Genomic DNA, 144179 nt, shown 5'->3' on the forward strand with positions numbered 1-144179 from the left:
CATGTTCTCTTTTGAGGCTGGTCGCCGCTGCTCCTCGGGCCCTGGAACCTTCACCTTCCAGACGGCACAGGGAAATGACATCTTTCAGGCAGTTGAGACTGCCATTTGCCGGCAGAAGGCCCAGGGAAAGGCAAGACAGGGGCAAGATGTCCTCAGAACTAACTCCCAAGAAGGGGAGGGGGCAGAGGGGAAGCTGGCTTCCCCTCCTGGCCCCCAGGAGCTTCTGGACGGCTCTCCAGCCCTGTATGCTGAGCCCTTAGACTCTCTGCGCGTTCTTCCAGGCCCTGCCCAGGACTCCCTATACTCAGACCCTCTGGACAGCACCCGTGCTGGGGCTGAAGAGAGGGTACAGTCAAAGAAGCCCCTGTACTGGGACTTGTATGAGCATGTGCAGCAGGATTTGCAGAAGGCCAAGTTGACGGACCCCAAAGAAGACCCCATTTATGATGAACCTGAGGGCCTGGCCCAGGCACCTCCCCGGGGCCTTTATGATCTGCCGCAGGAGCCCAAGGATGCATGGTGGTGCCAGGCGCGGGCGAAGGAGGAGGGCTATGAGCTCCCATACAACCCGGCCACAGATGACTATGCTGTGCCCCCTCCTCGGAGCACAAAGCCCGTCCCTGCTCCCAAGCCTCAGGGCCTGGCCTGCCCCGAACCTGGTACTGTGACTGGCAGTGGCAGCAGAGGCCCCAGCTCAGACACTGCCCTCTACAGTCGGGTTCAGAAGAGCGGGGTCTCAGGGGGCTTGGACTGTGGGCTTTCTAGAGTAGGAACTGAGCGAACCGGGGTCAAGACAGAGGGCTCCACCTGAGCCTGTTTCTGGTGTGAGGACTGTGGGGAGGTGGCACTCAGGATCAAAGAAAGCTGTTAGAACCACCAGAAACCAGAAGGCTCAGGGGAGTCCAGGGAAGTCCCAGCAAGTCAAGGGAAGTCCCTAAGGAGTAGAACAGATGGTGCGACTGCGGGATGGGCTCTTGGGGAGGGGGTGGACAGCACCTGTACACCATACCTCTCCCCGGAGAATGAACAGCTTCTTGACCAGGTCTACGGAAAGGGGTACTTGGTCAGAGTGGGTGCAGCTTGAGGGGGCTGTGGAGGTCGCCGGGATCTTTAGCCCTGCATTGTTCTTTGCTAAAGCTAAATTTTTAGATTTTAAAGATTCTCATTAAAGTCATCTTGGGTTTAAGAAGTTGTGTGTGAATAGATTCAGAGGGGTCACAGTGGCCAGATGCGCTGGGTGGGTGTAGAGAGGATGTGGTGGGGGCCATGAGAAGTGGGGAGGGCCCTCCCCCCCAAGCGCCCCTCCACCCCGGGGAGGCAGCCCAGAGCCTGGGTAGTCAAGTGAAGCCCACAGACTGGGCTGGACTCTAGCTCTGTGGCCCTGGCTGAGTTGTACGACATCTACCTCCCAGTCTCCCCCGCTGGCCTTTTGTAACCTGCTAGAACTAGTAATGGGCTCTACTTCACAGGATGGTTCCTGTAAAATGGATACATTCCTCAAGTACTTAGTGTAATCTGCAGCACAGAAAGTATTTTCCAAATGGCAGCAGCTACTATTCTGTAGGTAGAAGGAGGTGACAGGAAGGTGGCCAGGTGTGGGGACAGGTGACTAGGACGTGAGGAGGCCTTTTTGGATCGCCCCTCTCCCCAAACCCGGCACCTGTGTGTGCCAGGCAAACACTCTGCTGAGCTAGATCCCGACCCTGGGAGTAGGCTTTTCCTGTGCCATTTTTTCCTCTGATCTCAGCTACATGACAGCCCCGACTCCCAAAATACACTTTGTACTCAGGTAACAAGTGCCAAGCACCTGTCCGTGTGGAGCGCGAGGGAGCTGCAGTTTGGTGGGTGTATTGGGAAGGGTACTGGCTCTGGAGTGAGGCTTGGTTTTCAGTCCTTGTTTTTTTGTGAGCTATGAAAACCTCATCCTTGTTCCCGAGTTCCAGTTTCCTGAGGGTCACTTGGCCCCATCCACCTGCTTATAGAGAACTACAAGGAGAAATTCTGGGCTGGGAATCCTCCTAACAATGGCAAAGGCTTACTAAGCATTTAATCTTCGTCTCTGTTTACAGTATGAAATTCACATTCAAAGAAAGCAAGGATCCTGGCTGAAGAAGGGGCAGGCTTGGGCTGGTGGCTTCCCTGAGGTCAGAGGAGGAGGTGTTGTTTCTCAGCCTGAGCAGGCAGAGGTGCAGGTGGATAGAAGGCAGTCTGACTACAGATAGCCATCACTTGACTTCTGACATAGACCTGCTTGAGCTGGGCGGCTGTGCTCTGATGCTGGAGAGTTAAGGCTGTGTAGGATACTCTTCCTTGGCTCAGAAGGCAGGAAGTGGGCTTCTGAGGAAGATTTGCTGGCTGTTGGCAACTTGGGGGCTCTGCCCGGGGCTGGAGTCATTGGCAGGGGGACCACTGTGGCGCGGACTCTGTTGGTTTGCAACTGCCCAGCCTGTAAGGAAAGCGACCAGAGCCTTCTGAAGGCCAGGTGGTTGCTGAGGTCCCCTGCTCCCTGCAGGGCCTCCGGTCCTATGTCCTTAACTTGTCCCATCCCTGGAGGAATGCCTCGAGGCCCAGGGCAGTGAGTGTGGTGACCCCTGGGCTGCAGCCTGTACAACATCGGCTCCTTGCCCCTCCTCGGTCAGCTTGCCCCCCAACCTGACTTGTGTGGGGCTCTGTTCCCACTCATCTGCTCATTGCTCCAACCTCTACATTGACTGGAGTTTAGAAACATCCTTCTGTAACATTTTTTTTAATTTTTAATTTTTATTTTCTTATGGTACTGTGGATGGAATCCAGGGGCATTCTACTTCTGAGCTACATCCCTAGCCCTATTTTTTATTTTTTATTTTGAAACTGGGTCTCACTGAGTTGCCAAGGACCTCACTAAGTAGCTGAGGCTGTCCGTGAACCATGATCCTCCCGTCTTAGCCTTCCAAATGCTGGGATTACAAGTGCGCACTACCAGGCCTGGTGTCTCCTGTAACTTTAGCTAAGATAAAATGGTAGTTTTTCTTATGGCTCGGTTACTAAGAGACTAGGAAGAAATTAATAGGGGCAAAAGAAGCCCCAGTATTAGAGAACATGGGGTTCATAACATACCCCAGTTTCCATTTCTCTTTTCACTCCAATCCTTGTCACCTGAGCCCTGTGTCCAAGCTCCTGACCTTGGTCAGCCTCCCTCTCCTCACCCGTACAATGGCAAACATTTACCTTGCTGGGATGCTGCGAGGATTAAATGGGAAAATATGTGAAGAAGATACTTAAGGTAGAATTTGCCAAATGCCATTTTCCCTTCCCTTGGGCTATTCTTTTCCCACCCTCCCCTTTGGCTGTGGTTGTGTTCCAGGACAGCCAGTTTGCTTAATGGGACCATGAGCTATTAAATGGTTAATGAGTTATTATAAACAGTACAATTAAAAACCTAGCCAGTGCTGGGTGTGGTGGCGCACGCTTGTAACCCCAGTGCTTGGGAGGCTTGACAGGAGGATCGCACAGGTTCGAAGCCAGCCTCAGCTACTTAGTGAGGCTCTTAGCAATTTAGTGAGACCCTGTTTCTAATCAAATATAAAAACAGGTCTGGGAGTGTAGCCCAGAAGTAGAAAGCCCCTGGGTTCCATCCCCAGTACCACAAAAACAAAACAAAACAAACAAACAAAACACACACCTGTAATCCCAGGACCTGGGGAGGCTGAGACAGGAGAACGCAGGTTGGAGGACAACCTTAGCAATGTAATGAGACTCTTAGCACCCTAGTGAGACCCTGTTCAAAGCAACACAACAACAGGGCTGGGGGTATAGATCAGAAGTAGAATGCTTCTGGGTTCAGTCCCAGTACCACAGAAAAACAAAACAAAGCCTAGCGTTGGTGGCACATGCTTGTATTCGGGAGGCTGACACCAGAGGATCTCAGTTCGTGGACAGCCTTAGCTACTTAGTGAGACCCTGTTTCAAAATAAAGAATACAAAATAAGGCAGGAGTGTAACTCAGAGGTCGAATGCCCTTGGGTTCCTTTCCAGACCTGGGAGAAAAGAAAAAAAAAACCAAAAAACCAAACAGCTAAGCATCATCATATGTAAATGCCTAAGCAGACAAGCCTCCCTGCCCGGTAAGGGCCGTGATTTCCTTTGTCTTTTTCTTGCTCCCTGTGGGCTGCTTCTCCTCTCTACCTGGAGTGGGATGGGGAGGAAGGCTACTCCCTTGGGTCAGGGCAATTTTGGGGATGGGGATGGAGATGGAGGGCTCCTTTCTACCTCTGGGCTATACTCCCAGACCCATTTTTATATTTTATTTGGAAACAGGGTCTCACTAAGTTGCTGAGAGCCTCAGTAAGTAGCTGAGGCTGGCTTCGAACCTGCGCGATCCTCCTGTCTCAGCCTCCCAAGCGCGGGGATTACAAGCGTGAGCCACCACGCCAGGCACCCTTGGACTTTGGGCACCAGGAGAGGGAAGGACATAGGAGAGGGAGGGAAGAAAGGGAGCTGTACCTTTCTCGGGGTTCGGCTCTCCCAGCTTGTGTAGTGCCGCCCCTTGACAAGAGTGCTGCTCAGGTGTGAATACAGGTGGCTCCACACCTGCAGGGGGTTGTAGGTGGGCTCCAGCTCCAGGCTATCCAGCAGGCTCTGAGGAAGAGAGGAGAGCCTTAGCCAGGGAATGTGAGGTCACTGCATATAAGATGTCACACCGGTGGGTGTGAGAGGCTAGAGGGAGTGTGAAGACCAGGACTGAGGGAGGTCCACTGGGCCTGAGGCCTGTGTGCTTGTCAAAGGTTCACAAGTGGGGGCCACCCCAGGTGCTTGGGGACTCTGAGCCTGAGGAAGTGTGTCACTGGGTTCTGAGAGCAGCCAGGCAACTGCAGGGGGTACAGGGATCCTGTGGGGGTGACTGAGTGAGGGCCAGGCCTGCGGGGCGCTCCCTTCTGCAAGGAGTACAGGGAGCTTCCAGCCCGAGGTGAGCTGAGCATAGACAAGGGCCAGCATTCCTGAGCAGTCCAGTTTTCCGGCCACAACATCCTGTGCCAGGAACCACTGGCCCCAAAGTGAGACGCCGAGCGAGCCATGGCCACTCGTGCCCACCTCTCTCTGCATCCTCCTGCCAAGCGTTGAGCACAATCCCAGGCTCTGTCCTTTCTGCACAGGGATCCAGCAGGGATGTGATTCCAGTCTTCCCTGTCCGGAGCCCCCCTCCCACTCCCAGCCTGGGAACACTAGCAGAAGAAATACAGAATCCAGATGCAGGGGACAGAGGAGGGAGAAGATGCCCTTCGGAGCTGTTTGCTCTGCATCTGATTCTCATTTTGAGGCTCTTCCTATTCTGGGAGCCTACACTGGCTGCCTTTTATTCCTTTTCCCAACAGAAACAGATGCCTATTGCCAGGTATGGTGCCCCATGCCTGTAATCCCAGTACTTGGGAGGCTGAGACAGGGGGATTGCAGGTTTGAGGATAGCCTCGGCAATGTAGTGAGATCTTTGGCAACCTAGCCAGACTCTGTTTCAAAACAGAAAATAAGTTGAGTGTGGTGGTGCACGCTTGTAATCCCTGCGCTTGGGAGGCTGAGACAGGAGGGTCGCACAGGTTCAAAGCCAGCCTCAGCTACTTTGTGAGGCCCTCAACAATTTAGTGAGACCTTGTTTCAAAATAAAATAGAAAATAGGTCTGGGAGTATAGCCCGGAGGTAGAAAGCCTCTGGGTTCCACCCCAGTACCGCCAAAACAAAACAAAACAAAACAAAACACAACCAGAAAATGAAAAAAGGGCTGGGGGTGTTGTTTGAAGGTAGAATGCCCCTGGGGTTCAATCTCCAGTTGCTTGATTGCTTGGTTGCGCTCCCCAGCATGCACACACACATACAGATGCAGAAACAGATGCCTACAAACATAGGGATACACATATGCATGTACGCACTGTGAAAATCAGACCTGTAATGATGCACCATCACACAGACACAGGAGGAGCCACACACTAAGGCACAGACACACAGCCACCAACCTAAAGACTTGGCAAATACCCAAGATATGAAAAGCCACACGATGTTTCTTGGGTATCTCCTTCCCTTCCTCCCTCCTGCACTCTTCTTTTCCCTTTGCCTTCCACTCTGTCCCTTCCTTCCCCGCGTCCTCCTCTCCCTTTTCCAACCTCACTCTCCCTGATGGTCTCCTCTCCCTGGTGGAGTGCAGATGGGAGGCGAGGGCAGGACACCATCACACAGGGCTCCTCTCACTCCTCTCTTCTCAAACACCTTTTCCTTCCGCCAGCTAGTGGAACCTCCATCCCACTGCACTTCACACCTTTCTGCTTTAATCTAAGCACTGACTTCCTCCCACCACCTATCCCTGCTTTCATCTCTGACCTTACCACGCCCCCTGGGACCACCCCTCTCTCCCTCCCTCATAAAATGATTCCTCTCCTCATCCCTTTCTCTTTTCCCCATTCTCTCTCTTCCCTCTGTCTATCCTGTGAGACCTGGGTTCCACTTGCCTCCACAGTCCTGAGGCTGTCTTCAGCTGGGTCCTCGGGCAGTGGGGGGAAGGGGCAGGGCAGCATCAGTTCTTGGGTGGCCACGGCCTTCACCAGCAGCGTGAGGGAGGGCGACGGCATGATCACATAGAAGGTGCTGGCGGGGACTCTCTGGCTGTGTCCTGGGCTCAGGGGTTCCCCTTTGGCCAAGAGCAGCCATTCTCTGTTCTGAAACAAGGCCATACATACATACTGGTTCATCTGTAGTCTTTGACATGTGTTAAGGACCATTCCCATCTGAGTTTTCCCTGAGTTCCTCTGGGTGTTGGGGAAGGCGGAGCCATTTCACTTGGGTCCCAGGGACAGAGGAGCTTCCTGCCTGAATCACCAGGACCACAAGGTACTCCTCCTCCTCCTGAGTCTAGGATGTGCCAGAGAGGGGACATACAAAGACACAAGAACTGCCCTATATTATTATTTTTATTTTTATTTTTATAAGAAATGCCCTTTAACTTGAAGGCCATTCACCCCAAATCAGTATTCACCCCAAACTGACAATTCAGTGGTAAATGTGGAGTCTTAATTCTTCCTATTATTATTATTATTATTATTATTATTAATTTATTTATTTTTGGTGGTACAGGGGCCTTCTACCTCCGGGCAACACTCCCAGACCTATTTTTTTATCATTTTTATTTGGAAACAGGGTCTCTGAAGCCAGCGGAGGCTGGCTTTGAACCTGAGCGATCCTCGTGTCTCAGCCTCCCAAGCGTGGGGATTACAAGTGTGTGCCACCACGCCCGGCTCCTATGATTTTTTTTTTTAATGCTGGGAATTGAACCCTGGGACTCTCACATGCCAAGCATATATTCTACTATTGAACTATCCCTCCGCCCCCAACAACAATTCTTGTGTGTGTGTGGTACTGGTGACTGAACCTTAGGGACATTCTACCTCTGAAGTACATCCCCAGCCCTATTTTATTTTTCATTTTGAAACAGGGTCTTGCTAAGTTACTGAGGCTGGCCTCAAACCTGTGATCCTACTATCTCAACCTCCCAAGTACCAGGGTTAGAGGTGTGTTTTCCCATGCCTGGCTAAGAATTATAATTTTTTTTTTTTTTTTGCAGTACTGGGATGGAACCCAGGAGCATTCTACTTCTGAGCTATATGTCCATCCCTATTTTTTATTCTTTATTTTGAAACAGGGTCTCACTGAGTCGTAAAGGGCCTCACTAAGTAGTTGAGGCTGTCTGCGAACAGCAATCCTCCTGTCTCAGCCTCTCAAATGCTGGGATTACAAGCGTGCGCCACCACCCCTGGCTAGGAATTAAAATTCTTAAAACTATTTTTGGAGTAGAAATGTGTGGAGGGTAGTGTGGAAACCCAGGTCTTATTTTGAGGGTGATCAAGACTGGCTGTGTTGCTGCTGACTGAGATTGGCAGGGGCTGGTTGGGGTATGGAAATCCCAGAGAGAGCATACGAGGGTGCTCAAGGCAGGTGCAGAGTGAGATAAGGAGGAGGGAGCGAGGAGAGGAAGCTCTGGTACACTGAGGCTGTGTTGGGGACAGGCCCTTGGAGATCAGCTCAGCTAGGCACAGCACAAAGCAAAGGATCAGGATTCTGGGGGTGGCGGCTCTGTGAAGGAGGCGGCATGGCGCTTTGCCACATACCATGGAGGTGACAGGTTGGCACATGGTTAAGAAAAGACAAGCAGACTTACAAGCAGATTTTGTAGGTGCCCCTTTTTCGATGAGGCATAGAAATGAATTTCCTGTGGTAGCTTGCCAAGGAAAACCACAGAACTCCAGGAACTATGGGGTCAGAATGGTTATGATGATCTGGAAATGGTGTCCTCCTGTTGGGGATGATCTTCAATTACATCTGGCACGAACATAACAGTCTCCCTGCTACATAAGATGAAAGAAAGCACCTGCTCTAACCACTCCAACTTCTGTGAAAGGCTGGAAGAAATAACGCAAGAGGAGAGCTGGGCCTCATGGTACACACTTGCAATCCCAGTACTTGGGAGGCTGAGACAGGAGATCACAGGTCCAAGGCCAGTCTCAGCTACTTAATGAGGCCCCTCTGCAACTTAGTGAGGCCTTATTTCAAAAATAAAGAATAAAATAGGGCTGGGAGTATAGCTCAGAGTAGAATGCCCCTGGGTTCAATCCCCAGCACATACATACATACATATGAATGAAAGGCACAAGAAAAGAGACAATGAAGGGAAAGGAATATCTGTCTGTGGAAGATGAAAGCAACACGAGAGGCAGCCAACGCCTGCCGTGGCATTAGAGTTATGCTCGGTGTCATCATCCCACGCAGCACAGAACTCTGCAGGGTCTAGTAGGCATCAGCAAGTGGTAGGAAACTTGTTAATGTCTGCAGGAAGAGGTGTGTATTATTCTATGGTTGGTGACTTTGTGGGGGTGGGAATGGACTAAGTCTGGAGTGATGGTACCTCCTCAATAAAAGGTTTTAATGAGGGGGGGTCAGGTTGTTTAGAAATGGAGAAATTAATCACAACCATGGAATATTATATATATTTGGTACTGGTGATTGAACCCAGGGGCCTTCTACCTCTGAGCTATACCCTCAGCCCTGTTTTATTCTTTATTTTTATTTTTATTTTTTTTGTGGTACTGGGGGTGGAACCCAGAGGTTTTCTACCTCCGGGCTATACTCCCAGACCTTTTTTTTTTTAATATTTTACTTGGAAACAGGGTCTAAGTTGCTGAAAGCCTCACTAAGTAGCTGAAGCTGGCTTCGAACCTGGGCGATCCTCCTGTCTCAGCCTCCCAAGCGCAGGGATTACAAGTGTGGGCCACTACGCCCAGCTCTTTATTTTGAAACAGGGGCTCATTAAGTTCCCGAGGTTGGCTTCAAACCTGTGATCCTCCTGTCTCAGCCTCCCAAGTAACTGGGATTTCAGGCATGAGCCACCACACTTGGCTTCATAGCCATAATCATTAGCATAAATGTAAGTGGATTGCTTTGCCAGGTGCCAGTTGCCATGCTGAGAGCTGTGTGGGGATCTTGAGAAGTTCAATCTTTCCTGGTATTTTTGCTTATATCTGGAGGTGTGCTATCTTCCTAAAGAACAGATCCAAAATGCAAAGGAAAATCTGCCTGATGTTTCCCATATCCATTGAGTTGGAAATAAATTATGTAGGCATTATGGTGTACGTGTGTGTCGGGATATCTGCCTACCCTAGGGACGTGGCCTCTTTAAGCCTAAAGGGATAACTAGGAATTTGCTGGCACTCTACTTCAGCTAGTTCATGTAACTTCTGACGGGGCCCAGGATCTGGATCATTCTTCCTCCTCTTATTATTATTTTGTGGTAGTGAAGATCAAACCCAGGGATGCTTTACCACTAAGCTACTTATTCTCTCTCTTTTATTATCCTCAGCCATTCTTATTTTTTATTTTGAGACAGGGTCTTATATAAGTTGTTCAGGCTAGCCTTGAACTTTCGATCCTCCTGCCTCAGCCTCTTGAGTTGCTAAGATTATAGGTATGTGCCACTGTGCCAGCATGGGAAAATAATAATTATTATCATCATCATTATTTTTTGTGGTACTGGAGATTGAATCCGGAATGTTCTACTTCTGAGCTACATCCCCAGCTCTATTTTTAATTTATTTTTATTTCCTGTAGTACTAGGGATGGAACCCTGGGGCATTCCACCTCCAAGCTATACCCCCAGCCCTATTTAATTTTTGTTTTGAAATAGGGTCTCTCTAGGTTGTTGAGGTTGTCCTTCAACTCGCAATCCTCCCATCTCAGCCTCCCAAGTACCAGGATCACAGGTGTGTGCCACCATGCCTGCCTGGTTTATTTTTTTATTAAAATTTTTTTTGTGGTACTGGGGATTGAACCCAGAGATATTCTATCTCTGGGCTACATCCCCAGCCCTATTTTTTATACTAAATATCTATTGTATGCTGCTGCCAGAGTGTATAAATTACAAGTATATAATTACCCTTGTGAGACAGATATTTATGAAAATTCAGAGGTAGATATTAAGGACTGATAAAAGTAGAAGTCTGAATGTTATGGTACCTGTGTTAGAGAACAGTTTTTGTACAGACTTCAAATTTAGCTCTCTTACATATTCCCTGGTTCATGGGAAGTGGTTTGAGAAACCTCTAAAAGATTCATTTGACTACAAGAAGGAACAGACTTTCTGGGGTCTAAAGGGATTTGTACTTGAAGATACTCCAATCAGCAGGGGATCATGTTGATCAATCTGCAGGCAGAACTGTTTCAAATCTGCAGCTACCTAGGAAACCTTCATGCTGTTGAGTCTGGCCTCCAGCCTGAGCTGCTGAACCTCTCCAGCAACGCTGGAGGAGCCAGAAATGGCACACTGGTCAGGGTCAGCGGGTGGAGGACCAGGCCGGGTCAGGGTCAGCAACTGTTAGCAAGGCCAGATGGGAACAGCCCTGTTTTTAATTTTTAATTTTGAAATAGGGTCTCACCACGTTACAGAGGGCCTTATGAGGCTGCTGAGGCTGGCCTCAAATCTGCAATATTCCTGTCTCAGCTTCCCAAGGACTGGGATTACAGGCACGTGCCACCTCACTTGGCTTTATTTTTTATTTTGAAATACGGTCTCACTAAGTTGCAGAGGGCCTCACTAAGTTGCTGAGGAAGGCTGAGAACCTGAGATCCTCCTGTCTCAGCCTCCTAAGTACTGAAAATACAGGTGTGCACCACCACATCTGGATTTGGATCAAAAATTTTAATCTCTTTTTATAATAGTTCATACTCTGTAAATCTATTGATTTATTAAAAATTTATTGAGCAGCCGTTATGTTCCAAGCACTAGGTATGGGTGCATGGACATTCTTTGTCCTCTTGGAGTTTAAAAGAATAAAGGGACAACTTGTAAACCAATGTTTGTCCAAGAGTTAGGATGATCAATTCATTTGTTTGACTTATTATTTATTTATTTATTTATTTATTTATTTATTTATTTATTTATTTATTTTGCAGGTCTGGGGATAGAACCCAGGGACATTCGACCTCTGAGCTACACCCTCTGTCCTATCTTTTATTCTTTATTTTGAAACTGGTCTCACTGAGTTGCAGAGGGCCTCACTTAGTAGTTGAGGCTGTCTGCGAACCGTGATCCTCTGGTCTCAGCCTCCAGAATGCTGGGATTACAAGCATGTGCCACCATGCCCGGCTCTGTTTGGCCTATTTTTAGTACTGACAGTCTGTGCTGCCAAAAGTCAACCTTGCAAGCAGGACTTTCTGAGGATATTAACTATTTTTTTATTTGCATACCTTATAACAAGTAAAAATACAGAATTGGTAACCAGAAAATTTCCCACAAGAAAAGACCAGGCCTAGATGGGTTCAGTGGTAAAGTCCACCAAATGTTTAAGGGAGAAATGACATGAATCCTTCACAAGTTTGCTAAAAAATAGAATAAGAGGGAACACTTATTAACTCATTCTATGAGATTAGCATCACCCCAATACAAAAACCAAAGACAGCATAAGAAAACTAGACAAATATTTCTTTTGAACATATACACACAAAAAGCCTCAACAACATATTAGCATTCCAAATTCAGCAACATTTAAGAAGAATTATATTCCATAACCAACTGGGATTTATCCCAGGAATGCAAGGTTAGTTTGATATCTAAAAAATCAATTAAGCTGGGCGTGGTGGTGCACGCTTGTAATCACCGCACTTGGGAGGCTGAGACAGGAGGATCGCACAGGTTTGAAGCCAGCCTCAGCTATTTAGTGAGGCTCTCAGCAACTTAGTGAGACCCTGTTTCCAAATAAAAAATATAAAAAGTGGGTCTGGGAGTATAGTCCGGAAATAGAAAGCCTCTGGGTTCCACCCCCAGTACCACCAAAAAAAAAAAAAATCAATTAAGACCTGGGCATGGTGGCACACACTTGTAATCCCAGTACTTGGGAGGCTGAGACAGGAGGATTGTAGGTTCTTGGTGAGACCCTATTTGAAAATAAAGAATAAAAATTAGGGCTAGAGGTGTAGCTCAGAGGTAGAATACCTCTGGGATCCATTCCCAATAACACAAACACACACACACACACACACACACACACACACACACACATCAATGTGACATACTATGTTAATAGAATAAAAATTATATAATAATCCAATAGATTCAGCAAAAACATTTGACAAAACCCAATACCCTTTTATAATAAAAACATTCAACAAAGTAGGAATAGAATGAAATTTCCTTAACCTGACAAAAGCTTTTATAAAAAAAACTCACAGATAACCTCCTATCAAGTGGTAAAAAACTGAATGCTTTGCCCCCAGTAGCAGGAACAAGACAAAGACGTCTGCTCTTGCCACTTCCATACAACATGGTACAGGAGGTGTGCTAAAGACCAGAGGGCCACTTTCTATGTTTTCTGGACTGTGTTTGATCCCTAGGATTCTAGGTATGACTCTAGTGGGAAAGGTACACATAAAGATGCCTAGAGTGTCAACACCCTGGCACTTAGGAACTAATATTTTCAAATTTTGATTTATAAAATCATACCAATAGAACATTTCTCACATCAGAGAGCTGCAGGTACAAGTTCATACTGTCACCACTGCTATGAATGTTAAGATAATGTGGCAACGGGTGTATCGGTAAGGAAGGGCAAAAAAGGTGAGTAGGGGCAGGGTGTGGGGGGGCAGCAAAGGCTTCATAGTGAAGGTATTTAAGCAGAATCTGGAAAAAATGAGTGGACTTTTGCTAGGTGGACAGAGGCGAGAGAAAAGGAGCAGTATGAAAAAAGTATGGAGGTATGAAATGGTAAAACATATTTGGGAAACATTTAGTAATTTTTTAGTGTGGCTGCAGTGGAGAATGGCAGGAACATGGTGAAAAACGAAACAAGAAATACATAAGGCTGGGTCACAGGAAGTCCACTGACCCCACTCCAGCCTACTGTCCTGGCAATTACTTCTCCACAATCTCTACCTTCCACCTCCATGCTGATCATTTTTAAAATGGCTCCTGACCTGCCATCACCCCATTCTCAGCTTGGAATCTTGGTCTTGACTCTTCCCTATACAGCCAAGGACTTTCCATTTCCCCACCCATACACAGCCCAACCAGCTCATCGCCTGTATACTTAGGCTCCCGCTGGACACGTCCTGGCCGGAATCTTGTCACTTCTGAGGCCAATTAGAGCAGACATGGCCTGGAAAGCTCTGGAATGCGTCTCTAGAGGATCTGACATTTTGAATAGGAAACTAAAAGACTTAGGTGGTATTTTCATTTCTTTTTCTAGTTCACACAGACATGACTTTGTAAGTGAAATGAGGATGTGGAAAGTGAGTCACTAGCTACATAACTGGGACTACACAGCAAGCTTTGGTAATTGAAAAGATATTTTCCTGGCAATGGATAGAATCATCTCATAGAGACTAAGAAAAAATTGATTTTATTTTTTACATATTTATTTTATCTCATCCCACAAAACAATTATGTCAGTTTAGAAAAATATAGCAGGACAAAAAGATGAAAGATAATTAAGAAGATTGGACAAAGGAAAATTAAGGGCGTTGGGCAATAATAGAACTAGGAAATACAAACCACCCATTTTTGCTTAAAGGGACTCATATAGCTTTTCCTGACATAAAGTCTGGGAGAAACTGTCTTGTAGATTTTTTTTTTGGCAGTACTGGGGATTGAATGCAAGGCTATTCTACCTCTGAGCTATACCCGCAACCCATTCTTTATTTTTTAAACAGGCTAGCTGAGGCTGGCCATGAACCTGTGGTCCTCCTGTCTCAGTCTCCCAAGAAATGGAATTACAAGTGCACACCCTGCCCGGTACTTATGGATTCTAATTGAGTAGGGGTTTGCTTCAGAGACCTCCTGCAATTAGTATGATAGTGAATTTCATGTGGCTATGGAGTAGGTTAGAACTTGAGACATGGAGCCAGCCTCTTTTGGTTTAATCCTGGCTCTACTATTTACTCTCTGGGCCTCAGTTCCCTCATCTATAAAATAAAGATAATAATTCCTACCTCATAGGATGGTGGGGATAAAACAAATTAATAGTTGTAAAGTGTTTGGAACTGTGTCAGGCACACAGTAAGCATGACATGTTATATTTTTAAAATTAAAAACACTTTTACTAATTATCAGTTAATGTCATTCAGTTTGTTAAATTAAAGCTAGTAAAACTTCTCAGATATAGATTTATAAAAGCACAAAAGAATGCTGTCAAAACACACAGCTCTTTTATAGTTTGGATTAATGAAAGAGTGAAATTTATGGGAACGGTGGACAATGTCTACCTTTCAGAAAGACAGGGCAAGCTCATCTTCCGAGGAAAACAAAGTAGATATTAAAAAAAGCTTTGAGAAAGACAGATACAATTTTCAAATGAAAAATCAGGGCATGAAAATAACACTTAAGGCTACAGTTGACTAAGGCTCAGAGTATGTGTAAAACATCATTTGAAAAGTTGCACAACACTTGTAGTTGATGAGGCCTTGTGGGCTAGCATTAATCACTAGGATTCAATTATTGTGGTGTGGACTTTGTTCAGAAGAACTGCTCCCAAAAAAGGGGTGGAGGAAGAGACAGCATTGAATCAACTGAGCTACACTTACACTTATAGGAAATCTGGGAGCCTAAAACGAAAACATGGTGGAGCCAGCCAACTAGCTGAGGGTACATTAGAAAATGTCTAGATGTCCAGTCAGATGGCCCAGGGAGATGAGCATTTAATAAACATCTAGTGTGTCTAGGTGGACTGGAGCAGCCAGTGGCAGACTGGTTTTCCTGCAGTACCATCCCCAGTACCACAGAAAAAGCAAAATAACTTACAGAGACCATTTGTTTAAAGGCAGTGAGGGGCTAGGCATGGCAGAACAGTGCCTGTGATCCCTGTACTGGGAGGCTGAGACAGGAGGGTAGCAGGTTTGAAGCCAGCCTTGATAACTTATCAAGGCTCTCAGCAACTTAGTGAGACCCTGTTCCCAAATAAAACATAAGTAGGGCTGGGGGTATAGTTTGGAGGTAGAGAATGCCACTGGGTCCAATCTCCTGCAAACACACACACACACACACACACACACACACACACACACACACAGGCAATGGGGAGTTGCTGAGCACCATTTGAGCTGGGACTTTCAGGATTAGGTAGGATCTGAACCGATGGGGATGAGAGAAGGAATAATTCAAGCAAAGGTTTAAAGGTTTAAAAGTAGTGCACACTTGTAATCCCAGCATTTTGGAGGCGGAAACAGGAGGATCATGGTTCAAGGCCAGCCTCAGCTTCTACTTAGTGAGGCCCTTTGTAACTCAGTGAGACCCTGTTTCAAAATAAAGAATAAAAAAAAAAAAATAGGGCTGGGGTGTAGCTTGGAGGTAGAATGCCCCTGGGTTCCATCCCCAGTACTGCAACCGCAAAAAAAAAAAAAAAAAAAAAAAAAAAAAAAAAAAGGGTGAGGAAACTTACGGCTTATATATTAATTTGGTTGAAATGTATGGTACATGAAGGGGAATAATGGGAGAGAAGGATAGACCTTGAATAGTAGGCTAAGAAATCTGGACTTCATGATATAAACAACAGTAAACCACAGGTTTTTTTTTTTTTTTTTTTCCGGTGTTGGGGGTTGAACCCAGGGGCATTCTGCCTCTGAGATACACCATCAGCCCTAGTTTTTATTCTTTATTTTGAAACAGGGTCTCACTAAGTTGCAGAGAGTCTCACTAAGTAGCTGAGGCTGGCTGTGAACTGCCTCGTCTTAGCCTCCCAAGTACCGGGGTTATAAGTTTACCACTATGCCCAGCTTTTTGTGTGTGTGTGTGTGGGGGGGGGGCTGAATTTAGGTGTCCTGCATGCTTTGCAAGCAATTTACCACTGAGCTGCATCTCCAGTCAATTATTTTATTAATTTAATTGAATTTTTATTTTATTTTATTTTGAAACTATGTCTCAAAATAAAAGCCCAGGCTGGCCTTGAACTTGCAAGCCTAAAATACTCCTGCCTCAGCCTCCCAAGAAGCTGGGATTAGATTAAAAGGGAGACTTCCAGGAAGATGGCGACCGAGAAAAGTGGGGCTTAAGAGCCCCGCTAACAACTAATCTCCATTACCACAAAATCAGCACCTTTCATAGCCAGAAAACACCATCACCAGAGAAACAAAAAAATCACCAGGCTCCAGAGAGAAAGCGGACTGAGAACAGAGCTCAGAGCCACAGAGGAGATACACCGGCCTCACGCCTGAGGCCGCGGCAGCAGCGCCATACTGCTGGCGGCAGCGGCGACTTCAATGGACGGCTACAGCAAGCCGAGGTGAGCCATTGCGGAACAGCCAGGCAGGATTTCTCGCCGCAGGTAAAATCTAAAGCTCCCAGTGGCTGAGCTCAGCACACACTGCAGGGATTCAGAGTGGAAATCAAAACCAAGAAGAAATACGCCAGCCTCACGGCTGAGGGCGTAGCAGCGGCGCCATATTGCCACCGGCGGCAGCAGCAGAGAATTCACCGAATCCAGTACAGCTACATCTGCGTACTCAAGAACAGTGACTCAAATTGCGGGCCACAGAGGAGAAATCCCAGTACTGTACTCCCTGGGACTTGACCCAGTGGGGGAAGGGCGGTGGCAGAGATATCACAACATAGGAGAACTTGCAACCTGGAACCCCCCACAGTCTAAAGCAGCCTCTATTGACTCTCTGGGTCGGAGACTCTGTGATACAACCCAGTAAAGGAGAAGTGGGGTCTGAGATACTACTGACTCGAGATCCAGAACACCTTAAGTGAAGTCATAGTGACCCAAGGGAAGAACCCAGAGAAGGCACAAACTTCCTAAATCATGGGAAAGAGGAATAATACTGGAGCAATGAATGCTCACAACCCCACAACATCAGAACCCGATAAAACAGAAAATCAGAGATTTCTAGAAGATCAAATCAGGAAAATAACTGTAGAAATAATAGAGGTGCTTCGAAAAGAACTCAGAGAGAGCCAAAAAGAGATAAAGGATGCAATTAATGAAGTAAAGGCCTCAATTCAAAGCACAAACAACCGTTTAGAACACATGGAGAACAGAATCTCGCTCTTAGAAGATGATCATTCCAAAAATGAACGCATAGTTTCTAATCTAGGAAAAAATATCCGACAGCAGGAATCTGATATTGAAGAAATATGGGCCCATTTTAAGAGAGCTAACCTAAGAATAATTGGAATAGAGGAGGGAAAAGAAAGTGAAACCAAAGGGATCAACAATCTCTTCAAGGAAGTAATAGCAGAAAAATTTTCAAACATAGAGCAAGAGGTTGATACACAGGTCCAGGAAACTTATAGAACTCCCTTTAGACAGGATCGGAGAAGAGGATCCCCACGCCATATAATTGTCAAAATGACCAATGTGGAAGCCAAGCAGAGAATCTTAAAGGCAACAAAAACAAAGGACCAAGTGACATTCAGAGGCAAACCAATTAGAATCACTCCAGACTTCCCAAACCAAGTCATGAGAGCCAGAAGGGCTTGGAGTAACATATTCCAAACTCTGAAAGAAAACAACTTCCAGCCAAAAATTTCCTACCCAGCAAAACTTTCTATCAAATTAGATGGAGAAATAAGAAGCTTCCATGACAAACAGAAACTGAAGGAATTTATGTCTTCAAAACCAGCACTAGAGAAAATACTCAAAGAGATTAACTACAAAGAAGAAATAGGTAACACACACCAGAACTAGAGAAACAAGATTTTCCATCCAACAGACAACTAAGATTGGTTATCTGTGGAGATTCATTATTTATGTTAGTCTTTTACCTATCTCTAAAGGGTATTGTTTGCCTTTATTGTTGTTATTTTTTAGGATGTCTAGTTGAAATATTAATATACCTTCAGATATAGCATTTGGAAATATTTTATCTATTCTATTAGTAACTGTTAACTCTGTTTACATTGTCTTTGGATATACAATATTTTTTTCTATTTTTTAGGGAGTTTGTATACTCTTCTGTTGCCTGTGCCATTGAAATCATATCCAAGAAATCACTGCCAATTTCAATGTTGTGAGGTTTTATGACCCAGATTTTCTCCTTAAAGTTTATAGTCTTAAGATTTATATTTAGGTCTTTTATCTATTTTGAGTTAATATTTGTATATGGGATTAGGTAAGGGTCCAACTTTATTCTTTTCCATGTAATTATTATGTTTCAACAATATTTAGTTAAAAGATTATTATTTCCACCACCAAATGTTCATGGAAACCTTGTCAAAAATAACTTGACAATATAGGGAAGAATTTAGCTTTAGGCTTTTATTTAACTCCAATGGTTTATATATCTGCCTTTAGAATAGTACTACACTGTTTCAATTATTGTAGCTTTATATGGTTTGAAATCAGAAAATATATATCTTCTAGCTTTGTTCTTTTTCAAGATCGTTTTGGGTATCTAGAGTCCATTTTCCATATTAGGATAGATTTTTTTTCCTGAAAAATAAATATATAAATATATGATAGTTTCACCTAAAAAATAGAAAAAAAATATTCTCTGGTAAGAAAGAAAGTAAAAAGAAATATTGAAATGTTATCTTTAAGTCATCAAAAGCTTGGTATCAGACAAATGAAACTGTTATGTGAGATTATCATTTTTAATTTTGGATAAATTGCTATAATAATAGATGTAAACCACTAAGCCAAGCATGGTAGGGAGAGATGGGGAGAGAATGGGGTGGGGATCGGGTGGGGGCTGACTGGGCGATGTGTGCATGTATGTCTACAAAAGTTTGTATCCCACTATGATGTATGAATACAGTGCACCAATATATATTTCAATATATATATCATATATAAAACCAATATATATATAAATATATATATATAACCAATATATATATATATATATATATATATATACCCTATATATTTATACCTATATATGTATAAATTGGCTTTACTGCTTTGAATAAAAGAGCAACCAAGTGAGGAAAAAAAAAAAGAAGCTGGGATTACAGGTGTGCACCACTATGCCTGGTTTGTCAAAAATATTTTTAAGTCAAGTGTGGTGGTGCACACTTGTAATCCCAGTACTTGGGAGGCTGAGACAGTAGGATTGATCACAGGTTCAAGGTAAGTGCTCCATAATTTAGCAGAACCCTATTTTGAAACAAAACAAAACAAAACAAAAATGAACAGGGGTATAGCACAGAGGTAGAATGCCCTTGGGTTCAATCCCCAGTACAAAAAAATAAAAAATAAAGGAAAAACATTTTAAAGCTGAGGAGTGGCAGAATCGGTGTTGTATCTCAAGATTTGAGAGGGGGACACATTATTTGTAAGTTAAGAGATTGTTTTAATATTGGAGGGCAGAGGTGAAAAGGGCAGAAACAGAAAATAAATGCAATAGGTACTATAGCGATAGAATAAGCAAGACTTGGGTAAATGATTGGGTGCTGGCCCATAGAAAAACATACGATGGGGGATGTTTCAAGACAATCAATAAGGTACCAATGTGCAGGGCAAATGAGAAGAGGGAGAGCTAGGGCGAGAGAAGACAGGAGTTTCCTGAAGAAGCCTTAGTGAGAACAAGCAGTGGGAAAAAGAAAGAAAGGACAGTTCCAACTGGTGTTATGAGAGCAAAACTGATGTAACTTAGTGACGCTGTGAGTTCAAAGAGTGAGAGGCTGAAAGTGGCTGAGGTTTCAAGCCTGGGTGACCAAGCAGTGGTGGTGCTGCTATTAACAGAAAGTCAGAAGTCAGAAGGAGAAATTAGCTGGAAGGGAAACGTCATAGTGAGACAGAGAAGGCAAGAGGGTTACACGTGGAGCTGAGCTGCCATCAGATTTGAACAGGATGTATGGAAAGAGTGTACGAAAGAATATAAAACCAAGGACAGGCTAAAGAAGTGTGGGAAATTTGTAAAAGTAGGGTTAAGGTGGTTAAAACTCTAAATAAGTCGTCACCTAGTAAGTACTAAAAAAGTGTTCTTGAGCAGACAAACTTGTAAAAATGCTTCACTCTGTAACACACTAACATTCAGGATTTTTGCCGCGGGAAGATGTCACATGACCAGCAAGAAGGGAGAGCCACTTAAGTATTATTTTGCTCCTCTCTTTTTCAGACTAGGAGAGTGGAATGGTGGTGGAATGGCAGAGCTGAGGAAACAGGAGCACAAGATGGGTACGCAGTGGTTCTGAGTGCCTCGCCACTTTAAAAGTGAGCTCAAGTCCAGAACCGTAGAAGCATGGGGTGTAAGTGAAGGGAGAATTAGCCTCAGCGTTATGGTCTGTCTTTATCTGAATATATCCAGAGTAGGGAATTTATCAAATAAGTTAAAAGCATGGGCTTTGTAGTCAATAGAATTAGGTTCAAATTCTGACTTGGCCACTTTTGCAGCTGTGAGTTTTGTTTTTTTTTGCGCTGCATGGAGGATCGGACCCAGGGGCACTCCACCTCCGAGTTTATTCTGATTCTGAAAAAGGGTCTCGCTATTTGCTGAAGCTGTCCTCAGACCTGCAATCTTCCTGTCTCAGCCTACCAAGTACTGGGATTACAATCAGGCACCACCAAACCTGGCTACTGTGTGACGTTTATGAGAAGTCATCTGATCTCTTTAGGCTTCAGCCTTCTCCATGTATAAAATATGGACAACAATCCCCACCTCACAGGACACTGTGAGTATTAAATGAGGGAAAGCATGCAAAGCACTTAGTTAAGTGTCCACCATTTAGTAAATGTTTCAAAAATGGGTATCTATCAGTGATAGGTCAACTTCATACTTGCAGGTTTCTAGGAGAGAGATGTGATAAAGGTGCTTCATTCCTAGAACAGTGCCTGGCACATAATTGTCAATTAATATTTGTCAAACAAACAAACAAACAAACATAGATCCTGAAATCTGAGTTCAGTGGCAGGGAAACACTGATCTTGTGTACATAAGCCAGGATAGAAGGGAACACTTCTTTTCCTTATTTTTAATGGCTACATCATATTTCATTGCTTGGCTGAAATGTAATTCCTATAACCTTTCTCTGGTTTAGATTTAACCATTTATCTATTTAGGACACTTAGGTTGTTTCCATTTTTTTTATCATTGTAAATAATAGTGAGATGAACATCCTATATATACACCTTTACTTTCTTTTCTGTTTTCTTAGGACATATTCCCAACAAAAGTGTTGAAGGGTATAATTTTTTTTTGTGTGTAGTACTGAGGATGAAAGCCAGGGACATTCTACCTCTGAGCTACAGCCCCAGCCCTAGTTTTTATTCTTTATTTTGAAATAGGGTCTCACTGAGTTGCAAAGGGTCTCACTAAGTAGTAACTGAGGATGTCCATGAACTGCAATCCTCCTGTCTCAGCCTCCCAAATGCTGGGATTTACAAGCATGTGCCACCATGCCCGGCGAAAGGTATAATTTTCCAGAAAATTTATCCTACCTCTAGCAGTGTATTTAAATGCCAGTGTATGATTAAAGTATTATGTGCTATAAGAATGTATAGAAGGAGCCAGGCATAGTGATGTATGCTTATAATTCCAGTTCTTGAGAGGCTGAGATAGGAGGATCGCAGATTCACGGAAAGCTTCAGCTACTTAGGCCCTCTGCAACTTAATGACCCTGTTTCAAAATAAAGAATAAAAAATAGGGCTGGGGGTGTAGCTCAGAGGTAGAATGCCCCTGGGTTCAATCCCAAGTACCACAAAAATAAATAAAATAAATAAATAAAAAAAAAAAAGCTGGGCGTGGTGGCACACACTTGTAATCCCAGTGCTTGGGAGGCTGAGACAGGAGGATTGCACAGGTTCGAAGCCATCCTCAGCTACTTAGTGATGCTCTCAGCAACTTAGTGAGACCCTGTTTCCAAATAAAATATAAAATAGGTCTGGGAGGATAGCCCGGAGGTAGAAAGCCCCTGGTTTCCACTCCTAGTACCCACCCCCCCAAAAAATTAAATTAAATTAAAAAATTATATGAGGGGGGTTTGGAGTGCAGCTCAGTGGTAGAGGACTTGCCTAGCATGTGTGAAGCCCTGGGTTCAGTCCCCAGCACAAGAAGGAGAGAAGGAAGGGAAGAAAGAAGGAAAGAATTAAAAACACTTGGGAGAAATTCCTCCTGAGTGATGCAGCATCTCCAGGATTCTGAGGAACTGGGTGGAGTAAATAGTAAACTGAGCTGCTGGGCACTAACAGTCAGAGCAGGTCTGCTGTCTGCTCTGCAAAGACAGGAGGTGGGTGTTCTTCAAATGGGAAACAGGAACTCTGTGGGTGGACCCTAAGAGGGACTGTGGGCTTTGAAACAGGAAAAGAAGTCTGCTTCTGATAAAGAGACACGATGCTGTGCTGTCCTGATTACTCAGCTCCTGATCGGTCAACTCTTTAGATCTGTCCTTGGGTTCTATTTGCCGTTGTTTTGCTTTCTAAGTGTTGTACTAGGTGTATGTGTGTGTCTGTGTCTGGGTATGCTCTTTATTTGGTTCCATTTCAGGTAGTTATTATTAATCCATCTGGTTATTCAAGTCAGAAACCAAGTAGTGATCTGACACTTTTCTTGTCCTCATCCAACATCCAATCAATCCTTTACCAAGTTCTGATGAATCTATTTCTCCATGTATTTTCTTTTCTCATCTTGACTCTTCCAACATTCATAGTCCAAGCTACCACTGTCACCCTCCTATTTCATTCTTTGTTTCTATTTTTGCTTCCGGTAGCTCATTTCTAAATATCTGACCAAGAAATATTTTTATTTATTTATTTATTTGTTTATTTATTTTGCAGCACTGGGGATGGAACCCAGGGACATTCTACCTTCACACTATACCCCCAGCCTTATTTTTTATTATTTATTTTGAAACAGGGTCTCATTGAGTTGCAAAGGACCTCACTAAGTAGTTGAGGCTGTTCTCAAATCTCGATCCTCCTCTCTCAGCCTCCCAAATGTTGGGATTACAAGCATACACCACCATACCCGGCCATCCAAGAAATATTTAAAAAACCCAGATAATCTGGGTGTGGGGTGCATGTCTATAATTCAATTCCTTGGGAGCTGAGACAGGAGGGCGGCAAGATCAAGGCCAGCCTCAGCAGCTTAGAGAGGCCTTCACAAGTTAGCGAGATCCTCTTTCAAAATAAAAAATAAAATAGGGCTGGAGGTGTAGCTCAGAGGTAGTATGCCCCTGAGTTCCATCCTTAGTACCAAAATCAAAACAAACAAAACCCCCTTATATGGATGATGCTATTTCTCATGATTTCTTTCTCTGCTTAAAATCCCAAATTTTAGGCCTGGTGTGGTGGCGCATGCTTGTAATCCCCGCGCTTGGGAGGCTGAGACAGGAGGATCGCACAGGTTCAAAGCCAGCCTCAGCTACTTAGTGAGGCTCTCAGCAACTTAGTGAGACCATTTCCAAATAAAGTATAGAATAGGTCTGGGAGTATAGCCCGGAGGTAGAAAGCCTCTGGGTTCCACCATCAGTACCACCACCAAAAAAACAAAACAAAACAAAACAAAACCCACACAAAACTAAACAAAAACAAACAACAACAACAACAACAAAACCCAAATCTTTAATTTGGCCTGTAAAACTTTTACATGATTTGACCCCTGATTGCTCCTCCAATCCACCTTTTGCCGCTTTCCCTCACTCCACATTTAAGTCACAGTGGTTTTCCTTTTCTTTTCTTTTGCAGTTCCGGGATCAAACCCGGAACTTGGACTTGCCAGTCAAGCACTCTGCCAGAGTCCCCCGGCTCCTTTCTTTTTTTGTTGCACCATGGAGTTTTTGTTCTTGATTCCTCTCTTAGCCCTCTGCACCTCAGAGTACTTGCGCTTACCTTTCTCTGCACCTGTTTGCTTCCCACTCACCTTGCCGGTCTCTGTTTAAAGGCTACTTCCACAGATAGGCTTTCTTACAGCAGCCTAATTGTTTCCTTTACATACTGAATCTATCCCTCCCATTAGAGAATAAGTTTCTCAAGGTTATAGATAATGTCTATTATGTCATTACTAAATGCCTACCTAGGACTTAGCATGAAGTCTGGCACAGACCAGAGTGTGTTCATTTAAATGAACCAGAATGTCCAGTGTTAGGTGAAAAAAGTAGGTTTTAAAGTATCATTACTGCCGGGCATGGTGGCGCATGCTTGTAATCCCCGCGCTTGGGAAGCTGAGACAGGAGGATCGCACCGGTTTGAAGCCAGCCTCAGCTACTTAGTGAGGCTCTCAGCAACGTAGTGAGACCCTGTCTCCAAATAAAGTATAAAATAGGTCTGGGAGTATAGCCCGGAAGTAGAAAGCCTCTGTGTTCCACCCCCAGTACCACACACACACAAAAATAAAATAAAATAAAATAAAGTATCATTACTTAGAGAAAATTCTCTGTTGTCATTTAAATGTTAGGCTTGTGAAATAAGGGATTTTCAACTTAGAATCATATAATGGAATTCAGGATTATTCTCTATCATACTAAGCCAACAAAGGCAAGTCATATTTATTTCAAATTTCAGAGCATTTCAGTTATTTTCTGTCCTCTCGAGGGTTGAGGCAGGTCTGGGATTAGGGAAGGATTAATTGCTGCTTTTCTGAGGCTGGAACTTGAACCCTACCTCACCTGGGGACGTGGGTACTCACCAGCAGGCTGTGGCACAGAGCATGAAAATGCTGCTGATTGGTCTCTAGCTCATCCCAGTCCAGCTGCCAACAGCTCGTGGGTCTGAGGATGAAGGGGAGTCCATACGTCAGCGACTCACAGAGCCCACTGGATTTCAGAGCCCTGGGAAGAGACAATGGAAGCAAAAGATTCATCAGTGACGTCTAGAACCTCTACCCAGGTCGACTTTTACTTAGCTTAAGTCTAAGGCCTTAAAAGCTTTCAGATTAGGGTCTGTGAATTAACTCATTTTCGTACAGCTACCATCTACGATAGTATTTGGCACAAAAATTCGTTTTTTTTTTTTTTTTTGTAGTACTTGGAATGGAACCCAGGGGCATTCTGCCTCTGAGCTACACCCCCAGCCCTGCTTTTTATTCTTTATTTTGAAACAGGGTCTCACTGAGTTGCAAAGGACCTCACTACCTAGCTGAGGCTGTTCGTGAACCTGGATCCTTGTATCTGAGCTTCGCCAGTGCTGAGATTACAAGTGTGTGCCACCACACCTGTCTACAAAGAAGATTCTTAAACCTCAGAAACAGTAAAAGTGGCCTTTGCCATCATTGTTGATTCTACCCCAGAACTGGTTCCCCCGGGAGCTGGACTTGTAGTACATAGATAATGGGATGGGCAGGTGTAGGTTCTGTGTACCCTGAAAATTGAATCTCTATACTGATGCTTCAACAGTAGGCATTCAGGAAATGTTTACTGACTGGTTAAATACCTTTCTTTCCTTCTTTTGTGGTACTGGGGATTGAAACTAGGGGCATTTTTTTTTTTTTTTTTTTTTTTTTTTACTTCTGAGCTGTATCCCCAGCCTTATTTTTTAAATATTTATTTATTTATTTATTTATTTTTGGTGTTATTGGGGATGTAACCCAGGGGCCTTCTACGTCTGGGCTACACTCCCAGACCTACTTTATATTTTTTATTTGGAAACAGGGTCTCTTAAGCCAGTGGAGGCTGGCTTCGAACCTGCGCGATCCTCCTTTCTCAGCCTCCCAAGCGCGGGGATTACAAGTGTGCGCCACCAAGCCTGGATTATTTTTTTATTTTGAAACAGGGTCTCACTAAGTTGCTGAGGGTGGCCTCAAACTTGCAATCCTCCTGTCTCAGTCTCCCAAGTACTGGGATTACAGATGTGAATCACCATGCCCATTAAACACCTTTCTATTCATTGTCCTTTTCTCTGTGTTCAGTAACTTTCTGGGTTTCTGATTCTCATGAAGCCCTCAGAGTGTTCTGCTGTAGCACTTCTTCCTTCAGCTCCCCTTTTGGCCTCCACTTGGTGAGTAGCCCAACCTTGGTTTTTCATGTCATATTTGTAACTGCTACCTTGGAACTGACTCTTGGCTGCCTGACATGTAGATACAGTTTACATCTTTGGACTTCCTAGCCAGGGAACCAGTAAGAATAGCATGGATTCGGGGACATTCTCTTCCACCGTACTTGATCACTTGGAGCTTGTAAGGAGAGGCCGAAGGCTGTGAAGCCATCTGGTACAGTGTGCTGAAATCGCCTTTGGGGTCATCCATTCTCAAGGAGCCATCAGCTGTACCAGGGAGAAGGGACGGGCTGAGAAATCGCTCTTGAAGATCACATTTCAGGCACACTAAAAAGAAAAACAAAAAATAAAGAAAAAAAGAAAAAAAAAGAAAGAAAAAGGTGGAGAGACTGTGGGCCACAAGTTACCTTTGGCTATGTCATTAATAGACAGTATCTGGCACCAATTTAATCTCTACCAGGCAAATGAGGGATGGGAGGAGGCAGGGGAGTTGAAGAGGAAAGCACAATTGGTCTGGGAAGGTATAACAGGTCTGCAACTTACAGTAGCTCTGTTGCTCTACACAATAGTTAACTTATTTTCTGTGTTTGACATGATTTCTACTTGTTTTACTTCTGGGCTGGCTGAAAAGTTGTCTCATAGTGAGAGATCTGGCTTGTCATTTAGTCTGAGAGGAACATGTGTCCTCTGTGGAGCAGGCAGCTGGCGCCAAAGTATGCAGAGGCCTTTGGCAATCACAGAAGAAACTCTTGCCACTGCTGCTTCCCTGCAGCTATGTTTTAGCAAACTGTGGGCCAGAAGAAGGAAGAGCAGGAAAGCAGAAGTCAGGCAGTCAGATGCTTCTCTGTGGCTCTTGAAGGGAAACTCAGGAGTATGAGAGGAATACGTTTCTAAAGTTACTTATTTTTAATTTCTCAAAGACACCTGAGTATAAGACTCTTTGGGCCACGGGGCATCACTGTGGCATCGCACAACAGTTCTGAGCACAGCTGTCTATAGAACTATGCCATATGAATTCTTCATCTAGGTAAACTCATCTAAGCTTCTGATCCTGATGTACTTTCCCATCTTGCAGGGCACAGTTCTGTAGAACTAGGCTTGAATCCTGGATCTTACACAGCTTTTCAATAAGTTATATACCTGGTCTGAATACCAATAGCAAACTCGCAAATATGCCAATGTTGAGTACTTGTGAGATGGCTGGTAGTTGATTGTGAAATGACTGGACTAACTGCAACATGCGGTAAAAACAAAAGTAGAAATAATATGGAAAAATAGGTAGCAGATTAGATGTCAGACTCAGCTGGTAGTTAAGTGATGCATGGAATCCCTGTTCCTCTGAACAAGTACCTAACAGCTTGTGTCTACTAGATCCTGGGCCCAGGACATCGACATAAACATTCATTCTGGGTGAGATGGGTGTTGGCTTGGTATGTCCCAGAGCCCAGGAAGTCAGTAGGAGGGACTTTACCTAGGACTCCAGTTCCCCTTCACTTCCTCTGCGTCTGACTTCCCCATTTCTGGTCTCCTGACCTTAGCACTGGCCAGCTGCGTTCATCTGAGTGAAGTTCTCAATGCTGGTTACAATAAGACTGACCTAGAGAACTGTTTTTTTCTTCCTTCCCTGGTACTAGGGATTGAACACAGGGGATCTTTAGAGCCAAATCCCCACCCCTTTTTAATATTTATTTATTTATTTATTTATTTATTTATTTATTTATTTTGGTACTGAAGATTGAACCCAGGGGCATTCTAGCTCCAACCTACACCCCTAGCACTTTCTATTTTTTTTTTTTAACTTTGAAACAGGGTGTCACTAAGTTGCTGAGGGCTTTGCTAAGTTGCTGACCTCTGAACCTGTGATTCTCCTGTCTCAGCCTCCTAAGCACTGGGATTACAGGCATGCACTACTGACCCAGCTTGAATTTTATTTCAAGGCAAAATCTCAGTAAATTGCTTGTGATCATTCTGCCTCAGTTTCTCAAGTAGTTGAGATTACAGGCAGGTGCCACCATATTGGGCTTCACCTACAGAACGTTAAAAAAAATATTGATGTCTGGGCCCTACCCCAGGCCAATTAAATCAGGACCTCTGGAGGTAGAGCCCAACTATAGATACTTTAAAAAAGTTCCTCACAGCCAGGTGTGGTGGTGCACGCTTGTAATCCCAGTATTTGGTAGGCTGAGACAGGAGGATCGCACAGATTCAAAGCCAGAGCTACTCAGGCTCTCAGCAATTTAGTGAGAACTTGTTTCCAAATAAAATGTAAAATAGATTTAGGAGTGTAGCACAGAGGTAAAAGGCCCCTGGGTTCCATCCCCAGTAACACACACACACACACACACACACACACACACACACATTCTTCATGTGGTTCTTATTGCAGACAGGGATGAGAATTCCCAGACTGTAGTCTCAGCAGTGTAGCAGTGTTCCAGAGCTGGGAAAGCTGTTTAGCAGGGCTTGAATCAAGACCCAGGTGCACTTCTCACCATATGGAGCCTATGTATAGTGGTAGCAAAAGTCCACATGGAAAACAAAGACATTGTCTGCTTGCTCTGTCTGTCAGAGAGAAAGAGAGACAGAGAGAGAGAGAGAGAGAGAGAGAGAGAGAGAGAGAGAGACAGACAGACAGACAGACAGACAGACACACATACATACATTATTGAAGGTAACCATGGAGAGATGGGGTGAAGGGCTCCCGCAGCCAAAGGAGCAGGTAGGGGGGCTGGAGAGCCCTGAGAGGAGGGGTCCAAGTGAGCATCTGAGGAGCACTCATCTCCAAAGCCTTTAGCAGGAGAACTCAAGATTTTTGTTTTGTTTGCTTCATTTTTTTGTAGTGAGATATACTCAGAAATTCATATGTGAGACAGTGCATCAGTTTTAAAAATAATAAGTACAGTATGATCTATATTGTGGTAGTTTATAATCCGAGGCAGGCCTAACATCCCCAGATTTCACAGTATGATCTATATTGTGGTAGTTTATAATCCGAGGCAGGCCTAACATCCCCAGATTTCACAGTATGATCTATATTGTGGTAGTTTATAATCCGAGGCAGGCCTAACATCCCCAGATTTCCTTCCAACTGTGTCTGAGAAAATGAGTTTCCGTGAGGACCACCTTAGCCGACTGGAGTCTGGATCTAAATTCTACCAGCATCTGGATGCAGGTTTATAGATGGAGGTGAACATGATTATATATGTTGGAAAGAGGCTGCAGGAAGTCAGAGAAATTCCGATCGTCATCACGGGCGGATATCATGCAACAGTGGAGGAAAGGCTGATTGCAGGAGTTCCTGGCCTTTGAGGGCCTGGCCCTCCAAATGAGAAGAGTGAGTCTCTAGCCTCTTTGTTGAGTTTCCTAGCATGAGACAGGTTAGTGGTACATAAAGGCTCAGGCCCTGGAGTTAGATAGATGTGCACCTGATTCTCTGGGCTAAAAATGGTCAAATGTACAAAATATAGCATCTGATCCAAAGAGTGAACAGTGGACTCTCGAATTGCCTGGCTTCAAATACTGGCTCTGACATGAATTTTTTCTGTGCACACCTGGAAAAGAATTTGATTTCTTTATCTGTTTTCTCATGTATAAAACAGGGATAATGCCATATTTAATTGATGTGAAGATACTTTTTTTCATGCACTAACAAACATCTCTATGTTTGTCTTACAATTGCTATTGGGCAGGGAGACACTCTTAGCACTTACTACTCTAACCTAAAAAAATTCAGATAAAATAATACTTCTGATAAGAAAACACTGTGTCATGTTTAATTGGCAATGTTTTCTTTCTTCATGGTACATGTAAAGTAATAGTGGTGCATCTTATATTTAACAGCATCTTAGAGTTAATGACCTATGGTAATTGCACCTGCCTCATAGTATGTAAATATGAAATGGGATAATTTAAGGAAAGGAGTCAACATAGATAGCACTGGGTGTGGAAGGAAGGCTCAATAGTGTTAACTCTAAACCAGCTTCTGAATAAAATCACCAGGTACCTTAAACAGGAGGAAATGGATAAGTGAATTCCAGGGGATGGAACAAGAAAAAAATTAGTACTATCAGCCTTGGGGATGGATGTGAAGGAGAGTTTTATACACAAAGGAAAGATAGATTAAAAATCAAGTTAATATGTCTGAGGCATCCAGGTCCCAGGTTTAACTGGGGGAGGGAGTGGAGCTGTGAAGGCTATTCCTAGAAAGAAAGGGTCCTGGGAAACCATAGTGTTATTTAATTATACCTCTAAAGGGCTCTTTCCTGCCCTAAAGAAACAATGGTCATGGCAGATTTCTATTACAGCTAGAGAAAAGAGAAAGCACATAAAAACCTCAAATACACTGCTAAAGGCCAATAGAGAGTCCTCAGGTGAGGTAGGGCCCTCTGTTTGTCATGTCAGAGCCCACAAAAAAGAGCTCAAGAAAGCACATCCAGCTCAGTCTTCAACCCCCAATGATCTCTGTAGCCACTACCAATATGTAATACATTAAAAATAAGACTGTTGAGAAAAATATATGATTTGTTCTGTTCTCATGTTATATAGCCTGTCCTATCATTGAGATGTCTAAGACTTTGCCCTAAACTAATTGGCTCTTGTTGGCTGGGCTTACTTAGGTTTATCTTTCTGTCTGTGTCATTCTTTGTTTTTCTTTTTCTTCATTTATAACTAATTTTGCATTGCTGCAGCTGAAGCCAGGGCCTCACTCATGCTAGGCAAGTGCTCCGCCACTGAGTTATACCCCCAGCCCTCTCTGTGTCACCTTTTGGGAGGTCTCTCCTTACTCCATGCTGACACTGGACAGCATCATCCAATCCTTATCCAATCTCTAGGCCTCATCATCCAATCCTTATCCAATCTCTAGGCCTCATCATCCAATCCTTATCCAATCTCTAGGCCTCATCATCCAATCCTTATCCAATCTCTAGGCCTCATCATCCAATCCTTATCCTATCTCTAGGCCTCCGTTACTCTGTATTTGGATGACTCACCAATCTAGAGGCCTAATGCTAGTCAAGGATATTCATAGCCTATATGATATAGCATTTGTGGGTTGTATACTTGGACTATCCCTGGCTCTGGAAGTGTTGCTGAAACACTGTGAAGGAAGAAGAAGATGGATGTGTTCTTGGTCTGTTCCACTGTTGTGTAGCCAGGCTTTGAAGAACATCTCCATGCTGACAACATCATTGTCTATAGTCCGAAGGTCAATGTCAGTGTCCAGGATAGAACTCTCTGCAGAAGAAAGGAAAACATATATATTTGGTACTGGGGATTGAGCTCCAGGGCATTCTACCTCTCAGACTTATTGACAGCCTTTTTTTCTTTCTTTCTTTTTTTTTTTTTTTTTTGGGTGGTCCTGGGGGTAGAACCCAGAGGCTTTCTACCTCCAGGACATACTCCCAGACCTATTTATATTTTATTTGGAAACAGGGTCTCACTAAGTTGCTGAGAGCCTCACTAAATAGCTGAGGCTGGCTTTGAACCTGTGCGATCCTCCTGTCTCAGCCTCCCAAGCGCAGGGATCACAAGCATGTGCCACCATGTCCGGCTTTTCATTTTATTTTTATTATTTGTTTTGGTGGTACTGGGGTTCCTGGAAGCCCTTCTATCTCTGGGCTACACTCCCAGACCTATTTTATATATTTTATTTGGAAACAGGGTCTCTTAAGCCAGCACGGCTGGCTTCAAACCTGCGCGATTCTCCTGTCTCCGCCTCCCAAGCGTGGGGATTACAAGCGTGCACCACCACGCCCAGCTTTTTCATTTTATTTTTAAATTTTGAAATGGTGCCTTGCTAAGTTCCTGAGGGTCTTTCTAAGTTGCTGAGGCTTATCTCAAACCTGTAATCCTTCTGTCTCAGTTTCTCAAGTACTGGGATTATAGACATGAACCACCATACCTGGATAATTATAAATTTTGAAAACCACAAAAATTTAAATGTATCTGTTTATTTTTCTTTTGGGTACTAGAAGTTAAATACAGGGGTATTTTACTTTCGAGCTACATTCCAAGCTTTTTATTTTTTTTTATTTTGAAATAGGGTCTTGCTAAGTTGCTAAGATTGGCCTCAAACCTATGATCCTCCTATCTTCAGCCTTCCAAGTACTAGGATTATAGGCACTGTGCCTGGCTAAATGTACTATCGTTTGACCCATCAATTATCTCTAGATACCTAGCCTAGAGACACACAAAAATGTTCATAACAGCACTGTGGTTATAACTAATAATCAAACCCCCAAATAGAGCCAGGTTCTGTGGCTCAAACCTACAACCCCAGTTCTTGGGAGGCTGAGACAGGAGGATTGCAGGCTCAAGACCAGTGCGCAGTAACTTAGTGAGACCATTTCAAAACAAAAGTAAAAAGGGTTGGGAGTGTAGCTCAGAAGTAGAATGTCCCTGGTTTCATCCCCAGTACAACAAAATTAAAAATCCAAACAGGAAGCTATTCCAGTGTCCATCAATAAGGGACTGTTGAAATAAACTATGGCACAGTTAACTATTGAATTTTATGCAGCTGTTTAAAGTAAAGCTAAATGTACTGGCATAGAAAGATAGGAGAAGTTAAAGTGAATAAAGAAAGGTATAGAAGAAACATAATATGGTTAAATTTGTATGAACATAAAAATATGTCCAATATATACATATATATGTAAATATGTATATATGTAAAATAAAGTCTGGAAGGCTACTGTCACTAATGTTAAGCTGTTAACAGTGGGCAAGAAGTGTGAAATTGGGGCAAGGTTCTGAGATATGTTCCCTTTTATTATTCATATTTTTATAATGTTTGAATTTTATTGTGATGATGTATCTCTTTTATCTATAATATAAGAGACTATAAAAATGACAAAAATTCTACAGCAGTACAGTGCAAGTTATGCTTAGTTAAAAAGAGGGACTTGGGCTTTCTGCTGTCATTGCACACTCAAAATGTAGTTACTACTTCTCTTATAAAATGAATTTAAAAAATAAAAAAGATGAACCACTGAGACCGTATGATATAGGTTATGATATAATTAGTCACAGGGACACTGTTACACAAGTGTTAGCGGCAAAGAAGTGGGAATGGTATAATGGAATGGTGTGTGTGTGTGTGTGTGTGTGTGTGTGTGTGTGTGTGTGTGTGTGTTTGTGTGTGTGTTGTTACTAGGGACTGAAACCAGGGGCTTTCTACCTCTGAGCTATATCTGCATCCCTGTTTTATCTTTTATTTTGAAACAGGGTCTCATTATGTTGCCGAGGCTGGCCTTGAACCTGTGGTCCTCCTTTCTCAGCCCCCAAGCACTGGCATTACAGGGGTGCACCACCACACCAGGCTGGGGTGTGATTTTATTCTGAATCCGAATGAGTGGCCCTGGGCAGGTGGGGTGACCAGTCTTTGCTGGTCCTTCTGGCTTCCTCCTTTCTTAGTTCTGGCATTGGAGTCTGGCTCTGCAGGTAAAGTGTGCCAGTAAAAGCCAAAAATAATGTGGTGGAGGAAGCACAGACAGTGGAAATGAGGTAAGAGGTGGGAAGAAACTGAGGAGAATCCCGACTCTGTGCTTCACCATGAGGGACTCTCTGAAATACTTGTACAAAGGGCCTAAGAAAAGCCAGGAGCGCTCATGAATCACCTTCTGTGTATGACTCATGAACCCAAGGGAGAAGGCTGGTTTATTTCTAGAACGACATTCCTGAGGACAGTAGGTAGAGGTGGCAGACTCTCCACAGGGAACAAAGGGGCTTCAGTCCAACGCTAGGTATCAACAAGGGGGAGCGCGAGAGAGGAGTGCAATGACTTCACTTCACATTTAGTGGCTCAGCCCATGGCTGAAAGGCAGAACCAAATGCATCTTTGTGTGGCTGGAATGATTAAAACGCTACCAGGGATTAAAAAGCCTTCCAGGGATAGTTATGAGGATTCATTAGTTAACTAGTTATTTTAGTCACTCCATTAGATAGATATGACACTTTTTTGCCCTTAAGAAATTTATAAAGCAACATTGACCATTCTTCTTCAAATTCTCATCTATGTATCTATCATCTATCTAGACATCCATCTATATCTTGGTAGCACTGGGGACTGAACCCAAGGGCATTCTACTTCCAGGCTATACCCTCAGTCCTTTAAAAAAAATTTTTTTTTTTTGAAATAGGGTCTCGCTAGGTTGCTGAGAGTCTCACTACATTGCTGAGGCTGGCCTCAAACCTACGATCCTCCTGTCAGCCTCCCAAGTGCTAGGATTACAGATGTGTGCCACCATGCCCGGCTTGCCCCATATATGTTAGGATACTATAATGATAAATACAAAGTCACTGCCAAAGAAACACTCTTTGTAAATAAACAGAACCATCTTTTTTTTTTTTTTTTTCGCGGTACTGGGGATGGAACCCAAGGGCATTCTACCTTCGAGCTACACCTCCAGCCCTATTTTTTTTTATTCTTTATTTTGAAATAGGGTCTCCCTACGTTGCAGAGGGCCTCATTAAGTAGCTGAGGCTGTCTGCGAACTGCGATTCTCCAGTCTTAGCCTCCCAAATGCTGGGATTACAAGCATGCATCACCATGCCCGGCGGGAACCATCTTTTAAGAAAACAATATGAATCTTATTTTGTCACAGAACAAGAAGTAATTTAATTTTTCTGAGCCAGCTGCCTAGACTTTAAATTTAGTATTGAGTATGGAAATAGCTGAGCAACTTCTCTCTGGTGAGGCAAAATAGTTGTTAAAACATAAAGGGCAGTAATAGAACAAAAAAAATGGAATTGAGAGCAGGGGGCTCCGAAAGTATAGAGGCTAAAACTGCTTAGAGTTCAAATGACAGAAATTTGCAGATGAGAAACAAGTGTAAAGGGCAGAAGACCAGAAACTCCTGCCATGGGGAATATGCGGAGACAGCGCACAGTCCTCACCTATTAAGAATCTGCAAATAAGAAAAATAGGAGTTTCCTCAGATAGTAAAACTGCAAAATCAGCAGAGTGGTGAGGTCAATGACAGCAGTCCCCCTAAGGAAGGAGGATGGCTTAATGACCAGAGCAAGATTTGGCCGTAGCCTTTTGGATGGCACTGGCGTATCTAGGGGACAAATGTGTCCACTAGAAGGGGAGGGGTCTGGCTAGAAACGGAACACAGAGAAGAGGGGCAGCAGAGGCGCTGAGCGGGACCCAGAGCAGCCGTGCTGGCTCCAGGACGTGTCCTAGTGGCAGGGATCATGCGTCCTCTCTGCTCTTCTTGGTGATTAAGAAGGTTATAGTTCTTTTGCCAAAATATTCCAGCTTAGCCTTTAGTCTTCAGCTCGGGAAGGTGAGTGTGTTTCTGAGAGGGTTCTTGACAAAGTCAGCTTTCTGAAGAACCAGTGCTGGAATATGGCCCTGGGGCCTCGCTTCTCAGGTGAGCCCCACTGACACCCATTGATGTTCCTGACGTTCTGATTTCTCAACTTGCACATTCTTGGCAGGGCTACAGAGCGGAGCTTCTTCTGCTGGAAACATCCTCATATGATCTCTACAGAGGTGCTATGCCTGCAGTTTCGCAGTCTTGGAAGAGAGTGACAGAATCAGGGATGGGCTCACGTTATCCATGCTAAAGACTAATGTGTGAGCCAGGGCACTCAGGGAGCACTTTCCCACTTCATCTGTCACTGCTCCAGACACCTATTTTCTTGGGCCTGGATTATGGCAGAGGCCTCTTAGCTGTTCTAGCAAACTCCCTATCTTCCCTTCCAATACTTCTTAGGTATGACTCCCAGTTTTTTTTGTTTTGTTGTTTGTTTGTTTTGGTGGTACTGGAGGGTGGAACCCAGAGGCTTTTCTACCTCTGGGCTATACTTCCAGACCTATTGTATACTTTATTTGAAAACAGGGTCTCACTAAGTTGCTGAGAGCCTCACTAAGTAGCTGAGGCTGGCTTCGAACCTGTGTGAACCTCCTGTCTCAGCCTCCCAAGCGCTGGGATTACAAGCGTGTGCCAACACGCCAGACTCATGGCTCCCAGTTTCTGAAACTTTTTTTTTTTTTTTTGTGGTACTGGGGATAGAAGCCAGGGGCATTCTACTTCTGAGCTACACCCTCAGCCCTATTTTTTATTCTTTATTTTGTAACAGGGTCTCACTGAGTTGCAAAGGGCTTCACTAAGTAGCTGAGGCTGGCCGTGAACCACGAGCACCTGTAATCTCAGTACTTGGGGGGCTGAGATAGGAGGAACTCGGGTTTGCCGCCAGCCTCAGTGACTTAGCAAGACCCTATAGATAAAAAAAAAAAAGTCTGGGGGTGTAGGTTGGTGAGGTAGAATATCCCCAGGCTCAATTCCTAAGTACTGAACAAATAAAACAACAATAAACCATAAGCTAAATAAACCTCTTTTTTCTTTTTTTTTGTGGTACGGGAGGTGGAATCCAGGGGCATTCTACCTCTGAGCTACACCCCTAGCCCTATTTTTTATTCTTTATTTTGAAACAGGGTCTCACTGAGCTGCGAAGGGCCTAAGTAATTGAGGCTGGCCATGAACCGTGATCCTCCTGTCTCAGCCTCCCAAATGCTGGGATTATAAGCATGTGCGCTACCACACCTGGCTCATGTTTTTTTTTTTTTATCTCTCCCCCCTTTTTTATTTTTTATTTTTGGTGGTACCGGGGTTCGTGGAAGCCCTTCTACCTCTGGGCTACACTCCTAGACCTATTTTATACTTTTTTATTTTTGGAAACAGGGTCTCTTAAGCCAGCGCAGCTGGCTTCAAACCTGTGCGATCCTCCTGTCTCTGCCTCCCAAATGCAGGGATTACAAGCATGCGCCACCACACCCGGCTATCTCTTCCTTTTTCCCTATCTTATGGTACTGGGGACTGAACCCAGAGGCACTCTACCACTAAGCTACATCCCCAGCTTGAATTTTTTTTTTTTCATTTTCAAACAGGATCTCGCTTAGTTACTGTGCTCTGTCCTGGAACTGGTGGTTTTTCTGTCTCAGCCTCCCAAGTACTGAGATTACGGATGCACACCACCACGCCTGTTCCCTCCTTTGCTACAGAGCACACAGCCTTCCAGCTGTCACTTGCTCATTCTAGAGCACTGGGCATGTATGCCTCATTATTCTTCAGGTTTTCTACCTTTCCTTCCTCTGCGATGGCCCAGGTCATTCCTCCTCATTGCCACCTGTTTAGACCTATTTTCCATTTTTCAAGAGTAAGCTTAAGCTGGGCATGGCGGTACACACTTGTAACCCCAGTATTTGGGAGACTGAGACAGGAGGATCACAGGTTCAAGGATAGCCTCAGCAATGTAGTGAGACTCAGCAACCTGGTGGGATCATGTTTCAAAATAAAAATAAAAATAAAAAGAGCTGGGGGTATAGCTTGGGGAAGAATGCTCCTGGGTTCAATCCCCAGGGTGCGCGCACATGTGCGAACACACACACACACACACACACACACACACACACACACACACGGCTCAAATGTCGCCTCCTTCATGCAGTCTGTCCTGATTCACCGTCCGTCAACGTACTCTCACAGCTTTTGGGTTATATTTACAGTATATGTAGTTCACATTACATTTTGTCTTGGTACTATGTTATTGAGGAAACATTGGTTTCTCCCATTGAAGTATAAACTATCCAAAGGCAGGAACTGTTTCTGCCCACTTGTATCCTCAGCGCCGTGCACAGAGCTGGCGCTGAGCGCGCGCCTGTGGGGTTGAACAGTCGCCCTCGTTACTCGTTCCTGTGACTCTTCGGCCTTAGCTAAGTCGGTCTTCTTGTCACATGACTTCCTTCCTTCCTTAGTGCTTTTTATTACTGTCAGTCCATGGCCTGCACCTCCTCCAGCATTCAACTCAGGCCTGACTTTGTTTACGCTTAAATATATCCTCCCTTATCTGGCTTTAATGAGCTCACCTGGGTATTTGGGGGCTTCACTTGGGCAACAGTCATCGGTTAAGGCTCATTAGTTCTTTCTTAAGGGTCGTCTTCTCTTTTTCTGACTTTATGAAAGGCAGTGGGATTTAGTGGGAAAATCAGGCTTTAATTGTACTTTGACAGCTGTCAGCTACGTGGTTGTGGGGAAAGTGGGAGTGATACCATCTACTTCCTAGTTGTTGGGAGGCATAAAATGTGAGATGATTATCTAAGGCTAGCAGTAGCAGTTCCAACAAATGTCACTTTCTTCCTCCTTTCTCATCAGCAAAATGATTAGCTCTTATAGGATAAGAATGCACTTTCCGTTTCTTAATGTCCCCCTCTTCCTAGTCACTTTTGGCCTCTGCTTTATTCCCCTTTCCAATAAGAACCCAAAACACCTATCACTGCAATTCCTCAGAAATACAACTAAAAGTGCTAAAGCAACAGGGCGGAGAGATGTCTCCAGTCAAAGGTGCAGAGGAGGACCTCTCACAGCACCTGATGGGGTGGGGCCCAGCTTTCTGATTTCAGATAGCAGGGTTATTAGAGTGAAGCTGTGGCTCTGACTGGGTGGCTGCACCAAATGAGGAAGGCCTGGGTCCCCACAGCTCAGAAGCAAGCTGCATTCCCATTGCTGGACTTATCCTGCCCCCCTGTGGCCACAAGCAGACACAGCCTTCACCGAGCTCCTCAAGCTATTCTGAAGGGCCACAATAATGCAAAAAATTAAGAGAGCTGAAACGACTGAAAATCATGTAATGCCTAAAGCAGACCCTCTCAGAAGAAACCCTAAACCATGGTAACAAAATTGAAATATGTTTAAAGTGAGGTTAGTTTATTTCAGACACAAAGTTAAGGGAGAGCCCCTTAACTTTTAGCAGATTCTCAAAAGAGCTCTGTGACCCCCAAAGGTCAAGGGCCAGTCTGGGTCAGTTTACAATCAGCATCATCTACTCTTTGAATATGGGCGTAGCTACAGGATGTTAACTTGGGTAAGTAACCATAACAGATAAAGCTTGAACTACTATGCAGAGCCACTCAACCACACCCTTAAATCAATGCGGCGTGAGAATAATCGCCAATGCGCACAACAGTGGGGCAGTCCAGCTTGGCTTTCTGAGCACATTTGCCTCATCTGTGGAGGTGATACTTGGACCCTGAAAAAAAAAAAGGAGAAGCCTCTTGAAAGGAAGGTGAAAGGGGGCAAATGGAGGTTGTGACCATGCAGAGAAATGACTGTGGGAAGGAGCAGTGGTGACCTTCTTCCTGGGACTCCAATCTGTAAGAGGGCTAACATACCACCAGAACTGTACGAAGAGAGAAAATTTATACTGCTGAGGATTTAACTCTTCTCATGAAGAAATCCCACTGTCTTCATTCATTTATTTATTCACTGATATTTTCCTTTGTTTGTCATTTAAGCAATGCTTGAATTTGTGCCTTTTATGAGCCAGGTACTGATTGGTGGCATGAAGAAAAGAGAAAATTGGCCGGGCGTGGGGTTCATGCTTGTAATCCCTGTGCTTAGGAGGTTCGAAGCCAGCCACACTGGCTTAAGAGATCCTGTTTCCAATACACACACACACACACACACACACACACATATACATACATACATATATATATATATATATATATATATATATATATATATATATATATATATAATGTCTGGGAGTGTAGCCCGGAGGTAGAAGGGCTTCCAGATACCCCAGTACCACAAAAAGAGAGAGAGAGAGAGAGAGAGAGAGAGAGAGAGAGAGAGAGAGAGAAAATTAGCCTGTTTGCATGGCTTACACTCTGCGGGGAGAAAATAATGAACAAACAGAACAATACAACTGCAGATCATAGTAGATACTATGAAGAAAAAGAAAGCAGGAAGGGGGGATGTGTGTGTTGTGTGTGTATGAGAGGGGGGGAAATGAGTGAATATGAATTGGCCAGGGAGGGAGGGAGGGAGAGAAAGAGAGAGAGGGGGAGGGAGAGGGAGGGAGGGAGGGAGGGAGGGAGAGAGAGAGAATGAATGAACAAATATGAACTGGCCAGGGGAGCATTGTTAAAAAAGGTTTTAGTTCGTTGGCGTGGTGGCACATGCTTGTAATCCTGGTACTTGGGAGGCTGAGACAGGAGGATCACAGGCTCAAGGCCAGCCTCAGCAACTTACTGAGGCCCTCTGCAACTTTGTGAGACCGTGTTTCAAGGTAAAATAATGAGTCTTGGAGGTAGAATGTCCCTGGGTTCCATCCTCAGTACCACAAAATAAAAATAAAAAAAGGTGATAGTGGAACAGAGACTTGAGTGAGTCACATAAACATGTGTGGGAAGGTGTGTGTGTGTGTGTGTGTGTGTGTGTGTGTGTGTGTGCGTGTGTGTGTGTTACTGGGGATTGAACACAGGGGGTGTTACACCCCAGCCCTAGTTTACTTTTTTACTTTATTTATTTTTTGGTGGTACTGGGGTTCCTGGAAGCCCTTCTACCTCCGGGCTACACTCCCAGACCTATTTTTTACATTTTTATTTGGAAACAGGGTCTCCTAAGCCAGCGTGGCTGGCTTCAAACCTGCACAATCCTCCCGTCTCCGCCTCCCAGGTGCAGGGATTACAAGCGTGCACCACCACGTCCGGCCTACTTTTTTATTTTGAAATAGGGTCTTACTAAGTTATGGAGGTCTCACTGTAAGTTGCTGAGGTTGGCCTCGAACCTGCTACCTGTCTTAGCCCCTAGCCTGGCTGGAGAGTAGCCTTATGTGAATCTCTTTTTCTTTGGCTCTGTGCTCTCAGGGGACATAGCATCCTTGTGCTCTGCAACTCCAGCAGTATTCCCTGACTGCCAATTCTGCATTGAGGTGCTTGACTCGTCTTTCCCTGCCCAGCCCAGAGAGGAGATGCTGCAAGTGCAGGAAAGGAGGGCCCTGGTTTGGGAACAGCGTGTGTGTGTGTGTGTGTGTGTGTGTGTGTGTGTGTGTGTGTCCTTGCAGATGCAACACCTTATCCACCTTGGTATCTCCTTGCCCTCGCCCAGTGTCTGGCATACAATAGGAGCTCAGTGAATACTGCACCGAACAGAAGAAACCAATTGTAGCCACCCTGCTACTTGCTTTCTCTGTGACCGCAGGCCAGTCACTTTATTTCTCTAAGCTCAATTTCTCCATCTATATAGTGGGAATAATAATGATACCTAAGCTAAGGGTTCATCTGAATACAAAATGATGACATTTGACACCTGAAAGCACTTAGGAGACTTTAAAGCACTACACAACGAACGACAAGAGATGAGGGATTAAAATGCTGCCTCCCAGCTGTCTACACAGATGTGCACTTTTAAGATACCCAAAGTCATGCCATTTCTTTTTCTTTTTTTGCTGAAAAATTTCTTTTCCATAAAGGATGTCATCCATATTATACAAAATATGTTTTATCTGTAGTTTTAGTAGCTCTATTTTCATTTTATTGAAAAAATACAGTCCGTATGCAAAAGAGGTAGATCACCAGTGATTGAGATATACTGAAGTCTAAAGCATTATTTGCCTTGGGAAACGCCAGACTTAAGAGGTATTTTAAAAAGCCTTTTCTTTCTGCAGAGATTGGTTTGCATATTCTGTAACCCAAAGTGTTCAAGGTAAATTGCAATGCAAAATTAAAAAAAAAAGTGATTGGGAAGAAGTGTTTTATAGGCTCTTGTGGTGGTAGAGATGATTTATCCAGAAGACTGAATGAAGAAAGAAGTCGGGCTGGGAAGGCGTGCAAGCTGTTGGTGTGACCCAGAGAACCAAACCCAGGCTATAAGAGGAACCAATGAAAGGAAAGATTGACTGGGAAGCTAGATAGAGTAAGGAAAAGCTAAACAAACAAACAACCTCCAAAACAAACAAAAAACCACTGAAACCAAAGAGAGTCCTAAAACATATCCTAAAAAACAAAACTAGATAAACTGTGTAATAACTTTGTGGCCCTGAATATGTACATTGTTTTTTTGAATCACAGGAGCCTCTTCAGGATATTATATTCCTAGAAGAGGGACTGGTGACTCAAAAGTAAATACAGATGTAATTTTGTTAGATATTACCGAATTCTCCTCCAAAAGGATTGTACCAGCAATGTGTGGAAGTACAGACTCACTAACAGAATGTTTTGTGATACTTTTTAACTTTGTGAGTCTAATAGGTGAGAAATGGCATTTCTGTGTAGTTTTTTTTTTTTTTTGGTGGTACTGGGGTTCCTGGAAGCCCTTCTATCTCCGGCTACACTCCCAGACCTATTTTTATATTTTTGAAACAGGGTCTCTTACGCCAGTGCGGCTTGCTTCGAACCTGCGCGATCCTCATGTCTCTGCCTCCCAAGCGCGGGGATTACAAGCGTGCGCCACCACGCCCGGCCACATCACTTTTTCAAGAGTCCATCTATGCTCTGGTGTTTGAGATGTCACTGTTATTTTATATTAAATTTATATTTGTGCTTGTGGCTATTTCTAGACACAGAATATGTATATAGCTGTGTCTCAATTAACTCTTGTACTATACTACCTAGTGCCTGGCATATGTTGGGTCTAATTTCAGAGAGAGTAGTGGCCATATTGTCCCCAGGTTGGGTGACAGCAATACCAGTCATCTGTCAAGTAAAGCACAGTGTCTATGCATTCCGGAGCATAAGAAAGGAAGAGAGTTGGAATTTAATAAAAAAATTCTGTCACAGGCTCCTAAAGATAGAGAAGGAAATAAAGGAGAAGTTGAACTTATTGACCTGAACAGAATGTAGTAAAGGAGGTAAAAAGAAAAAAAAAATGATCAAGAGTGATCAGTAAGCTTCCAGTGTATAATAAACCAGTCTTCCTGAAAATAACATCTATGCACTCTGGATAGTATCTTTAAAAATCAGCTCCCTGAGGGTTCTGAGACAGAACAAAGGTAGAAAGACTGGAGAGGAGTTGAAACTTGGAGTAAGTGACCAGTAGGGAATGAATTCCTCTTTTTTTACACTTTTGCCTCCAGAATGGCTGCATTCACAGCAGTGTGGGGAAGGGTAAAACTTAGAAAAAGCCTCTTTCACTGTTTTTTTTTTTTTTTGGTGGTATTTTCTATATTTTTATTTGGAAACAGGGTCTCTTAGGCCAGCGCGGCTGGCTTTGAATCTGCGCGATCCTTCTGTCTCCGCCTCCCAAGCTCCGGGATTACAAGCGTGCGCCACCACGCCCGGCTCAAAATTCTTGTTTTTTAAATTGGATGTTTTTAAACTCTGAAAAACATTATTATCAGTTAAATGAAATTGTCTATACTCTCCCTCTCTCTCTTTTTTTAGTGGTACTCAGGGGCATACTACCTCTGAGCTACACCTCCAGCCCAATTTGAAATTGAATCCTGGAGGATTCTATTTCTGAGTGACACTCCCAGCCCTATTTTTTTCTCTGTCTCTCTTCCTCCCTCCCTCCCTTCCCCCTCTCTCTTTCTTTGGTTTTAATTTTTTTTTTTGTGGTATTGGAGATGGAACCCAGAGGCATTCTACCTCTGAGCTACACCTACAGCTCTATTTTTTATTCTTTTATTTTTTGAAACAAGGTCTCACTGAGTTGCAAAGAGCAAGTAGTTGAGGCTGGCCGCAAACCACTGGGATTACAAGCCTGCACCACCATGCCCGGCTTATCTTTATTTTTAAACTATTTATTATTATTATTATTATTATTATTATTATTATTATTATTATTATTATTGTGGTACTGGTGACGGAACCCAAAAACCTTCTACCTCTGAACTACACTCCCAGATCTATTTTATATTTTATTTAGAAACAGGGTATCACTAAGTTGCTGAGAGCCTCACTAAGTAGCTGAGTGAGGCTGGCTTCGAATGTGTGCAATTCTCCTGACTCAGCCTCCCAAGTACTGGGATTACAAGTGTGCACCACCATGCCTAGCTTATACTCTATTTTTTTGAAGAGAGAAAAAAATCAAAAGAAAATGTTGGTATTCCAAATTAGTTTTTTTTTTTTTTTGTGGTACTGGGGGTGGAACCCAGGGGCATTCTACCTCCAAGCTACACCCCCAGTCCAATTTTTTATTGTTTATTTTGAAACAGGGTATCATTGAGTTGCAAAGAGCCTCGCTAAGTAGCTGAGGCTGTCCGCGAACCAGGATCCTCCTGTCTCAGCCTCCCAAATGTCTGGATTACAAGTGTGTGCCACCACGCCCGGCTCAGATTAGTTTTTAAAATGCTTTTATTGGTGCATTATAATTATACATCACAGCAAAGTTCAGAGTCGTACAAATATACACGCACACGGTATATGGTGTGTTTCTCTGGATCCCACCTACTTGGCAAAGTGTATCTATCAAAAACCTACAATAAATATAATTTTTACTAAAAGCAACTAGGCTGCTTTTAAAAAATCAAGAGTAAGCCGGGTGTGGAGGTGCAGGCTTGTAATCCCAGTACTTGGGAGGCAACCTCAGCTACTTTGTGAAGCCCTCCTCAACTTAGTGAGAACCTGTTTCAAAACAAAAAATAAAAATAAGGCTAGGGGTATAGCTTAGAGGAAGAATGCCCTGGCTTCAATCCCCAGAACAACAACAACAACAACAACAACAACAACAACAACAACAACAACAACAACAGGCTATAAGGGTGTAGCTCAGAATTAAAATGCCCCTGGGTTCAATCCACAGTGCCACACAAAATAAAAAATCAAAAATAGGACATGTGTGGTAGGTGTGCTGGGTGGTGCATGCCTGTAATCCCCATATTCCCCATATTTGGGAGGCTGAGATGGGACAATCACAGGTTTAAGGACAGTCTTAGCAAGTAGTGAGACTCTACTCTCATCAACCTAGAGAGACTGTTTCAAATAAAAAATAAAAGGGACTGGGGATGTAGATCAGAGGTAGAAAGCCCCTGGGTCCAATTTCCAGTGCCACAGAAAATAAGTAACTAAATAAATAACCCCAAAGAAAGCAAGAAAGCAGGGAATGAAAGATGAACAAAATAGAACAAAAAATAGAATGGTAGGCCTAAATCCAGCCATATCAATACTAGAGGTAATGCCGGGTGTGGTGGCGCATGCTTGTAATTCCAGCCTTCAGGAGGCTGAGACGGGAGGATCATGGTTTGCAAATAGCCTCAGCTACTTAGTGAGGCCCTCTAAAACTTAGTGAGACCTTGTTTCAAAATAAAGAATTAAAAAAAAATAGGGCAGGGTGTAGCTTGGTGGTCGAATGCCTCTGGGTTCCATCCCAGACCCGCAAAAAAAACCCCAAAAAACAAACCCAAAACAAAAACAAAAACCACAAACAAAAAAACTTGAGGCAAATGTTGGTGGGCTTTACATTACAAATCAGAGAGATTATCAAAGTATTGTGCTTGTCAGGTATCTTGGTCACAGCTATAGGAAAGTAAACTAGAACAGGTTGAAAGTGAATGGATAGGAAAAGATAAGCGATAAACTAAGACCCAAAAGATATTAAAACATGTCTGCATAGAAGATTTGTGTATGGATACTCATACAGCTTCTTTCACAATAGTAAAAAATTGGGAACTAGCCTGGCGCAGTAGTGCGCGCTTGTAATCCCAGTACTTGGGAAGCTGATATAGAAGGATCACTGGTTCAAGGGCCAGTCTCAGCAACTTAGCAAGACACTATTTCAAAAGAAAACAAAACAATAAATTAATAAAAGGGTTGGGGTGTAGCTCAGAAGTAGAATGCCCCTGGGTCCAATCCCCAGAAACACACACACACACACACACACACACACACACACACACACATACACACACACCCCAGAATGTTCATTAACAGGAGAATGGTTAAACGAAACGCGACCTATTCCTGCCATATACTACTACTCAGCAAAAAAGGAATTAAATACAGATATAAACAACATGGATGAACCTCAAAATCTGAATAAAATTTCAGATATAAAAGAAGTATATACTATATGATTCCACTTATGTAAAAAGCAAATTGATCTACATATGGAAAGCAGATCAGTGGTCTACACTGGGAACAGAGGGATGGAGTAAAAAGGGGCAAAATAAATCTTTTGGGTATGATGAAACAAAATTTGTGTGTGTGGTACTAGAGATTGAACCCAGGTGCATTCTACCTCTGAGCTACATGCTAGTCCTACCTAATTTTATTTATTTATTTATTTATTTATTTATTTATTGCAGGTCTGGGGATGGGATCTAGGGCATTCAACCTCCAAGATACACCCTCTGCCCTATTTTTTATTCTTTATTTTGAAACCGGGTCTCACTGTATTGCAGAGGGCCTCACCAAGTAGCTGAGACTGTCCGCGAACCAAGATCCTCCTGTCTCAGCCTCCCAGGTACTGAGATTACAAATGTATGCCACTATGTTTGGCTGAATGTTTTATATTTTGTGGTGGTGATCTGTGGGCATATACAACTACCAGAACTCATTGAGTTGTGTATTTTGAATGCATACAACTTATGGTGTATAACTTACTCTTTAAGTTGGTGAGGATAATTTTTAAAATCTCAAGTTTTGAAGAACTTTAGATTTTCTGCTAAATTCTAAAAGTATTTAATTATAAAAATGACAAGTTGCTATTTTTCTGAGACCACAGCTTCTGTTAATGACATAAAAAATGTTGCTCTGTGTTAAAAAATCTTTAGATAATAAACACAACAGTGGTTTTAATTTAGTCAATGCCACAGGGAAATAAATGTCTTTAATACAGTTATCAAAGATAAAATCAATGAGCAACTGTGTTTTCTGGTCTATTTTCTAAGACAATGAAAGGGGAAAAATCAATATCTAGCGTCTGACAATTGCACTGATGCAGGGAAGAGACTTCCTCTAACCTCCAGTTCTTTCTGGAATCTTTTAAGAAGCAATGAATCTTTATCTTCTTTGTTTGGGTTGTTAACATTCGGTGTTTCCTGAGAACACATATGGATAAAGTACCTTTCCAAAGGAGCTTGACATCGATCCCTGGCAAACTCTGGGAGGAAATATTAAACAGATGGTTTGCGAGCACTTAGAAAGGGAACCTGATATCCTTGTGTACATGGCTGAGAAATGTAGGCTACTTGACAGCATCATTAGGTTGATTTGTAACTGGCTGAACAACTTACTCATCAAATGCAGACTCTTGTCAGCTTAGACATATGCTCTCTAGATGCCAAAGTGTACTGATCACAGTGGCCTTTTTAGTTTTGTCATATTTATTACTTAGCCATTATTTAGAAATATAACATACAATTTTTATTATATGCAAATGAATAATGCAATATATATGTACCCTATGAAATGTAACAAAATGAACACCCATGAATTCTTCTGTTCAACTTTGGCTGTAGAATATCACCAATACCACTGAGATAGCTGTATGCTTCCCCTGATCCTTTCAGAGGAGGCCTTCCACACTGAATTTTTTCTTATAATTCTTTTCCTTTTAAAAATAGTTTTACTACTTTAAATAATGCTTTATTATTTTAGTTTTGCTTGAGTTTTAAAAGAAGTATCACTTTGAAAGTCTTTGGCTACCTGCTTTTTTCTCAATATTGGCATTCACCCACATTGTTAAATGTAGTTGTGTTTTATTCGTTTTCATAACGGTATGATATTCTACTCTGTGAAGAGGACTCATAATATTACAGATACCAATTCTTTGTTGCTCATATGAGTTGTAAATGTAATTGTGATGTATCTTATCAATTCCTTCATAGTGTGTTTTTTTATTTTTTTGTATGTGGTACTGGGTATTGAACCTGGAGGCATTCTACCTCTGAGGAGGGGGAGAGGGGAGAGAAGGGGGGAAGGGGAGGAGGAGGAAGAAAGTCATTCTCAGGAACCAAACCATCTATATACAAAAATGTTTTCAAAAGTATTAAGAACAATAGCTAATTTTTACTGAGTACTTACCATGTACTAGGTAATTAGCATACATGATCTCATTTAATTTCTACAACTATTGCCTGAGATAGGAATTAACAAGGAAGGTTTAGCAAGGCTAAGTATCTTGCCCAAAGGGAAACAGCTACTAAATGATGTAACTGGGATTTAGACTCCGGCAACCTAATTCTGGGGCATGTATCCTCTTGAGAATGAAAGAAGCTGCTGCTGTTAACATCTTGATAACGACACCAAAATGATGCAAAAAAGTAAGGAAATACAGGGACTAATTATGATGATAGTATAGACAAACAAGGAAGATTTCAAGCAATGAACTATTAGTGTTTAGCCCAAAGAGAGGAATTGTAAGAAATGTATGGATAATGTATTATTTAAAACCAAAAAGGAAGCTGCTGGAAGAGTATCAGCAGCGACACAAAGTAAGAGGTGCTTCCTGCGTTTAAAAGCTCTTCTATCAAAATACAAGCCAGTAACTATTCTAAATAAAGATATCAGGCAGCCTCAGAGTACACCAAGCTCTGTGCTATTATAGACACAGGTTCTTTCAGGGTACAATCATTGAAGGGAGACAAGAGACAATGCATGAGTCATCTGACCTTGACTAAAGAGAAAGGAAAAGAGTGTCTGTCTCACAGGTTCAATTTGAGAATCCAATGGGAAGGATTCGGATTGGTGTCTTGGGGAACTATGATTGTCTTAGCCCCGGTCATGGCCCAGGCTGTATTCAGGAAAGTGGAGATGTTATAAAAGGTAGGGGACATAAGGGAAGCAATTTAGTGAGAACCTGCTTCAAAACAAAAAGAAAATTGGCCTGGGCATGTAGTTCAGAGATAGAATGCTCAAGTTCATCCCTAGTATCACACACACACACACACACACACACACACACACACACACACACACACACACACACAAAACAACAAACAACAAATAACATCCCACTTTCTGATAATCCAGGATATGCTGTATGCTGTGACACAGAACTCAGTAAGCTAGCCGGGTGTTGTGGTACATGTATGTAATCCTAGTACTTGGGAGGCTGAGAGAGGAGAATCACAGGTTTGAGGCCAGCTTCAGCAAGCTAGTAAGATCCTGTTTCAAAATAAAAATAAAAAAAATAGAGCTGGGGGTATAGTTCAGAGGTAGAATGATTCTGGGTCTCAAACCCACTAACACACACACACACACACACACACACACACACACACACACACACACACACCCCTGCAAGCTAGTCCCAAGGTACTTACAGTTTAGCGCAGACCTTAAATGATGAATAGTTCTCAATGTAGGTGAATAGATAAAATTATCCCACAATAAAGCAATGGTGACTAATTCTACATAGTATATAATTAAGGGCTGAATTGTGTGGTGTAGACCACAGCTGACACAGTTGTTGTGAAGAGATGAAAATCAATATGGATAGTAGTCATGCATCTGAATTAGGATTTAGAGGAGGATTTGGTTGGAAGAGGATAGGGGAAGAAATTAAGAGTCGAAAAGAAGGAATCCAGAGGGAGAGACTACCGCAGATAGAGGGATGAGGACAGAAAGGACAGTCAGTGAGGAGGCTGGAAATAAGTAAACTAGCCAGGGGTTGTGATGCATGCATGCAATTCTAGTACTTGGGAGGCTGAGAGAGGAGGATCACAGGTTCGAAGCCAGCTTCAGCAACCTAGGGAGCCCTGTTTCTGCTTGAGAAAAGCAGAGCCTGTGCAGCAGACAGGTGCTCACAGGCCATGTGGCTGATGCTGGTTGTCCTCCCTCTCCTGCCAGGGCAATGCCGGTGGTCTCACGGTGCTAGAAGCATCCATAGGCGTCAACCTCCCTAATCATGGGAGAAATGACAAGGAGGAGGAGGAGGGTTACTCATGTAGGTCCAGGAAGAGATCAATGGTATCAAAACAGTGGGCGCCCTTAGTCAGAAAGGACCACAGAACCATAAAGCATAACTTGAGTGTTGGGCGAGTCTAAACTGGTTAGAAAACTCTTAAACTTCATAATTTGGTGATCTTTACTAGACTTGCTGACAAAATCTTTATAAATTTCCATCACCTTATCCGGGCGTAGTGGCGCACACTTGTAATCCCAGCATTCGGGAGGCTGGGACCTGAGGATTATGGTTTGTGGACAGTCTCAGCTACTTAGTGAGGCCCTCTACAATTCAGTGAGACCCTGTTTCAAAATAAAGAATAAAAAATTGGGCAGGGGGTGTAGCTCAAAGGTCAAATGCCTCTGGGTTCCATCCCCAGACCTGCAAAAATAAATAAATAAATTTCCATTACCTTAAATGAAATACAGCATGGTATATATGGCCCTTTCATCTAACTCTTGCCTACCTTTATAACCATGCTTCCACCTCTGCCAAACAAGCTCAGGTCATGGGTTCTTCTCTGAAAGTGGATTGTATTTTGCTTTCTTGTGTCTCTAGGTCTCCTTTCTGAGTGGCCCTTTTCTCTTCCTCAGCTTGGCTAATTTCTACTTGTCCTCTAAAATTCAGTTTGAATAAATTTCCTTCTAGGAAGTATAGGATTATAGATGATTTAGATGAATTTATGTGTGTTTATCTGTATTTTGTTTATAAACATATATATTCTTTTTTTTTGCAGATCTGGGGGTGAATACAGGGGCATTTGACCTCCAAGCTGCACCCCCTGCCCTATTTTTTATTCTTTATTTTGAAACCAGGTCTCACTGAGTTGCAGAGGGCCTCACTAAGTAGCTGAGGCTGTCCGCGAACCACGATCCTCTGGTCTCAGCCTCCCGAATGCTGGGATTACAAGCATGTGCCACCACGTCCGGCATATAAACATATATATATTCTTAATAAAGCTGGGCATGGTGGCGCACATGTGTAATCCCAGTACTTGCAAGGCTCAGACAGAAGGATCGTAGGTTTGAGGATAGCCTTTGGCAATGTAGTGAGACTCTCAGCAACCTAGCTAGGCTTTGTTTCAAACAAAAAATAAAGTATAAAAAGGACTGAGGGTGTAGCCTGGAGGTAGAATGTCCCTGGGTTCAATTCCCAGTACCACAAAATAAGTAAGTAATTAAACAAACAAATAAATAAAACATTTTTAGAATGTTAGCCGGGTGTGGTGGTGGACATTTGTAATCCCAGTATTTGGGAGGCTGAAACAGGAGGATTGCAGGTTCATGGCCAGCCTCAGCTACTTTGTGAAGACCCCTGCAATTTAGTGAGATCCTGTTTCAAAATAAGGAATAAACAAATAGGGCTGAGGATGTAGCTTAGAGGTAAAATGCCCCTGAATCCAATCCACAGTAATACAGTAATACACACACACACACACACACACACACACACACACACACACACAATGTAAATATCAACAAAAAGTTCATTCAAATAAATAGAGTGAAAGAATGAAGGGGAAAGACCACTATGTATGACCTCTCTACAGTTTTCCTCCAAAGTAATTCCAAGGGGTTATTCAAGAATACAAGTCTTATTTAGCTAGGCATGGTGGTACACTCCTGCAATCCCAGTACTTGGGAAGCTGAGACAAGAAGATTATAGGACAGTCACTGAGGAGACTGTATGCTGTACAGCAATTTAGTGAAACCTTGTTTCAAAATAAAAATTAAAAAGGGCTGGGGATGTAGCTTGGAGGTAGAATATCCCTGGCTTCAATCCCTATCACCAAAAAAGGTCTAATTATAATGATAGAAAAATAATTTCTTTTGCCCATTGGGTAAGCAAAGATTAAAGAAAAAACAAGGATAATGTCTAATAGGGAAAGCTCTCATTTACTATAGGTAGAAGCGTAAATTGGTATGCTCTTTCAATAACTATCAAAAGATATATATTGTTTTACTTCCTTCCTAGTACCTTTTTTTGGTATGTGTGGTACAGGGGATTGAACCCATGGGCATTCTACTTCCAAGGCACACCCTTATCCTATCTTATTTATTTTTATTTTTATTTTTGTGGTACTGGGGGTGAAACCCAGAGGTTTTCTACCTCTGGGATATACCTGCAGCCCTATTTTATACTTTATTTAGAAACAGGGTCTCACTAAGGTGCTGAGAGCCTCACTAAGTAGCTGAGGCTGGCTTTGAACCTGTGCGATCCTCCTGTCTCAGCCTCCCAAGCGTGGGGATTACAAATGTGCGTTACTACACCTGGCTTATCCTATCTTATTTTTTAAAAAGGGTCTCTCTGGGTTGCTGAGAGTCCTCTTAAATTGCTGAGGCTGGGATTATAGGCATGTGCCACCATACCTAGCTTCCTAGCAATTTTACTTTTAGGAATTTTTTTCTACAGAGAATATTTGCACAAGTGCATAGTTATATACACAAAGAGGAAAATTATAAAATTTGTGGGTCCAGAACAAAAAGAAATAGAAACACAAAGTCCCTGTTCAAAAAGCAGGGGGGAAAAGGCCATTAAAAGTACTAACATATAATTTCTTTTCTTCCACAATTTTTTTTTCAGTACTGGAGATGGAACTCAGGTACATTCTACCTTCGAGCTACACTCCCAGCCCTATTTTATATTCTTTATATTTTGAAAGAGGGTCTCATTGAGTTGAAATTGAAAAGTGTCTTACTAAGTAGCTGAGGCTGGCTGCAAACTGAGATCCTCCTGTCTCAGCTTCCCAAATGCTGGGATTACAAGTGTGTGCCACCACGTCTGGTCCATGGTCTCTTTCTTGAGCTATTATGGTAGGTTTTTTGTTTTTGCTTTTTTTTTTTTTTTCCAATTGTGGTAAGTACACTTGACCTGCAATCCAATAACTTAAAAAAGCTTTAAGTGTATGCTATTTGTGTGTGTGTGTGTGTGTGTGTGTGGTACTGGGGATGGCACCCAGGGGCATTCTACCTCTGAGCCACACCTCCAGTCCTATTTTCTATTCTTTTTTTTAAATTTTGAAACAAGGTCTCACTGAATTGCAAAGGGTCTCACTAAGTAGTAGTTGAGGTTGTCCTCGAACCATGATCCTCCTGTCTCAGCCTCCCAAATGTTGAATTACATTTGCCACCATGCCCAGCAAATGTATGCTATTTTTAATCTATAGGTATGATGTTACATAGCAGATCTCTAGAAGTTATTTGTAGTGTCCTTCTCTTTCCTTCCTTCCTCCCCTCTCTTCTCCTTCCTCCCTCCCTTCCTTTGTACTGAGGATTGAACTAGATTGTTCTACCAGTTATACCCCTAGTCCTTTTTATTTTAAAACAGAGTCTTGCCAAGTTATCTTGCTGGCCTCCAATCTGTGGTCTTCCTGTCTCAGCCTCCCAAATACTGGGATTACAGGCATGTAATCCCAGCCACCTCATCCAGTTTTTTTAAAAAAATTTGTCAATAATGTAACACTCCCTCAGGTATCAGGATACTTACCGAGTAAGTGTAGACTCATACAGGTGCCTGAGGCCCTGGTCCTGCAACACAGCACAAAGCCATGTATATTCCACTCTGACTGAGCTGTGCAGGCCTCTGAATAGCAGGAGAACTGAGGCCAGCAGGGGTATCTGGGTGCAGGTTGGCAGAATGGAAACACTGAGGCTGGTGAGATGGCAAATAAGAACCCATTCTGGTGAGGTGGGAAGGAAGAGGCACATGTAGGCCAACCCTCTGAGCTCTTGGTGCATGCTCCATTATTCTATCAAACTGACTTGCAAAACGCAAGTTCAGAGGTAAAATATCTAAGAATTTTAAGATAGCAACCCAAGCAGGGGGCCTTTCTGCACATTGGAGCCTGTGTGATTGCATTGGTCATTAGCCCACGGGGCCATCCCTTCATATAAATCTATTCATATTGATATAATAGAAAAATGTTCATTGATAAATGACTAAAAATACTATGGTACAATCATACAATAATAAACCAAGAAGTCATTAAAACAAAATAGAGTTATAAATACTGACATTTGTCTAACATATCTGAACAAAGAATGCTACAGAATTTTTGGTATATTATGATCTCATTAAAATATTAAGTATATATGTATGTATGTAAGTGTATGTATATGTATATAGAAAGGAACATTTGTAAGGATATCCCAATCTCTTAAAAGTTACTAGGGGAGGAAGGATTGTTTTTTACTTTTTTATGACTATAATATTTTAGTTTTTCACTGTTAGGATATAGTGTTTCCGAAATAAAAGAAATACCACAAAATTTAACTCTAACACCTAGTAACATCTGTTTCAACTGCAGTAAAATCTGCTGGCTTACTTCATCACTTACAAACACAAAGACCACAGAAAAAATCTTTATGACCTGTAAAAAACTATTCATTACAATTTTTACCATTCCTTTCACTTAAAAACATCTTGAGGCAGGAAGATTATGAGTTTGAAAACAGCCTGGGTGACACAGTGAGGTCTGATATCAAAACCAAAACCCAAAACCCAAACTCCTTACCACCGCTGCTGAGCTCTTCAACAGGAGATGCTGAGTCCATATGCTCTGAGATTTCATTGGTGACTTCAACAACCTGGAGCCTCCTGAGTCTAACGAGGTCTATATCTTTCAGCCCTTCCTCCAACTGTTTAACCACTTCTTTTCCAGGATGGGAAGTCAGGACAGTAATCTGAAAATAAATCCCAGAATCAGTGTTGTCACTCTCAAGTCTAGAGCCAGTAATATCACAGCAGAAGTCTCGTAGTGGTGATTGTGTTTGGTGTAAAGAGGAGATTTATTTATTTATTTATTTATTTTTTGGTGGTACTGGGGTTCCTGGAAGCCCTTCTACCTCCGGGCTACACTCCCAGACCTACTTTTTATACTTTTTTTTTTATTTGGAAACAGGGTCTCCTAAGCCAGCGCGCGCGGCTGGCTTCGAACCTGCGCGATCCTCCTGTCTCTGCCTCCCAAGCGCGGAGATTACAAGCGTGCGCCACCACGCCCGGTGTGAGGAGATTTAATTGTAGCAAACAAATCACATTTCACTTGATCTTAGTCAAAAGGCCGAGAAGTGCTACAAATTCAATTTCATTTGGCAGATTCTGGTGGGACAGGTCATCACAGAAGCTTTTTAGTCAGGCTGAACTGACCTCAGAGAGTGACTAGGAAACATGTTTTCTGCCTGTAAGTGGCTGAAAATCTAGCCTTGAAAATTATATCCAATGCATACAAAATAGAGACTAGTCAATAGAGATTAATGTAAGGATTAAAAATGAAGATTATAGCCGGATGTGGTGGCACATGCTTGTAATCCCAGCGCTTGGGAGGCAGAGACAGGAGGATCGTGTGGGTTCGAAGCCAGCCTCACTGGCTTAAGAGACCCTGTTTCCAAATAAAATATAAAATAGGTCTCGGAGTGTAGCCCGGAGGTAGAAGGGTTCCATCTCCAGTACCACACACACACACACACACAAAAGAAGATTATAAGGATTATAAATAACAAATTATAAGGATTATAAACAATGAAACCTATATGGACCAAAATAATGAAACCTATATATAGGACTGAAATGGGAATATTGCTTTGAATTCCAAGGGCCAGCATCTCTTACCTCCAAGGAAGTGCAGGGCAGAGCGGCACCTGTGGTCAAATATCTGCTGAACTGTTTGAACTGCTGGAGCCCATCCTCTACGGCCAGCTGTAGGGAAATGCCTTGTGGTCTGAAACCACCTTCTGTTTGTAATGTGCGGAGCTCTGAGATGCAGGTCTGCAACCTCACAAAGTTCCCTTTCACTTGCTGCAGAGAAGAATGAATCAAAGATATAAATCTTTAGTGACCCAACTTTTAGATAAATTGGCAGTCTAACTGCATTATCAATGGTTCCTCAGGGGTCTCTTCCTTTCCCGAGACTCTGTTTGACCAGTATGTACTGAATACCTACTATGTTCTAGGCCCTGCACTGAACTCTTCCCTACACCCTAGGAAGGGAAATTTGTTAGTAATGGGGGAAAATGAGAACTAGAGAGTATGTGGGAACTCTCAGTTTCATAAACTTAAATTATTCTAAAAAGGAAAACCTATGTAAGTAAATAAATAAATACACTTTATTTTCTTTTTTTTTTAAATTTTATTTTATTGGTGCACCGTATTCATACATCATAGTGGGATACAAACTTTTGTAGACATACATGCACACATCGCCCAGTCAGCCCCCACCCGATCCCCACCCCATTCTCTCCCCATCCCTCCTTCCCATGCTTGGCTTAGTGGTTGACATCTAGTATTATAGCAATTTATCCAAAATTAAAAATGATAATCTCACATAACAGTTTCATTTGTCTGATACCAAGCGTTTGATGATTTAAAGATAGCATTTCAATATTTCTTTTTGCTTTCTTTCTTACTAGAGCATATTTTTTTCTGTTTTTTAGGTGAAACTATCATATATTTATATATTTATTTTTCAGAAAAAAATCTATCCTAATATGGAATATGGACTCTAGATACCCAAAACGATCTTGAAAAAGAACAAAGCTAGCAGATATATATTTTCTGATTTCAAACCATATAAAGCTACAATAATTGAAACAGTGTAGTACTGTTCTAAAGGCAGATATATAAACCATTGGAGTTAAATACAAGCCTAGAGCTAAATTCTTCCCTATATTGTCAAGTTATTTTTGACAAGGTTTCCACGAACATTTGGTGGTAGAAATAATAATCTTTTAACTAAATATTGTTGAAAAATAATAATTACATGGAAAAGAATAAAATTGGACCTTTACCTAATCCCATATACAAGTATTAACTCAAAATAGATAAAAGACCTAAATATAAATCTTAAGACTATAAACTTTTAGGAGAAAATCTGGGTCATAAAACCTCACAACATTGAAATTGGCAGTGATTTCTTGGATATGATTTCAATGGCACAGGCAACAGAAGAATATACAAACTCCCTAAAAAATAAAAAAAATATTGTATATCCAAAGACAATGTAAACAGAGTTAAAAGTTACTAATAGAATTGGATAAAATATTTCCAAATGCTATATCTGAAGGTATATTAATATTCCAACTAGAAATCCTAAAAATTAACAACAATAAAGGCAAACAATACAACTTAGAGATAGGTAAAAGACTAACATAAATAATGAATCTCCACAGATAACCAATCTTACTTGTCTGTTGGATGGAAACTCTTGTTTCTCTGGTTCTGGTGAGTGTTACCTATTTCTTCTTTGTAGTTAATCTCTTTGAGTATTTTCTCTAGCGCTGGTTTTGAAGACATAAATTCCTTCAGTTTCTGTTTGTCATGGAAGCTTCTTATTTCTCCATCTAATTTGATAGAAAGTTTTGCTGGATAGGAAATTTTTGGCTGGAAGTTGTTTTCTTTCAGAGTTTGGAATATGTTACTCCAAGCCCTTCTGGCTCTCATGACTTGGTTTGGGAAGTCTGGAGTGATTCTAATTGGTTTGCCTCTGAATGTCAGTTGGCCCTTTGTTTTTGTTGCCTTTAAGATTCTCTGCTTGGCTTCCACATTGGTCATTTTGACAATTATATGGCGTGGGGATCCTCTTCTCCGATCCTGTCTAAAGGGAGTTCTATAAGTTTCCTGGATCTGTGTATCAACCTCTTGCTCTATATTTGGAAAATTTTCTGCTATTACTTCCTTGAAGAGATTGTTGATCCCTTTGGTTTCACTTTCTTTTCCCTCCTCTATTCCAATTATTCTTAGGTTAGCTCTCTTAAGATGGGCCCATATTTCTTCAATGTCAGATTCCTGCTGTTGGATATTTTTTTCTAGATTAGAAACTATGCATTCATTTTTGGATTGCTCATCTTCTAAGAGCGAGATTCTGTTCCCCATGTGGTCTAATCGGTTGTTTGTGCTTTGAATTAAGGCCTTTACTTCATTAATTGCATCCTTTGTCTCTTTTTGGCTCTCTCTGAGTTCTTTTCGAAGCACCTCTATTATTTCTACAGTTATTTTCCTGATTTGATCTTCTAGAAATCTCTGATTTTCTGTTTTATCAGGTTCTGATGTTGTGGGGTTGTGAGCATTCATTGCTCCAGTATTATTCCTCTTTCCCATGATTTCGGAGTTTTGTGCCTTCTCTGGGTTCTTCCCTTGGGTCACTATGGCTTCACTTAAAGTGCTCTGGATCTCGAGTCTGTATTATCTCAGACCCCACTACTCCTTTACTGGGTTGTATCACAGAGTCTCCGACCCAGGGAGTCGATAGAGGCTGCTTTAAACTATGGGGGGTGCCAGGTTGCACGTTCTCCTATGGTGTGATATCTCTGCCACCACCACTCCCTCACTGGGTCAAGTCCCAGGAGGCCCAATACTGCGATTTCTCCTCTGTGGCCCGCAATTTGACTCACTGTTCTTGAGTACGCAGATGTAGCTGTACTGGACTCGGTGAATTCACTGCTGCTGCTGCCGCCGCCGGTGGCAATATGGCGCCTCTGCCACGCCCTCGGCCATGAGGCTGGCGTATTTTTTCTTCTCTGGTTTTGATTTCCACTCTGAATCCCTGCAGCGTGTGCTGAGCTCAGCCACTGGGAGCTTTAAATGCTGTCTGCGCCGAAAGATCCCGCCTGGCTGTTCCGCAGCGGCTCACCTGGCTTGCTGTAGCCGTCCATTGAGTTCGCCGCTGCCGCCGGCAGTATGGCGCTGCTGCCGCGTCCTCGGGCGCGTGTGTCTCCTCTGTGGCCCTGAGCTCTGTTCTCAGTCCGCTTTCTCTCTGGAGCCTGGTGGGTTTTTTTTGTTTTTCTGGTGATGGTGTTTTCTGGCTATGAAAGGCGCTCTTTTTGTGGTAATGGAGATTGGTTGTTAGCGGGACTCTTAAGCCCCGCTTTTCTCGGTCGCCATCTTCCGTGACTCCCACTTTATTTTCTATTTCTGATAAATCCATATAATCCAATCTTATTACTAACGTTTTTATATCAGTAAGGCACAGTTATTATAATTAATGGACCAATATCAATACACTACTACTAACTAAAGTATGCAGTTCATAACCCACTGCTTTTAACCTACCATTTTAATTGTATCATCTAGAAAATACATTGGATTTATTAATTTGCAAAAGATTAAAAATAATATTTTTGTGTTTTTTACCTTAAAATTTTTTATTGCTGCATAATAAATTATACAGTATAAATTTTATGGTGGCACATAATTTGATCAAATTCATGCCCCATTGCCTCCTCTGACCCTTCCCTCTTCCACCTCAGTGCCCTTCCTCTATCTCATTGTGTTCCTTCATTTCTTTCTTTCTTTATTGTACTGGGGATTGAAACCAGGGGTGCTCTATCACTATACCTACAGCCCTAGTCTTCACCTTTAAGTGTTTGCTCCATCAGGAATTTATCTTGGTGCAAGCTGTGATTGTGAATATGGTTTATTTTTCCCATATGGCTATCCACTTGGCCCAAGCATTTATTGAATAATATTTTCCTCAATTAACTTTAAACCCCATCTTAATTTTATACTAAATTCCCATATGTGTTTATTTCTAAACTTTAAATTGTATCCTTTTAGTCTGGACTGGTGGCGCATGCTTGTAATCCACACGCTTGTAATCCCCTTGCTTGGGAGGCTGAGACAGGAGGATCGCACAGGTTCGAAGCCAGCCTCCTCAGATACTTAGTGAGGCTCTCAGCAACTTAGACCCTGTTTCCAAATTAAAAAAAATTTATATATATATATATATATATATATATATATATATATATATATATGTATATATGTCTGGGAGTATATCCCTGAGGTAGAAAGCCTCTGGGTTCCACCCCCAGTACCACCAAAAAAAAAAAAAATTGTATCCTTTTGTTTTTGTTTTCTCTGTTATTTCAATATCTAGGATCACAGTGTTTAAATATTTGTTAATATCTGATAGAAATAGTTTCTGAATAATCTTGATTTTTTTTTTTTCAGTACTGGGGATTGAACCCAGGGGCATTCTACCTCTGAGCTACACCCCCACCCGTTTTTTATTTTGAAACAGGGTCTCACTAAGTTGCAAAGGGCCTCATAAAGTACCTGAGGCTGGCCACAAACCTGCAATTCTTCTGTCTCAGCCTCCCAAATACCGGGATTACAAGCATGCACCACCATGCCTGGCTCTTGATGTTTGCTTTTAATTTGAACTATATTACTAAGATGTTTAGTTCTCTTGGAAATTTCACTGGGTATTACATTTATAGACTAGGGACAACTGACATCTGCCTGAGTTTTTCTAAGAATTAGTGACAAATAGCTTTTGTATTTCTCAATAGTATTGAAACTGCTTTATTTTTAAAACTGACCTATGCTATAAAGAAGAACAAAATTATGTCATTTACAGGAAAGTGGATGAAACTTGACAATATTATGCTAAGTGAGATTAGTCAGTCATAACAAGTAAAAGGTCAGATGTTTTCCCTTATATGTGGAAGCTAGGGCAAAAATAGAATATAAAAGGGTCTCTAGAAAAAGGAGGAGAAACCCTAGTGGAGTGATGGAGAGGATGTAATGGAGGGAGGGAGGTGGAGAGAGACTCGAGGAAGGAAACACTTCAATGGACATAATGTTCATATACAAAATTATCAAGGCCAACTGCAATGTGCGTGGGGAGGCTAGGGGAGTGGGTGGAGTTGAGGGGAGGCTCACTGAGTGCTGTGTGCATGTATGTCTCTATCCCTCTGAACTTCATCATGATGTATAATTAAAATGCATGATACAATAAAATAAAAGACAAAAAACCGATTTATGGTGTATGACCTAATTTTATACATATAAAATAAAAATTGCATTTTAATTCATAAAAATCTTGCACATTTATTGTTAATTTCATTCCTAAGTGTTTGATCATTTTAGTTATTGTGATTGTATTTTCTTCCATTATGATTTTTAACTTGTTGCTTTTAGACACTGAAGGGTCTGAACATCTATGTGGATTATTTTTGTTTGAATTAATTTTCTGATTCTTTTTAATTTTCTGGATACATAATCATATAACTTGTAAGTAATAGTTTTATCTCTTCCTTTTTTTGTACTCTAATTTCTTTTTTTATGAAATAAAATTGGAAGTTATGCGTGGTGGCACAGGTTTTTTTTCCCAGTACTTGGGAGACTGAGACAGGAGGATCACAGGTTGAAAGCCAGCCATAGCAACTTAGGCCCTCCACAACTCAGTGAAACCCTATTTCTAAAAAAATAAAATAGAAGCCGGGCGTGGTGGCTCACACTTGTAATTCCAACATTTGGGAGGCTGAGGCAGGAGGATAGTGGTTTGTGGACAGCTTCAGCTACTAAGTAAGGCCCTTTTCAACTCAGTGAGACCCTGTTTCAAAATAATAAAAAATAGGGCTGTGGGTTGGCTTGAAGGTAGAATGTCCCTGGGTTCAATCCCCAGCACCAAACACACAAAAATAAATAAATAGATGGACAGACAGATAGATAGATAGATAAAAAGGGATGGTGGTGTAGATTAGAGGTAGAATGCTGTATTGGACTCTATTTAAATTCTTGGTATATTATTCTCTTAATATGATGCTGAATTATATTGCCAATTTATTTTGAAATTTTTGAGCTTGTGAGACTCATAAGTTAAACTGGTCTGGATTTTTCTTTTTGTGCAGTATTTATTGAGCTTTAGAATCAATACTATTTTATATTCATAAAAAGAATTTAAAATATTTTTCTTGTGTGCTATGGAATAGACTAAAATCATAGTAATCATCTCTTCTCCCTCCCTCCCTCTTTTCCCTCCTTCCATTTATACAGGGTTGGGGATTAAATCCAGGGCCTCATGCATGCTAGGCAAGTACTGAGCTCTATACCCAGTCCTATAGCAACCATCTATTCTTTAAAAATTTGCTATTATTTCAGCCAGGTGTGTGGCTCATGCTTGTAATCCCCGTGCTTGGGAGGCTGACACAGGAGGATCGCTCAGGTTCGAAGCCAGCCTCAGCTGGCTTAAGAGACCCTGTTTCCAAATAAAATATAAAATAGGTCTGGGAGTATAGCCCAGAGGTAGGAGGCCCCTGGGTTCCATCCCCAGTACCACCAAAAAAAAAAAAAAAAAAAAAAAAATCCTATTATTTCTCTGCAAAGCCATTTGGGACCAGCAACCTTTTTTAGAAATTAGCTCCTGGCATCTTTTTCTAATCTTTATAAAGAAGATGTTCAGTTTGGATTTCTATCTCTTCTAAAATCACTCTTGATAATTATATTTTTATGGAGAATTAGTTATGCATTTCATTAAGCGAAGTTACTTTTCATATACATACATATATATATGAATATACATAACTAAATATTCATATATATATGTATACATATATATTTGGTGGCATTTGGGATTGCACCCAGGAGCACTGTACCTTCAAGCTGCCTCCTAGCCCTTTTTATTTTTTAATTTTAATTTTTTATTTTTTTGCGGTACTGGGGATGGAACCCAGGGACATTCTACCTCTGAGCTACACCCACAGGCCTATATTTTACTCTTTATTTTGAAACAGGGTCTCACTGAGTTGTAAAGGACTTCAATAAGTACTAGCTGAGGCTGTCCAAGAACCGTGATCCTCCTGTCTCAGCCTCCCAAATGCTGGGTTTATGGGCGTAGTGGTGTAGCTTATTTTGCATCACCAGGTCTGGCCTACTAGGTTGCTGAGAGTCTTACTACATTGTTGAAGTTGTCCTCAAGCCTGTGATCTTCCTCTTTCAGCCTCACAAGTATTAAAATTATGTGTGCCACCATCCTAGTTTTTTCTTGTAACTTTTTAGGGTTTTTTGTTTGCTTTTTCTTCTTTTATATACTTTTATTGGTGCATTGTAATGATACCTCATAAGGTTGAATGTTATAGAAACATACACACACACAGCACTTGGTGAGCTCTCCCCCCACTACACCTAGCTCCCCCTTCCCCAAACATGTTATTATTGAGATTAGCATTGATAATTTTTCTACTTTTATTGGTGTATTGTAACTATACCTCATAGTGAGGCATAGAGCGATAGGAGTATACATGCACATGATACCTGGTATGTTTCCCTCCGAGTTCCATTCTACTCCCTCCCCTTCCCTTCCCCATACATGTCATTGAGATTGCTATTGGTAATTTTGTATATGTACATAGCATTACTTAAATTGCTACCATTATCATATCTTAATTGCATATTTGTCCCTTCTCCTTCATTCTTTTTTCTCAAACTAGGTTGTAATTTTAGCTTAGATTTCCTCATTGACCTAAAAGTTATTTACGAGTTAAAATATTTCAACAAAATATATTAACGCATATATATATATATATATATATATATATATATATATTTTTTTTTTTTTTTTTTTTTTGCGGGTCTGGGGATGGAACCCCAGGGCATTTTACCTCCGAGCCACATCCCCTGCCCTATTTTTTATTCTTTATTTTGAAACAGGGTCTCACTAAGTTGCAGACAGCCTCACTAAGTAGCTGAGGCTGTCTGTGAACCGTGATTCTCCAGTTTCAGCCTCCTGAATGCTGGGATTACAAGCGTGCGCCACCATGCCCGGCTTAACGCATATTTTGAGTTAAAAATATTTGGACAGAAACAGGGGCCTTCTACCTCTGAGCTATACCCCCAGTCCCATTTTATTATTTATTTTGAAACTGGGTCTCACTAAGTTGCAGAGGGCCTCACAAGTTGCTGAGGTTGGCTGTGAACCTATGATACTCTTGTCTCAGCTTCCCAAGTACTAGGATTACAAGCATGAGCCACCAAGCTCTGCTCTATTTTATTTTTATTTTGTCTTACTAAGTTACCTGAAATTTTTTTTTGCCTCAGCTCCCAAGTACTGGGATTATAGGCATATGCCATTACATCCAGCCAATCCAGCCACACCACTTTATTTTCAACTTTTCTTTTTTTTGCGGGTCTGGGGATGGACTACCCAGGGGCATTTGTACTCCCTGACCTATTTTTTTATTCTTTATTTTGAAACAGGGTCTCACTAAGTTGCAGAGGGCCTCACTAAGTAGCTGCTGTCCGCGAACCGCGATCCTCTGGTCTCAGCCTCCCGACTGCTGGGATTACAAGTGTGTGCCACCACGCCCGGCTGTTTTCAGCCTTTCTGAATCATTTTGTCATTGTATCATGAATACCAGAGGTTTGCTTTGTGATAAGATCTATAAATTTTAAAAAGCATTTTAATAGATGAGCTTAGTATTCTTACATTTATTGAAATGTATATATGCTTATTTTTAGTTGTATAATTTTATGATATACTTCACTTCAAATCTTTTAAAAAATCACTGTCTGTATATTTTATTTTCTTCATCTGTATATTTTTCTTGTCTTTATGAAGGTTTATATTCTGTTTCAGTGTCTATTACTCTGTTTATGTAATTCTCATGTTATTTCTTTAGCAGTATTTAATTTGTCATATAAAAATTAAAAATTTAATGAATTTCCTTGTCTTACATTTACCCTCCCTCTCCTACAGCACTCAATTATAGTTTATAATATTACTTTTTTGGCATTTATCTTTATGCTGTTAATATATATTCTATCTTTATTATTGGTTACCTTAAAGTATTCCATTTAAATTTCAGCTATTAGAAATGAGGAAATGCTTGTTATAGCTAAATTATAGCATTCTGAGTTCTAATATATCATTGTAGATAATAAATAATTTTTTTTCGGTACTGGGGGTAGAACCCGGGGGTATTCTACTTCCAAGCTACACCCTCAGTCCTATTTTTTATTCTTTATTTTGAAATAGGGTCTCAGTAAGTTGAGGAGAGCTTCACTAAGTAGCTGAGGCTGTCTGTGAACCATGATCCTCTGGCCTCAGCCTCCAGAATGCTGGGATCATAAGTGTGCACCACCACACCCAACTGATAATATATAATTTAAATAACTTTATTATTATAAAAATGGAAAGATCTTCACAGCAAGGGCATTCTTCTGAAACCCTGCTTTGAGAAGAAATGAATAATTTTGGTCAGAATTATTTATATTAAGGGCACAATGGATATAAAAGGAATTCTAATATTTTAATTATGAATCTTCTGTCATGACTCCTTATAAAATGTTCAGAATCATTTGATTATACTCAAAAATTAAATATGAAGGGATATATTGAGGTGTTCATTCTGAGTAAGATTTCTGTCTCTCCATTTATATTTTGAGCTGTCTCTGTAGATAGGAAATGTCAGAATTTACGTAGGTCAATGACATGGATTTAAGGTCATATTTTCCCATTAAGAGCGGATCATTCTATACATAAGATGATATAGCATTGTTCCTGCAATCTTTCGGCACTTTTAACTACAGTTGGACTTACTGCTGTGTAAGAAGAAAATTTTGGCTTGCAATTTTTCCTGTTATCACATAGGAATGCGACTTTTTTTTTTTGTGGTACTGGGGTTCCTGGAAACCCTTCTACTTCCAGGCTACACTCCCAGACCTATTTTATATTTTTATTTGGAAACAGGGTCTCTTAAGCCAGAGGAATGCGACTCTTGATTAAAAACCTGTGTGTGACTTTTCAGACCTAACAATAGGCAACTGCAAAGGCTTTACCTGCAGCCCTTTTGGGGGTGACTGTGGGAGAGAGAATGCCCTTCCCACAGTGGATTTGGTGCATAGCCAGTGCACTGCTGTCTCTGGAAGGGGCCGTGATCAAGGATTCAGGCCTATGACAGATCAAGTTCTTGGAATATTTGTCTTCTTAGTTCAAATACCAGCCAGGTATGGTAGCACACACATGTAATTCTAGTACTTGAGAGGCTGAAACAGGAAAATCGCAGGTTTGAGGACAGCCTTGGCAACTAGTGAGACTTATCAACCTAGGAAGACCCTGTTTCAAATTAAAAATAAGAGCCTGGCGTGGTGGTGCACGCTTGTAATCCCAGTGCTTGGGAGGCTGAGACAGGAGGATCACACAGGTTCAAAACCAGCCTCAGCTACTTAGTGAGGCTCTCAGCAACTTAGTGAGACCCTGTTTCCAAATAAAGTATAAAATAGGTCTGGGAGTATAGCCCAGAGGTAGAAAAGTCCATGGGTTCTACCCCCGAGTACCACAAAAATAAATAAATAAATAAATAAATAAAAATAAGAAAATAGGGATGAAGGTATAGCTCAGAGATAGAACGCCCCTGAGTTCAATCCCCAGTGCCCTCCAAAAAAGTCAAATACCATACCCCAGGTGATGTCTAGCCACTCTGTCCTATTTTAAACAAGAATTCTGTTAGGTTGGTGTGGCCAGAATCGCCCTTACCTCTGATGCTTCCTCTTAGTAATTTTCCATCTACTGATCCCATCCCCACTCCCTGGCTATACATTAACTCTTGCCCATGCTATATTCAGAGCTGAGCCCAAACTCTCTTTCCCACCAAAAAATCCCATTGTCAACATCCCCATACATATTGTGATGGTCCTGAATAAAGTCTTTTACAGTGCTTTAACAAGAGTCAGTGAATAAAGTTTTCTTTAACATGGGCCATAGCTCTTGCAAGGCAGCTCTCTCCTCTTCAGTCTTAGAAGTGGTCTGGTTATTGCACCATCTTTTGTTGACACTGCATTCACCTCTGTAAATGTTCCCTTTCTATATTGCTCTGAAAATTATTCAGTTCAAGTATGCCATCTGTTCTTGTTGGCAACTTGACTGACTTACATAGCTTCTTACATTAGTACTCCATTTTAAAAAAAGAAAATGAGCTAAAATAATTTAAAAACATATAAGCTAAAAGATAACATACTGATTCTAAAAACTATTTTTGAACATATACATCAATAAAAAATATATTTATATGTGTATACATATATCTATATAATCATGTGTCACATGCAGTCAATGATAAACTGCATGTATGATGGTGGTCCCACAAGACTAAAATGGAGCTGGAAAATGTCTATTGCCTGATAAATTACCATTGTAACATTGTAGTGTAACCTGCCACTCACATTACTGTACTATCAGTCATATAAAAGTATACCAGTACAATTATATACAGTGCATAATACTTGGTAATTATCATAAACCACTCTGTTGCTACTTTGCATTATTTGCTACAGTTGTTTTAGAGTATATTTCCACTTATAAAAAAGCTTACCATAAAACAGTATGCTGTGTTATGATATCACAGCCTTAAACATCTTGTATTTACTGCATCTCTCCACTGCATCAAGAGGCAGCTGATTGAGTGATTGACCTCTACCAACTATGTTTGTGTAAGTGCATGCTATGATGTTTGCTTAAGGACACATTTATTGGCAATGCATGATTATATTAGGCTACAAGTTAAAGTTATGAAGAAACATTTAGCAAGATACTTCATGAGCAGTGAGCATTCCATATCTGCTTAATATCATGAACATATTAGCAAATGGTGACTTAGATGAATTGTGTCTAAAAATGACCAACAAATGTTTTGTCCATTTTATTTTATTTTTTAAATTTTTTTATTGGTGTATTACATTCATACATCATATTGGGGTAAAAAACTTGTGTGTACATACATGTACACATCACTGTTTTAACCCCTACCCAATTCCCACCCCATTCCCTCCCCGCCCCTCCTTCCCTTGCTTGGCTTAGTGATTGACTTCGATATGTTTAAGTACATTGTGTGTTTTTGAGATTTTCCTCCCCCACCCCCTTTCTCCTCCTTTAGGTTGTCTTGTTTGCTCCTCTATAGGATTTCCTTTTTCATCTAGAGTTCCTCCTATGACCTATTTCTCCCTAGCTCTCACATATTAGGGAAAGCATCTGATTTCTTATTTTTTTTGTGACTGACTAATCTCACTTAGCATAATGTTCTCTAGTTCCATCCATTTCCCTGAAAATGATGTAATTGAGGTTTTTTTTTTAAAGGCTGAGTAAAATTCCATTGTGTACATATCCCACAGTTTTGTAATCCATTCATCTGTTGATGGACATCTTGGCTGGTTCCATAGTTTGGCTATGATGAATTGTGTAGCTATGAATATAGATACACATGCATTAGTTTGGTAGTTTGGTTTCCTATCTTTTGGGTAGATACCCAGAAGTTAACCCACAGTTTTGTAATCCATTCATCTGTTAATGGATATCTTGGCTGGTTCCATAGTTTGGCTATGGTGCATTGTGCAGCTATGAACATAGATACACATGCATTAATTTGGTAGTTTGGTTTCCTTTCTTTTGGGCAGATACCCAGAAGTGGTATTGCTGGATCAAATGGTAGATTTGTTCCCATTCTTCTGAGGATTCTCCATATTGTTTTCCAAAGTGGTTGCACTAATTTGCAGTCCCACCAACAATGTTTTAGAGTTCCCACTTCTCCACATCCTCGCCAGTATCTGTTGTTGTTTGTGTTTTGAATGATTGCCATTCTAGTTGGAGTTAGGTGAAATCTCAGGGTAGTTTTGATTTGCATCTCTCTGATTGCCAGTGATGTTGAGCATTTTTTCATGCATTTATTGGCCACTTGAATTTCTTCTTTTGTGAAGTGTCTATTTAGTTCGCTTGCCCATTTTGTTATTGGATGCTTTGTTTTCTTAGTGTTGAGTTTCTTGAGTTCTCTGTATATTCTAGATATTAGTCCTTTATCAGAGGGGTAGGTGGCAAAAATCTTCTCCTATTCTGCTGGCTCTCAATTGAGGTTCTTGACAGTTTCCTTTGCTGAAGAGAAGCTCTTCAGTTTCATGCAATCTCACATATTGATTCACCTTTTAATTTGTTGTGCCTTTGGGGTCTTGTTGAGAAAGTTTTTAATCTGTGCCTCTGTGTTGCAGTGTTGGACCTATGCCCTCTTCAAGGAGCTTCAAAGTCTCTGGTTTGATTTCCAAGTCTTTGATCCATCTTGAATTGACTTTTGTACAGGGTGAAAAAGTGGGATTAATTTCCAATTTTCTACATATGGTTAACCAGTTTTGCCAACACCATTTGTTGAACAGGCTATCTTTCTTCCAGTGTATGTTTTTGGCTCCTTTGTCAAAAATCAATTGGCTGAAAGTGTGTGGACTTGTTTCTGGGTCTTCTATTCTGCTCCACTGGTCTATGTATCTTTTTTTTTTTTTTTGCCAGTACCATGCTGTTTTTATTACAATGGCTTTGTAGTATAGTTTAAAGTCAGGTATTGTGATTCCTCCTGCATGGTTTTTGTTGCTGAGAACTACTTTGGATATTCTGGGCTTTTTGTTATTCCAAATAAATTTAAGGATTGATTTTTCTATGTCTGTGAGGAATGATCTTGGTAGTTTAATGGGCACTGCATTGAATCTGTAGATTACTTTTGGGAGGATGGCCATTTTAATGATATTTATTTTGCCAATCCATGAACATGGAAGATCTTTCCATCTTCTAAGATCTTCGATTTCTTTTTTCAATGTTTTATAATTTTCTTTGTAGAGCTCTTTTACCTCCTTGGTCAAGTTTATTCCTAAGTATTTTATTTTTTTTGTGGAAGATCCTGAGTGGAAGTGTTTTCTGAATTTCTTTTTCAGTGGATTTATGGTTGGTGTACAGGAAAGCTTCTGATTTTTTAAGATTGATTTTGTATCCAGACACTTTGCTGAATTTTTTGATCAGTTCTATAAGCCTTTTTGTTGAGTTTGTTGGGTTTTCTAAATATAGTATCATGTCATCTGCAAATAGTGAAAGTTTGAGTTCTTCTTTTCCTATTTGTACTCCTTTGATTTCCTTTTCTTGCCTTATTGCTCTGGCTAGAGTCTCTAGCACTATATTGAAGAGAAGTGGTGATAATGGATATCCTGTCTCATTCCTGTTTTTAGGGGGAATTCTTGAAGTTTTTTCCCATTTAATATGATGTTAGCGGTGGGTTTATTATACATTATCTTAATGATGTTGAGATATGTCCCTTCTATTCCAATTCTCTGCAGTGTTTTTATCATAAATGGATATTGGATTTTATCAAATGCCTTTTCAGTGTCTATTGAAATGATCATGTGGTTTTTGTCCTTGATTCTGTTTATATGATGAATCACATGGATTGATTTTCGTATGTTGAACCAGCCTTGCATCCCTGGGATGAACTGTACCTGGTCATAGTGTATGATTTTCTTTTTGTGGTTTTGAATGTGTGTTGCTAGTATTTTGTTTAATAGTTTTATACCCAAGTTAATCAGAGATATAGTCCTGTAGTTTTCCTTCCTTGAACTGTCTTTATTTGGTTTGGGGATTAGTGTGGTGTTGGCTTCATAGAATGTATTTGGGAGAGTCCTAGTTTTTTTCTATTTCATGAAATAGTTTGAGAAGTATTGGGGTTAGCTCTTCTATAAAGGTTTTATAGAATTAACTTGGAAAGCCATCTGGTCCTGGGCTTTTCTTTGATGGTACGCTTTTTTTTTTTTTTCAGTTTCAATCTCTTTGATTGTTATTGGTTGGTTTAAATGTTCTATATCTTCTTGACTCAGTTTAGGAAGGTTGTATTTATCTAGGAAGTTGTCAATTTCCTCCAGATTTTCCATTTTGTTAGAGTATAGTTTTTCAAAGTAGTTTCTGATAATCCTCTGGATTTCTACACTTTCAGTAGTAATGTCTCCTTTTTCATCACTTATCTTCATAATTTGGGTTTTCTCTTTTTTTTTTTTTAGTTAGGTTGGCTGTGGTTTATCTATCTTGTTAATTTTTTCAAGAAACCAGCTTTTGGTTTTGTTGATTTTCTGTATTGTTTTTTATTCTCTATTTCATTAATTTCTGCTCTAATTTTAATAATTTCCCATCTTCTACTGGCTTTGGGGTACAATTGTTCCTGCTTTTCAAGGGCTTTGAGGTGTATCATTAGGTTATTTATTTGAAGATTTTCTGTTTTACCTATGTGAGCACTCAGTGCTATAAATTTTCCTCTTAAAACTGCCTTCAAAATGTCCCAGAGGTTTTGATATGTTGTATCTTTATTTTCACTTGTTTCTAGAAATTTCTTGATTTCACCTCTTACATCTTCTATGACCCATTCTTCATTCAGAAGTGTGTTGTTCAGTCTCCACATGTTTATGTTGTTTCTCTGGGTCTTCTTATAGTTGATTTCTAGTTTCATTCCATTATGGTCTGAAATGATACAGGGAAGTATGTAACATTTTTTGAATTTGCTAGTGCTCATTTTGTGTCCCAGGATGTGATCTATTTTGGAGAAGGTTCCGTGAGTAGCTGAGAAAAATGTAAACTCTGCTGTAGTTGGGTGAAATATTCTATATGTGTCCAACAGGTCCATTTGATTAATGGTGTTCTTCAGTTCTGAGGCATCATTACTGACCTTTTGTCTGGAAGATCAGTCTAATGTTGTGAGAGGTGTGTTGAAGTCTCCCAGTATTATTGTATGGGATTTATATGTGACTTTATGTCACATAGAGTTTTATTTATGAAAGTAGCTGCACCTATGTTTGGGGCATAGATGTTGATTATTGTTATTTCCTCTTGCTGGATAATTCCTTTTACCAGTATAATATGACCTTCTTTGTCTCTTCTAATAAGTTTGGGTTCGAAGTCTAACTTGTCTGATATCATAGTTGCTATTCTTGCTTGCCTTCAAGTTCTGTTAGCATAGATTACCTTTCTCCAGCCCTTTACCTTGAGTTTGTTCCTATCTTTACTTGTAAGGTGTGTTTCTTGTAAGCAGCAGATGGATGGATTCTGGTTTTTAATCCATTTTGCCATTTTTATGTCTTTTTATTGGGGAGTTGAGGCCATTTACATTCAGTGTGATTATTGAGAGATAACTTAATTCCTAACATGTTAAGGTTTTATTTGTTTGAGATACTGTGTATTCTTCTTCGCTTAGTTGTCTGCTGGATGGAAAATCTTGTTTCTTTGGTTCTGGTGTGTATTACCTATTTTTTCTTTGTAGTTAATCACCTTGAGTATTTTCTCTAGTGCTGGTTTTGAAGACATAAATTCTTTCAGTTTCTGTTTGTCATGGAAGCTTCTTATTTCCCCATCTAATTTGATAGTTTTGCTGGGTAGGAAATTTTTGTCTGGAAGTTGTTTTCTTTCAGAGTTTGGAATATGTTATTCCAAGCCCTTCTGGCTTTCATGACTTGGTTTGGGAAGTCTGGAGTGATTCTAATTGGTTTGCCTCTGAATGTCACGTGGCCTTTTGTTTTTGGTGCCTTTAAGATTCTCTGCTTGGCTTCCACATTGGTCATTTTGACAGTTATGTGGCATGGAGAACCTCTTCTCTGATCCTGTCTAAAGGGAGTTCTATAAGTTTCCTGGACCTGTGTATTGACCTCTTGTTCTATGTTTGGAAAATTTTCTGCTATTACTTCCTTGAAAAGATTATTGATCCCTTTAATTACACCTTCTTTTCCCTCTTCTATTCCAATTATTCTTAGGTTAGCTCTTTTAAAATGGGCACATAAAGCTGGGCGTGGTGGTGCATGCTTGTAATCCCAGCATTTGGGAGGCTGAGACCGGAGGATCGCGGTTCGCGGACAGCCTCAGCTACTCAGTGATGCCCTCTGCAACTTAGTGAGACCCGGTTTCAAATATAAAGAATAAAAAATAGGGCAGGGGGTGTAGCTCGGAGGTCAAATGCCCCTGGGTTCCATCCCCAGACCCGCAAAAAATAAAAATAAAAATAAATAAAATGGGCACATATTTCTTCAATGTCAAATTCCTGCTGTCAGATTTTTTTTTCTAAATTTTAAACTATGCATTTGTTTTTGCAGTGATCGTCTTCTAGGAGCAAGATTCTATTCTCCATGTGGTCTAATTGATTGTTTATACTTTGAATTGAGACCTTTACTTCAATGATTGCATCCTTTGTTTCTTTTAGACTCTCTCTAAATTCTTTTCGAAAGTCCTATATTATTCCCACAGTTATATTTCTGATTTGATCTTCTGGAGATCTCTGAATTTCTGTGTTATCAGGTTCTGATGTGGGCATTCATTGCTCCACTGTTATTCCTCTTTCCCATGATTTCAGAAGTTTGTGCCTTTTCTGGTTCTTCCCTGGGTCACTACGACTTCACTTAGGGTACTCTGGATCTCAGTCTGTGGTAATCTCAATCACCACTACTCCTTTACTGGGTTGTATCACAAAGTCTCAGACCCAGGGAGTTAATTGAGGCTGTGCGAGACCATGGGGGTGCCAGGCTGGGTGTTTTCCCACGGGGAGCTGTGACTAGGGTGTGGTATCTTTGCCATCGCTACTCCTTCACTGTGTTTGATTGCAAAATCTCAGACCTAGGTAGATTATCAAAGCTGCCCAAGTCCCTGGGGCTGCAGTACTGGGATTTCTCCCTTAGGGGCTACAAATTTCACTCATGGTTGTTGAGTGCGCTGATCTGGAACTGTCATGGACTCGGTGGACTCGCCGCCACCACTGGCAATATGGCGCCACTGCCATGCCCTCGGCCATGAGGCTGGCGTATTTCTTTTCTGGTTTCTTTTTTTTTTGGTGGTATTGGGGTTCCTGGAAGCCCTTCTACCTCTGGGATACACTCCCACGGGCTACACTCCCAGACCTATTTTTTTACTTTTCTATGTGGAAACAGGGTCTCTTAAGCCAGCAAAGCTGTCTCCAAACCAGTGTGATCCTCCTGTCTCCGCCTCCCAAGCGCAAGGATTACAAGCGTGCGCCACCACGCCTGGCTCTTTTCTGGTCTTGAGCTCCGTTTGGAGTCCCTGGAGGGCAAGCTGAGCTTGGCCACTGGGAGTTTTAGACATTCTTTGTGCTGAAAAAACTGCTGAATTACACCCAGATGATCCGCAGCTGCTCACTTCAGCTCCTTGTTTACCTTTCCTCTCTGGACCCCGGTGGGTTGTTGAGTGAGCCGATCTGGGGCTGTGGTGGGCTCAGTGAACTAACCACAGCTACTGGCTATATGGCGCTGCTGTTGCGCCCTTAGATGTGAGGCTGGCTTATTTCTTTTCTGGTTTTGAGCTCTGTTCTGAGTCCCCTTCTTCTCTGGAGCCTGGTGCTGCGAGGAAAGATGGTGCTGGTGCGGCTCCGTTGCTGCAGTGCAGGCTAGTTTCTTTTTTGGTCTCTGGTTGTTCTTCTAGCCTTCCTTTTTTCTGTCACTTTTATTTACAGTTTTTATTTCTCTGCTGATGGTGTTTTCTGTCTATGAAAAGTGCTGATTTTGTGGCAATAGAGATCGAGTGTTAGCGGGGCTCATAAACACTGTTTTTCTCGGTCGCCATCTTCCCGGTCTGTTTTGTGCATTTGTTACAAATTTTCATCAAAATTGGGGTAATACTGTCCATTATTTCTTCAATATTGTTCTTGTCTCCTCTCTTTTAGAGACTCCAATTACACATATATTAGATTGCTTGAAGTTGTCCCACAGCTGGCTGATGATCTTTCCATTTAAAAAAATATTCTTTTATTTTTATTTCATTTGGATTGTTTCTATTTTTATGTCTTCAAGTTTGCTAATTTTTTCCTCAGCAAAGTCTTATCTGCCATTAATCCTATTTAGTATTTTTTATGCAAGAAACTGTAGTTTTTACTTCAAGAAGTTTTGGTTCTTTTAAAATATCTTCTATACTTCTAATTAGCTCTTCGAACATATGGGATATAATTATAACAACTGATTATTTCTTCATGATAGGTCATAATTTCCTGCCTTTCTGCATACTTGTTAAGTTTTTATACGATATCAGATGGTAGGAATTATCTAGCTGGGTGCTGAATATTTTTGTATGTTGTATTCTTGAGCTCTGTTCTGAGGTGCAGTTAACTTACCTAAAACAGTTTGATCTTTTGGATCTTGTGTTTACATTAGGTAAACTCAAGCACTATTAAGTCTTGGGCTTTTCATATCCTACTACTGATATGAGACCTTTCTGAGTGCTCTACCCAATGTACTATGATTTTTGAGGATTTCCAGGTTGACTGATATGAACAGGTACCATTTCTCTTATCAATACTTGGCCTATAGCAATTTCAGGTGGATCTTTCTTTGGCCTTGGGAAATTTTATCACATGTATGTGCTAACCAGTGTTCTGCTCTTTAGGTCTTCAGAGTTTTATATGCACCTCTTTCCTTTCCTCCATGTAGGTCTTTCTCCTCTAGCTAGCTTGTTCTCCCTGAATTCCCAGATCCATTTCCTCAACACTAGAAGATAACCAGCACATGCTTTTGCACTAGAAACTTTCTCAAGACACTAGACTGGGACAATTTTAGGTTTCCTTTAATTTGCTTCCTGACCCTCAGGTATCTTTGGTCTTTGTGCCTGATGCATGCCACGTCTTAAAAACTTTTTTCCATTTGTTTTGTCTAGTATTTTGTTTATCTCAGGCAAGAGGGTAAATCTGGTCTCTGTCACTCTATTTAGGGTAGACCAGTGACTTGCTTTCAATGGATAGAATGTGGAGAAAATGACACTGTACTACTTTTGAGACCAGGACGTAAAATGTATTTTGGCTTCTTGTTTGCTCTCCCTCTCTTTTGAATCAGTTGCTCTGGAAGGAGCCAGCTGCCATGGAATAAAGACATTCAACCAGCTCTTCAAGGAGATCCAAGTTGTAAGGAAATAAGAACTCCTGCCAACAACCATGTGAATATTCCATCTTGAAAATGGATCTTCCAGTCTCAGTCAAACTTCAGATAATTATAGGTATGTCTAATATCTTGACTACAATCTCGTGAGGAACTAAAGCCTGAATCACCAACCTAAGCTGCTTATGAATTCTTAGTTCACAATAACCATGTGATAATAAATGCTTATTGTTTAGGTCATTATGTTTTGGTATTATTTGTTTCACAGAAACAGGATGGCATTCGCTCTCTGGGTGTCACTTGGGGGCTACTGGATATGGGGAACTGGTGCAATTTTTACTCTAAGTAATAACTGTGGTCTCTCCTCCAGAAACCGCATTTTTGCTTTCAGGATAAAACCAGTAAACACAGGTGTACTCACCACAAAAGGGAGGATGCACTCGTGTTGATTTTGTACCATGTATAAACTGAACAGAGACATACGGCTGGGACCCATCAAGCTGCAGGCGAGAGAGAAAAAGTTCTGCAGAGCCTCACATAGGTTGGAGCAGATATCAGCCCAAGTTGGTAGTGCAGTATGCACGATGAGAAGCCTTGGAGGTTGCTGGTTAATCTGCAAGGTGGTGGAGGGCGCTTTACCAATAGTTCTCCTGTGATGCATGACAGCCAAACCAGAGGTAGAACTGTGTAGCCAGTACCTGGATGGTCTCCACACCTATAGGGCAGGAAGATGAAACCAGTTGCTTGCATAAAACTGTATTAGGTGCTCTGTTGAAACAAAGAATACTAGTTGAGGGGGCTATGTTGAGGAAAGAGTCAGACTGGGCACTAAATCAAACCTATCTAGGCTATTTTTATGTTAACAACACCCAAGGGATCTAGGTATTTGATTATAAACATGAGAATGTACAGAGATTCTGAGTGGAACTAATAAAGAAATTACACAAAAGTCAAACCTCAGTTTCAAAGTAAGCTATCTACTTATTTTAGAAACTTGGAAAGGAAACTTGCAAGGAAAATTTATAAGAAAAATAAATCTTGTCGGGCCTGGTGGTGCATGCTTGTAATCCCCGCGCTTGGGAGGCGGAGACAGGAGGATCACAGAGATTTGTAGCTAGCCGCGCTGGTTTAAGAGACCCTGTTTCAAAAATATAAAATAGGTCTGGGAGTGTAGCCTAGAGGTAGAAGGGCTTCCAGGAACTCCAGTACCACCAAAAAAAAAAAAAAAAAAAAAAAAGAAAGAAAGAAAAAGAAATCTTGTTGACTTTATTCATCTGTGTCTAGCACAGTGTTTGTTTCATGTATAGTTTCTTAATAGTTAAAAATGAAAATGTGACATTTCTCCACTGGTTAAAATTCTTGGATTGTTACCATCTCCTATCAGGTAAAATTTAAGTTCCTTTAAAGAAACTTCATGATTTGATTATTAGCCTAATCCATTGAAAATACTCTTGAACAGAAGTCCAAATAGATGACTGATGTATTTATTAAGAGAGCACATGCTCTAAATGATCTTTTAACTGTACTTTTAAATTAAGTGCATAGGGCCAATTTCTACATGGAATGTTGAAATTGAGGCTGACAGATTCATGCAGGCCACTTGCTCACTCCCAGGAGTGTTTCATATCCACAAACATGTTCAGCCTCCAGTTGGGGTGAACATGAAAGATCTTTTCAAAATATTCCTCCTCAACCTTTAATAGGTTGGGGGTTCCTTTAAAAGTCTTCATCAAAGCTTCTATACTATGCTTTTATTGCCGACAGGATACTTCACATGGAATAAATGGTTTAGTGGCTCTCCCTCCTGTAGGGCCCCATTAAAAATATAGTGGAAACCAGAGGGATGAAGTTCAGCGATAAATTACTAGCCTCAAATGCTCAAGGTCCTGGGTTCTATTCCTAGTGTCACAAGCAAGCAAGCAAGCAAACAAGCAAACATGGTAGTCCCCAAGCACTTTTGCATTTATGGGCACCTCCCTCCATTAAAAAAAAAAAAAGAAAGAAAAAAAAAGAAAAAAGCCGGGCATGGTGGCGCACGATTATAATCCCAGCATATGAGAGGCTGAGACGGGAGGATCGCAGTTCTTGGACAGTCCCAGCAACTTAGTGAGGCCCTTCGCAAATCAGTGAGATCTGTTTTTAAAAAATAAAAAGACTAAAAAAATAGGGCTGGGGGTGTTGTTCGGAGGTAGAATGCCCCTGGGTCCCATCCACAGTACCACACACACAAATTAAAAAAAAAAAAAAAAGAGGACTGGGGGTGTAGCTCGGATTTAGGATGCCCCTGGGCTCCATCCTCAGTACTGAAAAACAGAAACAAAACAAACAATAAAAAAAAAGTAAAGCCAGGCGTGATGGCGCACGCTTGTAATCCCAGCATTTGGGAGGCTGAGACAAGAGGATGGCGCAGGTTCAAAGCCAGCCTCAGCTACTTAGTGAGGCCCTTTGCAACTTAGTGAGACCCTGTTTCAAAATAAAGAAAAAAAAAAAAATGGGGCTGAGGGTGTCGCTCAGAGGTAGAATGTCCCTGGGTTAAATCTCCAGCACCACCCAAAAAAGTTAAGCCTGGCGTGGCGGTGCAGACCTGCAATCCCAGTATTTGGGAGGCTAAGCCAGACCTGGGTAACAGCGAAACCCTCTTTCAAAAAAGGTATATGGGGGTGCTGGGGTGTAGGTTCGGGGTAGAAAGCTCCTGGGTTCACTCCCCAGTACGCCCCCTCCCCCAACACGCACGCCAAATTAATAGATTTTCCAGGGCCCTAAAACTTTCAAGTTTTCTTCGGATGAGAGAAAAAATGAAAACATCTTCTTCGACCTTATGGGCTATTTCTTCTGACTAGAGCTTAGGCATTGCCGCGCGCCCTCGACGCTCACAGCCGCCCCTCAGCGCCGGCTCTGGAGGCGCCACCGCCGTCCCGCTCCGCCCCGCCCCTCAGCTGCGCGCGCAGCCAGCGCCGCCCGGCCCCGCCCCGCCCCGCCGCTGCGCGCGCAGCCAGCGCCGCCCCGCCCCCTGGAGCCCTCGGCGGCCGCGGGGTGGGGGCCACAGGGGGCGGGCGACGGCCGGCGCGGGACCCCCAGCACCCCAGCACCTCCAGCGGTCCTTCTTTGGCCCTTAGGTCGTTTTGGATCTCTGTTGTAAAGAGTGTGCTAAAGCTGATAACTTCCCCCTAAGCTCCCCTGGTCCCCTAACATGTTCTTGGCTTTAACCTTTCCCTCCGGCATCGTTCGTTCATTCATCCATTCATCCATTCAGCCACTATTTTATTCAATAAACAATTGTAGGAGACACGCTGTACCGGGCATTGCACAAGGATGGGGCTCCACTCGACCCTTTCATAAAAAGTCTACACTCAGGCTGATCAGCGGGCGGGTGCTTCCTTCTCTTCTTCACTTGGGGGTCGGACTTCTAGATTTGTTCAAACTCCTCCATTCCCTCTACTCCTCCTCGTTCTCACTTACTTGAAAGTGATTTCTACAGCCACTCTGACAAACTTCCGGTGGGCTGCTAGCATCCTGGCCCTATTGGCTGGGTGGTCTGGTTTTCCAAAACTGGTGATAGAAATTCTCCTCTGGATTGTCTCCAAAACTGGTAATAGAAATTCTCTGGATTGGGCCACAGGAGAGAAAAAAGATAATGCCAGTAGCAAGTCAGAAATAGTTTCTCTAGGATTCCTCTTTATGATCCCCCTCCCCCAGTACCAAGGAAGCAGGTGAGGTGGGACCGTGTTCCAAGGGGTAGCTTAGGGGAGTTAGACATTCCAGTAGGAAGACAGTCACCTGGATGTGAGCCATTTTGTCTTTCTCAACTGCTCCACAAAATAAAAACAGAAATACTTAGCCGGCCGTGGTGGCATACACTTAAAATTCCGTTACTTGGGAGGCTGAAGGATTGCAGCCAGCCTCAGCTACTTAGTGAGGGCCCTCCTCAATTTAGTGAGACTCTGTTTCAAAAATAAAGAATAAAAAATAAGGCTGGAGGTGTAGCTCAGAGGTAGAATACCCCTGGGTTCAACCCCCAGTAAAACACACACACACACACACACACACACACACACACACACACACAATACACGAATAGAAACACTTAACCCAAGTGTCCCTTTTTTTTTTTTTTGCAGGTCTGGGGATGGAACCCAGAGGCATTTGACCTCTGAGCTACACCCCCTGCCCAATTCTTTCTTTCTTTCTTTCTTTCTTTCTTTCTTTCTTTCTTTCTTTCTTTCTTTCTTTCTTTCTTTCTTTCTTTTTTGGTGGTACTGGGGTTCCTGGAAGCTCTTCTACCTCCAGGCTACACTCCAAGACCTATTTTTATATTTTTATTTGGAAACAGGGTCTCTTAAGCCAGAGCAAGTGGCTGGTTTTGAACCTGCGCAATCCTCCTGTCTCCGCCTCCCAAGCGCGGGGATTACAAGCGTGCGCCACCATGCCCGGCTTTATTCTTTATTTTGAAACAGGGTCTCACTGATTTGCAGAGGGCCTAAGTAGCTGAGTCTGTCCGCGAACCGCTATCCTCCGGTCTCAGCCTCCCAAATGCTGGAATTACAAGCGTGCACCACCATGCCCGGCTCCAAGTGTCCTTTTTTAAAACCTTGCATTCTGATGTTCAGTAGAACTTCTGTTTGAATTTAAAGGGTAGCTTTTCAACAGCTCTTTTCCCCCCATAGAGCCTAGATTAGTTTTCCTGTCTCTAATCTCCAGATTATCCTTTATACTTATGTTAGAATTATTCTAGTAAAAATAGGGTATGGTTGTGTACACCTGTAATCCTAATATTTGACAGACTGAGACAGGGGGATTGCAGGTTGTAGGCCAACCTGAGCAATTTAGCAAAGTACTCAGCAACTTAGTGAGACCGTGTTTCCAAATAAAAAGTGAAAAGGGCCTGTGTGGAGTTTGGAGGTAGAATGTTCCTGGGTTCAATCCTTAATACTAAAACAGAAAAAAAATTCTAGTAATATATATATATATTTTTGTGGTACTGGGGATGAAACCCAGGGGCATTCTACGACTGAGCGACACCCCCAGCCCTATTTTTTATTCTTTATTTTGAAACAGGGTCTCACTGAGTTACAAAGGGCCTCACTAAGTAGCTGAGGGTGGCCCGGAACCATGATCCTCCTGTCTCAGCCTCCAAATGCTGGGATTACAAGCGTGCGCCACCACGCCTGGCTTGGTAATAATTTTTAAACATGTCATTCTTTGGCTTAAAAACTGCTTATGTTTCCTTGTTGGTTACAAAGTCCATTATAACAGACCTCACCTACTTCGCCGGACTCAACTCCAACATCAGCCTGACTCCAGAACCTACCACTCCTTCCTTGCTCCCAGCTATAATTTATATTATAAATGGATTTTTTTTCTGTGCCCTTTATAAATTGGCCTGTTCCTCTAGAGTAGCTTTTAAGGACAAAGAGGCAAAAGACTGTGCCAGGTGGGGGAGAGTATCACATAATTCCCTGAAAACTTATTCTCTGAGGGCGACAAACTGTAATGGCCATGAGAAAGAGCCTTGCAAACTTTAAACTATAACTGATCGGCTGCTGCCGTAGAAACTGACTGCTGTGCTGGATGGAGGCCACATGAAGGCAGCCGAGCTCCTGGAGACACAGTGCTCCTCTAGTGGGCAGCTCCGACGCCATGGTGCCCCAGCAGCCTTGTTGGACATTCACAGTCTAGGATGCGCCCTTCCCCTTCTCCTTCACTCGGCGGTCAGGCTGGCATCGCAGTGTGACTGCTGCCCCTGCCTTTCCTGGCCTTTTCCCCCTCATAGGTGTTTATTCTAATAAAATCCTGTACAGTTAACCTTGGTTTAGGTTTGCTTTTTGGAGGACCTAGACTAACATCTGAGTATTTGCATACTGCACTGATAGAGGTATTAAACACCCGTTTACCAAATTTATTTTTATTTTGGGTACTGGGGATTGAGTCCAAGGCATTCCACTTCTGAGCTCCACCCCTTCGTGTGTGTGTGTGTGTGTGTGTGTGTGTGTGTGTGTGTGTGTGTATGGAATCCAGGGGCTTTCTACCTCCAAGCTACACACCCAGCCCTGTTTCTTATTCTTTATTTTGAAACAGGGTCTCACTGAGTTGCAAAGGGCCTCACTCAGTAGCTGAAGCTGGCCATGAACCGCGGTCCTCCAGTCTCAGCCTCCCAAATGCTGGGATTACAAGTGTGCACCACCATGCCCAGCCACCCCTGGTCCTTCTTCTTATTTTTTACTTTTATTTTGAAACAGGGTTTCTCTAAGTTGCTGAGGCTGGTCTTGAACCTGAAATCTCCCTATCTCATCCTCCAAGTATTGGAGTTACAGATGTGCACCACCACACCTGGCACATTCACCAAATATTTACTGACTTTCTAGTGTATGCCAGGTACTGTGCTGGGCTCGGAGAATCCAATCTTCTGTCTTTTTGGACTTAAGCTCTGGGGAGTAGACCAGTACTTAGGCCAAGACAACGCAGTACAAGACGTGCTACAGGAGAGGAGACACAAGGCTACGACAGCACGTAGGAAAGGCACAGACTTTGAGAACTGGGAAGTACTTTCTAGAGAAAGGGATTATCATTACAAGCTGAATTAATCAAAGTGAATGGGAGTTAGGTAAGAAAGGGGCACAGACAGCATTTCATCCAGAGGGCATTCCGAGGAAATGAAGCTCAGCCAGTCTGGAGTGTATTTATGTAGAAGAGGAGTGACAAAACAAAGCGGGAGAGGTGGCAAAGGGCCAGAGAGGGGGAGGTCTTGTGGGCCATAGTAAGCAGTCTGGATTTCATCCCACAGCAAAAGTAAGGTGGCACAGGAGTTGGACGGAAGCATTTAAGCAGAGGAGAAACCAACATTTAAAAAATGGAATCGAATAAAATGCAATACAATAGAAAACATTGGGGTTTAGCTCTTGAAATAAAGGTAAATATAGTATATATAAATGTAGTTTTGTGGAAGGTTTATTTCACTAATATATTTTGAAGGTATATGCCTAAGTGTGACTACATTGCAACATAGAATGAATTTCTGTGTATTGCCATAAAAATGTTAAATTTTGATTGAATTGCCATAGAATTGGAATTTGTATTGCTATAAAGAATTTGGAAAAGAGTTGTGGAAAGAATCAAAAGTAAAAAAAATCAGCACCTAATTATGTTCATGTTCAGAGAAGGGACTAAGGGCTTCATTAGATTGCTGGGGAGTAGCTAAGGACAGGCATCTTATTACCAGAGGAAGAAACTCAAGGAGGGCCCCTTTGCGTTGAAGGTGGTCTTAGAAAAGGTTTGGAGAAAATATCTGAGTTACTGATCTTAAAATATTGATTTTTCTAGATCAAATAATTTGCATTCAAGGACCATGTCTTACATCTTATCTCTAGTACTTAGCAAAATTTATAAAACATAATAGGCCCTTAATAAACTTTCAAATGAAAATCTTTCAAATGAAGACTTGTACTTTATTTTTTATTTTTGGTGATACTGGGGTTCCTGGAAGCCTTTCTACCTCCGGGCTACACTCCCAGACCTATTTTTTACATTTTTATTTGGAAACAGGGTCTCCTAAGCCAGCGCACGCGGCTGGCTTCGAACCTGTGCGATCCTCCTGTCTCTGCCTCCCAAGCGCGAGGATTACAAGCGTGCGTCACCATGCCTGGCGAAGACTTGTACTTTAGAAAGATCACCCTGATAGCAATCTGGAAGGAGAGAGACTGGAGATGTGCTTTTTTAAAATTTTCCTTACATATTATTTATTTTTAGTTGATACATAATTGTACATGTTTAAGAGGCATAATGTGGTATTTTAATACATGTAAACATTTTATAATGATTATATCAAGGTAATTATCTTTTTTTTTGGTACTGGGATTTAATCCAGGGACATTCTACCTCTAAGCTATATCCCTAGCCCTATTTTAATTTGAAACAGGGTCTCACTAAGTTGCAGAGGGCCTTACTAAGTTGCTGAGGCTGGCTACAAACCTGTGATCCTCCTGTCCTCAGCCTTCCAAGTACTGAAATTACAAGCATGTACCACCACACCTGGTATAACTAACATTTTTTTTTTAATGAGACTATTCTATAATCTATGCACACACTGACCAAGTCCTGAACTGTGACAATAATGGGAAGAAAAGGATAAATTTATGTATGAGTCAGAACTATCAGGATATGGAGACTGCTTACAGATGGATGGGTGTGCTAGCCAGCCTCCAACGTGCACAGCTAAAATCTTCATATTCTATCTTGAGTAGTCTTCTCCCACAGTTCGTCTGGATTGTCCTATGTGATGAATCAAATATGGCAGAAGTGATTTTATAGCTGGGCGTGGTGGTGCACGCTTGTAATCTCAGCATTTGGGAAGCTGATGCAGGAGGATCGCGGTTCATGGACAGCCTCAGCTACTTAGTGGGGTCCTTTGCAACTCAGTGAGACCCTGTTTCAAATTAGAGAATAAAAAGTAGGCTGGGAGTGTATCTTGGAGGTAGAATGCTTCTAGGTTCCATTTTCAGTACTGCGGGGGGGAAAAAAAAGGGATTATATATTACTCCTGAGTCTAGGTTTTAAAAGACAGTGTGCCCTTTTATTGCTTTTTTGGATCACTTGTTCTGAGGAAGTCATCTCATATTGTGAGCACATTAGAACAACCCCATGAAATCTATGTGGAGAACCAGAGCCAGCAGCGGATACCAATTGGCCAGGCATGGAAGTACGCCATCTTGGATGTGAATCTCCAGCCTGTCAAGCCGTTAGATGACTACAGCCCCATTAAAGACTGAGAGCCAGAGCGCAGCTAAACTACTCCGGAGATTCTGCTCAGAGAAATCGCGAGAGATACATGTTTGTTGTTGTTTTAAGCCACTAAATCTGAAGTTAATTTGATGCACTTGTTATCAGTCCAGATAACACAGAAAGAGATGGAAGGAGAGAAAGCAAGGATTACCTGTAAGGCTACAGCGTACAGAACTAAATGCTTGAGGAAGTGACTGGTTTAGGAGGGGAGGTAGTAAGTTATGGTCAGGATCTGTATTTGCTTTGTGACTATTCAAGTGAGCAGTCTTTGTCTCTCATCCTTAAAAGCCGACTCATCCTTGGAGACGTAGTTCAAATGTCACCTCTTCTGTGAAACCTTTTGGATTGTCTCAGGCAAAAATCTACACACTGCTGAGCATGGTGGCACATGCTTGTAATTCCAGTGTTTGGGAGGCTGAGACAGGAGGATCACGGGTTCCCGCCAGCCTCAGCAATTTAGTGAGGCCACCTACAACTTGATGAGACTCTGTTTCAAAATAAAAGAATAAAATAGGACTGTAGTACACTAGCTCGGAGGTAGAATGCCTCTGGGTTGCAGCCCCCAGTAGCCCCCTCCTCTTTTTGGTGTATGTTATTGCTGCACTCATCATTTTGTATTGCAATGATCTATTTGCAGTTATTTGTTTGCATTTTAGACTCCGTTAAACTGTGGGCTCCCTAACAGTAAGGACTGTGATTTTCAGTTTTTTTTTTTTTTGTGTGTGTGTGTATCACCATATGTCTGTGTTTTACGTTGTGCCTGGCACAGAGTAATAATTCTGAGAAACTTGCTGTGTGTCACCTCTTACGTATTTTTCCTGTTAGTAGATAAGGGTATTGGAATTTTTGGAGGGACTGGGTCAAACTCACCACTTGAGGTCCTGCAGCGACACCTCCAGCCCACTTCCAGCGAGAACGCCCACCTACACCTGGGTCTAGCTCCGCCTCTGCTTGGGCCGAGCCGCTCCCCTAAGCCCCGCCTCCACTAAATCTCGATTGGCTGGTGGAAGGTAGCGGCCCGCCATTGGTTCCTCCTTTGGGGGGGCGGAGCCGGGTTGTGTTTCGTCTGACAGCCGGAGCCGAGCCAGGCCGAGCGGACCCGAGCAGGGCCGAGGACGGCGTCGCAGCGGCCCTTAGCGGAGGCGGCGGGACGCGCTCCACCCGGCAGCCAGGCGGAGCCAAAGATGCTGGCCCCGGCCCCGCGGCCCCGCCCGGGCCCCGGGCTGCCTCCAGCGGTGCCCTTCTCGCTGCTGCTGCTGCTGCTGCTGGCGGCGCTGAGTGGCCCGGTGTCCAGCCGCGTTCCCCGCTCGGTGCCCAGGACCTCGCTTCCCATCTCCGGTAAGGCACGGGCTCCCTCGCCCTTAGCCTCAGCCCTTCGTGCCGCTCCCAGCCTCATCCGCAGATGCTCACACCCACCTGCCTCCTAATCCGGGCGGCAACACCCGGAGCCCCTCAGCGGGGCACATGACGTCCCGCCGTGCCCACGCCCCGTTGGGACCCCCAGCGCTGTGCTGCTTCACCCCACCCCCTGCCCGGGCCTCGCGCCTCGGCTTCCACGACACACCCAGGTTGCCCCTGAGGCCCCTGTTTCCAGAATCGCAGGAAAGTTCAGTCGCTCACGGTGTAGGCACGGACACTGAGGCCCAGGGAAGCCATGGGGCTTGCCCAAGCCGTCAGTTTCAATGCCCCCGCTCCCTTATTTCCCTAGTTCTCCCTACATATACCAATGCCCATCTCTACTTTGAAGCCCAGTCTGCTCACAACCCTTCCATGCTAATCCAACCACCCACCCAAATTCCCAGTTCAGCATTTCCATCTCCACTTCATCATTTCAGAGCCCTCGCTGTCTCCTCTGCTGTCCAAGGCTACAGCCCTAAGCTCAGTAACCCGCTTCCCAGGCCCCTCGCATCTCTGACATCTTCCTATTACTAGATTCATCTTAACTCCCTGACTTTTGCTTGTTCCCTGTTTCCTCTGCCCATTCCTTGTGTTGGCCATTGAAGAACTATTCTATTAGATAATTTAAAATTCTGCTTAAAGGATTTTGAAAGTCTTCAGAAGGAAAAAAAAAAAAAGGAGGAGGAGCCATGGTCCTTTGAAAAGATGGGGGAAAGAGGCCAGTAACTACCACGAGGTGAAAAGTGGTCATTCACACAGGGTGTGGTGGCACATGCCTGGAGACTGAGAAAGGAGGAGTGCTGGTTTGAGGCTAGCTTCAGTAACTTAGAAGTCTCTCAGCAACCTACCAAGACCCTGTTTAAAATAAAAAAATAAACAGGGCTGGGAGTGTATGTAGCTTGACGGTAGAATGTCCCTGGGTTTAATCCACAAAGAAAAAAAAAAAGCTCACTTACTTAGTGGGTAATACATGTTAACACCATAGGCAGACAGAGCCAGTGAAGCGAAGTATACAACCTGTTGGCCAAAACTCACAACAGGCTAATCATAAATTAAGAGTCTAAACTCAGGTCAGTGAATATATATATATATATATATATATATATATATATATATATATATATATATATTGAATCCAGAAGGTAAAGTTGTGGTCAGAGCCTGGGGTTTCTGTTTGTGCCAGAACAATAATGACCACAAAAGAAGTTGAGTTTGCTAGGCTGAGTCGATATCCAGGAATCTAGAGAGGTCTAGATGACAAGATAAAGGAGAGGGGGGCATACAAAAGGAGGCTGGGAAATTCAGGGCGTATACTAAGCGCGAGAGAGCAGGAAGAATATAAAGCGCGAGAGAGCAGGAAGAATATACCACAGAGACTCATGTGGATGTGGAAGGGCGGGGTAGGTGGGGCTCATATCAGCACATCTTAGAGTGAATGGGCTCGTGGCCACTTTACCGTCTAGCAGAGACCTGAGCAGGCGAATCAGGTAGAAGAGAGCTGCACTGGCTTATGGGTAGAGTTCCCAGAGCCAGAGAGGTTAAGCTAAGAACGTTACATTCATATGAAATTCTTTGTTATGATCTTTTTATTTTTTATTTTTTATTTTTTTGCAGTACTGGGGATGGAACCCAAGGGTATTCTACCTCCGAGCTACACCCCAAGCCCTATTTTTTATTCTTTATTTTGAAACAGGGTCTCACTGAGTTGCAAAGGGCCTTACTAAGTAGCGGAGGCTGTCTGCGAACTGTGATCCTCCTGTCTCAGCCTCCCAAATGCTGGGATTACAAGTGTGCACCACCATGCCCGGCTCTTGGTTATGATCTTTAAACAAAGAAGAGATATTGAATGCTAATATGGGGCAAAACAGAACGCCTGCCTAAGGAAGGAATAAAGAGCCATCTGTGAAACAGAGAGTATGTGCCAGGTGCTTCTGTATATGCTATCTCCCTTCCTTCTCCCAACGCTGGATGATGGTGTTTATAGATGAGGCAAGTGGTGCCCAGAGAGGGCAAGTCACTTCCCCAAGATCGTACGGCTGGTAAGTGGAAGAGCCGCATTTAAAGTCAGGCTGGTCCCTTTCCACTCTTTCTATGACACACTCTACCTTTCTGAGTGGAATGGGGTGGGGAGGTCAAGGATAATGGATGAGAGAGGAGATGGACTCCCTATGTGTTGGTAAAAGAGTTCTAACCATATCTGGCCCCCAGGACGAATGTCACAATTTGTCCAGATTCTCGCCATTGTGGATGCCTCTCACCTCCTCACATGTGGCACCTTTGCTGTACTTTTCTAAGTAAAAAGAAATTACTATGAAACAGTAATTAAAAAATGTAGGAGAGTGCTCATACCTTTTATAGGTATTTTCAAATTCTGTGTCACATTGCTATGAATAGAAATGATAGGCTTGATGTTTATGCTGTTATTTTAACAAAGTATTCTATTTTTGTAAAAAAGCATACTTTACTGGATTGTGGTGTGCTCAATATTCCAGCCTCATCAGTTGTCTCTGGGGAAGTGTAGATTGTTGGCCCGTTAAGGCTGTCCCCCCGCCCCATGGCTGGCAAATAAGTGGTACTTGGGAAAAAAAAAATTGGCCCCTTTGGCTTTGCCCTTTCACTCAACCCCTGGGCAGCAATGGCTGACACCACTCTCCCCTCTTCTCTCTCCCTGCCAGAGGCTGACTCCTATCTCACCCGGTTTGCCGTTCCTCATACATACAATTACTCTGTTCTCCTTGTGGATCCTGCTTCCCACACACTTTATGTTGGCGCCCGGGACACCATCTTTGCATTATCCCTACCCTTTTCAGGGGAGAGACCCCGCAGGGTAAGAGACGAGAGTCGGGAGGATCCCAGGCCCCATAGCATGTGATTAGATCCATCGTTTTATGGGCTGTGGGTGGGTGGGGTTTCATGATAAAGATGTAACAGTGGTGATGGGAGGAGGAGGGGAAACTGTCCACTTCACTGTCTCAGTGGAGTGTGATGGCTGTCAGAGTGATTGGGGAGGCTATGACGGAGGTTCATGATGATGGGGAGGAGGCCACAGTGACCAAGTTTCATGGGAAGGTGAGCAGATGGATTGTTAGAATGACAGTACTTTGGGGAGACAGTTTTCAAACTTTTTGGCCCATCCGCTTGGTGACCCGGTACACAAGTGTGTACCGAAAGAAACTTTCCTTGAAACAGCATTGATTCTTCTATATTTGATATATTTGGATATGTTCTATTTCATTAAAAACAAAAAACAATATTGGTCCTCCTGGTTTCACCATTGATTCCTTTATTTATTAATGGGTGGGGACCTCCAGTTTGAAAAACAAGGGGGATTCTCTCAGGGGATGTCAGAACTCCCCAAATTGGTGAAGGATGTGGAATGGTCTTACCTCCCCAACCCAGAGGGAGTTTAGGGTGGGGGGCGTCTGGGGAAATGATCACTCTTCCTTTCTCAGATCGACTGGGTGGTGCCTGAGGCTCACAGACAGAACTGTAGCAAGAAAGGCAAGAAAGAGGTAGGTGCACATTTGTCCTGAGTGCCTGTGGAGATGTTGGCCCAGCCCCGATTTGCTGTCAGCCCCCCGGAGGGACTCTAACACCATGCTATCACCCATCATCCCTGACCCCAGAGCTGCAGCTAACTGTCTTGACTCTCCCTTACGCTTCCTTGTGCCTGCTGCTTCTGATTCTCTCTAACCATCTCTGGCCCCCAGGATGAATGTCACAATTTTATCCAGATTCTCGCCATTGTCAATGCCTCTCACCTCCTCACGTGTGGCACCTTCGCTTTTGATCCGAAGTGCGGGGTTATTGTGAGTGACGGGTGGGAAGAGAGGGAGAGGGAGCCTGTGCCAGTGTGAGTTACTTGGGGGTGGCGGGTGGGGGTGGGTGGGTCAAGTGTTCTGTGAGTGACTGTGGTGGGCATGGTTAAGTCAATGACTGTGCATGACCAGCCTTGGGGTAGGGGATGTCCTCACAGGGTGGAGTGAGAGGGAGTGGGGAGGGGGAGGGAAGTTGTCTATAGATGGTGAGGTATACAAAGTATAAGGAGAGGTGTGGTGGGGCAGGAAAGGAAGGAAGGGATGCTGGTTGGGCTGGGGAGAGGACAAATCCAAGAGAGACTTTAGAAACTCATGTTTCCCTTGCCCTATGACCTCTTGGCCAGGCAGCCTGAGTCCGTTTCCTAATCAGTGTAGCCTGTGCCTATTTCTTCCTCCTATAGCATGTGACTGTCTTTCATGGCCTTCTCTCCTCTCTATTGCTAACTTAACTCTGTGGGCTGTGGCTCTCAGCCCTCATGCCTTCTGATGTCTACTAGCATGATACCTGCTGGCCCAGACTCCAGATCTTCAGGGAGGTCAGTCTATGAACCCATGTTTTCTCCTAGCTCTTGTTCATTACTGCTGAAAGCCTGGGAGTCACCAGCCTAAATCCAGACAGTCTTGAGACATGTTTACCCCTAATGATGTCTAGTCATGGCCACACGAGTCCCTGGCATGGTAACTGTTGTTTGAATTCTCAGTTTTCCCCATCAGTTATTCAGTGATAAGCACTGATCTTCTGGCAGCACACATTTGTGACTAGGCTCCAGGGTGAGTTAAAAACCTCAAATGTCTGTCCTTTGTATCCAGTGTAGTATAACAGCTCCCTTTCTTGATCCTGATCCTTAACTGTCGATCTTGACTGGACTCTTCTGCAATCTGTAGTAATCCAGTAATCCACTTGGATCTGGTCAGTGTATAGCTCCAAACCCCAATTTGTTATACATCATCTTAATATTTATGGATTAGGATTGTACATATGTAAATGCTTGCTATTTCTGACTAGTCCCCTTTGGGCTGCCTTTGGGGTTAGTTGGACTTACGTCAAGTTCTTTCTATAATGCAGGTGATAGGCCTCTAAAAATCTCCCTAATCCTAGGAAGATTTCCCAGTTCAGAAAATGTGTTGAACATCTCTGTGTTCCATCAGGTATTGTTGAGGGTCTAATTTCCTTATCGTTTTCACCAAATTTGAAAAGTAGTGGTGGTACAGTCATTGCCACATTGGTCTTTTTCCATTCTTCACAGGCTCAGGGATCTGGTGGGTATGGATATCAGAACCATGGTTTATATACAGTATGATTGTTCTAAGTATAAACCATGGTTTTTATACAATGTGATTGTTCTGAATTAGTCTCTTAGGACTCTCTAGGAGGCCCATGATATCAGAGTGAGTGCATTCTTTGGTCAAAGCTCATTTGTAGGAGAAAGAGATCAGTTCTGCTACCCCTTCAAACCACATCTAGAGCCTGCTGTATAGACTTTTAAAGTGTTCTCTTCTGCCTTCATCTGTCTTATTCTTTTACCAGGCCACCTCAGTCCTTTTGACCAAGTTCTTGCCTTTCACTTCCTTATTGGAGAATCTCTTCTCTCCTAGATAGATGGCATTGGGAATATTGTATAACTATCTTTTGAGCGCTTTATTCTAGACACAACAACTTGCTCAGAGTTGATTGTAGAGAATTGAAAGTTTTTGCAAAAAAGAACCGTCTCAGCCTGCTTCGACAACGGAGTGCTGCCCTCTTGCTGTCAGTTCAGCAGACATTGGAGAGAATGTATTTTAACTTGATATGTTTAAGGGAACCCTAGCAGTTAACAGAGAAGAATGTTAAGCCTCTAACAACAATAAAAACACTAGCAATGATGACCATTCATTGGAGGATCTACTTTGTTGCAAATTTTGCACCAGGTACTTTACATTTATGATTAAGTTTAGTTTTCATCAGTATATCATGCTATTTAGCTATAATTTATTTCCATTTTATGAGTAAAAAATGAAAGTTCAGAGAAATTAGGTACCATGTATAAGATTATACTTCTAGCAGAGGCAGAGCCAAAATTTAAGCCTGGGCTTGGTTCTGTGCTACTAACCTGTCCTACTTGTCTAGCCTTAAGCCTAAAGGACCTGATTTGGCTTCAATTATTTGCGGCATTTGATGTGTTTCACCAACAGAGACCATCTTTCTGTTCCTTTTTCTTTACCATCGAGGAGTAGACTCTCATATGCCTTTAGCCAAGGTCAAAGGACTGGTTCCAACCTCACTTCTCAGTGAGAGCTTTTCTGTCTAATCCTGGCTTTCAGCTTGAGGGACTTACTTCCATCACAACTGACCCTGGGAGACTCTGCTGACTGACATGAAGACTCTCAACACACAAATAGAGAATGGAGTAGTAAAGTCTTGCCTTTTCAGACCCCAGCTGAAGGTCGTGTTGACCACACACTATCCAATAGTTAATGGGAGGCTCACTGTCTTAAAGGTTAGAAGGCTAGGTGACCAGATGACACTATAGGGGAAACTGAAGGTGGCTAGTATTGATATGCTGAGTTTTAAGAGATGGATACACCATCGTGGTGAGAAAGTTCAGCAGTCAAATGCAAACATGGACTAGGATTTGGAAGATGGCAGATTTGGAGAGTTTGGGGAATGATTTGCATAGAAGGGCTGGGAATTGAGAATAGATGTGTGAAAAGAACTGTAGATATACATGTAGGGGCTAGAAAGGAGATAGATAAGCCGGGCGTGGTGGCACACACTTGTAATCCCAGCATTTGGGAGGCTGAAACTGGAGGATCGCGGTTCGCAGACAGCCTCAGCTACTTAGTGAGGCCCTCCGTAACTTAGTGAGACCCGGTTTCAAAATAAAGAATAAAAAATAGGGCAGGGTATGTGGCTCAGAGGTCAAATGCCCCTGGGTTCCATCCCCAGAAAAAAAAAGGAGATAGGGAAATAACAATTACATAGAAGGGGGGTGGTTCCAGAGGAGTCAAGAAATACAATACTTAAGGAATGGAGTAAATCAAAAGTACCAAATGGTGCTTAAAGCCTGCAGATAATAAGAAATGAGAAGAGTCATAGTTTTAGTCTTTGACAAAATATAAGGGAGCAATTTTGACAAAATATAAGGAAGCAATTTTAGGCATATAGCTGGGAAAACACAGTTTATTTTTCAGGAGGAACAGGTGATTTGGTTTGGATAGGACAAAGATAATTTTGAGAAGTAGTAGAAAACAGGTCAATGGGCTAGAGTTTGTAATGCAGGCAAGTCACGGGCTTTTTGTCATTCTCTTGCTCAAAAAAACTATTATTCAGTCAGTGGCTTACAGTTTTGAAGATCAATTTGGGGTGGATATATAAAAAAATTAGAGTGTATCTAGATAGCACAGGGGAGAGGGAAAAAGGCATCGGTGGCAGGCCTTCATGTTTCCAGATGCCTGAACACCTGGGAGATCTTGCTAATCATTCTCAGGAGAGGATGATCCCATTGCCACCCAAGTGAAGCTCTCGTGTCTCTGTGGGGTCTTCTATTTCAGTAGTCTCTTTTGACCCAATATCTCCTATTTGAGGACCCCAGATCATGTCTCATTTTACTAGGCCCCTTTCCAGAATGTCTTAGTAAAATAAAATCTTGTTTGCCATCTATAGCAAAGAGATGAACAATCTGAATGGGCCACTACGCTACTTAAAGCACAGGGGATATATTTCCAGGTTACTCCTTCAACTACCATCATAGTAACTAAGCAGAGTAATTAAGCTGCAGCTACTCCATACGTCCACCAGAGTTTCTGAGCTAGAAAAAGCATGCCTTGTATTTCTGTGCCATAACTTTAATTCCCAACCAGCCATAGCTGACTTCCCTCTCAGTCCTAGGTTGAAATCATCCTTGATTTCCAGTTTTAGATGCTATCTTAAAGCCTGTCTTAGATGCTAGACTAAGGTAACTTCTGGCTTCCCATGTGGAACTCTTGGGCCTTTTGCCTCCCACCTGGGTCAGCCCTTCCAGAGTTGCTGAAAGAAGAAGGTACTTACCTATTAGTCCCTCAAATTCTGATCCAGGATCACTCTCTGCAGATTCCCTTGCCCTTTGGATGTGTGAATCCGGTCCTATCTCTTATCCTTGGAGGAGCAGGTCCCTTTCTCTCCAGGTTCCTGGGTGTCAGCTGGTCCTCTGTTGGTCCCTCGTCCAATGTCCTGTGGCACCTTCTCCATTCAGTTCATTAGCATTTCAGAACTCTACAGTTCATTAGCATTTCAGAAGAAAGGCCTATTATCTAGCCTCTTAGAGTTTTCTAGGGCCTTCCTAGGTGGGCCGTCATCAAAGCATGTGGGTGACAGGTGCTAGGGGAATTAAGGAAAGAGGGACAAACTACTGAAAATGGGATGGCAGAGGTGGGAAAGAAAGGATGGGTGTGGGGCAGTATGGGGATGGTGCTGGGGAGGATGGGAGATGGATGGGAACTGGCTTTTCCTTCATCTGACCATCTTTATACTTCTTACCATGATCCTTCCCGTGACCCCTAAACCAACTGCCCCCTTCTGGTCTGTAGGATGTGTCCAGTTTCCAGCAGGTTGAAAGACTTGAGAGTGGCCGGGGGAAATGTCCTTTTGAGCCAGCTCAGCGGTCAGCAGCTGTAATGGCTGGTGAGTGGGGAGAGACAAGAACCTGTGATTTCTTGCTCTCATCGCCTCCTTCCCCACCCCCTGCTGTTGGAGTTTCTGTGTCCTTTCTTCCCTTGGAATGTCTATTATTCCCATGTCTCTTTTATTTCTAGCTATTTAATGTAATTAAAGATTATAGATTTAAAGTGATACATTCATATATGCTCACAACATTTGGATGTTTCCCCCTCTGCACCCAGCCCACTCCCTTTCTCTTCCCTCTCCATTCATGTTGGTGAGATTGGTAGTGATACCTTCATACGTGGATGTAACATTTTTTGGGTCTGTTTCCTTCCTCAAGCCTCCTTTTTGCCTTTCCTGTTCTTGCTAAGTGCCTGCGACCACCCGTTTTTCTCCCAGGGTATTATTTTCCCCAAAGTTCTTTCTAGAGGATGTTTCCTCTGCACCACTAATACAAGTGTTTCCTCTGTTAACCTCATTGTCTTCTCCCATAGTATTTATTTTTTTCTGTTTATAAGAGTAACCTACTCTGATGCATATTTCAGTAAACGAGGTTAGAACAGCACTGTCCCAAATATGGTTATATGATGATGGACCTCTTCTAGACCTGCACTGTCTGATTTGGTAGCCACTTGCTATTGTGGCTCTTGAGCCCTTGAGATGTGACTCGTACAACAAGGAAGGAATTTTATTTTATTTTATTTTTTGGTGGTACTGGGGTTCCTGGAAACCCTTCTACCTCCGGCCTACACTCCCAGACCTATTTTTATACTTTTTTAAAATTTGGAAACAGGGTCTCTTAAGCCAGCGCGACTGGCTTCGAACCTGCGCGATACTCCTGTCTTCACCTCCCAAGCGCGGGGATTACAAGCGTGCGCCACCATGCCCGGCAGGAATTTTATATTAAAAAATTTTTGTTTTTGTTTTCTTGTGGTACTGGGAAATGAACCCAGGGACAGTCTACCTCTGAGCTACACACCCTGCCCTATTTTATTTTTGAAACAGGGTTCTCAAAAACTAATTTGCAGAGGGACTCATTAAGTTGCTCAGGCTAGCCGAAAACCTGCGATCCTCCTGTCTCAGCCTCTCAAGGACTAGGGTTATAGATGTGTGTGACCACTTCCGGCTAAGTTTTATTTAATTAAATGTAAATGGTTCCATGTATCCAGTGGCTACCATATTAATGCAGTATTAGAGCATCTCGACTTAGAAAACCACTGCTATTACTTTAGGATATTTCCTTCCAGCCTTTTAAATGTGCTCGCACACCCATACACACTGATGCATGTACATTTTGCTGGCTAGTGCTTTGTTGTTCAGAGGAATCAGTAATGTCTGTTAAATAAATTCCTGTGGTTGCTTCCTTTGAGTAAGCCATCTGCTCAGCTCAAGTCATGCTGAAACTGCTTCTGGAAAATGACTATATAATTCCTTGGCTGCCAGAGAGCAAAATTTTTTTCTCTGTCATACAGCCTGCATTTTTGGTCAGAACACCTCACATACACCTTCCAAATTCAGTGAAAAGGTGGCTATTTTCTTATGATAGTGTAAAGCAGGAGGGTTAATGGAAATTTTAAGTATGCCTTATAACACTTTTAGGTAATATACTATGTAGATATAATTTTGAGTTTTGTCATGTAATTTTATGTCATAGGAATTTCTGTATAATTAAATTTTTTTGCAGAAAAAATTTTAATGACATATTACTTATCCCCTGAGAACACTATAAACTAAACAGCTCCAAATTATTCATATTATTTTATTTTGTTTACCTCAAAGTTTTTGCTATTATCCATATTGCTGTAAACATTTCCATATATAATTTTTTTGTCCTTATTTTAGATCATCTCCTTAAGATTCCTAGAATAGATTACTACAGCAAACAGTGTGAAGATTTTATGACTCATTATCTGTTGCTAATTGAGTTTTTTCAAAAGGGTGTAGCAAGTTATACTCCAAACTGGCAAGGTATTGAGTGTTTTGATTTCTCACATAAGTTTTACCATAATGCATTGTTGTTACTTAAAAATATGTTGCTACTTAAAAATGTTGTTACTTAAAATATCTTTGCTAATTTGAAACAAAAAATGGCACCTTGTCTTAATATGTATTTTTTAAAGATTAGTGAAGTTGGATACTTTTCATTTTTAAGTTTTTTTGTTGTTGTTAGTACTAGGGGTTGAACCCAGGGGCACTCTACCTCTGAGCTATACCCCCTAGCCTTATTTTTATTCTTTATTTTGAAAAGGGGCCTCACTAAGTAGCTGAGGCTGGCCCCGAACCTGTGATTCTCTGGTCTCAGCCTCCCAAGTCCTGGGATTACAAGCGTGCACCACCACACCTACCTTCATTTTTTAGTTATTTTTAATTTCTTCTTTGGCAAATCCTCTGTTCATGTTCTTGGGCCAATTAACAGATGGAATATTAGTTTTCTATTCTATACATATTTCCTTTTGTGATTATGTGGTTTTAAGATAAATCTTCCTTCATGTAGAGAACAGATACAAGTTTTTCTCTTGACATTTTCCTTGATGTATCTGGAACTTACTTTGATGCATGCCATGAAATGGGGATATAAATTTTTCCAGCTAGCAAGTCAGTTATTTAGTATCGTTCTTCATTCTGTTTTTTTCTTTCTTCACCAACTTTTACTGCCCACTTTATCATAAAATTAATTTTACTGGTTAATATTTGAAGTAAAACAAAAATTGGAGCATAGGATCTAACAATTATTTTTTCTTATGTATGAATTCATTTTTTAGTCTTGAAAACTATAGATTAAATCACTCTTTCATCATACAATTAGTGACTTTCCTTTTCAAAAAAAGGATAGCCGGGCGTGGTGGCGCACGCTTGTAATCCCCGTGCTTGGGAGGCGGAGACAGGAGGATCGCGCAGGTTCGAAGCCAGCCGCGCTGGCGTAAGAGACCCTGTTTCAAAAATATAAAATAGGTCTGGGAGTGTAGCCCGGAGGAAGGAGGGCTTCCAGGAACCCCAGTACCACCACCAAAAAAAAAAAAAAAAAAAAAAAAAAAGGATAATGAATATTTGAAAGTGAGCATAAAGTTTATGTTGAGTAAAAACATTTCAGTTGTCATCAATCTACTACTGAAATTGATGAGACTTTTTTTTTGTGTGTGTGTGGTACTGGGGATAGAATCCAAGGGCATTCTATCTCTGAGCTACAACCCTAGCCCCATTTTACTTTTTTTTTTTTTTTTGAAACAGGGTCTCACTAAATTGCTAAGAGCCTCTCTTAAGTTGCGGAGGCTGGCCATGAACCTGTGAACCTCCTGTCTCAGCTTCTCCAATACTGAGGTTACAGGTGAGTGCCCTATGCAAATGTCTTTTGATTCTGTATAATTGATTATCAACATAAGTGACTTCTCAATTGAAATAATCTAAGGTAATCAGTTTACATACTTTGTTACAAGCAAACCTCTATGATAATTTATCTTTGTGCAGTCAGCAAAGTAAATTCACATTAGGATGTGGTTTAAGAAGATAAATTTCATAAATAAAATCATTATACGAAAAAGAGAAGCCGGGCGTGGTGGTACACGCTTGTAATCCCTGCACTTGGGAGGTGGAGACAGGAGGATCGCGCTGGTTCGAAGCCAGCCTTGCTGGCTTAAGAGACCCTGTTTCCACATAAAAAAGTTAAAAAATAGGTCTGGGAATGTAGCCCGTGGGAGTGTATCTCGGAGGTAGAAGGGCTTCCAGGAACCCCAGTACCACCACCAAAAAAAAAAAAAAAGAACATTTTCAAATAATTTCAAGTCTTTTTCTCAGGTGATAAAATTCAGGGTTGTTCAAAGAAAGGAAAGAGGAAAAGAAAAAAAATCAGGTTGTCTTTCAGCTGATAATCTGTATGAGTGATCGGAATTCACTTTATAGTTCAGAAAGATGCTCTCCAGTTAACACAGACCTCTGTGTCTCCAGCTGCCTCAGATCCAAATCACAGCCAAAACCAATATTATAAATTTTCATCTGTAGTTCTTACTTTACAGGACTATCATTTAAAATTTCCTTGGTCTAAATAAGTGCCAATATTTACTTGGAGCTTTTAGCATTGATCCATAATGCCCTTCTGTTTTGAAAACGGCATTTCAGAAACATGTAAACAGTTGACAGTGTGTAAGGACTAGAACCAAAATTCACACTTAGGGTCTGTGAACGTGTTTTTAATGATAATAGACATATTTTGAAATTAAAAGAAAAGAGTTTTCAGTAATGAAAATATCAGAATATAATAGCAGGAGTATTTATTTTAAATTATAAAATATTACAGTAATTTGTAGAAAATTAGAAAATATGAAAATGTATAAAGAAGAAAGTGAAAATTTTATATGAAGTTCTATCATTACCAGGTAGTCATTGTTAATATTTTGGAGTATATTGAGGATATTCTCCTCTATGTGTGTATATTTATAAATAAATTGGAATTTCATACATATTTCATTGAGTATTATTATACTGAACATTTTCTTATCATGGAAATCATATAATTATTCAAAAATGATTTTTAGTAGCTGCATACTCTTCTTTCAAATGAATGAAGGACAATTTAATTATTCACATATATATATATATATAGTATTCATTCAAGTTTTTATTTATCTTATTTTTTGGTAGTACTAGGGATAGAACCCACGGACATTTTGCCTCTGAGCTACACCCCCAGACTTATTTTATTTGGAAACAGGGTCTCACAGAATTGCAGATGGCCTCACTAAGTTGCTGAGGCTAGCTGCAAACCTGCAATCTTCCTTTCTTAGCCTCCCAAGTACTAGAATTACAAGCATTCACCACCATTCCTGGCTTAGATTCAAAAAAATTTTTTTTTGTGGTACTGGGGTTCCTGGAAACCCTTCTACCTCTGGACCACATTCCCAGACCTATTTTATATTTTTATTTGGAAACAGGGTCTTTTAAACCAGCAGGGCTGGCTTCGAACCTGCGCGATCCTCCTGTCTCCGCCTCCCAAGCGCGGGGATTACAAACGTGCACCACTTATTGCATCTATAAACAACACTATAAACAATGCTATTAATAATGCTATAAAATTTTTGCTTCAATAATAACACTATAACAGACGGGTTGGCACATGCCTATAATCTCAGCTACTTAAAAGGAAGATCACAAGTTTTAGGTCAACTTGGGCAATTTATACCCTGTTTCAAAAAAAAGGGGGGGGGGGCGGCTAGGTTGTAGCTCAGTGGTAGAATATCCCTCGGTTTAACCCTAGAGGTCATTTTACACAAGTTCTTATGTAAATCTAATTGCTGATGAGAATTGCTAGGCCAAAGGATGTAAAGATTTCAGTGGTGCTTGTTAGGATAAATTACTCTCCAATTAGTCCTAGCAACAGTGATGAGATAGCCTATGATGTTGTGCCATTGTCTGGTCCAAGTAATACAGCTAACCAAAATACAAACAAGCAGTGCCCTCCCCCAAAGTCCAACTTAATGTGTATTTTGATGGGTATTCCTACTAGTGAGGTTGAACAAATTTTTCATGAGTTTATTTGTACTTGTATTTCTTTTAGGAAGAGCCTTATACATCTAATTTTCAAATATGACATTTATCTGTGCTGCATTTTAGATAAAATTAGCAAAATGATCTCAGTGTCTTTATTTCTGCTATTCAGCCTTTGAAAAATGTGCATATCTTGACAAAATTCACATTAGTCTAAAATCATCGGTGCATACTTCTCAGTCTCTTTAATAGGTTCTCTGTCTTTTGCTCATTCTTTAAATATTGGGCTTCCCTAGGCTTCCTCCAAGAGCCTCTTCTCTTCTCTTCTCTTCTCTTCTCTTCTCTTCTCTTCTCTTCTCTTCTCTTCTCTTCCCTTCCCTTCCCTTCCCTTCCCTTCCCTTCCCTTCCCTTCCCTTCCCTTCTCTTCTCATCATCTCATGCTTACATAGTTGTGATTCTAACCAGCACCATGGCTTCCTTTTCCTCTGCATTCAAATGCCTGTCCAGTCTCCCAGGCACTACCTAAAGGCACACACTGCATATCCAACTGCTTTTCAGACACCTCCGCTTGGTAGCCCCATAGGAATCTCCAAATCATTATGCTCCCAACATTATCTTCACTCACCTGCTCTTTTGCCAGCATTCCCTCCTCTGAGTGTACCTAGGTTAGCGCATCAGTCAGCTGCCTTTGGTCCTCCCTATTACATCCTGTAACAGATTGAGCTTCCATCAAGACAAGCAGGAGCATTTGCCTTTTCTCTTTGGGAACTCGTCCTGTGCTTTTTATGCACAGCTTTCAGTCCCATTGCATCATGTGCTAATGCATCTGCCAAGGAGCGCTGCACATGTTCCAGATGCGCTAGTTGCTGCCAGCATTTGGGGCGCCAATCCCACCTCTTAAACCCATGTGTGTTTGCCCCAAGACACTTCACAGAAAACCTATGTAGCCAACAGAGGGAAAGGTAAACATTTCATCTCTAACTATATAATTATGCTGTATTAATCAGCTGATAAAAACTAAAAGTTATCCAGCCGACCCAATCCTTCCACGAGGAAGGGGAGGCCATTAGAGCAGGAGATATCAATCCTGAAAGCATCTGACCAAGAGAAGAAGAGGGAGTGGAAAAAGCCAAGCCAAGCCATGTTTAAAACCTTATTTTTAGAACCAACGAGTAGATAATTCCTGTTGTTAATCTCCTTTAAATGGAAGCATTTTGACACCAGAATGGAATTTTGAAACCCCTGTGGTGGAGTGAAATACTCCCTGTCCTGACAAACACTCTAGCCTTTTACTTTGAGTTTCTAACACATTGTGGGGACCTATTTCCACAGGCTTTCCATCTGGGAAAGTAGGGACCTATTTTCACACATAGCTGGAATTTGTCTTTGGCTGTGATTCTTCATCTTTTGTGCCTTTCAATTTTTTTTTTGTGTGTGTGTGTTTCTAAAATAAATATCTCTTAAATTCTGGGTTATAAAAGATACTAACTACAAAAAAATCAGTGAAGACAAAAAGTACATAGAAAATAAAATTACTTCTATCAACCAGAAACCAATATTGTTACACTGTGGAGTAATAGCTCCTTCAACAGTCTTTCCTATACTCACAGGCATATATATATATATATATATATATATATATATATATATATATATATTTTTTTTTTTTTTTTAAATGGGGCTGAGCCAGGCATGGTGCCACATGTGGAAACAAACAGACAAACAAACAAACAAACAAACAAAAAACGGGGCTGAATTATCCCTGGTGTTTTCCCTGGCCATTTTGTTCATTGAACTCAACACCGTGGCTACCACTCCCTTGTGCGTCATCTTTGCCAATGGCGGAAGTGTATTTTAATGTGTATTGACTTGATCCTTTCAGCAGTTACTTTGCCAAACAATTGCATGTTCAGGATATTTTATTATGTGAACATTGCAATTCCATTATATGGGAACTGAAAGGTGTCTTGGAGAACCCAGGATGTACGGTGTTCCTGTGTTCTTCCGCGACTGTGAGAGCTGTGGTCCTTTTTGTGTTTGAGTGTGTCAAACTGTGTCGCAAGCCCTCCATGCTCCTGGAGCACCTTGAGCCCTGCTACTTCTTCCCAATGTCCGTGATCCCTCCTGCTGCCCTTTAGTATGAGTGGTCCTCTGCCATTCCACCCTGAGTGACTGTTCTCTTCTGCATTTCCAGGTTCCAGTTTTGCTAGTTCCTCTATTGATCTCTTAGAAAAATTTGGGATCCTTTGCCTCTAGCGGCTGCTGGGTCTTTGCATGGTTGTCTGTGGTCCTTTATTGTTTCCAAAATGTTTGTTTCCCCCTCAACCCCATACTGTAAGCCATGTCCCACAAATGTTCACAACTGTCTCCCATACTACATCTCCTTCTGTTCGTAGGGAATCCATGACACAGTTTTGGCCAGAGTTTTGGTTTTAGAGTGTTTTGTGTATTTCTCTTAGAGAAAATTTTCAACCCAGCTCTTCTTTATCAACTTTTACCCCGATGGGCTTACAGAAGGTTGGCTCATTTGCGGTCAGGACCTGTGATCATCATTTTTTTTTTTAATCTTCTGAGATTCTTTAGAAGAGAATGAGATGCCATTTTATAGCTCCCCCGTCCTTTGTGATAGAAAGTCAAGGATATGGCCATTTGAGAGTTTTTGAGGAGCTGTCACTATTGTGTTACCATGTGCCAGGCCCTCATTGGGGCTCTCTCTCTATTTTTTTTTTTTTGGTGGTACTGGAGATGAAACCCAGGGGCATTCTACCTCTGAGCTACATTCCCAGCCCTATTTTTTATTCTTTGTTTGGAAACAGGGTCTCACTGAGTGGCTGAGAGCCTCAGTAACTAGCCAAGGCTGGCTTCGAACCCATGCAATCTTCCTGTCTCAGCCTCGCAAGTACTGGGATTACAAGCGTGTAATTTTTATCTCATCTAACTGTCAGCATTTATTCTGAGTAGAAGGTTGTATTATCCTTATTCTACATTTGAGGAGCCAGAGGTTTAGGAAAATTAATTAGCCCAAGATCATACTACTAGCATGTATCAGGGTTCAAACCCAGTCTTCCTCTCCCTGTAGTACTTGGATTCTTCCACACCCTCAAATGATAGAAGAGTCTTCCCATCCCCCAAGGAACTTCCCAACCCTCCACTGACTTTTTTTTTTTTTTTTACATAGTTTTCCCAGGCTCTACTAGCGCCTGTGACAAATAGCTTCCCTGAAGCATCTGTGACCCTATGATGATTTTGCTTCTTCCCACGTGGCCCCATTTTCTCTCACTTCCCCAGAGGTCACGAGCCTCCATGGCTCTTGCTAAGGATTTTACGCACCGGCTCTCAGCACCAGCCTCTCTTGCTTCTTGGGGCTTCCTGACCTAATCTCTCCGTTGCCTGCAGTAGTGCCTCCCTTTCAATGCTCATGTTCCCCAGGTCCTCTTCTTGCCTTACCTTTCTCCCTGGCCATTACCTTCATGTCAGGACTTAAGCAGGATGTGTGATGACTCCCGTGTTGCTGCCTCTGGCCTTGGCTCTCTGGATCCTTCTCTGCCTCCTGGCATCTGTGACCCAGGTCCTGAAGGTATTTCAACCTAAGCCTGTCCAACCGCGGGACTCACTTCCTCTCCAGCTGCCTCCATCATGGGCCTTCTCTTGTCATTTCTTACTTTGGTTAATAATGTCACCATTTAGAAGCTGGGTATGGTGGTGCACGCTTGTCATCCCAGCATTTTGGAGACTGAGGCAGGAGGATCGTAATTTGTGGCCAGCCTCAGCTACTTAGTGAGGTCCTTTGCAACTCACTGAGACCCTGTTTCAAAATAAAGAATAAAATATAGGACTGGGAGTGTAGCTTGGAGATAGAATGCCCCTGGGTTCCATCCCCAGTACCGCAAAAATAAATAAATAAATAAATAAATAAATAAATAATAAATAAATAAAGTCACCATCTGCTATCATCAGTCTTAAAAGCTAGAAACCTTAAGAGACATTATTTAGCTCCCTTCTCTCACATCTCCTATTCAATGGATACTCAAATCTTGTTAATGGATTCTACCTCAGCAGTATCTTTGAAATCCCTCCCCTTTATTCTCTCTGCCTTGTCTTAGTTTGGGCCTTCCTCTCATGTCTGGTCTGTGTGAATGGCCTTTAACTAGCACTATTTTCTTAAAAAACAAAACTGATGGCATCATTCTCTAAAAAGAGTCTCTGCAGCTTTACTCTTCTCTGTAGACTTTGCCTGCCTTCCTTGGCATGGCAGCCACTCTTCATACCTGGGTGCCCCCCTGCGCCCCTCCAGCTTCATCTCTGTCGCTGCCCTCCTTGGCAGTCCCCTCTGTCCCTCAGGGCTTTAGCTATCAGCATCCCACACGCCCAGACATGGTTTCCTTCTTCTTTGCTTGTGAAGTCCTCCTTCTACCTGGCAAATTTCTCATTCTTCAGAGTTGCTGCTCCTCCAGGTAGATGCAGCTGGGTCCCTCTCTGCTTCTTGCCCATCTACTAGTTCGAGCTCCCAGTCTCCTGACAACATGCTTGTGGGAGTTCTTGGAGGCAGCGTTGTGCTCAGCACATGGCCCAGGGCCTTGGGCACAGCAGCTGGGGAAGGCATGCCGCCTTGTTCTCTCCAGAGCACCTGTGATGCTCGAGTCCTCCAGCTGTCTGGACCTCTTGCTCTGGCTCAGCCTCTTCCTGCTCGTGTCTGAGCCCTTGACAGTGCCACTTGGGGTGGCTATCGTTCCTCTTCCATTTGGCTCATGGGGCGGCACCTCCCTCTCTCCCCCAGTGCCTGTGATACATCTCCTCTCCAGTCCTTCATATTTGTAGAGCGCCCCTGCCCCTCTACTGTACGGGAAGGGGGATCTAATTCCTCTGTTGCTTTTCCTGCTGTACACAAAGCCTGCGTTCTTTTCTAGGATGATATTTCTCAAAGTGAGGCCGGAAGCACTGGCATCAGAATAACTCTGATTGCTTGCTTAAAACGCACGTTGTTGGGACTCCCCCAGCTTTACTGAATGGGCATAGCGGGGCCCCTGGATCTGCGTTTTGATCGAGTCCACTAGAGTTACCTGGTATACCCTAGAGTTATGCCTTGTTCCAAAGCAGTGCACAACCCACTGACATTCAGAAAGAACACTAGTTCCTTCAGACTTTAACATAGTGGAGAACTTAGGTAAGATGGGGACGTACTGCAAAGCAGACGCCCCTCCTGGAGTCACAGTAGAGTCAGCGTATCACAGGCTCCCTGAAACAGCGACAGAAACCCCAGAACAAACCGCAAGAAAGGCCTTTCTTCTCCCCTCCTACCACTGGACTTTCTGGCACAGTTTCCCCTGGACCTTGGTCTCCTTACTGCCGGGGGCAGGTTATTCGTCCATTTACTGTTAATTCTAGTGACTCTGGTGATGTAGTGCCTGGCAGTACTGAGCATCAGTCCCGAGAGTTGCTGTCCTGCTTTATTCCCCGCTCTGCCTGGGACCACTCTCACTTCCTTCAGTGTTGGTCTCTGACAGCCCGTCTCCTCCCTGTCGCCCTGCAGGGGGCGTCCTCTATGCTGCCACTGTGAAAAACTTCTTGGGGACGGAGCCGATTATCGCCCGGGCTGTGGGTCCCGCTGAGGACTGGATTCGCACAGAGACCTTGTCATCCTGGCTTAACGGTGGGGAGAGGGAGAGGGGTCCCTTGGGAGACGGACCGGGTGGAGGTTGGGTGTCTCTGGGCCGTGTCTGTGGGGATCTGAGCGCATCTGTCTCTCCAGCCCCAGCCTTTGTTGCAGCCATGGCCCTGAGCCCAGCTGAGTGGGGGGATAAGGATGGAGACGACGAAATCTACTTCTTCTTCACGGAGACGGCCCGAGCGTTTAACTCAGAGCAGCGTGTGAAGGTCCCTCGGGTGGCCCGTGTGTGTGCGGTAAGACCCCATCCTGGCTGTCTGTTGTCCCGTCCTCTGTCTGTCTTCCTGTCTTTCCCTCTCCCTGAATCTCTGTCTTTGTTCCCTCCTCTGTCTCCTTTCTTCTGTGTCTTGACTTCATTCGTGGGAGCTCAGGGGTGGACAGTACTGGCTTCGTTTCCTGCCACACCGCTCACTGCCTCTGTGACCCCAGGCAGGATCTTTAGCACCTTTGAGTCATCTATAGAATGAGGATAATTGTGCTGACCTGTCAGGGTTGTTTTAAGGACTATATAACGTATGTTAAAACACCTCATAGTGCTGGGCGTGGTGGTGCACGCTTGTAATCCCTGTGCTTGGGAGGCGGAGACAGGAGGATCGCGCAGGTTTGAAGCCAGCCGCGCTGGCTTAGGAGACACTGTTTCCAAAAAAAAAAAAAAAAAGGTCTGGGAGTGTAGCCTGGAGGTAGATGGGCTTCCAGGAACCCCAGTACCACCAAAACAAAACAAAACCAACCAACCAACCAAACAAACAAACAAAAAAACACCTCATAGTATGGTACTTTATAAATATACAGTTGACTTAGTTGCTGCCACTGTTATTGTGACCTTATCCTCTCCTGTATCTCATTATCCCCACAGTTCCTCTGTCTGTCTGTCTGTCTGTCTGTCTGTCTGTCTGTCTGTCTGTCTGCCTGCCTGTCCTTGCATCTCTAGGCATTCATCTTCCCAGCTGTCCATGTCTGCCCTAAAGTCGAGGAGGAAACTTGTATTGGTCTTCATGCTCCTTGTCCCATGTTAGTCTTCTAAAAAGAATTCCCCGTGTGCTTGTTACTCTAGGGGGACCTCGGGGGCCGGAAGACCCTCCAGCATAGGTGGACAACGTTTCTGAAAGCTGACCTGCTGTGTCCAGGGTCTGAGAATGGCCAGGCCTCCAGTGTCCTGCAGGACATGGCTATGCTTCGACCTGAGCCTGGTGCAGGGACCCCCATCTTTTATGGCATCTTTTCCTCCCAGTGGTGAGGGGTCCTGGTGTGGAGGAGAGTTACGGGGTGGAAGATCCGTGGGGTCTGCGCTGTGTCAGCGCATTTTCTTCCCCCATGGGGAGGGGCGGTGTCCTTTGACAAGGGATGAGCTGCTGTTTTCTCACTCCCTTTAGATATCTGACTCCAACCTGTGACTCTTCCAGGGAAGGGGCTGTAATCTCTGCTATCTGTGCTTTCCGACCACAAGACATCCGGACAGTGCTGAACGGTCCCTTCAGAGAGCTAAAGTATGACTGCAATAGGGGATTGTCTTTCATGGACAATATTGTGCCCCAGCCCAGACCTGGAGAGGTGAGGGGATGGGGCGGGTCTTCATCGAAGGCCTGAATTAAAGAACTTCCACAAGAGTCATGCTAAGCATCACTGGTACTTCCTGTTCCCTGGGACCCCTTATCACTCAGCCCTGTGTTTCCTGTAGTGCATCACCAACAACATGAAGCTCCAGCAGTTTGGCTCATCGCTCTTCCTGCCTGACCGGGTGCTCACCTTCATCCGAGACCATCCGCTCATGGACAGGCCGGTGTCTCCAGCTGGTGATCGCCCCCTGCTGGTCACCACGGATACAGCCTATCTCAGAGTCACCGCCCAAAGGGTGACCAGCCTCTCAGGGAAAGAGTATGATGTGCTGTACCTGGGGACAGGTATATTTAATGTCCAGCAAGTTGTCCACATAGTGCATAGTCTCCTCACAGAGAGGGTCCCCTAATACATAGAAGCATCTCATCCCACGCTCAGGGACAGTTATGCCACGATTCTTGCCCCTTGCTGCTTCCTAGAGGACGGACACCTCCACCGAGCAGTGCACATCGGAGCCCAGCTCAGCGTCCTTGAGGACTTGACCTTGTTCCCAGAGCCACAGCCAGTTGAGAATTTGAAATTGTACCACGTGAGTGGTAGATGTTGGGGAGTCGTATGGGGAGACATCTGAGTCTAGAGCCCGTTAAGTGACCGTGAGGTCTGGGAGGTCCAGTGCCTTCCCTTTCTCTGTTCCCTTTGTGTAGGACTGGCTCCTGGTTGGCTCCCGCACCGAGGTGACCCAGGTCAACACGACCAACTGTGGCCGTCTCCAGAGCTGTTCCGAATGCATCCTGGCCCGAGACCCCGTCTGCGCCTGGAGCTTCCGCCTAGATGCGTGTGTGGCCCATGCCGGGGAGCACAGAGGGTGAGAACAGCTGCTCTGGTTTCTCACCTGCTCCCCAGGACTCTGCCCCATCCTCCTGCTCTCATCCTCTGTATCTCTGTGTTTGTTAGCATCACTCGTGTGTCCATTTGTCAGCCCAAACTGACTCATCTGTCTGTCCATCTGGTGCTGTCTCATCGATGTCTTTGCTCTCTGCTAGGCCTTCTGATAGTGGGACCGCGTCCACACCAGTCAGTGACAGTCCATGTCGGACGGTGGGACTGACCCCATCTCCGAAGACACGTTTCAGTTTTCACCTTATAAGAGCTCTCAGAAGTGTTTTCATAGCTGTCCACCCCTCTTTCTTTGAAAGCCTCTTTCTTCTGGCCTCCCGTGCCTTTGATTTTTCCTGTCTCCCTCCTTGTGCCTTTTCCCCCCAATACTGAATGTTGATATCTTTCAGGGTTCAGTCTTGGACACCTCTTTACACTTGTACACTCTCTCTAAATAATTTAATTCCAATTACTGTCAATATCATTTGAGTGCTGATGACAAGCATAAATGTCTCTTGGGCTGAGCTAGAGCTCCCCGCTTGACTGCCTATTTGATACTCCCTTTGAATTCTTCACAAGCACATACACCACTGTTTCCTCTTTCCCTCGAATGCTCCTCCTCACTGTCTCTAAAGGATCCTCCATTCCTTCAGGTGCTCAAGCCAGACACTGGCCATGTTGTATTGCAGTTTGTACTGATTGTAACTCCAAAGCATAGTCCAGTCCTTTCCCTTCACCTCCACTGCTACCACTCTAATTCAAAGCATCCTCACTTCTTTTTGTTTTTTCTTTTTCTTGTGGTACTGGGGATGGAATCCAGGGGCATTCGACCTCCAAGCTACACCCTCAGCCCTGTTTTCAATTCTTTATTTTGAAACCAGGTTTCACTAAGTTGTGGAGGGCCTCACTAAGTAGCTGAGGCTGGCCACAAACCAGCGATCCTCCTATCTCAGCCTCCCAAGTACTGAGATTACAGGTGTACACCACCACACCTGGGCATCCTTACTTCTTGATTCGACTATTCTAATAACCTCCTCTTTGATCTATTTTGGTTCATGTTGGGCTCCTACCATCCATTGCCACACAGAAATTTTTTTTTTTTTTTTGTGGTACTTGGGATGGATCCCAGGGGCATTCTACTTCTGAGCTACACCCCCTGCCCTATTTTTTATTCTTTATTTTGAAACAGAGTCTCACTGAGTTGCAAAGAGCCTCACTAAGTAGCTGAGGTTGTCCACAACCCATGATCCTCCTGTCTCAGCTTTCCAAATGCTGGAATTACAAGCGTGCGCCACCACACCCTGCTCACAAAGAAGATTAAAACAAACAAACAAACAAACAAACAAACACCCAAAGCCATGTCACATGGAAGCAAATCCCTGACATTGTATTCATTCTAAACATTTCAGCATAGATCTCTACCATAAAAGAATTCTTTTAAAAACATTTCTAAGCTGGGCATGGTGGTGCACGCTTATAATCCCAGCTCTTGGGAGGCTGAGACAGGAGGATCGCACAAGTTCGAAGCCAGCCTCAGCTACTTAGTGAGGCTCTCAGCAACTTACTGAGACCCTGTTTCCAAATAAAATAGAAAATAGGTCTGGGAGTGTAGCCCAGAGGTAAAAAGCCTCTGGGTTCCATCCCTAGCAACACACACACACACACACACACACACACACACACAAACCCAACAAAATAAACATTTTTATAGCTGAGTGTGGTGGTGCACGCTTGTAATCTCCATGCTTGGGAGGCTGAGACAGGAGGATTGCACAGGTTCGAAGCCAGCCTCAGCTACTTAGTGAGGCTCTCAGAAACTTAGTGAGACACTGTTTCCAAATAAAATATAAAAATAGGTCTGGAAGTATAGCCCGGAGATAGAATGCCTCTGGGTTCCATCCCTGGTAACACCAAAAACAAAAACAAAAACAAAAATTTTTTTTATAGGAAATGTCAAACATGTTCAAAAGTAGAAAAATGAACGTAATAAATTTCCATGTGTCCATCTTGCAGCTTTAGTAACCTCAACTCCTAGGCAGTCTTGCTTTATCAATACCCCTACATACTTCCAACTCTTTTGAAGTAAATGTTAGACATCATATCACTTGATCTTTAAATTCTTTCTTTGTGTATTTCTAACATAGGAAAGCTCTTTAAAACTATGATCATTATGTTATGTAATTGGTAATCTTACCATTATCATGCCAAAATTTAATTTCTTAGTGTCATTAGATGTTCAGGCAATGTTCAAAGCCAGGCATGGTGGCACATGCTTGTAATCCCAGTACTTGGGAGGATCTGGGTTCATGGCCAGCCTCAGCTACTAAGTGAGGCCCTCTGTAACTCTGTTTCAAAATAAAGTATGTTAAAAAAAATTGGACTGGGGGTGTAGCTCAGAGGTAGAATGCTCCTGGGTTCAATCTCTGGTCACACACACACACACACACACACACACACACACACACACAAATAAAATTCAGTCAATGTTCCAATTTCCATATACTTGGATATACTTGAAAAAAAGTAGCGCTGGGTGTGGTGGTGCATGCTTGTAATCCCAGCATTTGAGAGGCTAAGACAGGAGGATCACAGTTCATGGGCAGCCTCAGTTACTTAGTGAGGCCCTGTGCAACTCGGTGAGACCCTGTTTCAAAATAAAGAATAAAAAAATAGGGCTGGGGGTGTAGCTCGGAGCTAGAATGCTCCTGGGTTCCATCCCCAGTACTGCAAAAAAAAAAAAAAAAAAAAAAAAAAAAAAAAGTAAATAGTCTGTAAGGATCCAAATAATGCCCACCAATTATAATCCCCTAAGTGCCTTAATCTTTAATTGTTATCCGCTCAGTGAAGTATTTTTGGTCATTTGTTTGGAAATATTTTTTCTAACTAACCTTGAGCTTTCCCAAAACCCAGTTAATTTGTAGATTATTTAAAGACCATTTCATTTCCAGCATGTTTGTTTACTCCCAAACCCTAAGTATATACAGAAGTTCAAGGTTATAAATCTTTTAGAAGTAAAAGTTTTATTTGGGAAATTAAAAGCTAACTTATATACATCAGAACATTGTCAAAATGTTTAAACAAATAACTGACATATAATCAGAGTAGTCGCAAAGTTTTGTTTTTCTGATATTCATTTTTTTTTCTGAAGATTTAAATGAATTTATTGAAGAGATAGAACTACAGAAAGCAGTTATAGCCCCATGCCATTCAGGAGTGGCTTGGGGGTGTGTGTGATTTAAATGAATTCACCATCATCTGATATTCATTTTGAATTATAAGTATAAAATCCTATGCCATCTTTTGATCAGACTTGAATTTTGCCAACTGAGGATATAAAGTAACTAAAATGGCAGGCTTACCTAATTTGTATTTTTTATTTAAAAGTTTGATCTCAGCCGGGTGTGGTGGCGCACACTTGTAATCCCCGCACTTGGGAGGTGGAGCCAGGAGGATCACGCAGGTTTGAAGCCAGCCGCGCTGGCTTAAGAGACCCTGTTTTCAAAAATAAAAAAATATAAAGTAGGTCTGGGAGTGTAGCACGGAGGTAGAAGGGCTTCCAGGAACCCTAGTACCACCAAAAATAAATAAATAAATAAATAAATAAATAAATAAATAAATCTTTGACCTCATCTTTTAGTTTCTTTGGGGAGAACTTTAAATATCTAAGACAAAATCAAATGATTTGTTATTTTGTTTGTTGTTCTAATAGTTTTTAAAATCAGATTTTCACTGGTCTTAGGTGTCCTTTGTACTTGAGCCTTAAGGGTTCCCTTAAGGTACATGTGAGTGTGGGGTAGAGGGGCATGGCCATGTATATGTGCCAGTGTCCTAGGTTGGGGCTTCTGAATATTCTACCTTCTAGACCTCAGTTCACGCAAAACAGTAATACAGACTGTGGAGTTCTTGTGAGTTCTTGTGGCTATAACTGTTTCCAACGTTGTTCACTCTCAACTAGACTCATCAGCTTTGGTTTTTACACAGCAAATTTCTATCCATTTGTACAAGACTTGGAGCTCATTTCAGGGACTTGAATTCATATGGAAGGAGTCTTTCTCTGGTTGAAGATTTCAGGTGTTTAGACTTATGATCTGGCCTTTCCTGACAGCCCAGGAGAGGGCCCATTGTCCTTTCCAGCTGGGAGAATGGCAGCAGAGGGCTCAGCAGTGGGCATTTCATTTTGTCACCACAGTCTACCCACTTCCTGGAAACACCAGCATCATGTCCTTTGAAACATGCTTTAGGGGCCAGGATATATCAACAGCTGTTGAAGAGAGAGTTCCTCTGTAGAGATGAGCCACTTTCATGAAACAAAGTCATCTCAATCACCCTCATGAAATTATGATTAGCATTTACAGAAAAGAAATTTGCTTTTTTCTTTACATTAAAAAACAACTGTTGTGTGTGTGTGTGTGTGTGTGTGTGTGTGTGTATGTATGAATATATATATTTCAGGGAAATATGGTGTGGACAACCAGGTCCAGTTCTTAGAAGATTCCTGTTTCTTTTAAAGCATACCCACCAAACATCTTTCCAATAGACCATTGTCTGCTAGAAATACATGTAGAATTTGATACATGTTGTGAGGAGTATAAAAAGAATTGGGGGTAAATTTGGTGATGAGAATGTTGAGTTGTTCTAGGGGTGATTTTTAAGATCATGGGAGATGAAATAAGTGAGTGTTTTCCATGGTCCTGAGAAGGGTAGATGAGAATGCTGTCACTGGATTTACCATCTATTCTTTTCTTTATAGGCTGGTCCAAGACATAGAGTCAGCGGATATCTCTTCATTGTGCCCCAAAGATCCTGGAGGTCTGTATGCTTTAGGTAAACATGGGTGGTGGATAGAAAGGCTTTAAAAAGTTGTCCATTTTATACCCACTTTAAAACTTAGATCCTAGAAGACATGGCAGCCAGTGACCCAGAGCCTTACTCCGAGAATCCCCTTTTTCACTTTGGCCCCCTGGAACTGTTTCATGTCCAATATCACCCCACATTTCTCTCCAGCATACCCCAAATCTGTGTCCGTATCCCCTTTGTGCCTGTGCTGTCTCTCTGCAGAACACCCAGTAGTGTTTGAAGTTCCTGTGGCGACAGACGCACACGTGGTCTTGCCGTGTTCCCCCAGCTCGGCATGGGCGTCCTGTGTATGGCACCAGCCCAGTGGAGTGACTGCACTCACGCCCCGGCGGGATGGACTAGAGGTGGTGGTGACCCCAGGAGCCATGGGTCCTTATACCTGCGAATGCCAGGAGGGTGGGGCCGCCCGTGTGGTAGCAGCTTACAGCCTGGTATGGGGCAGCCAGCGGGGGCCTCCAAGCCGGGCCCATACAGTGGGGGCTGGGCTGGTTGGCTTCTTCCTGGGGGTTCTTGCAGCATCCCTGACTCTCCTCCTGATTGGCCGGCGTCAGCAGCGACGGCGGCAGAGGGAACTTCTGGCTAGAGACAAGGTGGGCTTGGACCTGGGGGCCCCGCCATCTGGGACCACAAGTTATAGCCAAGACCCTCCCTCCCCTTCTCCTGAAGATGAGCGGCTGCCCCTGGCGCTGGCCAAGAGGGGCAGTGGCTTTGGTGGCTTTCCCCCACCTTTCCTGCTTGATCCTTGCCCTAGCCCAGCTCATATTCGGCTAACTGGGGCTCCTTTAGCCACATGTGATGAGACATCCATCTAGAGCTTGGCCAAGGACCGCTCGTGCCTGAGTGGTCACTAGAACAAAGTGACCACTGAGACCGGGGGTCTCTGGGCCTCAAAGACCGTCTTGGTCTCCCGGTATTCTTTGAGCACACATTGTCACCTAGACTTCAGTGTCTACCTTCTCCAGACCTAAGTGGGCTTGGGCCAGGCCTCTGCCCGATTACTGATTCCCATGAGAGGTTAGAACTACTCTCTGCAGTGAATCAGGGCTTCCTCTCCTGCCTGTGAGCCCCTATGACCCTTCAGCCCTGGCCTCCTACCTTGGGCCTGTTAGTGTGGAGGATGGGGCCATGACTGCTTTCTGGGTGGGCCCTAGCCAGAAGGAAGAGCCATGGAAGTGGGTAGGGGCTTGTGTGCACGGAGCCCCCCCCCCCCCCGGGGTGGTTCTGCTGCTCCTCCAGTTAAGCAAATTCTCTGTGGGGAGTGCATGGTCCCCAGGCTGCGACATGAAGCCTCTGCCCTGAGATCCCCCCATCCCAATTTCCCTTCTTTCTTGAAAGAGTATGTGTAAATACATTGATGTTCATGGGAGGCCTGGCCACATGTGCATGAATGACTGGGCCATTGCTTAGGTGTTATTATTTTTTTTGTGGGGGGGGATATAGAGAAGGGAAGGTTGGAATGGAATCATTGTCTGCAGAACTTTACACCCTGTAGCCTGTGGGGGAGAGGCTTTCTTTTCCAAAAGGAAAAAAAGCACCACCCCTTCTCCCCATCTCCCCATCTCCCCATCTCTCCATCTCCCCACAAGCCTTCTCTAAAGCTGAGGAGAGAAAAGCTCCCAAAGTGACCTTCTGGGTGGGAAGGGCTGCGGCACCCATGACCCCACCCTGCTCCTTGATTTTGCCCTCTGGCTGCCACCACTGCCATGCCACAGCTGCTCTTTCCCTGGCTGGAGTGTAAGCTGAACCCCCGTTCCTTGGCTCCCATTAAAATAAACTTTACAACATTCTAAGTATTAGGGGATAGCAAAAGGGGAACAGTCACAGGAAATCGAAGCAGCTTAAAGACAGGTTCACATCAGTGACTACTCAGGGTGATACCCTTGCCCTAAAGCAGGAGTACCCCGCCTGGACTCCCTGAAATTGTGTGCAAAATGTTGTCTGTTCTTGTGTGTCTGTGTTTTCCTGGGCGGAGGTTCTGGGGCTTTCATCAGATTCTTAAGGCCTTAACCAAGTTGAAGGACCACTGCTCAGGCCACGGCGCTTGGGCCAAGCCAAGCGCTCCTCCTGGCCTTGCCCGCTGCCTGTGGTCTCCCTGGACTGGAGGGCCTCTGTTTCTCCAGTCCCTGGAAGCTGGGCTTTATGCATGGTTGAAGACGCTGTCAACTCTCTCCAAGCGTCCAGACCTGCCCCTGCTTCATGACTCCCACATGCTCCAGGCTTTCCCTGCTCAATCCTGGTCTTGGCTGTGAATGTGCCTCGTTCATCCCCGGTGAGAGACCCCCTCAAGCTCCAGCGAGTGATCCAGCCCCTTCCAGCTGAAGTTTTCTGCTCTACTTCCTTGGCAGCAGCCTGTGAACTACACAAGAGTCCCCGTGGGTTTGGAATGATCAGTGGCTTTGCCACTAATAGGCATATGATCTTTGGCATGCAGTCTAACCTAGGGACATCAGTTTACTCATTTGTCAAGTGGGGATAATAATACCTACCTCAGGGTTGCTACAAGGACTAAATGAGAAAATGTGTAATCAATAAAGTACTCTCTATACCAGTACGTACTGTTATTGGCTTTTATTTTGTGGTACTAGGGATTGAATCCAGGGGCATTCTATTTCTGGGCTACACCCCCAATCCTTTTTATTTTTTATTTTTATTTTGAAAAAGGGTCTCACTAGGTCTCTGAGACTCTCGCTGTTTTGCTGAGACTATCTTTGAACTTCCAATCCTCCTGTCTTAGCCTTCTAGGTACTGGGATTATAGGTTGCTCCATCATACCTGGCTTAAACATTTGCTTATTATGCTATAACCATAGCTTAACCATGTGACAACCATGACACACGCAATCACTTCAAGCCCCGCAGTGGAAGGGGCGCCAGACCTCACAGATGTCTTGTCCTGGGTCACCTCTGGCCAGATTGTGGTCACCAGTGTCAGGGTTTTAGGCAGATCTGTGAGTTTTATAACCCTCAGATGCGTCTGACCTTCGTGGCCTGCAGGTCTCTGTATGGGGATGGAGGAGGGTTCTCTGGTCTTTGGTTTATCTTATCGTAGCCCTGTGTGCTTGAGGTTATGGGTTGCTTCTTCTCTGGGGTGGGGGTGGGGATATGTCTGAAGTCTCTGTAGAGAGTGTGTGAGAAAGAGTTTTTAAGGTGAGGATGGGCTAGTTTGGTGGCTTTGGGGGCACGTGGCCCTTGGACTGTGGCTCTGGTTAGAGAAATACAGTATGAGGGATATGGAAAGGAAGCATGGACGTATAGGTATGAGTAGAGGGAGCACATCTTAGGTGGTAGAAAATTTAAGTCCCAAGACTGAGGGCTCCTGTGGGAATGTGAAACCAATTCCCGAAGAAGTAGCGTGACTGGCTAAGGAAGAGGCTGGTGGACAGGACCCTGAAGGAAGTTGCAGGGTTGGTGGCCCCGTGGGAGGATCCTTAGGATTCTAGCAGTAGGCCTGCTTGGCCTGTGTATATTACAGCAGCCATGGGGTGGGGTTAGGGTTTGTGTTACTCCAGCACTCCCAAGAGGGCTTCTGGTCCTCACTCTCAAGTTCTCCTCTGCTTTGGGCTCTGGCTCTTGGTCCATGAACTTGATTTTCAGCTTGTCACCCCTAACCAGTGGTCTGCTGCTGCCATTGTGAAAGACATGCTCCTTATTGGCTGTTGCAGCGATGCAGTTCTAGCCCACCACTGACCCTAACACTAACAGGACACAGACCCGGTTCCTTTCCCAGGGGTCCCCCAGCTTCTTCCCTTCCCCAGAAGTCCCACAGGTTGACTAGTGGTCTCAGTGATGTCAGTAAGAAGGGTCCTTTAAGCACCTGCTGGGCTTCAACCCACCTGGCTACTCTGCCTCATCTGAGGGGCCAGTGATAGCTACAACTGACTATTCATGGTTGGCTGGGGGCAGATTTTCTCTTAAGGGTGAGGAGATAAAATTTGCTTCTTTAATTATGACAGAGACAAGGTTGAAATTTTTAAAGAAATTTCATCAACTGGAAGGAAAACTAGCAATGAAAGTAACAAAGAAGAAATCTTTCTGCAGTTTTTTTATTCTCCCTGGTGGGGCACATCTCTCCATGACATGGCAAGTTGAATGGCCAGTGGACATTGGGCATGGTTCTGGGAAGGTCCATCTGGATGAATGTAAGATACCAGGTCCTAGTTGGGGTTGAGAAAAGAAAGCATCAGAGAATGATCCAGCTCCTTGGGGGTGCTAGGTGGGGTCAGAAGTCATTGGAAGAGCCAAGAGGTCAGGTTCAGAGGGCTGTTCCAGGTGCTGAGGAGAAGCAGTGTAAACCAAGAAGTCTCCTGTTTTCAGGGCCTGGCCCACGGGACTGCATATTTTTTCATTAGCTACACTGGGCCCGGGGTTTAGGGGTACAGATGAATCCCAGACCTATCCCTCTTTGGAATGATAATGCTAATTAATGCCCCAGCTGGCACCATCCCTTGGGCTCTAGGACCCGTCAATGCTGAACTACAAGCTAAAGGCTTTCTGCACCTGCAGCTGGAGTCAGGGGAGCAGGAGGAGTTAGCAAAGGACCCTGGATCCCAGGGCCAGCATCTCCCCACCAGGCTCAAGCAAGTCCTTTGGGTTGAAAAGGTTGGAACTGAAATCCTCCCAGGAGTGAGGTTCACCCAGGCTCATCACGCCTTTTTACTTAGTGCGCTTTTTGAAAAGATGGTTTAATTTTGCAAAAATGTATGATGCACATAATTAAGTCTAGAGCCAAAGATTTGGGGGAGGATTTGTTAGTGAGGTGGAACTTCACTGAGGTTTGAAGTTGGGAGGGTGTAGCGAGGTGAAGGGGCAGAGACGTGTGTCATTGCAGACGTGTGTGTGTGTGTGTGTGTGTGTGTGTGTGTGTGTGTGTGCTCACGCACTAGGCGCTGGATAAAGACTCAACGTTGTGGATATTTTTGAGATTTGACATCTGAGGTCTTGCTGAGCCTGGAGAGACTGCCTCCCTTCCCCCTCAGGGCTGCCACTTCCCAGGGATACTAAGGGACATGCCTGCATGTGAGCTTTCATATGCAAACCAGCTGGTCCAAAGCCCCTACCTCAACTCTCTCCTTGAGGTCTCTCAGGGCTCTTAGACACTGAGCATTGATCCTCCAGCCCTTTCTCCTCAGTTTCAAGTACCAGACAACTAGCAACAGCCCCTATACCCAAAGCTCACTAAAATGATCCAAACTAGCCAATCCTTGACTTGCTTAGCCTGCCTCACTGCTTCCTTCCTGTAGAACCCACATAGAGGCTCCCCCTTCTGTGCTCCCAGCTGACTGGTGCTCCCTCAGGTGCTCCCTGCATGGCACACCACACCTTCCGTTCCTAGGGATCTGTGCGTATAAACATAGGATATAACATATAAACACCATATGAAGCCTATAAAGAAGTTTATAAACTTCCTTGATAACAGCCATTTCCGTGTCTTATCATAACTGATTAAAACAAATCCTGGGTACATTTTAAAACACCAGAGACTCCCTGAAGGTCAAAGGTTGGCCTGTCTGGTTGGGAGGTTGAAGCAGGGGTCTGGCTCATGGTGGAAGCTCAGGCCTCAGGCCTTTGCAGGCACATTGCATGTCTGTCAGGTTGTGGGCTTTTAATCACCTCACAGGGTTTCATTTGAATTCTCCCCTGTGTGCCCCGGAACACGGGGATTGCCACTCATTCTCAGCACTCTCAAGACAGTCCTCAGTGTGTTGAATAGACAAGCCCCAGTGCCTTCCTCCATGAGAAGGCAGAAGCAGCCCTTCCTTGAGATGAGGAAGAGGTGAATGCCTTATTTTTTGAATGACATAGGCCTGTGCCCACTTCCATGCTGCTTTGACAGCAGTGACAGGCCCCTGGAGGGATGGATTGTGTTCACATGGGAGAGGGTTGTGGGCTGGAGGACTGTAGGAATTGTCCCCATTCTGCGGCTGCCCACCTTGGTGTGGGCTCAGATGATGAACTTTTCAGCCGTGATTGTAAGAACCAGGAACCCTTCTTCCCTTTGCTGGGAGACACATCAGCCCCCTGGATTCTTGTGCAATTCTAGGGAGAGGGATGACCACCCTCAAGGTGGCTGAGGTCAACTGTCTCCCCCCTCAAAAGCCTGGGAGCTCAGGAACCAGGTCGATTTCATTGATAGAAGTAAACTAATTTTTGTGCTCATGAGTTTGTGAAGAAAAATTCCTGCCCACTATACTAACATCAGCATTTCTAAACTTAGCTGAGTCAGGAACAGGTGCATTAAGAACCTGTTTATAGATTGAGAGAGCAGAAGAGCTGAAGATGGGGTGCAGGTGGGTGAGCTAGTACTAGGTGCTCCAAATGAAAAAAAAAAAAGCATCTCCCTCCAACCTTTGCAGAAGCGACCCCCTCAAAGATCCAGCTTCTCCCCATATATATCCACCAAATTAATCTTTTACCAGGCTCAAAACCTTTCACCCCTCAGATTTTCTGGAGATATAATCTGCCTGTGATTTCATCACAATACTTTAGCTCATAATAGATTATGATTCCTTGTCATTCCTAGCCAAACCTCAGAAAGGAGACATGAATCTAGAAGGCCCTGGACAACAAACCAAGGTGTCTACATATTACCTATACAAATGTATATGATGAATCTTTCATTAGAAACTTTGCTTGAGAATTTCTTGTTCTTTGAGGTATTTTTTCTATATTAGTCAGAAAAGGTTTTGCTATGTTGCAATAACAAACAACTCCAAACTCTTAGTGGCTTAAAAGAACATGCTTTGCATTACGTGGACCATAGGTCTTTACTCAGAAACTGAGGCTCCTGGGGATTCCATCTTAACATGAGTTTCCATAGCTGGAAAGACAAGGAACTTGGCCAGTCACATGCTGCCACCTAAAAGCTCTATCTAGAAGCAACACGTCTTTTCTGATCACATTTCAAAGCAGGTCACAAGACCATGCCTGGGTTTAAGCAGATGGAGAAGGGCTGTGCTAGCCTTGTGGCCAGGCAAGAGTTCTAAACATCTGTGAACAGCCTTGATGATAGTTCTCACCTGCTAGACCAGGAGCTTCTGTGTCCTTTCCTTCCTTCCTCCTCCCTCCCTCCCTTCCTTCCTTTCTTCTTTCCTTCCTTCTTCCCTCCCTCCCTCCCCCACCTCTCTCGTTCTTTTTTTTTTTTTTTTTTTGCAGTACTGGGGATGGAAACCAGGGGCATTCTACTTCCAAGCTACAACTCCAGTCCTATTTTTTAGTCTTTATTTTGAAACAGGGTCTCACTGAGTTACAAAGGGCCTCACTAAGTAGTAGCTGAGGCTGTCTGTAAACTGTGATCCTCTTGTCTCAGCCTCCCAAATGCTGGGATTATAAGCTTGTGCCACCACACCTGGCTCTCTCTCTCTCTCTCTCTCTCTTTTTTGTGGTAGGTACTGGGGGTAAAACCCAGGAGCTTTCTACCTGTGGGTATACTCCCAGACCTATTTTATACTTTATTTGGGAACAGGGTCTCACTAAGTTGCTGAGAGCCTTACTAAGTAGCTGAAGCTGGCTTCAAACCTGTGTGATCCTCCTGTCTCAGCCTCCCAGGCACTGGGATTACAAGCGTGCGCCACCACACCCGGTCTCTTTGTTTCTTTATTGAGAAGAAACATACGCTAAATCTTTGTGCATACAAACCCACTTGCCTCTCTTTTTGGGCATCTGCCAATTCTTCTCCTCTTTTCCATCTCCACAGATGGAAGTAAAATTTTTTCTAGAGAAATAGAGACTAGAAATACATCAGTCAGCTTTCTGTCCCTATGACAAAAATACCTGAAAAAGCCAAAACAACTTAGGAGAGGAAAGATTTATTTTGGCTCTTAGTCTCAGTCCATAGTTGGCTGGCTCTGTCACTTTGGGCCTGAAATGAGGCAGAACATTATGGTGGAAGGTGTGGTAGAGGAAAGTTGCTCAGCTCACGGCATCCAGGAGAAAGAGAGATAGAGATAGAGATAGATAGATAGATAGATAGAGGCCAAGGACAAGATATAGTATTAAAGGGCACACCTACAGTGACCTACCTCCTCCAACTATGTCCACTTACCTACAGTTTAGTTCCCAGAAGCAGCCCATTCCACTATTAATGGATTAATTCATGATGAGGTCAGAGCTCTCATGATCCAGTACTTTTCTTTTCTTTTTTTTTTTTTTGGTGGTACTGGGGTTCCTGGAAGCCCTTCTACCTCCGGGCTACACTCCCAGACCTATTTTTGCATTTTTATTTGGAAACAGGGTCTCCTAAGCCAGCGCGCGGGGCTGGCTTCGAACCTGCGCGATCCTCCTGTTTCTGCCTCCCAAGCGCGGGGATTACAAGCGTGCGCCACCACGCCCGGCGATCCAGTACTTTTCAAAAGCCCCATCTCTGAACATTGCTGCACCGGGGACCAAGCCTTCAACATATGAGTCTTTGGGGGACATTTCATACCCAAACCATAGCAAGAGAACCAAAATATTATATACTTGGACAAGAAAGAGCTTTTGAATTAGAACTTTTGCTGGTGACAGGATTATATAGAAAGATAAATTCAGTAGCTTGCTTAGTAGAGAAGATAAGGAGTTGGTAGCCCTCAGGGTTATAAGAAGGACTTCAGGAAACAAGGTTCTAGTTTGGTTTCTTTCTCTCTCAGATCTAACAGTCCTATTACTACAGATAAGATTCTAGTTAGAGGTAAGAAAGATAGATGCCTTCACTGTCTGTCAGCTCTGTACCCCAGAGACAAAGCTATTTCTTTAGCTCCAAACCAAGAATCTCATTGAAGGACTCTGACTGGCCTTGCTTAGATTTTATGCCCACATAAACTAATGATGGTGCTCAAGGAAATGGGATGCTATGATTGGTTAAACTTGAGTCACATGCGCACCCAGAGAGGGCAAGATTAAATTTTTGGAAGAATGGGCATGGTAAAGTTGGTTGGGAAATAAAAGCAATAGTTATTGTAGTTTACTATGCCCCACATTTGAATATGAAAGATGTTATTTTAATATATTAGTACAGAATAGTGGGTTTCATTGTGGCATAGTCATACATGCATCTAACATAATTTGGTCAATATTAACCCCCAGTATCTCCCCTTACCTTCCCCGCTCCCATTCCTTTATCCTAATAGTTTCCATTCTATTTTCTTTTTTTTGTCTTACATGTTGTTTTTATTTAAGTTGAAAAATATCGTGATTTTTTTCAGAGGAGATACTAGTTAGCCAGTTTTACGGGACCTTGTGCCTAAAACTGCTGTGTGAGTCATGGCTGGGTTTGCGGACTTCTGGTTTTCCAGGTCAATCGGAGTACAGTTCTGTACAATAGGTGTCGCTCTTTCCCTTACAATGGCCCTTTAGCTACTGCTGGTAGAAAATCCTCTCAAGAGCTGTGCCCAATTCCAAGTCAATTATTTTTGTCTGTGAGATTTGTTTAATCTCTAACCCCTGAGTATTATGTACTTGTAGTTTTTCTTCTTCCTGTAATTTTTTTTTTTTTTTGTGGTACTGGGGTTCCTGGAAGGCCTTCTACCTCCGGGCTATACTCCCAGACCTATTTTTACATTTTTATTTGGAAACGGTCTCCTAAGCCAGCGCGCGGGGCTGGCTTCAAACCTGCGCGATCCTCCTGTCTCTGCCTCCCAAGCGCGGGGATTACAAGCATATGCCACCACGCCCGGCCTTTCTTCCTGTAATTTTAATCCATGACCCAGTCTAGAGAAAGGAATACTGTATTAGGGCACATTCTGTATTCTTTTCTAGAGAAATGTTCACAAAGCCAAGCTACTAGCTCTTCATGGCAATCTCTTAAGTGCTTCCAGTAGATGTCATTGGCTCCATTTTACAGATGAGGAAGGTGAACTTAATCAGAAAGCTTACACCATTACAGTTCATCAGTCCAGTTTATGTTCCCCCTTCATTAGCTAGTTCCAGGAATGAGCATATGTGTAGTTAAACACTGTATGTTCTTTAAATGTATTAATATATATATCAAGAGTAAAAGTATGTTCAGGTCAGTTTCTGAGGACTGCCGTGCAAATTATGAGAACTGACCCAGGCTGGCTCTGTAGATGCTTGTGCAAAAGCTTCTGGTAGAAACATTCCAAGGAGGAACCCTCCCGACGCGAGCAAAGTGGACAGCTCCCACAGGCCTGGAAGTGCTTCGGAAATACCTAGATCTCCTTAGGAAGCATGCTAAAGGTGTATGTGTGTGTGGTGTGTGTGTGTGTGCGTGCGTGTGCGTGAGAGAGAGAGAGAGAGAGAGAGAGAGAGAGAGAGAGAGAGAGAGAGTGAGAGAGGGGATTCCTTTAATGAACATGAGTGCTGTGTGGTAACCAGCAGCTTATCAGAGGCCCTGGGCTGTTTGTGCATCCTCTTGGAGGCCTGGAGGCCTGGTACTTTTCCTTCTTTCTTTCTTTCTTTCTTTCTTTCTTTCTTTCTTTCTTTCTTCCTTCCTTCCTTCCTTCCTTCCTTCCTTCCTTCCTTCTTTTCTTTCTCTCTCTCTCTCTCTCTCTCTCTCTCTCTCTTTCTTTCTTTTGCAATAGTGGGGATGAATCCATGGGGCATTCTATTTCCGAGGTACACCCCAGCCCTATTTTTTATTCTCTGTTTTAAAACAGGGTCTCACTGAGTTGCAAAGGGCCTCTAATTAGTAACTGAGGCTGTCTGCAAACCGAGATCCTCCTGTCTCAGCCTCCCAAATGCGGGGATTACAAGCGTGTGCCCCCCCCCCCCCAGTTTGGCCTGGTACTTTTCCTACCCTTGCATATTATCATTATCAGCCTGAAGGCCTGCACCCTAGGCTACATATGGGGGACTAGTTCCTTACCTGATTGCCTAGGGGAAAGTCCCCAGACCCTCGGCAGAGAGTGCCGCATGCTCAAGCACACAGGTAGACCTTCCCGTCTCACTGGCTAGCCCGCCAAGAAGCAATGTGGCCTGGTACTTTTCCCACCTTTGCATGTTATCATTATCAGCCTGTGCCTGTCTTGTAGCTGCTGATCTCCCTTTTTTTCTGGTTTGCTTTTCCTAAAACACTGTGGAATTTGAAATCAAATAACCAAGCCAGGCAGAAATGAGTATAAAGTTTATCAGGTTCAAAGCAACTCCATTTGGAGGCATTTGTATTTGATTATTACTTCCTGCTTCACAACTGAATTATGCAAAGAGACTGATAGGGAGCTGGTTTTGGCTAGACGATGAATGACGATGCCAGTATTTTTTCAAGTCCCATGATGATCAAGGCCAGACTTGATCTCAGTCTACTGAGTCACCCTGGGACACTGGTGTGGCTTTCTCACTCCCTCACATGCTATAGCGAGTCAAGGCAATGCTCCTGGCTGGGGCAAAGATGTCCAGCTTAAGGAGTTGGTCTGACCGCCTCCATTGGGGACTGGGTGAGGAAGGAAAGCGTGGGGCGAGTACGTGGCAGAAAGCTTTAGGGAAGGATGCTAGATTATGACTCCAGTTGATGCAGGGAGATGGCAAATCTAGGCCTTTCCCCACGTGAACTGAGGCCCAGTAGGGACCTTCTCACAACTTCAGGGTGCAGAGTGGAGAATAAGAGCACCGTATGCACCACACAAAGTAGCTACGTGTGCCAGGCAGCGTATCTAAGATGAGGTGGGAACAGCAAGCATGGGGTTCGTGAGATGTGGCCTGTAGGAATGAGGTAGTAGAATGAACCAGCTTTCTGAGGCACAGGGCTGGAGTCCAAGGGAGGGACGTTTGAGGTCCACAAGACGTGGGAGAAGGTGGCCAGACTTGGCACGCTCTGTCCATGACCTTCAACCTACCTTCGGTGGGGCCGAGAAGCCTGGCTTTTGAAGGCTTGTGTTTGCCAGAATGATTTCCAAATCTACCCTCTGGAGAGGCAAAAGTTTCTGGTGGGTGTATTGCAAGGAGGATCTATCCTAACTTTGGTCAAGGTGAGCAGCCTTGGAGGGCTGGGAGCTTTTTTGCAAACACATAAGGGATAGGACTGAGTGTACGTACCGAGACCAGAGCCCATAGTCCGCTAGGGAATAGAGCCCAGGCTAGCCCTTTGGGGAGCCCAGTGATCTGATTCCTTTCAGAGGGTCAGGAACTAGTCAGAGCAGATCAGTCTGGTTTTTCAGGGGTGTGGGAGTGAGTTGGAAAGTGGCCTTAGGTCACAAACACTACCAGTTTAAAAGAAACACATCTCATCCTGATGAACCTGAAATGGGTTTTGCTTGCGTACAATCCATTTGTAGGTAAAAGAATTTTATTGTTTTTAAAAAATAATTTTATAAATATGTGCATTTAGAAAATATGGGAAAGTATGCAAAAATAACCTTGTAGGCCAGGGATATAATCTCTAAATATATTTTGGTAAAATTTCTTCCAGACTTTCCTCTATGTATATATTCAACATAGGTTTATAAATATATATATTTAAATAAAGGCATAGCAAGAAGCCATTTTGTAATCTGCTCTCTCCATTTGATAATATGTCTTAAATACTTTCCCACAATTATAAATGTAATTCTACATCCTCATATTTGGTAGCTGCATAAAATTCCATTACCTGGTATTCCTTATTTTACTTAGTCCTGTATTGGCTAACATCACGTCATTTGAAAATAATAATAGTTTCTTCTTTCTTTTTATTTCAGTGTGTTGCATAGAATTTCCAGAACAAGCTCCAATAAAACTCATTTTTCCTTCAATCTGACTTTATAGCAATTGCTTTTATTATCCCACCATCGTTTCTCATTCTTTCTATTGGTTTCTAATAGGTTTACAGTATTAAGGAATCTCTTTGTATTATATCTAACACAAACAAGAGTTAATTTTTTTTCTCTTAAGAATCATGATAGATTTTGAATTATACCAAAAACTTTATAGTACCCATTTAGATGATGCTCTGGTTTTGCTTCGTTAGCCCCTTAAACATTTTAGTAAGGAACCTACTTTGGTTTTCGGGGATGAACTATGTGTTGGTGATTTTGCACCCCGGGAAGGGGAATCTGCTGCTCTCAGAAGCCTTGTAGAAAAGGCAGCCTGCTTTACAATTTGTGCTGCATGCACCTGCTCTTTATACTTAGCCATAAATCCAGGAAACTGTCCCCTATCAGTTCATAGGGCATTTCCTCACTCTTTTTAATAGAGACAGAGTGTTCCTTTGTGTGGCTGTATCATAGTTTATTCAACCGACTCCCTAGTGATAGAGATTTGAGGTGTTTACAGCCTTCTGCTTCAGTAGTAACTTCATAAATACATCATTTCATAGGTGTGTGCTTTAAAAGTGATCAGAAACGGGACTGTTGTGTGTGTTATAATAAACTGGGAAGCTTTCAGCCTTTTAGAGATCGACAACAGATGAATCCCGATAGACCTATATAAACAGAGTTTAGATAACTTGACCATGATCTCTATCTACGTACAATGAAAATATCCTCAGCAAAGACAGTTGGGCTTAAAATCCCCCCCCATCTCTCTCTGTGATATTATTTCACACATTTACATTTTCTTATTGATATTCATGCTTTCCCATAGCTATGCACATCCTCCAGGCTCTCAAGAATTTTTAAATGGACTTTTATTTTTAGTACAATGGAAGCAAGGGAGATTATAATGGTTATCAGGCATCTATCACGTTCTCGGGGCCAGGCACTGTGTTGGGTGCTCTGACTGTATGATTTCTAACTCTCCTTTTCTTCATGCCAAGAGCTCTTTTGAGCTCTTGTTACAAAATGAGACTCCCTGAGCTCAGATTGCCCAAGATCTCCAGCTAGGAAGTGGTAGATGCAGGAGGCCAAGTCTGTCTGCTCCGCAGTGAGCCATATTTATTAGTTATGTCCACCCCTAGCTTTGCAAGCATTCAGTTCTGCAACTAGCAATGTGCTGGGAAAGACCAACAGTGGGCATATGTCCTGATGGTTAAAAGCAATGCCCTTCAGCTTCTGGATTAGTCTTTCAAATAACAGCTCATTGCGATGTCAAATCAGGTCAAATTAACAAATACTTACGGAACACCGGCTACATGGAAGGTGTGGGGCTAGTCGATATAAGGAACATAGAAGTTAAGTCTAGATTTATGATCAGACAAATTGAAGACCAGTCTTGTAGAGCCATGTGTAAGTGGGCTGGTTAACCTCTAAATAACTACTTCCATGGGATAATTCGTGTTGTCCAGCTGACTTTCCAGGGGAAGGGCTGTATATATTGTAAAGAAAATAGAATCAATCAGGACTGATTCCTGGTCCTATCTGGAGCCTCACATCACACATGAAAGTAAACTTTAGGTCTACAGTTTATTAACATCTAAATTAAGGCACAGAAAAGCTAGCAAAGATTCGAGTGTTTGCTTCTGTTGTGGAGGAATGACTTTATAACACGAGTCTGCAGAAAAGAAGGATAAACATATTGCTAGATAATAATGGATATCTTCAGAAAAGAACTCAAGAATACGACAGCTTATGCATATCAATGTGATAGCATATTTAAAGTTCTCATTGGTGCATTATAATTATACATCATAGCGAGATTCAGAGGGATCCATTTATCTAGGCACATACAATTACTTGGTGTGATTACTGCCTCGTACCCCCTCCTGCCTCCCTGTACACGATGGTGAGATTCACAGTGAGTGACACGTGCTATGTGCGCGTAACATTAGTTGATTTTCTTCCTCAAACCTCCTTTATTCCCTCCTCTCCACTACTCTACCGGTCTCTTTCTTCATTTCCATAAGGTCCCTTTTCTTTTCCATTTCTCCTCTGGCTTCCATATCTGAGAAGAAAACCGTGTATGGTTTGATGACTCTCTGATCTCACTTAGCCTGGTGTTCTCTAGTTGCCGCCATCTTCCTGCAAATGACATAATTTTGTGCTTCTTTATGGTTGAGTCAATCTTCACTGTGTGTACACACCACGTCTTCCTTATTCTTCTGTTCAAGGGTAGCTAGGTTGGTTCCCTGACTTGGTTATTGTGTATTGCGCTGTTCTAAACATGGGTATAACATTGTTTTTTTTTTGTGGTATGGAGGATTGAACCCAGGTGCATCTTAGCCTTTCTTTTTAAAAAATTTTTAATTTTGAAACATGGTCTTTCTAGGTTACTGAGAGTCTCACTATTTTGCTGAGGCTGTCCCTCAAACCCATGACCCTCCTTTCTCAGCCTCCCAAATATTGGGATTACAGGCGGTACCACCGTGCCTGCTGGCTTGCACTACTTTTCAAATAAAAATAATGGTTACAATAATTTAAATTCTAATCTTGGAAAGATTATTCAATTGCATGAGAAAATAAATTCTTGACTCCAAATAATGGCCAAGAAACATAAACAGCTAATCTGTCTGATTGTGTTAGTGAACTCCATGGCCAAAGAAAAAATAAAAAAGTAACAAAAACATCCAACATGTTCAGATTTTTTAACCTTGTTTTGCCCTTCTTGAGAATTCATTTTAAAGAAAACCGTCTAAGGATAAGAAAGCTAAATGTACAAGGAATGTCAGCATAATGGGACAGTGGTTAACTAAATTACAGTGTATCTATGCAATGGAATACTATTAAGTCATTAAAATAATCATCCTGAAGACTTTGAGGCCACAGGCTTATAAAGCAATGCTGCTGCAGGAAAATAGCAGAAATTTAGCTACACAATTATTTCACTTCTGGAAAAGTAAGTTCTTATTATGATCAGGGCCTAGAAATAAATACAGAGAAAGAAAAAACTTGTGTTTGAGTGAGGGTAATTTGTGTTTCTTTTAGAGGCTAGATATTAATTAATTAATTGTTTTGTGGAATTGGGGATTGAACCCAGAGACAGTCTACCTCCAAACTATACCCTCAGCTCTATTTCTATTCTTTATTTTGGAAACAGGGTCTCACTAAGTTGTAGAAGGACTCACTAAGTAGCCGAGGCTGGCCAAGAACCTGTGATCCTCCTGACTCAACCTCCCAAGTACTGGCATTACAAGGGTGTGCCACCATGCCTGGCACTATATTTTATTTTTTAGAGTAGTTTCAGTTTTACAGCAGAATCAAGAGCAATAGAGATTTCCCATACGTCTTCTGCCCCCCTTCCCATATGCACATCCTCCCACATTATAAACATCCCCTACTAAGAACTGTACATTCGTTACAACTGATGACCCTACAGTGACAAGAATCATAACCCAAAGTCCATAGTTTACATTAGGGTTCACTTTTTTCTGGTGCTGGGGATTGAACCCAGGGACATTCTACCTCTGAGCTACATTCCCAGCCCGATTTTTTATTTTTTATTTTTGAAACAAGGTCTCATTAAATTGCGGAGGCCCTCAGTAGCTGAGGCTGGCCACGAACCCAGATCCTCAGCCTCCCAAATGCTGGAATTACAAGCGTGCGCCACCATGCCTGGCTAGGGTTCACTTTTGATGAATGTTTCATAGGGTTTTTTTTTTTTTTTTGGTATTAGAATTTGAACTCAGTGGCTTTCTACCTCCAAGCTATACCCTCGGTCCTATTTTTACTTTTTATTTGGAAACAGGGTCTCACTAAGGTACTGAGAGTCTCACTACGGTGCTGAGGCTGGCCTGGAACTTGAGCTCCTTCTGTATCAGCCTCCCAAGTGGTGGAAAACAGACATGGGCTGCCATGCCCGGCTGTTCAGTAGGTTTTGACAAATATATTCACCATTTTAGTATCGTACAGAATAGTTTTCACTGTCCTCAAAACCTCGATTCTCCACTAATCACTGGAAACTACTGATATTTTTACTGTTTCCATAGTTTTGCCTTCCTCAACATATCCAGTATTTGGAGCCACACAATATTTATCCATTTCAAATTTTCTTCTTTGACTTAGTGATGTCCACGTCACTTTTCTCCATGTCTTTTCATGGCTTGATATCTCATTTATTTTTAGTGCTGAAACTGTGGTGCAATTACTGAATGCACCAGAGTTTGTCCATTCACCTTCTGAAGGAGTCTTGGCAGTTAAGAATGAAGCTGTTATCAACATTCATATGCAGGTTTTCGTGTGGACATAGCTTTCAACTCCTTTGGGTAAACACCAAGGGGCATTACTGTTAAACACAGGACTTTTTAAAATTTGTAAATGTTAAGCTCTTGGGCAAAAATGTTTTTTAAAGGAAGAAAGCTGTCCTGTCGGGATCTTTGAGCATCCTAGGGGTTTATACCAACGCTTTACACCAGCATTGGGCACTCAGCCAGATGTGACTGTCTGGCTGTCTCCTCTGTACCTGGGACCAGACTCAGTGGCAGAGCTGCTCTCTAATATCCCCTCCTCCTTTGGCCTTTAACCTAGATGCTACCTCCATGCCTCTCACAGTGTCTCTCCTTTGCAAACCTAGGGGCAACTATGCCTCTGTGCTGAACAGAGCACTGAAAAGCCCCTAGGCACCGTGGACTTCCCCACCTAGCTCCTCTGTGGTCCCCAGTTCTCCCTTCTGTTAATCCACCTAACCTCATCTTCCACATCCTATACCCAAGGCTTTCGATTGCCCTTGCACCTTTGTCCCACCACATTTAACTGAAGCAAGTCCAAATGAATTAACAAAGCAGAACTGGACTTTGTCACATAGAGAGTAATTACCCAAGAAATAGGATGCTCTACTTAACTCTCTTATGAGGTGCCTTTTATATGACCAAATTGCTTCCTAAAAGGACTAATCCAAGTTAAAGTGAAAATTTAAAGCCTCAGAGAGAAACATGTGAACATGGACAATTGACAAATACAACCCAAGAGTGGGGAGTAACCAAATACAGATTATGAGATGCTGGGAATTCTCTGGAAATTGTGCCAAACATACTCGGTCAGCCTGCATTTGTCTGTATAAACAAAAGGGCATAGAAAGCAGCAGTGATATAACACAGGGCATGGCCCAATAAAGCATCTTATTTATAAAAGAGACAGGCTGGAAGGAACTGAGAGCAGACAGGGCTCCCCCATCCTGTCTTCCGGCTGAGAAAATTCAGGGTGGACAAAGGGCCGATCTGAGAGCAAATTAGATCCTTTGCCAACCGGTTCAATATTCTGGCCTTCTGGAGTGCATTCTGGAGAGAGATTTTTTTCCTTGTTAATTTCTGTTTTTTTTTCAAAGTTAAATATTCACCTGTTTTAAAGATAAAAACAATATAAAACTGTGTACATTGAAAAGCCTCCTTTCTATATCTTTTATTACATTCTCACACACTCTTCTGGTGTTTCTTTGCGAAACACAAGCAAATATTAAAAAGCATTCTGGAGAGGCTGAGACAGAAGGATCGTGGGTTCACAGACAGCCTCAGCTACTTAGTGAGGCCCTCTGCAACTTAGTGAGACCTTGTTTCAAAATAAAGAATAAAAAAAATAGGGCTGTGGGTGTAGCTCGAAGGTAGAAGGTAGAAAAAAAATTCATTCTGATTTCAAACAATTTCTTATACAAACAGTACATCAAAGAGATCTTTTCACATTAATGCATAGAAGGCTTCCTCGTTCCATTTTAAGTTACTGTGTTATAAGGACGTATCATAGTATATTCAGCTACTCTCTATGGATCCTTAGATTAGTTCTAATCTTTTGCTGTTGCAACCTCTGGCCATAACTAACCTTATACGAACATCATCTCATAGGAATGCAGGTGTATTAATGGGATCAATTCCCTGAAATGGGTTTTTGAGGTCAAAAGGGCCTGTGTGGTTTTGATAGATGTTGTCCAAATGCCTTCCACTCTGCATTCCCATCAGCAGAGTGGAGGTGTGCCTGTTTCCCCACAGCTACAGTTGGTCCTTACTGGAGATCTTAGGATATAGTCTGCTTGGACTAATATTAAATTTTGTTTCATCTCTTGGGTACATGCTAATTAGCATCAATTAAGGCATGCTAGGTAACGTGAGAACATTTAAGGCATGCTAGGTAACAGGACTTAGCTCAGACTTGAAAACTTGGCACAGCTAGTGAACAATATATAGCCCAGAGTATCAGTGTCTCTCACCCCAGATTAGCTCCTGGTGCATATCTCTTTGAGAGGCCATTTCTTAGAATAGCCTTGGTTGTTGGGCAATCAGGTGGTCAATTCTAAATTTATCCTCCAAGCGATCCTGTGAGGGGATGTTACTATCATTTTCATTTGCTAGATGAGACACAGAGACGTGAGACTGTATTTCCTTCCTGCCCCCTCCTCTTCTGGAGTGGAGGTAAGGTTGAGTTGGAGAGCATTTTGAGCAGGGAATGCATTGAGCTGTGGTTGCTTCTTCTTCAGAGGAAGGAGAGGACCACATCTTGAAGGCTGGCTCCAGGCTTATGACAGAAGGACTGATCTTTAGTTCGAGTATTACCTTGAGTTTTGGTTTGCTTGTATCTTTGATGTTCCTTGGGCCGAGGGCCTGAAATTTTTTCACCGTAGTACCTGGAATATCTAGGATTTGCAAGGCCCAGGGAAAGAGTATAAATAGACGACCACAGTCTCCAGTTCATCCCCTTCTCCTCCTGTATCCGTTCTGTAGTTCAAGGGAGTCTTAATAGCCTTGATCTCTAAACGCTTAGATAAGATAGAGCCTGGAGTGAGGCAGGGGTGCTTCAAAGTGCCTTCACAGTATTAAATGATCTATTCCTCAGGCAACCCTACTGTTGTTGCCTCCAGACAACTAAAACACAGAGAGGTTAAAGAGCTTGCTCAAGCTCATTCAGCTGGTAAGTGGGAAAGCAGAGACAGAATTAAACTTTCAGATGGCTCCACCATCTGGGCTCTTATCTTTCCTTAGTAAAAGGGAATGAATGTAACTCATAGATCAAAGGAGCGAGGAGGGAGAGTAGAGGGTGATAGGTCTAAGGATGCTTGAGGCCCTGCTTCTAGACCTTGAGGTCCCCAGAGATTTACTGAGGATGGGCATTCTCCCTCTGAGCTCTAATTCTAGCCATTAAAAAAATTATCATTATGTTTTTGTTTTGAAACAGGGTCTTGCTAGGTTGCTGAGAGTTTTGAAAAACTGCTGAGGCTGTCCTGGAACCTGTGATCTTTCTGTCTCAGCTTCCTAAGTACTGGGATTATAGGAGTGTGCCACCATGCCTTTAGTGCACCACTAAAGGAGTTCTCCTTGAGATGCAGTTCTCCAGTTTTTCTTCTGATGCTGTGAGGTACCCCAGCACCATCCCAATAAAAGTCAAGCCTGCAGAAATTCAGCTGGAGGCACTGAATTATTCTTGGGAATCATAGGCTTCATCACGCCCTGCCTTCTGGGGATCTCTGATGGGTGGGGCAGGACGTGGCCACAGGAAATTTCATAGGACTCTTGCTGCCTGGCTTGTGGCCGAGAATTGGGTATTGCATGAATCTCTTTTATGCTGGACTTGCCTTTCCTGGATTCCCTCCATGGTCTACCTCTTGAGGTCCTCAATGGTTCACCTGCAGCCTGCCTGAGATGGGACTTTGTGTATGGTCGGTTCCTTCTGGCTTTCCCTCCCTTCCTTACCCAGCTCAGCATCTACTATCCTGGTTTCATCTCTACTCTCAGCAGTGACCTGTACTTGCTCTCCCTACGCACCTGTGTCTGGCCACTTTTTAATCCTAAATCATCCCTATCATTTATTTTCTCCGCTTGAGTTCACTTAGAGAAAATTCCACAGCTAGGCAGACCAGTTCCAGAACAAATGTATGATTTCCAACCTCAGCTGGTTGCTTAATGCTGTTAAAAACTCTTTTTTTTTTTTTTTTAAATTTTATTTTATTGGTGCACTATATTCATACATCATAGTGGGATACAAACTTTTGTAGATATACATGCACACATCGCCCAGTCAGCCCCCACCCGATCCCCACCCCATTCTCTCCCCATCCCTCCTTCCCATGCTTGGCTTAGTGGTTGACATCTAGTATTATAGCAATTTATCCAAAATTAAAAATGATAATCTCACATAACAGTTTCATTTGTCTGATACCAAGCGTTTGATGATTTAAAGATAGCATTTCAATATTTCTTTTTGCTTTCTTTCTTACCAGAGAATATTTTTTTCTGTTTTTTTAGGTGAAACTATCATATATTTATATATTTATTTTTCAGAAAAAAATCTATCCTAATATGGAATATGAATTCTAGATACCCAAAACGATCTTGAAAAAGAACAAAGCTAGCAGATATATATTTTCTGATTCAAACCATATAAAGCTACAATAATTGAAACAGTGTAGTACTGTTCTAAAGGCAGATATATAGACCATTGGAGTTAAATACAAGCCTAGAGCTAAATTCTTCCCTATATTGTCAAGTTATTTTTGACAAGGTTTCCACGAACATTTGGTGGTGGAAATAATAATCTTTTAACTAAATATTGTTGAAAAATAATAATTACATGGAAAAGAATAAAATTGGACCTTTACCTAATCCCATATACAAGTATTAACTCAAAATAGATAAAAGACCTAAATATAAATCTTAAGACTATAAACTTTTAGGAGAAAATCTGGGTCATAAAACCTCACAACATTGAAATTGGCAGTGATTTCTTGGATATGATTTCAATGGCACAAGCAACAGAAGAATATACAAACTCCCTAAAAAATAAAAGAAAATATTGTATATCCAAAGACAATGTAAACAGAGTTAAAAGTTACTAATAGAATTGGATAAAATATTTCCAAATGCTATATCTGAAGGTATATTAATATTCCAACTAGAAATCCTAAAAATTAACAACAATAAAGGCAAACAATGCCCTTTAGAGATAGGTAACAGACTAACATAAATAATGAATCTCCACAGATAACCAATCTTAGTTGTCTGTTGGATGGAAACTCTTGTTTCTCTGGTTCTGGTGAGTGTTACCTATTTCTTCTTTGTAGTTAATCTCTTTGAGTATTTTCTCTAGCGCTGGTTTTGAAGACATAAATTCCTTCAGTTTCTGTTTGTCATGGAAGCTTCTTATTTCTCCATCTAATTTGATAGAAAGTTTTGCTGGATAGGAAATTTTTGGCTGGAAGTTGTTTTCTTTCAGAGTTTGGAATATGTTACTCCAAGCCCTTCTGGCTCTCATGACTTGGTTTGGGAAGTCTGGAGTGATTCTAATTGGTTTGCCTCTGAATGTCACTTGGCCCTTTGTTTTTGTTGCCTTTAAGATTCTCTGCTTGGCTTTTAAAAACTCTTTTTATTCTCCTGAGTCAATCCTTTTCAGGTATTAGCTAACCGTGTCAACTGCTCAGACTCTGAGGGCCTTCTCCTCAGGGCCCTCATTCTCCACAGTCTCCATCGTAGGCATAGCTGGGGTAGGGATGGCTGCATGCAGATTGAGTAGTTGGTGAGGGTGGCACAGTCTGTGCCCGGAACATAAAAAAGAAAGGAAATTGGAGGGCTCTCAAATCATGTTATGAAGTTGGCTTTGTCTGTTTGAAATCAAAGAAAGCCATGGAAAAGTTAGATCAGGGAATCACTTAAAAAAAAAAAAAAGCGAGTTAGATCTCAGGCCTGGCTTGTGATTTTAACATACCTAAAAAGAATTCCTTCCTTCCTTCCTTCCTTCCTTCCTTCCTTCCTTCCTTCCTTCCCTCCTTATACTGGGGATTGAACCCCAGGGGCATTTTACCACCAAGCTACACCTCCAGCCATATTTTATTTTTTTATTTTGAAACAGGGTCTCCCTGAGTTCTTGAGAGTGGCTTTGAACCTACAATCCTCCTGTCTTAGCCTCCCAAGTACTGGGATTACAGACGTGTGCCACTATTCCTGGCAAGAATGCATCTATTTTCAAGTGCTTTGGGCAGTGACATAAGTCCAGAAAAAGTGAAATCTCTGAGGAATCTCTGGTGTTAATCATGCTATCCATTGGATAATTGTAATCAATCATGCAGATTCATGGAATCCCTATACGACCCCAGTGGGAAGGGAAATAAGAGAAACTTGAGCCTCCTAATGCAGCAGCTGCCGCAATTCAGGGCACTCTGAAACCTGGACATGGCACTCACCAACCTTTCAAAAACAGTTGACACTGTCCAGGATTGAGGCCCTGACAGCTAAGAAGCAAGTTTGGCAGCTCTGTGGCATTTGCTTCAGACTTGTATATTCAACTGTTACAGAATATCCTCTCTTAAGAGCTGAACTGATATCTCAGATTAAGATGACCATAATTTAACTCCTCTGTACCCTGAGACGCCCCATCCGCAGTCATCTCCTGCATCTTTTGCAGATCTTGAGAAAGCTCGATCAGGGGATCTGCAACGGCGTAGATCGCCCATGAAGAATGTCTAGCATTCCTTTCTTCATAAAATTATTTTAGGATTATTTGGATTAATATGTATAATTGGAATTTTATGTATAAACATTATAACTAAAACCAATGGGCAGCGGCTTGTGAGAGACTCAGGCAGCAAAGATTCTTTCCTAAGGATAAAGTTATTGGGCCAAAGATTAAGGTCAAACTGACCTTAGTTAGAGCCACTGTATAAGATAAAGTTTGAGTCAGCCTTGTGAAGTGAGACAAAATACACTATGATTGTTTAAATGTCTGGCACCCTTGCCCTAAACTTTATAGAAAATAATAACTTTTACTGTCCTTGGCAATCCTGCTTGCATGGCTATGCTCTTGCTTTTCTGCCAAAAAGAAAGTATAAAAACTGTAACAAATTCTGAATAAAATGGAGAAAGATGGAGAAAGATTGATCTCGTGTGGCATTCTTCTCTCATCGGCCTCGGTTTCCCCCTCATCAACACATGAACCCCGACTCTGCTAGGGCTGGACCCTGGCAATCTCCATTTAGTTACTGGTCAGGGTGCAACTAAGATTATTCATCTGCACCCAGAGAACTGCTGTTTCAGTTTCTTCTCCTGATATAAACTGACTATCTATTAGTTCTCTGGATAGTAGCTGACTTCCACCCTTCCTGGGTATTTCCAAACCAGATTTCTCAACCCAGAGAAGGCTTGTCTGGTTTGCCCAGGGCCTCAGGAGAAGGAAGCTCAAGGAAAATCCTAGAAACTTGGGTTTTGTTCAGCCAGGAAAGCAGGTGGCTGATCAGCTGCAATAGCCAGGATTCAAGTCCTGCCTCTATCATTTACTAGCTGTGAGACTAGGCAACTTATTTGCCTCCTAGAAGATTCAGATTCTCATCTGTAAAATGATGGTTTTAATAGCATCAATTTATGCCAGGCTTGGTGGTTTACACTTGTAATCCCAGTACAAGTCTGAGATAGGAGGATCACGGGTTCAAAGCTAGCCTCGGCAAATTAGCGAGGCTTTCAGCAATCTAGGGATCCTGTTTCCAAATAAGATATAAAATCGGGCTGGGAGTGTACCTCTTGGTAGAATGCCTCTGGGCTCAATACAAAATACCTCCCCCAAGGGGGGGGGAACTTAGGTATCAATCTAAGTTAGGAACATTTTGATTAAATGAGAATATATTAGTCACTAATCTCAGAATTGCCTGCATTAGAAATGAAGTAAAAAAATGAAATTGACTTGGGATCCTAAAGAAATCCTCCTGAAATTCATAAAAGAGAAATATATAAAATGGCCAACAAAAAGTTGACATGGAAAAAGGGTCATTTTACTATAAACATTGGTCCTTCCTCCCTTCATAATTTCGTTTTGCAGTACTGAGGATGAAACTTAGGAGCATTCTACCTCCGAGTTACACCCCTAGCACTATTTTTTGAAATAGGGCCTCACTAAGTAGCTGAGGCTGGTCATGAACCTACAATCTTCCTGTCCCAGCCTCCCAAGGCTGGGATTTCAAGCATGTGCCGCTACACCTGTCTCATAATTCTTTCTTAATCCATCTGTTAATTCAACATGTATTAATCGAGGATGTATTGTATTTTGCATTGCTTTAAATGCCAGAGAAAAACTAGTAAACACAACAGACAGAAATCCCTGTCTTTCTAGAACTAACCTGGTTGGGGGTCAGATGTTTAAAAATATATGTAAGTATATATATTTCAGAGTGGCGGAAGGAGATATTTATTTGGAACTTTATATATATATATATATATTTTTTTTTTTCTGGTACTGGGGATTGGACCCAGAGGCATTCTATCTTTGAGCTATAATCCCAGCTCTTTTAATTTATTTATAGTTGGAAACAGGGTCTTGCTAAGTTGCCAAGGCTGGCTCTGAACCTGCCATCCTCCTGTCTCATTATTGGGGTAACAGTTGTTTCCCCCACCCCATCCCGTGACTGACATATTTAGAGTTTTATTTATTTTTATTTTTATTTTTTTGGCGGTACTAGGAATAGAACCCAGGAGCATTCTAGCTCCAAGCTATAACCCCAGCCCAATTATTTTATTCTTTATTTTGAAACAGGGTCTCACTGTTTGAGTTGCAAAGGGCTTCACTAAGTAGCTGAGGTTGTCCGTGAACTGCGAGCCTCCTGTCTCAGCCTCCCTAATGCTGGGATTACAAGCACGCACCACCAGGCCCCACCGACATGCTTAGAGTTTTAAATAGGGCAAGCAGGGAAGGTATATATAATACCATGTTCTTAGCTGGGGAGGGGGATACAATAATATCTTAAAACATAGTTTCAGCCCTCCAAAATGTACACTCTGGTAAAAGAAACAGGGCAGCATCCACAAGTCAACTGGCGATGGAACAAGCAAAGCTGATTCGCTTGTAATCCCAGCATTCCGGAGGCGGAGACAGGAGGATCGTGGTTCACAGACAGCCTCAGCTACTTAGTGAGGTCCTCTACAACTCAGTGAGACCCTGTTTCAAAATAAAGAATAAAAAATAGGGCTAGGGGTGTAGCTTGGAGGTAGAATGCCCCTGGGTTCCATCCCCAGTACCGAAAAAAAAAAAAAAAAAAAAAAGCTGATGGGTGGGGACAGTGTTCTAGGTCAAAGAAACTGCCCCGCAGGAGAGGGGTCCAGCCCAGGGACTTGCTGGCAGAAGCAGTCTGGAAAAGTCTCATCAAGGGAGTGGAACTCAGCTGGGAAATAGTGGCAGCGTGCCCACCCACCCTCCCTCCCCGCCCCTCGGCTTCTGGGAAGCAGCTGGTGTTGAAATGGGCCTCCATGAGACACTAATCTCGGCCTTTTCCAGGAAGATGCTGTCATGAGCAGAAACAGAAACAGAAAACTGCTGTCATAGTGGTTCTGGTGGCTAAATAACTGGCCAGAATCGGCTGGAGACATGACCAAAGCCCCGGAGACTCAATAACAACTTCTATGTCCGAATATTTGCAGCATGAAAACGGAAGGGGCCACAGAAGCCGGGTGTTAGCTGCTGGGCACAGCGCAGACTGGAAGGTCCTTCTGTGGCTCTTTCCTAAGGCTTAGAGTTTGCACCTGTTCTCTAGAGCTGGGGCCACGTTCCACTGTGGTCTATGGTCTGTGGTCTATTGTCGAGGATCCCCCCACAGGCACCGAAAGGAGCCTCAGAGGTGGGAGCCAGGGGCAAATGGGCTTGAGAAGTGTGAGCTCTTTGGGGCGTGGTGGTCCATGCCTGTAATCCCTATACTTGAGGGGCTGAGACAGAAGTATCACAGGTTCGAGGACAGACTCAGCAAGTAGTGAGACTATCCTCAACGTAGTGAGACCCTGTTTCCAAATAAGAGATGGAATTGGGGTGGGGGTGTAGCTTGAAAGTAGAATGCCCCTGGGTTCAATACTCAGTACCACCACCCAAAAAAAAAAAAAAAGAAAGAAAAGGTGTGAGTTCCTAGTATCCATTTTATTTGTATATGTATGTATATATGAATGTATTATTTATTTATTTATTTTGCAGTGCTGGGGTTTGACCTCAGGATTTAGCACATACCAGGCAACCTCTCTACCACTGACCCCGTGCCCTACACCTCATTTTAGATCAGATTGCACAGGGGGAGAGACAGTCAGTGTATGAATCAGGAAGGGAATTGGTTGTCTGGGCTTAAATGAGTGTCAAATCTCCAAGAAATCAGGTGCATTTAACTTACCCCTGGTGGGTGAAGAAGGTACTGAGTTGCTTTTGCCAAGTTGATGTTTGGGTTCCTGGGGCTTTGTGAGAGCAGCCGTGTGGGCTTGGGGTGCAAGAGACAGCAGTCTCGCGCTCCTTTTCCCATTCTCCACTGGAGTTTTCCTTTTATTTTCTCATGGCTGTTTGGCCTTCAACTTGAAATACCATCTAGTATGACTCACGTACTGGGAAAAGACAGCAGCCCCGGTGAAATGTTGTGCTTACATTGAAAGCAGGCAGTCCTGAATTCTTATCTTGGCTCTTCCCCTTAGGAGCTGTGTGGCCTTGAGCAAGCAGCTATAAGCTTCTTTTCTGTAAAATGAGCCTGATGATAGTACAAGGCTCCTGGGTCATTTTAAGGGCCCAATTAGTTTATGTAGGGTATAGCATCTGGCATGTGGAAAGTGGTCAACAAATATTTCCTTATTATCATTTAACTAGACAGTTAGGAATGAGAAAAGGTGATTATTAGGAGTCATACATTGTATAAAGAGCTGACATAAAGCCAGATATGGTGGTGCGTGCTTGAAATCCTAGTACTTGGGAGGCTGAAATAGGAAGATTGCAAGTTTGAGACCAGCTTCAGCAATTGAGTGAGGTCCTGTTTCAGAATAAAAAATAAAATCAGGCTGAGGTGTAGAATGCTCCTGGATTCAATCCCCAGTACTCTCCCCCACCAACCAACCACACACACACACACACACACACACACACACACACACACACATCTGGGCTGGATTCAAACTTAGCTGGACATCTTCAGTAATATTCCCACTGGCAGAGCCCCATCTGCCTTGGGGATGGTCACTTCCCATCCTCTCCATAATCCTGACCTTCCTTCCTGCCAGCCCTGGAGTCCCATGATCGGCCCTGCGCCTCTTCAGTTCCTCTTAACACTGAGGTGTCTTTGTTTCACTATCCTTTTGGTCTTTCACCTTTCTCCTAGCCAGCATGAAACAGATTATGAGACATTTCCCTTCCTGACTACTCATCCCAGATAGGCAAAACTTGTAAATATGTAGATGGATTTGGTACAAGGGTCAAGATAGAGAAGTGCATTGATTCAGTACAATGTTTACTAAATACAAAGGACACTTCTAAGCAAGGGAATTAATAACACTTAGATACCATTTTCCCTATGGCAAAACCAAGAAAAAAATCACTATATATCTGGTGTAGGAGAATAAATTCATTATCATCTCACTGGACAGCAGTTTGACAATGGCTATCAAAGCTGTTAACATTTTCACTTTCTCTTAATTCTAGCAATTCCACTCCTAGGAACCTTCCTTCCTTCCCTCTTCCTTTCTTTTTCTTTCTGGGTCTGGGGATGGAACCCAGTGGCATTTGACCTCCAAGCTACACCCCCTGCCCTATTTTTTATTCTTTATTTTGAAACAGGGTCTCACTAAGTTGCAGAGGGCCTCACTAAGTAGCTGAGGCTGTCCGCGAACCACGATCCTCCGGTCTCAGCCTCCCGAATGCTGGGATTACAAGTGTGTACTACCACTGCTGACTCACTGCTAGGAATTTAATTGAGAATAGAAACAAAGACTTACAATTTTGATCAACATAAAGATTGTTTAGGAGAGCCGCATGGTGGCGCATGCTTGTAATCCCAGCATTTGGGAGGCTGAGACCGGAGGATCCTGGTTCACAGACAGCCTCAGCTACTTAGCAAGGCCCTCCGCAACTCAGTAGGACCCTGATTCAAAAATAAAGAATAAAAAAAAATAGGGCTGGGGGTGTTGCTCGGAGGTAGAATGCCCCTGGGTTCCATCCCCAGTGCCAAAAAAAAAAAAATTGTTTAGGAATAGTGGAAAAATTATAAATGATCTAAATGTTCAAAAGTAAAGGATTAGTTGAGTGAGTTGAAACACATCTCTATGCATAATTACTCTGCAGCCATAAATCTATTTAGATGGCATTGATAAATCTATTTATGAACAGTGAAAGACGTTTACTGGGTATTCTATGTAAAATAGATTAAAGATATTATGTACAGTATAATGACCATTTATATACAGTATCCAACTTAACAATGGCTTAATCTATGATTTTTCAACTTTAACGTTGTGCACCTGCGTGCCCATACAACCAGTATCCTTGAGTACAGTATTCATCAAATAACACAAGATATTTAGCACTAACAGTAAAACAGGTTTTGTGTTAGATGATTTTGGTTAATTGTAGGCTAATATAGGTGTTTTGAGCATGATTAAGGTAGGCCGGGCTAAGCTATGATGTTCAGTAGTTTAAGTATATTAAATGCCTTTTGAACCTATGGTATTTTCAATTTAGGGTTGGTTTATAGGGGCTTAACCCCATTGTAGGCTGAGCATCTATATTTTTAAAGTTTTGAAAGAAATGTACTAATTTACATACCAGTATTGAGGAGGTTAAAGATTACAGATAATTTTTCTATCTTCTTATTGCTTCTCTGTATTTTCTGATTGCCCTATGATAATGTGAATTAGTCATGTAATTACAAGTTCTCCTAATATGTGTAAAATTACTGGCAGCATACTTGAGGCTCTGGAGATTCCAAAATGAGTAAGAGGAGCAGAACTATTTATTAAAGGTTTCTAATGTGCCAGGTACAGGAATGAGTCCTTTGCATAATTTATTTAATTTAATTTTTATCATGATTGTACGGGACATTATGTCCCTGGTTTACAGATAGAGAAACTGGGTGCCGAGGCAGATTAAGAACTAGCCTAAGGCCAGGCGTGGTGGCGCACGCTTGTAATCCCCGCACTTGGGAGGCTGAGACAGGAGGATTGCGCAGGTTCGAAGCCAGCCGCGCTGGCTTAAGAGACCCTGTTTCCAAATAAAAATATAAAAACATAGGTCTGGGAGTGTAGCCTGGAGGTAGAAGGGTTTCCAGGAACCCCAGTACCACCAAAAAAAGAACAACAACAACAAAAAAGAACTAGCCTAAGGTCATACATTTGTCGGGATTGGAAACCACGTTGGACTCCAAAAGACTTGTCATTATTCACATAGGCTTAAAATTTTCCCATAATGCCACAGGAGCTTGCAGTCTAGGAGGGGCTCAGAACCTACGGACACAAAAAACCCCAAGCAGACAGGATCAGTGGCACACAGATGACACGAACAAGGGCTGTGGAGAGGCAGGTTGGGGAGATTTTCTGGTTGCAATAATGAGGGAAGGAGATCTGGCGTGAATTTGATGTCAGATTTTAAGAATCATGGGGCTTAGGGCTTTTCCAGAAGGCCAAAGAATGTGGGTGCCACCACAAGGAGAAGGAGGAGTGTGGAGGAGATGGCAGGTCTCTGGTACGAGAAGCACTGGGTGAGGCTTGCTGCTCAAATTTCATGGTCGATTCTTTCGCACCTCATTTATTTTCTAGCAGGATAGCTTTTGTCTCATTGATGACCATTTCTGAGCTTATTTGCTTGAAATATCCTAATTTGTTTTTAAAAATGAACTTTTTTAGAACTTTTTATTGACATACATTAATTATACACAGTAGTGGGTTTCATTGTGCCATGTTTGTACACAAGTAAAAGTAATTCTAGTACTTGAGAGGCTAAGACAGGAGGATTGCAGATTTGAGGCCAGTCTCAGAAGTTTAGCAAGACCCTCAGCAAGGTTTTAATAAAAAATAAAAATACTCAGAGGTAGAATGCTCCAGGGATCAATCCCCAGTACCACCACCACCAAAAAAAAGTGAGAATTTTATTAGATATCAATTATACCTCAATACAATTATTTGATAAACATTGTTTCTTGGAAGATTATAAACTATAAGTTAGTCACACATTAAATTTGTTTTCAAAGGTTTTATTTTGTGGGGATCACATTAAAAATAATGAAAGGGCTGGCGTGGTGGCGCACGCTTGGAATCCCATTACTTGGGAGGCTGAGACAGGAGGATCGCACGGGTTCGAAGCCAGCCTCAGCTACTTAGTGAGGCTCTCAGCAACTTAGTGAGACCCTGTTTCTAAATAAAATATAAAATAGGTCTAGGACTATAGCCCGGAGGTAGAAAAGCCCCTGGGTTCCATCCCCAGGACCACATACACTAAAAAAAGAAATAAACCCCATGGTCCAGAGAACAGTTAGCAGCCTCTCCTAAATATGTGCAGTATGGGCCACTCCACAGCAGGTCATCCCACTTTTCTTTTTCCTTTTCGGCACTAGGGATTGAACCCAGAGGTATTCTGCCTCTAAGCTAAATCCCCAGCCCGATTTTATTTCTTATTTGGAAACAGGATCTCACTAAATTGTGGGAGGGCCTAAGTTGTTGAGGCTGGCTTCCAACCTGCGATCCTCCTGTCTCAGCCTCCCAAGTACAAGCATCGCCACCATGCCCAGCTAGGTCATCTGGCTTTTAATTCTTTGTATTAGCATTATATTTATCCTATTGAACCAAAATATACCTTTCATTATTATTATTTATTTATTTTTTGGTGGTATTTGGGTTCCTGGAAACCCTTCTACCTCTGGGCTAAACTCCCAGACATCTATTTTTTATATTTTTATTTGGAAACAGGGTCTCTTAAGCCAGCAAGGCTGGCTTCAAACCTGCGCGATCCTCCTGTCTCTGCCTCCCAAGTAATGGGATTCCAAGCGTGGGCTACCACGCCCAGCTCGACTGTGGGGTTTATAAGTAGTAGAAAGAGCCGGGCGTGGTGCTGCACGCTTGGAATCCCCACGCTTGGGAGGTGGAGACAGGAAGATCACGCAGGTTTGAAGCCAGCAGCCACGCTGGTGTAAGAGACCCTGTTTCCAAATTAAAAAAAAAAAAAAAAAAAAAAAAAAAAATATATATATATATATATATATATATATATATATATAATGTCTGGGGGTGTAGCCCGGAGGTAGAAGGGCTTCCAGGAACCCCAGTACCACACACACAAAAAAAGTAGT

General features: G+C 42.8%; 3 protein-coding genes and 1 pseudogene across 7 annotated transcripts in view; 2 read left to right on the top strand and 2 right to left on the bottom strand.

Annotated features, from left to right (window-relative positions):
• DOK1 (docking protein 1) overlaps positions 1 to 811 on the top strand; it is a gene marked incomplete at both ends in the record, with an annotated part of 2367 nt that extends 1556 nt beyond the window's left edge. The window contains one exon of one of the 2 annotated variants that reach the window (XM_080711199.1): positions 1 to 811. This exon is cut by the window's left edge and continues 2 nt beyond it. In XM_080711199.1, coding sequence (XP_080567325.1) covers positions 1 to 811 — 811 coding nt within the window. The other variant, XM_080711200.1, reaches the window with a different exon arrangement.
• Positions 812 to 2285: 1474 nt separating this feature from the next.
• Positions 2286 to 76059, bottom strand: M1AP (meiosis 1 associated protein; the record flags this gene model as incomplete). Its single annotated transcript, XM_080711841.1, is given in 10 exon segments — positions 2286 to 2314; positions 2317 to 2446; positions 4483 to 4617; positions 6474 to 6680; positions 25061 to 25202; positions 26529 to 26691; positions 31426 to 31599; positions 54493 to 54661; positions 55587 to 55772; positions 75820 to 76059. Coding segments are annotated over 10 exon segments (1575 nt in total).
• On the bottom strand, positions 10628 to 13051 carry LOC308274394 (guanine nucleotide-binding protein G(I)/G(S)/G(O) subunit gamma-5-like; annotated as a pseudogene). The gene is made up of 2 exons: positions 13025 to 13051; positions 10628 to 10831 (listed from the first exon to the last, which is right to left on the bottom strand). The product of its transcript is annotated as a guanine nucleotide-binding protein G(I)/G(S)/G(O) subunit gamma-5-like (transcript).
• Positions 76060 to 85285: 9226 nt separating the features above from the next.
• Positions 85286 to 113252, top strand: SEMA4F (ssemaphorin 4F; the record flags this gene model as incomplete). Of its 3 annotated transcripts, XM_080711630.1 has the most annotated exons (14): positions 85286 to 85511; positions 88247 to 88398; positions 89024 to 89083; positions 89282 to 89380; positions 93935 to 94028; positions 105016 to 105135; positions 105235 to 105386; positions 106205 to 106383; positions 106554 to 106701; positions 106829 to 107051; positions 107187 to 107296; positions 107412 to 107572; positions 112334 to 112392; positions 112642 to 113252. In XM_080711630.1, the coding sequence occupies 14 exons, from the start codon at positions 85358 to 85360 to the stop codon at positions 113250 to 113252; spliced, it is 2322 nt and encodes a 773-aa protein (XP_080567756.1). The 3 variants fall into 3 exon arrangements, with proteins under 3 accessions (XP_080567756.1, XP_080567754.1, XP_080567755.1); XM_080711628.1 differs by lacking the exon at positions 89282 to 89380 and having other exon boundaries at positions 85358 to 85511; XM_080711629.1 differs by lacking the exons at positions 89282 to 89380; positions 93935 to 94028; positions 105016 to 105135; positions 105235 to 105386 and having other exon boundaries at positions 85358 to 85511.
• Between the last annotated feature and the right edge of the window lie 30927 nt (positions 113253 to 144179).

This window comes from Muscardinus avellanarius, assembly GCF_963383645.1.
Source record: "Muscardinus avellanarius genome assembly, chromosome: 15".
In the NCBI taxonomy this organism is placed as follows: domain Eukaryota; kingdom Metazoa; phylum Chordata; class Mammalia; order Rodentia; family Gliridae; genus Muscardinus; species Muscardinus avellanarius.